Source organism: Sycon ciliatum, chromosome 1, assembly GCF_964019385.1.
Source record: "Sycon ciliatum chromosome 1, ocSycCili1.1, whole genome shotgun sequence".
Lineage (NCBI taxonomy): Eukaryota > Metazoa > Porifera > Calcarea > Leucosolenida > Sycettidae > Sycon > Sycon ciliatum.
In genome coordinates, this window is record NC_088643.1 from 1,784,179 (window position 1) to 1,928,357 (window position 144,179).

Below are 144,179 nucleotides of genomic sequence, written 5' to 3' on the forward strand. Positions count from 1 at the left end.
TTGAAAATACGTTACGAATTTGAGCAATTGTTACCTTGTACAGCAGGTACGAACAATAATATATTTACATACTCACCGGTTTTCGTTTCGGAGTCCCGCGCTATGACTCAGCTAATTTCTATTTCGTTTGACTTGTATTGTCTGACTAGGGGCGCTGTCACCCCGTCGGGTGCAAGCACCCTTGGACAGGAGCCATTCACTTCACGACAAGTGTTCATTTTCGTTTTCCTCTTCTGCTTCTGTTGCACAGTTTGAACTAACTTTGAATGTGTGCTTTTTTCGTACTCTGCTCTCGATCGAACCATGCGCGGATCGATCTCCATGCATAATTATTTATCTCCCGTTGCCATGACTGGCATAAGTACAGCGTTGCGTACTCACTCGCTGCTTGGCACGCTTGCAGCGCGTCTTTCTTCTGTTGCAACCCAGTGCCTGCGTGCACGGTACGGGATTTGCGATGCCACATCAGCGTTGGTGTGTCGTTGTGCTTCGCTGTTGTTTTGTTCTTTGCTGAGTGTGGTCGTTAAAACTGAGCAAGAACGGGTCGTTGACAAGGCGTGGTTTCGATGTGCATGCCCTCCTGTCAACTCCAAACTACCTCCCTCTCACTCTCACTCTCTCTCTCTCTCTCTCTCTCTCTCACCTTCTCTTGTCTTTATCGCACTAAATCACCCCCTTCTTTTAGGCTATGGTGCGCAAGCTCACGTTAACGCCGAGACCATAGGTCGGTGTTGTGGGCTTGCCTCACCAGCACAGGCTTGCTTTGCAGCCCCTACTCTCCCTGCTGTTTTGTCATTGTATTCTCTGTTGTCTTCTCCCCTTCTGACGAGTAGGTTGTGTACTTAGTAAAAAAATTAAAAAATTAAATATATACAGTCAGAAAGTGCAACAACTAGGCACAAAACTGACAGAGTACTGAGACATTCGACGTCCTGACACTTAGCTTCAACACATCTCGGTAGCGCTAACCGACAGCCTTCCAACTTGGAAGGTTCAAGGTTATGGAAAGACCAAAGAGGGGAAGGCAAGCGCAACGAAAACGAGCACAAGCTACAGTCCCAACGGAACAAAGAATGTCGATTGTCACTGGACGATGACGAGACCAGTAGGCGATTTGACAAAGCGGTCTAACTACAATTCGAAGCAGCAAAGCAGCACACCACCCAACTTGGGTGGGTCAAAAATAACAAAGATAAGTTAAGAAGGGGGAAGCTTTGCGAGAACGTCATCGTCCAGTGACAATCGACATTCTTTGTTCCGTTGGGACTGTAGCTTGTGCTAGTTTTCGTTGCGCTTGCCTTCCCCTCTTTGGTCTTTCCATAACCTTGAACCTTCCAAGTTGGAAGGCTGTCGGTTAGCGCTTCGGAGATGTGTTGAAGCTAGGTGTCAGGACGTCGAATGTCTCAGTACTCTGTCAGTTTTGTGCCTAGTTGCTGCACCTTCTGACTGTATATAGTATCTAGTTACAGTGGTGGAGAGTTACTCTTAACTCGTTTCCATATGTCCTTTTCCTTTCTACATTTATTATTGGCTCAATACCCGAGTTTCGTATTGGTTTCGTAAGTCGTCAACTGTGGTTCAAAACGGTAGGATATCTTTGACCGCCTGCCGCCATTGTAGATCATGAGCACGCAGACCTTATCTTGCTGCTCCATTTCTTTCAACTTTCAGTGCATCCTCATGCTTGAAATAACCACATTAAGCGAAGATACCATCCATGATGCGCGCCAGCCACGACAGGGTGCCTTCGTGCATCTGGGCCACAGTGCATTTAACCGGCACATACTGACGATGTCGGGGCTTCCATACTCTACAGTGACTCCTTCACCTGATTCATATACTTCTGTGTTGGTAGAAGACTGCAGACCACCCTCAATGGGTGCTCCGCCGTCAACACCCAACATACTTTCATGCCGCATTTCCTGCATTTGCACTTTGCCATAGTGAATCTCTACCAGCACTTCTGAGGTAGCAAGCTGAGTTTCATACATAGATCTACTGAATAGGTAATTATTTACCTGTATGCCATAAGCATCAGCAGCTTCGGACTTGGACTTGAATCATCTTTCATGATAGTTGAGTGAGAGACACCTTTTGTCAAAATTGCAGTTTCTGACCTTCACCTTTTTGGCTAATCTCTTCTTCAGCCCTGCTACTTTGACGGTGTGACAGACTCATTGCTGGCATCGGTGACCAGCCTAGGGTTTCCACCTGCCGTAGAATATGCTCGCTGGCTCTTGGACGTCCTTCAAGCATCCATTGAGGGATATTTTACCTCATTGACCACAAATTCACGAATTTCGATCCATGATTGATATCTCACAAGGCCGTGGAAGAAGACAATTCCGCTAAACGCTGCTGATGCTTACAAACGACAATAATAATGGCAACTCACTTGTCTGTCGAACTAACAAAAACACTTCATGGGAAGAATTCAATCGCCCTCAACAATGATATTTTACTCGATTTCTAAAATAATACAAGTATGCCATGTAAATTTTTTACAAATCACCTCGTACTGTCATAAATTCAATACGTAGATCACTGACCCTACACTGGGATAATCTGTATGTACTCCCATGTTGTTTGATACCCTTTGGATGAGGTATCGGTGGCACATAGCTAATCTTGCTACTCTGGAAATCAACAAATTTTGGCCGGTGAGAAACTTTGGCTGATTTAGAAAAGATCGTTTAATAGTTGTTGTCCTCACATGCAGCCATGGCTGAATTATGCATCATTTGCCTCGATGACAAAATTTGGCCTGCGGTTAACATTGGCCAATCGGCACCAAGCGGCGAAATCAGCGAAAATGAGTTGATTTAGAGCACTTACCCGAAACTCGATAACAACTTTTCGAGCAACTGCACTGTCCAGCATTGTCTTGTACCACTGTATTAGAAGCTCTTGTCTGACATCCTTTGCCCAGGTGGACGACAGTTGAATATAGTCTTGGTTTTCCCAGTAGGGCATGCCCAAAGGTTAACAGCGACAAAGCCTCGCTTTGCTATATAGTCCGTATACACCCAACATACATTCATGCCGCATTTCCTGCATTTGCACTTTGCCATCGTGAATCTCTACCAGTACTTCTGAGTACTTCTTTCTTGTTTTGAATTGTACGTTGAACTCATTGGATTTCTTTGTATTCTGTATCTCGTTATCGTTATATTTCCCTCTAGCCCTCTCGCTTAGGATGAGCTTTCTTTTTTATGGCAGCTTAAGCGAAGGCTATATACCTGCTTTATGCGGGTTGATGCCAACGCGAACAAGCAAAATAATAATAATAATAACTTCTGAGGTAGCAAGCTGAGTTTCATACATAACGTTAGATCTACTGAATAGGTAATTATTTACCTGTATGCCATAAGCATCAGCAGCTTCGGACTTGGATTTGAATCATCTTTCATGATAGTTGAGTGAGAGACACCTTTTGTCAAAAATTGCAGTTTCTGACCTTCACCTTTTTGGCTAATCTCTTCTTCAGCCCTGCTACTTTGACGGTGTGACAGACTCATTGCTGGCATCGGTGACCAGCCTAGGGTTTCGACCTGCCGTAGAATATGCTCGCTGGCTCTTGGACGTCCTTCAAGCATCCATTGAGGGATATTTTACCTCATATGAATTTACAAATTCGATTTTTCAGCGAATTTTTGGGTAGTCTGCCACCTTAAGGGGGTTCGCGACGGTTAGCGCCATGTTGGATTGTGTTTTGGATTGTGTTTTGTTGCCCGTAAAAGAGGCTTTTGGATCATCAAAATCATCATCATCATCATCATCAGGTTGTGCATACGTGGGGCTCGGTCACGGTACCACCATCCGGCGAGATGTTTTCATGATGTCTCGATTGCCGTGGCCGAGTCAGGTCTAGTTTGTTAAGTATCGTGCTGTGTCCTGACTGTGCATGCGTGATTGGTATGGCGCTTACCCTTTTGTTGCTGTTTTGTTGCTTTCATGCCTTTAAGCATGTAATTGTGTTCAATTGTTGTATTTCATGGAAAAACGATCTTTGCGTTGGATTCATTTAAACTATTATTTGTGTAGGGTTCCACTCCTTCATCTTGGGAAATTGTGTTTTGTTTGCCCAAAGAAGTGGCTTCATCATCATCAAAAAAAAAAAAAAAAAAAAAAAATCATCATCATCATCATAATCATCATGCTGTGTCCTGACTGTGCATGCGGGATTGGTATGGCGCTTACCCTTTTGTTGCTGTTTTGTTGCTTTCATGCCTTTAAGCATGTAATTGTGTTCAATTGTTGTATTTCATGGAAAAACGATCTTTGCGTTGGATTCATTTAAACTATTATTTGTGTAGGGTTCCACTCCTTCATCTTGGGAAATTGTGTTTTGTTTGCCCAAAGAAGTGGCTTCATGATCATCATAATCATCATACATCTCAATCTTCGGGAGGTAGCTATTCGTCGTTGATGGGTTATTATCGTTGTGGGGTGTCTTTCGCGCTGCTACGTTCCGCTGTGTTGTGTGTCAGGGGTGCTCGATCGGCCCGTCACCGTCCAGTTCACATGCTTCGTGAGTTGGCGATGGTGGAGGGTCGGGTTCCCCTGCAGTGATTGGTGCTGCACCGAGCTAGTTTGGTGTGAAAGTGTAACTATTGTTATTATTCTTATATTTACATCAAGTATTACTAAATAATTGAGAGGCTTTGAATCGTTTTTATCAAAATCAAAATATTTTCCGGGTTGGAAGGTGGGATCAAAAAATCATCATCATCATCATCATTTTTTGATGTAAGGGTGTTTAATCCTGACGCTTCTTCCTACGCGTCCCGAAGCCTGGACGCGCTCTTCCGGCAACATGAGGGCGCTACGAGACTGCAATATCAGGAGAGAGTAGTCAATGTTGAGCGTGGTGCCTTTGCACCTCTTGTGTTTTCCGTGAATGGGGCTGCTGCGCCGGCATCCACGGCCTTCCTCAGGCGCCTTTGCCTCCTTACATCTCAATATTCGGGAGGTAGCTATTCGTCGTTGATGGGTTATTATCGTTGTCGGGTGTCTTTCGCGCTGCTACGTTCCGCTGTGTTGTGTGTCAGGGGTGCTCGATCGGCCCGTCACCGTCCAGTTCACATGCTTCGTGAGTTGGCGATGGTGGAGGGTCGGGTTCCCCTGCAGTGATTGGTGCTGCACCGAGCTAGTTTGGTGTGAAAGTGTAACTATTGTTATTATTCTTATATATACATCAAGTATTACTAAATAATTGAGAGGCTTTGAATCGTTTTTATCAAAATCAAAATATTTGCCGGGTTGGAAGGTGGGATCAAAAAAAAAAAATCATCATCATCATCATTGCTGAGCATGGTTTTTAATTATCCAAGGGAGACTTTCGCGATACCATTGCGTTACGCTATGACTGGCCGCTGCGTGACACCCCTGCTGTATGTGCTTGCGGGGCGGGTTTTTCCACGAGCCATGCTTTGAATTGTGTTTTTGGTGGATTCTCAACTCTTCGACACAATGAACTACGAGATCTGTTCGCTGTTGCCTTGACCGAGGTTTGCTCCAGTGTGTCTGTGGAGCCACCTCTCGCCCCTGTCGAGGGTGAGGTTTTTCAGGCCAGGTCGGCGAACACCTCTGTCGAGGCTCGCCTTGATGTGAGCGCTCGAGGCTTCTGGACGCGTGGGCAAGATGCATTTTTTGATGTAATGGTGATTAATCCTGACGCTTCTTCCTATGCGTCCAGAAGCCTGGACGCGCTCTTCCGGCAACATGAGGGCGCTAAGAGACGTCAATATCAGGAGAGAGTAGTCAATGTTGAGCGTGGTGCCTTTGCACCTCTGGTGTTTTCCGTGAATGGGGCTGCTGCGCCGGCATCCACGACCTTCCTCAGGCGCCTTTGCCACCTTACATCTCAATCTTCGGGAGGTAGCTATTCGTCGTTGATGGGTTATTATCGTTGTTGGGTGTCTTTCGCGCTGCTACGTTCCGCTGTGTTGTGTTTCAGGGGTGCTCGATTGGCCCGTCACCGTCCAGTTCACATGCTTCGTAAGTTGGCGATGGTGGAGGGTCAGGTTCCCCTGCAGTGATTGGTGCTGCACCGAGCTAGTTTGGTGTGAAAGTGTAACTATTGTTATTATTCTTATATTTACATCAAGTATTACTAAATAATTGAGAGGCTTTGAATCGTTTTTTATCAAAATCAGAATATTTGCTGGGTTGGAAGGTGGGAATCATCATAACATTCATCATAGAACAGCCTCTTGTACGGGCAAGCAAAAACGCAATACCGGTACATCAAAATTCAATTAGAATGAAAGGAGAGGAAAATGAACACAAAGTGCATCATCATCATCATCATCATCGAGCTTATTTTGTGTGAAAGTATATATTAATTTTTACAAAGAGAAAGACCAAGGAACTAAAAGTTACGCTATACTGTCCACTAACACCACCAGTTACTAAACAATCAGCTCATGCGATAACATTGCACGACACTGACCGACGGTACTGACGTTCTACAACTAACTGGCTAACAGCTCTTGCACATCTTGGAAGGGCACTCCAAAAGCCTTCCAACTTGGAAGGTTCTAAGTTATAGAAATAACATAAGGAGGGGAAGGTGAGCGCAACCAAGATAAGTAAGAGCTGAAAGGCTCAGCTGTGAAGGACGTTGGCGGATGTTCATGCATGTCGATGACGACACTGGCAAGACCATTTGACAATACGGTCAAACCACGATTCAGGAACGCAAAGCCACATTCCACACAAATTGTGTGGCTCAAAAGATGCGAAGATCAATAAAAGGGGAAGCTATGCGAACAAGAATCATCAAAAACCGAACGCCTCTGTAAAACAGCACTGTACTTCGACTACGACAATTTAGATGGACAATAAGCAGCGGTAACAAGCAGCGGTAACAAGCAGCAGTTTCACACGAAGATCGTTTCGCCGTATAGATAAAGACGGCTCATCAGGTGTGCAGGAATGGACTCAGATGGAGAGCCAAGGTTTAATTTATACAAAGAGAAAGACCAAGGAACTACAAGTTACGCTATACTGTCCACTAACACCACCAGTTACTAAACAATCAGCTCATGCGATAACATTGCACGCCACTGACCGACGGTACTCACGTTCTACAACTAACTGGCTAACAGCTCTAGCACATCTGGGATGCGCACTCCAACAGCCTTCCAACTGGGAAGGTTCTAAGTTATAGAAATAACATAAGGAGGGGAAGGTGAGCGCAACCAAGATAAGCACGAGCTGAAAGTCTCAGCTGTGAAGGACGTTGGCGGATTTTCTAGGTTCTAGGTGTAATGTACTGCTGTTATTTGTTATCACTTTGTCCTTCCTTCCTTCTTTCTCTTCTTTGTTCATTTTTCAGTTCCAAATTTAGTGTTAGTACACGCATTCGTTATTGCTCTCGCTTTCATTGTTAAAAGTCACACTTGTAAATTTCACTGCTGTTGTTCTTAGTGTTATTTCTCTAACTTAGGTTTTCTATAATAGTTCAATTTTTGTTTCAGTGTCCTTTAGTACAACGAATATTCCTGATGAGTGTTGTACGGAAACTTGTTCGAATCCTTATTTTCTCTGCACCATTTCTTCACATTTTCATCGTTTTATTGCACATTGTCTCCACAGTTTTCCATTACATGAATAAAGTGTACACAAATGTCGATCCAGCTTGTATTACTGATTGCGCTTATATGTATACTTCAAGTATTACAAAATCACTGAGTGGCTTTGAATGGTTTTTATCAAAATCATCATCATCATAAAAAATCATCGTGTATAATTATCATGTATAAAAAGACTCTTGTACGGGCAAGTCAACATGCATATCATCAAACTTAAGTGATTGCGGAAATCAACTCAAAATAAATAATTGGACACAAAGCAATAATTATAACATTGATATTATTGTTTCACTGGCTTCAAAGCTATAATCACCGCCGACCATGTTGCTCCATCAGGTGATCATGGCCGCGTTCCTGATGGCACTTAGCACAAGGTAAAAATCCTAGCATAAGGAGGCACAAACACGTACAAGACAAGAAACACGTACAAAACAGCAATCAGATACAGAATAGAGGCAGATCTGAACGCTACTGGCGAGTAAAGAACCTGCATTCTGCAAGTGTTGCATGTTGAACAGACGAAGCTACAGTCATGTGAATTAAAAATTCTATCGTTTGCCTCCATTTATAGTCTACTCTAAAAGAACTAAGAGAACTTGAGACAAGAAATACGAACAAAAATCTGGAAACACGCAGTGGCCAATAGGAATATGCAAACTCACCTTACACTCTGGGCAATGGAAACGACTTCCAATAATTTCAGCCATGCATGTATTGCAGCGGTAGCCGATTACATTTTCATTGCACTGGCTTTGCAGCTCGATGAGCATGCACAGTGTAGCGTACTGCGCGTGCCGCAAAGTTGAAAACTCAAGATGGTTCGTACGACAGTAGGCAAGAAATGAATCCCGACACTCCATCATATTGCCGCTTTGCAGCTCGTCCACATCCTCCTCCATGAGCTCAAAGTCTGCAACCTTTTCTGAAGAAATCAGCGTGATGGTGAAGAATGCCTGCCCAAAAGGAACAAGAATAAAGGTAATGTAAGGAAATTTTGCCAGCAACGAATACAAGAAATCAGCGTAGGCGATAATACCAGCAACACTCAAGGAGCTATTAATCTAGAAGAACTAAGAGAACTTGAGACAAAAAATACAAACAAAATCTGGAAACACACAGTGGCCAATATGAATATGCAAACTTACGTCACACACTGGGCAATGGAAACGACTTCCAATAATTTCCGCTATGCAGGTATTGCAGCGGTAGACGATTACATTGCACTGGCTTTGCAGCTCGATGAGCATGCACAGTGTAGCGTACTGCGCGTGCCGCAAAGTTGTAAACTCGAGATGATTCTTACGAAAGTACGCAAGAATTGAATCCCGACTCTCCATCACATTGCTGCTTTGCTGCTCGGCCACATCCTCCTGCATGGGTTTAAGGTTGGCAACCTTTTCTGAAGAAATCAGCGTGATGGTGAAGAATGCCTGGCCAAAAGGAACAAGAATAAAGCTAATGTAAGGAAATTTTGGCAGCAACGAATACAAGGAATCAGCGTAGGCGATAATACCAGCAACACCCAAGGAGCTAGTAAGGCCGTCATCACACTTCGTTCTCTGGCTTCCCCTTACGTCTGCGTCCACAGTGAAAAATCCAAAACGGGTAGTCGTGTCATCAAACAGGCACAGTTCTTGACCAGTACACGCGGTCACGTTTTGGAGAAATTTGAAGATTCGCACGTACAAGGTGGCCTGGAAACAGACTGTGGGAGATACACCCTTTATTACAAAAAAAGTGGCCCACTCCCTACCACGTCTACTTTTCCCGTTTCTTCTGCTCCCGCTTTCACTTCATACATGGATCATCATGACAACCGACCAAAACCTTATGTGGATGTAGACACAGCGCTTTGTACCGTAGTGTGATGACAGCGTAACAGCTGGGGCATAAACTAAGATACTAGTAGAAGGTTCAACAAGAAATGGTTTCAATAAAAGAGTAACACCCGAAGGCAATAATTTTACAAACTAATACCATTATGAACTTAGAAGTTGCGACTTTGGCGGTACTAGTCATGAAGTTGGTTGCTCCAACGAGGAGCACAAACTTCTTGTCGAACTTTACACACTGTGTATTGAGCAGGCAGTGGTGCTTTCTTTCAGGTTTGCCGAGCAGAAGGTGCTACGTGCTCCTCGTGTGCTCCGGATGGCAATTGTGAGTCAGTCAAGTGTCAAGTTCGGCAAGAAGCGTGTGCTCCTCGTTGGAGCAGCCAACTTTAGTACCATTATGACACACCAATATACTCTACAAAATAAGTCACTTTTAAACATCGAATGTTACGTGCAGAAATTCATTTTAATATTCAGATACAAGGGCATACGTTTTCGATAGCCACCTCGCATAATCAAAGGACGACAGAGAGAGTGTCATAATTTGCAATCACCTGTGTCCCACAGATGAAGCTGTATATTCTGATATGCTTACAGTGTGTACGTCGCAAACTTGCCTCACCCAATGCCAGGCTTGCACTGTAAATAGAGAGAGTATTGCGACAACCTAAACTGTAGGACTGAAACGAACACAATTTCTCAGCAATCGAACGTTCTTGACTCTAACGAAAGAACCAACGAACAAATGTTCTTGATTGATAATATTCATGCAAATCGTCAGTTTTCTGACAAGGGCATGAATACCCCGCCACATGATACAGGCAAAAAAGTATGCTTCAGGGAGGAAACAATCGCCATTGACATAAAAACCTTCAGCGACCTTGCTTCGCTCTCCGTTGAGAGCAACATCGCCCCAGAAACGCTGTCAGATGGCTCCGTAAGGTTGCACGCTGATTGTAATAAAACATTTGTGTCGAGAATATTGGGAAAAAAATTTCAGTTCTAACATTCGTTACCTCACAAATGTTCATTCTGCAAAGCTAAATTAACGAATATTTGAATAGTCGAGATTTCAGCCCTATACTAAAGCATGTCTCATGCACGGCTTTCCCTTCCCAACGGTGCATGATTCTCCCACAATTGCGAATTTCGACCAAATTATTGATTACGAAATTTCCCATGTGGGCCATTTTGTGGGTAAAATGGCTAAATAAGGCTTTTGAGAAGAATATCATAACTTGTCATCTTGATTTTGATTGTGAAGGGCTGCACTAAAACTGATTTCTTGCTCATGATATTCAACTCCGAAGAAACAATCAAGTTAGAAACAAATCTAAAACATGCATTTGCAATCAAACCAGTCGTCGCACTCCACGAGACACAGGTATACGCAATGCAAAGAAAGAATGAAACCATGGACCTACACTTTTATCCTTCTCTAGCCGGGCCAGGACAAGCGCAGCGAAATCTTTTCTCTTCCGTGCCGTTGCCGGCTTGCTCTTCTTCTTTCGGCCGTACTGCGGCTGGGAGCATCCCTTCTTGCCATTCTTCTGCTTGACATCATAGCAATACAGGCAGACAACAACAGACCACGGTCATCATAGCAATACAGGCACACAACAACATACCACGGTCATCATACCCCTCACACACCTAGCCAATAAAAAAAATCATCCACATGGATCACTGCATTCTCAATCAAATATTGTCTAGTTTTCTTTTCTTTTCCTTTTCACTTATCCCGTTATCAGCCCTCTTAAGAGTTGTGTATATCCCTGTTGAGGCATCCGATGGTAAGAAAAATAAATACTACTACTAGTCGTTGACAAGTGACGGGTCTACGGCTTCAGGAAGGCATTGGCTAATGAAATAAAGCTCTCACTACTTGGCGGGGGATTGGCAGACGCCAAGCCTTAAGCTAGCGTATGGTTTGTCTTATTCCCACACCGAGGACACCTAAGGTATCTTCCCAGTTCAAGAGCAGCGTAGAGCCCCTTGCTATGTTATTGATGAGGTAATATTTCAATGGCAAGTATTTCAGAATCACTACAGTATCCTTAATGTAAGTTTTGACCCTCAGGCAGCCTCCTTCTTATCTAGTCCGAACCTTTAAGATTTGATCAAGATGAAAGAACGTTGAGTAATAATACAAAGAAGTTGGAGTGCAGAGCAGTGCAAGTTGAGGAATGGCTGTCATCACATTGTTGTTTTGCATAACTTAAGAAACGGTTTTTTTAGTAATAAATTCGGCGATAATTATATGAAAGTTCGTTGCTCTCAATGTTCGAGCTTTCATCTTTCCCACTTTTCTGTAAAAACATAATGAGTCCGCTGAATGGAAAAGTGGGAAAGGTGCAAGTTCGAACATTGAGAGCAACGAACTTTCTTATAACTATTGCCGAATTTGTCACCTTCATCCCATGCACTCCATCATCTCAGCGGCATTGAAAAAAGACAAATTGCCAACAACCATAAGACGAACAGCGGCTGGTACCCAAATGCCATCCAACCAGTGGTAAAATGTTTGAGATGGAGTTGAATTCGAGAGAGAGATGTAAACCATCAGTCCTGCTCTACACAGAAGATAATGCATACCTCGGCCTCAGCTGCGATCTTCTCCGCTTTTTCCTCCTGGGCGATCTTCTCACACACTTTAGGCCAGGAATCACCCTCAAAGTATGGGATACCGGTCGGTACGCTGACTTGATCTTGAAGTGTAGACTGGTGAATATCCTGAAAGATCAAAAAAGTGAGAAAGGATAAACAACATTAGATTGCCAGTATAACAATAGGGATCAAACGGCTACGGTTTTCACCTTAACGGTTAACTGCTACGCTAACAGTCGATTTATCGGAGTACAACCTATAAGCTAGAGCAGTACGGCGTGTAGCTAGTTTGAACAGTATAGTACAATATCCTTGTTTGAAATGTACCGTGCAGAATTACTACTAATACATACAAATGTCTGCATGCTCATTCACATAGATTCACAGATCAGAAGCATTAGAAAGATGTCATGAAGTTGATTCAAATTGTCATGAAGTTTCAAATTGTAACGGAAGGTACTATGTAGTGTACATTTATACATGTGTGCGTTGGATACCCTTTCGTTACACTTGGATAATCTGTATGTACTCCCATGTTGTTTGATACCCTTTGGATGAGGTATCGGTGGCAGGTAACTACTCTTGCTACTCTGGAAATCAACAAATTTTGGCCGGTGAGAAACTTTGGCCGATTTAGAAAAGATCGTTTAATAGTGGTTGCCCTCACGTGCAGCCATGGCTGAATTATGCATCATTTGCCTCGATGACAAATTTTGGCCTGCGGTTAACTTTGGCCAATTGGCACCAAGCGGCGGAATCAGCGAAATAAAATTGCCAGCGAAAATGAGTTGATTTAGAGCACTTACGCGAAACTTGATAACAACTTTTCGAGCAACTGCACTGTCCAGCTTTGTCTTGTACCACGGTATTAGAAGCTGGTGTGTGAGTATCCTTTGCCCAGGTGGATGACAGTTGAAAATATAGTCTTGGTTTTTCCCAGGAGGGCATGCCCAAAGGTTAACAGCGACAAAGCCTCGCTTTGCTACATAGTCCTTATAGGCGATAAGCAGCTAATAATACACTTGAGTACGCAACTGCTTTGGCCGGAAGAAATGGACACTGTCCAGATACGAAAGGTATAAACGCCTACAATGAAAATACGCAAAGAACAGAGAGCAAGAAAACACCCAGTACACAATTTACCGCCATGGGCATGTGCCTACTCAGTCTGGCGACACTGGGCAACAAACGAGTTCAACCGCCGCCTGTCACTGTATGATGCACGGCATCCTCTGAAACACGCGACGGCCCATCTAAGCAAACAAAATGATAACCTTGTCCTCAACAAGCCCATCTCCACTGAATAGTACAGACTGCTGTTCCGCTCCACGAACAGCGAGGCTAAGGATTTTAGTAAAACCGTTACCTTCATTGGCTTCAAAGCTTTAATCACCGCCGACCATGTTGCTCCATCGGGTGATAATGGCCGCGTTCCTGATGGCACTTAGCACACAGGTCATAATCCTAGCATATGGAGGGACAAACACGTACAAAACACAAACACGTACAAAACAGCAATCAGATGCAGAATGGAGGCAGATCTGGACACTACTGGTGAGTAAAGAACCTGCAATCTGCAGGTGTTGCATGTTGTACAGAAGAAACTACAGTCATGTGGATTAAAAATTCTATCGTGTACGTCCAGTCTTCTCTAGAAGAACTAAAAGAATTGAGACAAGAAATTATTATTATTATTATTACTTGCATGTACGCGTTGGAGTCAACCATGCAAGCATGATCCACAACTTCGCTTATGCTGAACATGATAAACAGGACTATGACAGGGGAAAGAAATTGAGCTAGAACGATGATACAATGATATAATTATCATATACAATGTAGCTCATGGGTATTGAAGATATGTCATTTATGAATATGTCTTTAATTATGTCATTGAATATTGCAGCCTGAGTGATAATAATAGTGCTATTTCCTGAGTTTGACTGTTTCAGGACCTGTCGGAATATCACGATGCACAGATCTTCATGCATAGATCTCGCCATGCGGGTCGGTCATGGGCAATGGCTCGCAGGCTCTGCAGAGCGTCTAAGTTCCCGAGCAATCCGGCATTGGCTTGGCGCAGATCTCCCACCAATGCCTGCGGCAGGGTCGTCCGCGGTCTACCCCTCCAGCATTTCTGTTGCTGATTGGCGAAGTACGCGAACATAGCCATAACAGCTGGAGATTCATCTGCCATCCGCAGGATGTGGCCAAACAGCCTCCAGCGTGATCTCTTGACCATGACACTCAAGGGTTCAGCTTCGCATCTGGCATAGAGAGCATCATTCGGTATTATTTGTGGCCATTTCACACCGATGAGTGACCTTAGCTGACGGCGGTGGAAGGAATCCAGGCGGGACAGAACGGTCACACTGACCCCCCACGTACCCGAGTTGTACGTCAGTACTGGAACAATAAAAGTGCTGTACAGCCGCAGACGCAACTTCTCGCTGATGTGCTGATGCCTCTTCCAGAGGCTCCATAGGGACTGAAATGCTGCAGTCGCCAGCTGTTTTCGTCGCATAATATCCTCTTCGTCGCCCAGCAGCGAACCCAGCTTGCGCGTTGTCCTCCACTCTTCATCGATCCTGTCCGCACTTCTGAAGATGTCCGTATACTCAGTTTTGTCCCGGTTCATGATCAGGGACCACTGTGGTAGCACCGTGCTGGCAGTCGCCTCCACGTCCGCCAGCCAGGACTTTGAGGTGCTGACAAAGTCTGCATCATCCGCATATACAAGTTCGAGCGGCAGACCGTTGTCGCTGAGAGGTCTTGCTGGCACCTCTTGCCTTAGTTGTCGGAGCGCAGCCTCCAGGTAAACCGTGAAGAGAACGGGGGAAAGGCAATCCCCCTGTGGCGTCCCCTTCGTTGTAGCAAATGATTCCGACTGGCACCTCCCAAGCTGAACACGAAGTCTGGTGTTAGAGATCAAGACCCTGATCAAGCGAACGTCATCGTCACTCAGAAACGCCTCCAGAACAGTCAGCAAGGTGTCTCGCTTGATCGTGTCAAAAGCCTTCGACAGATCAATGCCCAACAGGTGAACGGTGCTGTGGTAGCGCTGGGTCTTTGCCACAAGCCATCGATGCGCCCATACCACATCCGCGGTGGATCGGCCAGGGCGGAAGCCGCTGTGCGTCTGGGCTAGGTACTGGTCAACCTTGGGTCTGACTCGAGCTAAAGTGAGGAGTGACAGGGTCTTCCGCAGCGTGTTGAGAAGAACTATCGGACGTAAATTTGATGGTGGTCCCAGCGGCTTGTTGGGTTTCTGAAGTGGGATCAGACTGCCACTGCCTATATCAACCACCTCGTGTTGCTCAAACATGCCGTTGAAAATGCTGGTCAACACAGGAGCCAAAGCATCACTTGCATACTTCATCAGTTCTGTGGGGATACTGTCGTCTCCTGCGGCACGGCCATTGTTCAGTTTCCCGAGACAGCCTGCAATCTCTGAAGATGTAATGGGAGTTTGCAGAGGACGTGGCTGTCCCTGGAACGGTGAGATGTCTGTGGCGCTTGGTGAGCTGAACTGACTTGAGAAATGGCTTCCAATTGCCTCAGCTGCTTCCTCCTCGTTTACTATGATTTTTCCGGTGTTGTCAGCAACTGTAGGCTTCACAGCTCCACGTCTCCGCATTAACTGAACAGCTTTGAACATTCGAGCACCGTCCCGCAACTTCTCCACCTCCTTTGCCTTTTCGTCCAGCCGTAATTCTGCTTCCTTCAGCGCTGTTCTTCTGATGCTGTGAAGAATGCGGTTGCGTTCCTTCTTCAGGCCTGCCCGAGTACCGGTGTTGGTGATATTTTCGATACGTAATTTTAGTTCTTTTTGAGCCTGAGACAGTCGGCGCAGTTCAGACAAGAAATACGAACAAAAATCTGGAAAACATACAGTGGCCAATAGGAATATGCAAACTTACGTCACACACTGAGCAATGGAAACGACTTCCAATAATTTCAGCCATGCAGGTATTGCAGCGGTAGCCGATTACATTGCACTGGCTTTGCGGCTCGATGAGCGTGCACAGTGTAGCGTACTGCGCGTGCAGCAAAGTTGTAAACTCGAGATGATTCTTACGAAAGTACGCAAGAATTGAATCCCGACTCTCCATCACATTGCTGCTTTGCTGCTCGGCCACATCCTCCTGCATGGGTTTAAGGTTGGCAATCTTTTCTGAAGAAATCAGCGTGATGGTGAAGAATGCCTGGCCAAAAGGAACAAGAATAAAGCTAATGTAAGGAAATTTTGGCAGCAACGAATACAAGAAATCAGCGTAGGCGATAATACCAGCAACACCCAAGGAGCTAGTAAGGCCGTCATCACACTTCGTTCTCTGGCTTCCCCTTACGTCTGCGTCCACAGTGAAAAATCCAAAACGGGTAGTCGTGTCATCAAACAGGCACAGTTCTTGACCAGTACACGCGGTCATGTTTTGGAGAAATTTGAAGATTCGCACGTACAAGGTCGCTTGGAAACAGACTGTGGGAGATACACCCTTTTATACAAAAAGTGGCCCACTCCCTACCACGTCTACGTTTCCCGTTTCTTCTGCTCCCGCTTTCACTTCATACATGGATCATCATGACAACCGACCAAAACCTTATGTGGATGTAGACACAGCGCTTTGTACGGTAGTGTGATGACAGCGTAACAGCTGGGGCATAAACTAAGACACTAGTAGAAGGTTCAACAAGAAATGGTTTCAATAAAAGAGTAACACCCAAAGGCAATAATTTTACAAACTAATCCCATTATGAACTTAGAAGTTGCGACTTTGGCGGTACTAGTCATGAAGTTGGTTGCTCCAACGAGGAGCACAAACTTCTTGTCGAACTTGACACACTGTGTATTGAGCAGGCAGTGGTGCTTTCTTTCAGGTTTGCCGAGCGGAAGGTGCAACGTGCTCCACGTGTGCTCCGGATGGCAATCGTGAGTCAGTCAAGTGTCAAGTTCGGCAAGAAGCGTGTGCTCCTCGTTGGAGCAGCCAACTTTAGTACCATGATGACACACCAATATACTCTACAAAAAATAAGCCATTTTCAAACATCGAATGTTACGTGCGGAAATTCATTTTAATATTCAGATACAAGGGCATACGTTTTCGATAGCCACCTTTCATAATCATAAGGCCGACAGAGAGCGTGTCGTAATTTGCAATCACCTGTGGTCCACAGATGAAGCTGTATGTTCTGATAGCCTTATAGTGTGTACGTCGCAAACTTGCCTCACCCAATGCCAGGCTTGCACTGTAAATAGAGAGAGTATTGCGATAACCTCAACTGTAGGACTGAAACGAACACAATTTCTCAGCAATCGAACGTTCTTGACTCTAACGAACGAACCAAAGAACAAATGTTCTTGATTGATAATTCACGCAAATCGTCAGAGTTCTGACAAGGGCATGAATACCCGCCACATGATACAGGCAAAAAGTATACTTCAAGGAGGAAACCAACGCCATTGACATGACAACCTTCAGCGACCTTGCTTCGCTCTCCGTTGAGAGCAACATCGCCCCAGAAACGCTGTCAGATGGCTCAGTACGGTTGTACGCTGATTGTAATAAAACATTTGTGTCGAGCATATTGGGAAAAAAATTTCAGTTCTAACATTCGTTACCACACAAATGTTCATTCTGCAAAGCTAAATTAACGAATATTTGAATAGTCGAGATTTCAGCCCTATACTAAAGCATGTCTTATGCACGGCTTTCCCTTCCCAACGGTGCATGATTCTCCCACAATTGCGAATTTCGACCAAATTATTGATTACGAAATTTCCCATGTGGGCCATTTTGTGGGTAAAATGGCTAAATATGGCTTTTGAGAAGAATATCATAACTGTTCATCTAGATTTTGATTGTGAAGGGCTGCACTAAAGCTGATTTCTTGCTCATGATATTCAACTCCGAAGAAACAATCAAGTTAGAAACAAATCTAAAACATGCATTTGCAATCAAACCAGTCGTCGCACTCCACGAGACACAGGTTAACGCAATGCAAAGATAGAATGAAACCATGGACCTACACTTTTATCCTTCTCCAGCCGGGTCAGGACACGCGCAGCGAAATCTTTTCTCTTCCGTGCCGGTGCCGGCTTGCTCTTCTTCTTTCGGCCGTACTGCGGATGGGAGCATCTCTTCTTTCCATTCTTCTGCTTGACATCATAGCAATACAGGCACACAACAACAGACCACGGTCATCATACCCCTCACACACCTGGCAAATAACAAAAACCATCCACATGGATCACTGCATTCTCAATCAAATATTGTCTAGTTTTCTTTTCTTTTCCTTTTCACTTATCCCGTTATCAGCCCTCTTAAGAGTTGTGTATATCACTGTTGAGGCATCCGATGGTAAGAAAATTAATACCACTACTGGTCATTGACAAGTGACGGCTCTACGGCTTCAGGAAGGCATTGGCTAATGAAATAAAGCTCTCACTACTTGGCGGTGGTCAATCATGTTGTGGACAGTTTCTTGCCTGTGTTGGTCGTGCCTTGCCATGTCGCCGTCCAATTGATCTGCCAGCGCGCGGAACAGACAATTCCTGAAGGTACCAGTGACAACAATGTGAATCGACAACAAGGATTACACATCAACACCAGGGTATACTGATGCAGGTAGCGGTATTGACAACAAGGATGACACTTCAACACCAGGGTATACTGATGCAGGTAGCAGTATTGATACCAAGGATGACACATCAACACCAGCGTATACTGATGCAGGTAGCGGTATTGACAACAAGGATGACACATCCACACCAGGGTATACTGATGCAGGTAGCGGTATTGACAACAAGGATGACACATCAACACCAGAGTATACTGATGCAGGTAGCGGTATTGACAACAAGGATGACACATCAACACCAGCGTATACTGATGCAGGTAGCGGTATTGACAACAAGGATGACACATCAACACCAGGGTATACTGATGCAGGTAGCGGTATTGATAACAAGGATGACACATCAACAACAGGGTATACTGATGCAGGTAGCGGTATTGACAACAAGGATGACACATCAACACCAGGGTATACTGATGCAGGTAGCGGTATTGACAACAAGGATGACACATCAACACCAGGGTATACTGATGCGGGTAGCGGTATTGACAACAAGGATGACACATCAACACCAGGGTATACATGAAGACACTATTCAATACTACAATAGAGGGCCCTATTTTTTTCCAATGCTGGCACATTTATGTCATCCAGCATTAGGCCTGGGCGGATAATGCTAGCATTATAGGTAGCATTATAGTGTGCGATTTGCAACGGGCACTATGCTAGCATTATAACACTATTTTGTATTGTATTTATTTAAAAGGATTCTCCAAAAGCAAATGGATGCTTATCACGGAAGTCTCCCACATAAATATCGCAAGAAAAATGGGGAAATGGGGGAGAGGAGAGTGGAAGATGAAGCATGGGAAGAAGGGAAACAAGTACCTAAATATCGAGGTATAAAAGCAGGAAAGAAATCGACGAGGGAAGAAATCACCTCTGCAGATAATAGCGGGACATTTAGATGAAAAAAACCCAGCAAGGATTAATTTCAAGGAAAAAAATTTCTCAAACGGAAAAGTTCGGAATTCCAGTCAGAGAATATCTATGCTGAGAGTAATGAGCCTTTAGAGCAATGCGAAAATTGACAGAGGACTGAACGCAGCGGATGCGTTCTGGAAGTTTGTTCCATTGCACAGATAAACTGAAGAGAGGGGATTTAAGGAAATGGGCGCCAGAACGAGGTAAAACTATAGAGGACGGGTGACGACAACTAAAAGATACATTGAATTTGAAACGAATTAGCAAAGACGGACTACATTTCCACAAAAGTGGCATTATACTCAAATGGCCCTTACTTCTGCGAAAACCAGGCTTAGTTACTTATAGTTAGGGTGAAAATCATTTTTTTGAGAAAAATGATGTTTTGTAAAAAGGTTGTGTCGCGTGGACGGTCGAGTGCAGTGAAGTGGAACCAAAGAGAACCTAGCTTGTTTGAACAAGTAGCAGTCATGGCAGGAAGGGTTTCAGCAGTCAAGGAAATCAAAGGGCTTCCGGTAGAATATTCCCTGCTACTCCTCTAGTCACAACGAAGAGTTTTTGAGCTGATCAAACGGATTCCATCTGCTACACTCAGGGATGGCGAAATTTCTGCCCTAGCTGCTGCTTGCGGAAAATGGTGAAGAAATCGTGTCCAGTTAGAGTCGTGATGGCGATAGTGAGGAGAACCTGGACGACATCGATCCAGCCAATCGAAGTACGGAGATACTAGCTGTTTCTGGGCCTCACACAAAGGGAACACGCGCAGCAGAGCTCATACGTTTGCAGCAAGTTCACGAGGAAAAAGCCTTAAAGCGCAGTGTGAAAACTGTTTTGCATTGAAGTCCTTGGCGATGAAGTGCTACTGAATGCCAGGCGAATGAGCGAGCAGATCGAGAGACCTCCACTCGAGACTTTCCTCGCTGGACAGCTAGGTGCAAGGGATTGTATGAAGCAATAGCAGCATACAATAAGCATTATGATCATGATTATCTAGTATTTTCCATGCTGTCTACGTAGAACTACGAAACGTGCACAATACTGCCCAAACCAAGCCATTTTTCATACTTACTGCTGGTGAATTGCTGGCATTACAGAGGAACAGCAGCATTATAAGTAGCATTATGATACAGTTTTTCTGGCATTGCCATTGGCATTATCACGCAAAATAACTAGCATTGTCCGCCCGGGCCTATCCAGCATGGTAGATGTCCTTAAGCCAGGGTCCATGGTTCGAGTCCTGGTGGTGACAGTCAACTTTTTTCTTCAGACCTTTCCCGTTTGCAACTTTCCCTCGAACTGATGGATATTCGGTAGATGTGTTGGGTTTTTTTCTACACCAAATGGTAGATTCTGCTTTCCTCTACCGGCTCTACCAGGTTTGAGGCTGGTAGAAGTCGGTAGAGGTACGGCATTTCTGTCCTTGTGGGACCATGAGAGCTGTTTCCCACAAAATATCATAATATTATCGTACAGTAAAATCGACGTTCTACCGAAACTGGTAGATCTGCGTTCGGAAACTATCATCTACTCTCCTTTCTTTTTCCAACAACCACTCTACTCAATTTCAAATGGTGAACGGTACTATTCGGCCAATAAAATGTAAAGAACTCTTTCTCCCCTCTCCTCCATGCGCTCTCACAGCTGACTCACTGCTACCTCGGTAGCCAATACACACACCAACAGCAATACAAGGAAGGTAGATACTGTCATTCTTCCTCACAGCTGCTTCGCCTTCATAAGGCTCATCAGACAAGGTGATATTGAATAGGATGATATTATAACAGAGACCAGCGCTATTTCCAGGGATTATTTGCGCCATGACAAAAATCTACTCTTGGTTTTGCTTCAGCGTACCGGATACCATGCACACTGTACACTGTAGTACATGATTGTGCACAATTTGCACTGCGTACTTACCCATCTCCCGGGACATCCTTGATTTTCAAGCCTTTTGCCTGCAGCTGGTTAGCAAAGCTGATGAATTCAACATCGTCCTCTTCCAGGTAGTTTTCTCTCTTGCTTTGTCTCTTATGTTTCAAAGCTGGCTTTGCCGACCGCTCCTCTCGCTTACGTCCTTCCTCCTTGTGACGCTTACTTTTGGATTGTTTTTTCTTTGCCATTCTGATCAAAATGTGTCGGACAGCAGCTACTGCGGTATGCACGACGACAAGGCAATCCTGCTCTTCGGATGACACAGACTGAGACTACAGTACTACTCGAAACAGACAGTGGATGTTGCTATTACTAGCACTGCCTAATCAGTATGCCAGTTATCACGATAGAGTGGAAGACGAATGCTCAACTTGAAAAGAATACAATAAAATAGAACTGTTCCTCTAGCTCTTACAGCATGAACAACAATAACAAGCAGATAGCTGTACGTGTGTGTTTTGCAGATCAGCGAGAATCAGTAAAAACAGGAGACTGCAACTGTGATCGCGCGAAAGTAGGTCTACGCGGCATGGCGCCTACGTAACTCGTTAATAGACCCTTTGCACAATAAGCGAGAGCGGTCGAGACGTGGCATGCTGTGCGCGCGCTGCACACTTGGCATGCAATCAGCATGCATGGTTTGCTAAATTGCTTGTGTCAGCCGCATGAATGATGTGACCGTAATTAACGTAGGCGCCATGCCGCGTAGACCTAGCTACGCGCGATCACAGTTGCAGTCTCCTGTTTTTACTGATTCTCGCTGATCTTCTAAACACACACGGACAGCTATCTGCTTGTTATTGTTGTTCATGTTGTGAGAGCTAGAAGAACAGTTCTATTTTTATTGTAAATTATTTAAATTTTAATTATCTTAAAGTAGTCTTCACTCACTCAAGTGACTACATAGTAGAGAGTAGATGTACGTAACCTCGTTCCCACGTCAACGGTCAAGCTGCCTGAAAACTCGTAATAACCGCCGCAGTGAAAGGGTTTCAAATGTCCAATAATCTGTACAAGTACATTAAGAGCACCAATGCATCAAGTAACGGTTAGTTATGAATAGGATGAAGGCCACAGACATCACGCAACTACCTTACTTGTTTGACATGTATTACTGTAGCATTATAGTAATAATGCAGATTAATAGGTGCACGCGGCTGCTTCGTGCTACCACTCAAACTATGCTGCTATGATTGCTGGCGCTTTACTGCACATGCATGCTCATGCTTTGCTGCTGGCAACAGTCACGTGCGCTGGACACCACGGTATCGGTCACGGTATCGGTCACACGCCTTGGTGCATGCTCACATGGTACTCCATGCGTCGTGGCATTATATGTGTCATTCAACGTGGCACTCAACAGTACATTCATTCATGCGCGACGCTCAACGTAGGCGGCATGGGTCGTGGGCACTCAACGTGTCATACTATTGTAACCGGCGTTCATGTGTGTCGCTCGCCTCCGATGTGGAAAGCGTGCGGCGGCGCGCGGCGTGTGGAGTTCATGCGTGTCGCTCGCCTCCGATGTGGAAAGCGTGTGGCCGCGTTATGATGACGTTTGCTTGTAGCTCAACGTGGGTGGGATGCATCGTTGCATGTCTTGCTAGAGTTTGCTCTGCTATTATTAATTTTCGATCCGTTCTGTGCGACGATCATTCTTGCTTGCTCGTAGTGTTTTAGTCATTATAATTATTTCGATCCGTTCTGTGTGTGGATCACTCTTGTCAGATCATTGCGTTTCACAGTTCTCTTGGGTTTGAATAATTCGGGCAGGAAAGCAGCCCTCGCCGATCGCCTGTTTCAGTGTTTCACAGTTTGTATTTTGCTCGTTCTCATCCTTGTGCTTTGCCTCGTTCTCATCCTTGTTGTCGCGAGCCATGGCTGCCTTCACTGTCATTGAAATTCGCGCCATGACGGTTCTGCGTCTCCGCAGCGAACTCTCGCTCTTCAGTTTGAAAAATTCGGGCAGGAAAGCTGCCCTCGCCGATCGCCTGTTTCAGTGTACTTCACCACGCTGAATCCTGCCATTCTACCCCGAGCGCGGCGAGCGGAGCAGGAAGCTTCTAGGCTAAGCCTTCGCCGTCATTTTATCCCGTTTGAATGTGCGAAATGAAATAAAAACCAACCAACCAACCAAGCAGAGAACGCGAGTCATTGGCGACGTCTGCGTCACCAACGTCAGCTATAACTCTGGAGACCTTGCGCTCCACGATTGCTTCGATGGTTTCAGAGACGTTACCAGTGTCTGCTCTAGGATTGTAGGACAGCCGGGTACACGTGTACCTGGCGCAACCATTTCAACCGGGTCGTAACCGGGTACACATGTACCTGGCGCTGTCTCACCAGCCGAGGCACATGCTTTAAAGGGGAAGTATACCCTAAAATCAAATTTTCACCAGTTGTAGTCTTCGGGGTGCTGAGTCGAATGGCCTTGGTCCGAGGAAGCTGAGACGCTCCCTTCCTACTTGAATCCCAATCGAACTCGCGCACTTCCACCGAAACTGGGTGACTGCGCCCTACTAGATGGGGATTTGTATGCAAAATGTCACTAAAAGCGCCATTTCGTTCTTATAAAAGCACGGATGACCGCGATTGGCCCATATGTTGTAGTCTTTTGGACGCTGAGTCGACTGGTTTTGGTCCGAAAAGGCTGCGATGCAGCGTTCCACCTTTATTCCCAATCGAACATGGTTGAACAAGCGGTCACGTGCTCCTGCGTACACCAGCCACCTGGTCACCGTGCCGGCAGGGTACACCTTACTAGCCTGTTTGACCTTTTTTGGGTGCAGTCCTGTCACTCGAGTTGAACTCGAGTTGAACCTTGGTGTGAAAGTTGTCGCCTGCTGGCGCGGTGACCAGGTGATTTGGGCACCCAGGAGCACGTGACCGCTTGTTCAACCATGTTCGATTGGGAATAAAGGAGGAACGCTGCATCGCAGCCTTTTCGGACCAAAACCAGTCGACTCAGCGCCCAAAAGACTACAACATATGGGCCAATCGCGGTCATCCGGGCTTTTATAAGAACGAAATGGCGCTTTTAGTGACATTTTGCATACAAATCCCCATCTAGTAGGGCGCAGTCACCCAGTTTCGGTGGAAGTGCGCGAGTTCGATTGGGATTCAAGTAGGAAGGGAGCGTCTCAGCTTCCTCGGACCAAGACCATTCGACTCAGCACCCCGAAGACTACAACTGGTGGAAATTTGATTTTAGGGTATAAAGTAAATAAAGTAAATTATCGTATCCGTTCCCGAAGGGAACTCACGACGGCCGCTAACACCCGATAAACCCTGGTATACTTCCCCTTTAACTGGTTGGTTGGTTTATTTTAATTCGGACAATAAACGGGAACTAGGTCCAAGGACATAAAGGCGAATGGATAAGCCGCATTTAGAAAAGAGAGGGCAGGAATTAGAAAATTACGAAAGAAGAAGAAGTATCTGACACATACAAGCCATGTGGTCAGTCCTTTCAAAGTTCGAAAGTGTAAAGTACCAACCGGGTCACAGGTGACCCGGTACTATATTTTCAACCGGGTCCAAGCGCCGCCCAACCGGGTGGATTACCCGGCTCACCCGGCGATGGAGCAGGCACTGGTTACCTACAAGTCTGGCGGCCGTGGATTCACAACCTCATCCGCACCAGGGCCCTCACCCAGCCAGCTTAGGGAGCAGCAAGTCTTTCGCTGTACACCTGGGCACTGACTAAGGGCCGGGTTCCACTGCGGCTCGCGTCCGCGTTGCGTGAGTCAGAAACGCATGCTGACGCGAAGCCCCTCTGTTCCACACTACAATCGTCACGCGAGGTTCCGCGGGCAGAATCGGCTGCAAATTTGTGTAAAAGGTGGAAATTCAGCTCTAAAGTCGCAGCCACCTTTCGCAGATAATAGGGCTTGAAAGTGATGACGTCAAAACGGCCAGGGAGTACTAAGTTGACATCAGATTTCTATTTTGGATCCACTAAGGTGTGACAGATAATGCCAACAACAATCCCATTCTGAGGACCGAAGTCGAATACGCTATCAACTCCCTCAAGAACAACAAATCAGCGGGGTTCGATAACATTCCTGGCGAGCTTTTGCGACATGGTGGAGATACGTTGGTGGCTGTTATGCACAGGATTTGTGACCTCGCATGGACGAATGGTAGATGGCCAACATCATGGACAAGGTCCATTCTTGTTCCCATCACTAAGTCTGGAGACCTTCGGCAGTGCCAAAACTACAGGACAGTGAGCCTCATCAGTCATCCGAGCAAAGTGCTACTGAGGATCTTGCTGAAGCAAGTGGAGGGTTTGCTGGCAGACGAGCAAGCAGGGTTCCGGAAGGGAAGAAGCACAGTGGAGCAAATCTTCAACCTCAGAATGTTAATTGAAAAGTACCGTGACCATCAGCAGGCTGTGTATCATTGCTTCATCGATTTCCGTAAGGCCTTTGATAGGGTTTGGCACAAAGCGCTATTCAAGATTATGAGAGCGCATGGCATCGAAGCAAGAATTGTGGACCTGATTGAAGCGCTTTACGCTACTACTGAAGCTGCCATCGTTGTTGGATCCACTATCACCGTCTGGTTCACCACGTCAGTGGGTGTCAGGCAGGGCTGTTTACTCTCGCCTTGTCTGTTCAACGTATTCCTGGAGTACATCATGTCTGACGCTTTGGAGGAGTTTGATGGGTCAGTATGTATCGGCGGCATGTGCGTGACCAACCTACGTTTTGCGGATGATATAGATCTAATCGCATCGTCTGTGGAAGAGCTGATGGACCTGACCGAGCGCGTGGATACGAGTGCAACAAGACTAGGCATGCAGATCAATGCTTCCAAGACCAAGTCAATGGCAGCGCCGGAGGGCGGTGGTGATCTGGGGTGCATTCAAGTAGGCAATGAGCGAATAGAAGAGGTATCCCAGTTTAAATACTTAGGTGCCGGAATCACGTCGGATGGCAAGTCCGATGTGGAGATAAGAAGACGCTTAGCACTAGGGAAGCAAAAGATCATTGAGCTTCAATTCATTTGGAAATCGCCATCACTTTCTTTGCCTACTAAATTTCGTTTTGTTAGGTCTATTGTGCTAGCGACTGTTTTATACGGATGCCAATCTTGGACATTATCTGCCTCATCAATGAGAAGAATTTCATCCTTCGAGATGAAATGCTTCCGCCGACTCTTAGGAGTTACATACCACGACCGGCGTACCAACCAATCTATCCTGGAAGAAATTAATGACATCATCGGAGCAAGAATGCGGCTAGCGAACGAAGTCAAGAAATTTAAGTTGATGTGGTTTGGCCATGTTACGAGACATGACGTTTTCTCCAAGCCCTTCCTGCAAGGATCAACTCCTGGATCTCGACCGAGAGGAACGCCCGCAACATCATGGATTTCTAACATTAAAAGTTGGACGGGTCTTCCCTTGCATGCTCTCTCTCATGCAGCACACGATAGAGTTGGATTCAGAGACATCATTCACAATTCTCTCGCTGATTAATGCCTCTACGATCACCAGTCTCTTCGCTCTGGCATCTTTCCAGCTGCCTACAAACATGCCCATGTCTGCCCTGTTTACAAATCTGGTGATAAGACCTCAGCCACCAACTACAGGCCAATCTCACTGTTGCCTATCGCGGCCAAGATCCTAGAGAAGGTTGTCCACAAGCAAGTCACTTCGTATTTCACCCAGAATCCAGACCTGTCAGCCATACCAGCTGAACAATTTGCGTACCGCTCACACCATAGCTGTGAGGATGCCCTGACACTTTGCATAGACAGATGGAACAGAGCACTTGACAACGGTGACCAATGCGGAGTAGTCTTTGCGGATATGAGCAAGGCGTTTGACCGTGTGCAGCACACAGGTCTGCTGGGAGAGCTAGCCACCACTGGCTTAGGCGGCACTGTCCTCAAGTGGTTCTCAGACTATCTCACGAACCGCAGCCAGCAGGTTACTGTCAATGGTGAGAAGGGTGACACCAAACCCTGTACAAGAGGGGTCCCCCAGGGGTCTGTTCTTGGGCCTTTGCTTTTCTGCGTCTACATTCGCCGGGTACCCGATATATTTCACCAGAGTGTCGTGCAGCTGTACGCTGATGATATTGCGTTCTACGTATTCGGCTCTGATGTGGCTACAATTATGCTACGCTTGCAGGATAGTATGCGGTTGCTAGAGCAATACCTTGATGAGAAAGGCCTTCTGCTCAACCCCACTAAAACACAGTTCATGTTGATACGGCGTCCTGCCCTGCCTGCACTGAGCCCAGCCCTGTACCTGACCTGTAAAGGTATTGTCATTTCCCCTGTCTCTACTGTGAAATACCTCGGTATACTAATCGATGAGCATCTAACGTTCCGCCCACAAGTAGAAAAGGTGTGTTCAGTGGTCTTCGCTAAACTAGCCTGTTTTGCTCATGGCCGTCGCAATTTATCAGCTACAGCTCGGAGAACTTTCTTCTTGTCAATTATACAGTCTACTCTAGAATATGCAAGTAATGCGTATGTGCACTGTTTGAAAACTACCCTATATAACAGGCTTGTGACGGTCAGCCATATTGCGATGAAGAAGGCATTTGGTTTAGATAGAATGACCCCAACTGCATTAGTTTTACAACGGTGTCATCTGTATTCGTTTGAGCAACGAGTTAATTTGAAACTATACGTTTTGGTCTATCGCTGCTTGTCATCAATTACTAGCCCCCTCCTTCAGTCACTGTTTCTCCTGCGTTCAGTTGGCCCGCACACAAATGCTCGTACTCGTGGCCAGGATACAGCTGCCTTAGTATTACCCACTGTACATATTGGGTATGGACTGCGCTCAGTTTCTTTTCTGGCGGCAGGTCGGTGGAACACTCTTCCTCCAAACTGTCGTCAGGCACAATCTGCTGGTACTTTTGCTCACCTCACAAAGATTCACCTAGGGTTCCCTGTAACAAGGCCATGCCTGTTGGGACTCCCCTAGTCAAATAATAAATACTACTACTACTACTACCTTGTGATTATGAGTTATACATTCATACATACATACAAGGTGTGACTTTGCTATTGCCTCAGTATGTGGGTGCATAGCAACCCACTCATGTCGTATGTAGGGGTGACTTTTACTTCGCCACCAGTTGCAACCCCGCCCCCAGTAGCCAAATCAGTCAGTTTCACTGGTTACATCACCTTGCTGTGAGTAAGACGGCTTGAAATGTGCTTGGATCGCTCTATTGACACTGCAAAATCGCTCTGTTGACGCTGCAAAATTGCTTATCATCTCCCTCCCTCCCTCCCCCTCTCTCTCTCTCTCTCTCTCTCTCTCTCTCTCCCCCCGTTGCTCACTCCCATTTGAAATTCGCTTCCATAGAATTGGGCACCATTGCCCGTTTGGCCTTGCGAAGTAAAATAAAAATCAACAACATCCATACAAAAACTGGATCCAAGTGGATTCAATTTTTGAATTTTTTAAATTGTTGCTATGCTGGGACGTAGCACTTTCAAGCCCTATGGCTACAGAAATTGTATTTGCATGCTATTGAAGCACTAAAACATCAATTTTCGGCCAATTCAGTGCGAAAATTACGTATTCGGCTAAAAGATCGGTGATTTCTTCAAACAAACGGCGAGGAGACAACAATTTGATAACCGCAATCAGTAATACAAGCTGGATCGACATTTGTGTACACTGTATTCATGTACTGTAAAACTGTGGAGACAATGTGCAATAAAACGATGAAAAATGTGAAGAAATTGTGTAGAGAAAGAAAGGGATTCAAACAAGTTTTCGTACAACACTCATCAGGAATCGTCGTTGTACTAAAGGACACTGAAACAAAAATTGAACTATTATAGAAAATCTAAGTTAGAGAAATAACACTAAGAGCAACAACAGTGAAATTTACAAGTGTGAATTTTAACAATCAAAGCGAGAAATGAACAAAGGAGAAAGGAAGGAAAGACAACGTGATAACACATAACAGCAGTACATTACACCTAGAACATTAACGGCCAAGCTTGGCCGCACTAAACACGACACGTTACTTGAACAATTTCAACCCAATTATACTATCTTTCTGTACACACAAATTAGGCTTGTACAGACGCTGATAGATAGCTTCCAACACTTTTAATTGTAGTCCATAACCATGACGACCACGGCACAATACAGTGAACGAAGAGTCGGAACACGCACCGGAACAATCAGGACTAGCCAGCAGATGATTGTACACTGAAGACTTGCTACCACGAAACCTACGCACAACACAAACACTCTCACCGGCACTCTCACCATCACTCCCATCACCGCTCTCCGACTCACTGCTCCCTCCGCCGTCCGTTCCATCCTCCGCTTCCTCTGTACTCTCTCTGTCTCGTCCATCCCGCCTGACCGGGTCCATTGAACTCAACTCGGCAGTCCCCCTGCTATCACGTCCCTCCTTTCGCCCTCGTCCGCTGAGTGCGTAGCTTCTGTTGTAGTTGGCTGTTGATCGTCTTGGTCTTTCAATTATTGGCTTGGATGGTGGATTAGTTGTAGTTGCTGTAGATTGCGTTGTTGGTTGTTGGCGAGCAACACTGACAGCTGCATTAACACTACAAATGCCGAATCAAAAAAACCCACCTTGCATATCAGTAACTCCCACACCAACACCAACAACGCAATCTACAGCAACTACAACTAATCCACCATCCAAGCCAATAATTGAAAGACCAATACGATAATTCCGCATATTTTGTGAGACAGTTCATTATGGCATATTGAGCGACAAAGGGAATAGTGGAATGAAGCCAGCATATACATGTAATTCAAATATTCTGAAGAAAACGAGGACAAAACATTCATAATTATGGGCAAAATGCGTTCAGAAATGCCTTTTATGGATGAATTTGGAATGGTTGAGGCGTTTGCTAGTAAATTGCTACATTTCCCCATGGATGAACACGATCGCTACGGTTGCTGGGGACACACCCCAGCCATACTATTCCGCATGTGTTTTGATTTGCACCATAAGCATGATAGCCGTGAATCCAGTGAATATTCCAAGGTTGTAATTTTACTGAAATGATCTACACTTTCTGCTTATGTCGAGCATATTTTGGCATATCTTTTTGCATATCTTGCTAAGCCTTTGGCATATTATGGACGTTTTCTCTGATATGCGACGAGCATAATATGCTCTTTTATTTAGCATATTTGGTCGAGTCCTAGAGGCATTGCACAAAATCAAAACGTCTCAGGTAGAATAAGGACTAGGCTCCGGCGGATTATGCTCGCGAAAACATGGAATTATGCTTTCATGGATTCTCGTATTATGCTCGCAAAATCCTCATTATGCTTTACCCCCTTCGGCATGCGGGGATACATATCCACTTTGTTGTACTTATGGAGCCTCAAAGTTCGGAAAATTGTGCCTTTTTCGTACTTCCAGGTGGCCATACGTACAACAAAACACATGAGTGTCCCCATACCAAGGTACTAGGTGTCCATGCATGCTAGAGATTAACAAGGAAAGGAGAAAACATTACTTCTTCAAATCATTAGTTGACTCTTTTTTTTGTATGGCATTAGGGGGCACATCACCCAAAAATTCGCTGAAAAATCGAATTTGTAAATTCATATTGAGTGCTACGTCAGTTGAAAGAGCATGAATAGCTGCAAATTATTTGAAAACTGTGTCCCTATCTGACCAGCCGTTCAAGAGTTATGGCCGAAAATGTGCCCTTGCAAGGAAAGATTTTGTTGTTGCATGCTGTCAGTTGTTGGCAGCACTGTATTTGAATGTGAGCAGACCGTGCGCAACTTGTCGTATTATGGAAACACACGAAAGTGTGCAGATTTTTGCCCCAAGTCCAAAAAAGTCCAAAAAATCACGTTAAAAAATCACGTATTGGGCTGCACGGCGGCGGGCGAAGCCCGCCGCCGTGCAGCAGGACTTTTGCCAGCACCCTCGTGACGTTGCAGATATGTGGCTTGATTATTGTAGTTGACGTTGATTTAGTGACTTTGGCAAGTTTGAGTCGTGTCAAGAAGTCAGGTAGGATTCAGTACTAGGCAGTAGTGAAACGTGAGTGGCAGTCTTTGCCGGTTTCTGAGGGCATCCTGGATTTGGTGTGCAGCGCTGTGGAAATGGCTTGCTGTGGAGGTCTCTGCACTGGATGTTGTATCAAAGGTACGACCTCGTAGCACGTGCTAAACCTAAAAAATTCAAAAATTGACTTGGGTCTGTGGGAGTCCGTGAAAGAACGCCCACTCGTTCCGTTGTGACAGATTCCAGGGCCACGTTGAGGGGCCCTACCCCACCACCCATGGCTGCTTCTGGACTTGTTTTAGGTTTGGGTCCCGCGCACGGACAGAATGGGCACGAAAATGTGAAAAAAATGTAAATGCATTTGTTTGGCTCCTGGGTGGCTCGCACACCGTAGCACTATGCCGGAAATTTGAGTTTTTCCGGCCTGGAAAGCCTGTCAGTAAGGCGCAAGAACTTGTAAATCATGTCCTGAGGGCCAGCATAGTGGAAGGAGGGTGTGGTCAAAATTTCACTCAAATCCACTGAGAAACACCAAAGTTACGGTCAATTGAATGCCATATGAAATTTTTGGGTGATGTGCCCCCTTAAGTAGGACGTGCTGAAGCGACATGTGGACTACTTTATTAACAATGTAAGCGATGGAGACGATGCAAGAAACAATCTAAAGGGTAAATAAAATACATGTAAGAAGAAAAAGGGCAATGGAAAAAAAGATGATTCGAACAAGTTTTCGTACAACGCTCTTCAGGAATCACCGTTGTAGTAGTAGTAGTAGTATTCTTTTATTTTCCATCGGAAGCCTCAACAGTGATGAACACAACTCTTAAGAGGGCCGATAACAGGGTAGAGGGGTGTGGGGTGAGGAAAAAAAATAAAATAATAATAATAGGAGATATTTAAACTAAACTAAACTGATACTTGGAACAATAAAGCAGCAGTAAGCAGTAAGCAGTAAACACAGGTATACAATACAAGCGATGCAGATGAATGAGGCCGTTTGCTGAAAAGAAGATCTAAATACTTCTGAAAAGACGCTGCGTCTTTAAGCATGGTCATAATGGGATAGTGCAAGAATTAAAGAGATGTTTTTAAAAACGAATTTAAACTAGGAACGCAGTAAACACAGTTATACAATACAGGCGGTGCAGATCAATGAGGGAGTTTGCTGAAAAGAAGATCAAAATACTTCTGAAAAGACGCTGCGTCTTTTAGCATGGTCTGAAGGTGCTTAGCAAATGTAGTGCGGTGCTGGGTGCGCCACTCCACAGGCAAAGAATTAAAGAACAGGGCAGCACGATTTGAAAAGGAATTGACACCGTCAGTCGTCCGGAATTTAGATATTGCAATAGCAGCATTAAAAGAGCTTCTTGTTGTCCTAGGGCCGGTTGAAACTTGAGGGAAAAGGTCCGTCAGATTTGGGAGAGGGAAAACGACATGATTAACATGGATAAATTTAGCAATGCTACGAATAAGGTAATGTTCAAACGGATCAATCGACAATCTAGCTAACAGCGGCATGACGTCCTCTTGTAGTTTCGAGCCACAAGCAGCGCGTACAGAACGACGATAAACGGACGAGAGTCGCTGTCGGTCCTTGGCGGATAGCTTCATTGCAAAGCAAGAGCAGCAGTATAATAAGTCAGGCAGGATAACCGAGAGGATAAACTGCCGTGTTGCCTTCAAACTTAGTTGCCGAAAACACCGTCGAAGAGCGCCAATTTTCGTGCAAGTCTTCCTAACGATAAAGTCTATGTGACCAGACCAAGAAACATCACTGTCTACAATGACTCCCAGGATTCTCGTGCTAGACACTTGAGTCAGAGGCTGTTGGTTAAAAACGATTGGAGTTGAGAGGGGTTGAGAAGACTTAGAAATCATCAAAGTTACAGTCTTTGTTGTATTAATGCGCAGCCCAAGCTCGTCTAGATCCACAGAAATTGCAGATAACGAATCAGTAACGGTAGCGACGGCCTCAGCTTGTGTACGTCTGCTGGCATACAACGTCATGTCGTCAGCGAACATCGGGAGCTTGCAAGAAAAGGCCTCTGCTGTCAATGGGAGCTTCCGTACATATATGTTAAATAGCACCGGACCCAGAATGGTGCCCTGTGGCACGCCACTAGTGATTGCCACCAACGGAGATGTTCCAGTGTGGGTAACCACCCGCTGTTGTCTGGCACAAAGGTATGATCGGAACCAGGCCAGGGCCACTCCCGAAATACCGACAGCTGCGAGAGCAAGAAGAAGCTGTTGATGCTTCACCATATCGAACGCTTTTTTCAAATCAATACAGACAACCGCCGTATGCAGTCCAGCGTCGCGCGAGACAAGCCAGTCGTTCGTAACCTTGGTGAGAAGCTGTCCGGTAGAACGGTGCTTCCGAAAGCCAAACTGGTCCACATGGAATGGGCAACGATCATTAAAAAAAAGATGTATACGAGAAAACACAAGCCCCTCCAGGAGCTTGGCTAGGATAGATGTTAAAGACACTGGGCGGTAGTTAGAAGGGCAGTCGCGGGGGCCTTGAGTTGACTTCAGAATTGGTGTAATGTTTGCAATTTTGAACAAGGATGGGAATTGACTAGACGAGAGGGAAGTGTTGAATAAGATAGCAAGTGATAGAGCAATTACGTCTTTTGATATTTTAAGTAGACACGGAAGAATGCCGTCCGGTCCAGGGGCTTTATTACTTTGGAGGTCACCGATCCGAAGCTTCACCTCTGCTACTGTAACGGCTGAAAACGTAGTAAGGTCGTCGGATTTAGCAGGTCCCATTGGGAGCTTGTAATTCGCTTCCTTATCTGTGACAATCGAGTGAAAATAGTCGTTCAATCGCTCAGGTGGGATGGTAACTGTTTGCTTCGGAGAGGAACGCTTTGTGATCATATTCAAGGCTTTCCAGAACTGCCGAGGCTCCCGTTCATACCGCTGGCACTGGTCTGAAAAGTAAAGATTCTGTAGGTGTCGATACAAGTTATTGCACTGGTTGCGCAGCCGCTTGAATTGTACAGATAGGCTCTCGTCTCGAAAGTTAGTAGCTTTTAGTTTCTTGAAGACCGATTTGCGCTTTCTAATCAAGGCAAGGAGTGGCGAGGTCATGAACGGGCAATTTTTCCGACGGGACTTCCTGTGTTTCCTGGTTACGTACGGTGCGATGATATCAAGCACAGCATTGACTTTCCCTGTCCACTCGTCCAACATCAGGTCTGGGGTACGGGATGTAAAGATATGAAGATCGGAGGACAGCAGCATATCGCAGAAACGCTGAGCGTTGAAGTTCCGGTAGTCTCTGCGTGTTTGATGGGTAGTAGTATTGCTCCGCGCATCCATGATGGGCACTGGGACGGAAGTAATGACGAGGCGATGGTCTGAAAACTCACAGTCCACGACAGAGGCTGACGGAACTCGATCAATGTTTGTGAGAATACAGTCAATGGATGTACGGGTAGAGCCTGTTATTCTTGTTGCTTCAGTTACTTTATTGGCCAGTCTGCACGGAAGTAGCAACGTGTCTTTGAGATGGTGGAACGCACTGGACGTCTGACGCAGAAAGTCCACATTTATGTCACCTAGCAACACAATATTCTCGCCGTCCAGCTGCTCCGTGGATGTAGCGAGCCGATTCCAAAACTCTACCGGCTCGGATGGGGGACGGTATATGCAACCAAACAAGGTACTATCTTTGCCTGTGCCAGCTCTAAGCCACATCAACTCTAGACTGGAGTGTGAGTGGTCCAAGATGTGCTTAGCCTTAACATGTTCCTTTACGAAGATGCAGATCCCGCCTCCTTTACGACATGGAGTGCAGGAGGATAGGCAAGTGCATCCATCAGCGCACGGCCTGTCTCGACGTAAGAGAATTGTGCCTGGTACAGAAACCTCAGTGTCCGAGATGCTTGAGTCGAGCCACGTTTCCGTAACCGCCAGCAGATCTAGGCAGTGCTCATCTATTAGCTTAGTTATAACATGGGTTTTATGTCGTAGGCTGCAAATGTTTATGTGGCCAACATTTAGTCGGTTGGATGGATGAATTGTAGAGTAGAATGCTGGGGTTGAGGGATTTGGAGACGAAGGGGTGAACACAGGAGCATGCGGGTTCAGGGGCTGTGAATACCGGTAGGTGGTGTGTGGCATTATGTGAGTGCTGGAGCTGTGCCGTCAGCACCAAAGCGCCATTCACGAACTGCAAAACCGAGCGAGTCCGGCCAAAATGCTTTGTCCTGTACGGTGGTGGCGTCCGACGCCAGCACTGTGACCCTGGCAAACCCTGTTCGGAAGCGCTCCGAGGTGTACACAACACTCTGCACGATGTGTACATCCTGTGCCTGACAATGCTCTGCAATTGATTTGGCATCACATTCGGGGTCCACGTTGCCAACGTAGAACACTTTGACTCTTGGCTTACCCGTTAGTGCACATCGGGTGGTGCTCTTTGGAAGCTTGGGTGCCAGCCAGCGAGACGATTCCTGTCGCCTGTACGGCTTGGGAGGCTGGCGTTGTGGCCTTTGGGCAGCTGGGGCAGCTGCAGGGGCAGTATTTTTGGGCTGTTGTACTAAAGAACAAAATGAGAACAAAGGAAATAATATAGCAATCAAGGTAGGGTGACACGATACAATGACAGCACTGGAATATCGAGGTGCGATTTCTCACTAAAGTGTGTAGAACACAAGGGTATACAAGTAAGAACTAAGCGTGACAAGTGTGTATCAGCAACAAAAACAAAAAAGTGAGAACGAATGATAATAATAACAATAATAAACAAGAAGGTGACAAAACACATTTAGGCACAAGTGGCAACAACGTTGCCACACTACACAAAAGAACATTATTTGAACAATTTTAGGGTAATAACACTATCTTTCTGGACACACAAATTCGGCTTATGCATGCGCTGACAAACAGCTTCCAAAATTGTAACTGCAAAAGATAACCATGACGAGCACGGCACAAAACAGAAAAACAGGAATCAGAATAAGTACGACAACAGTCAGTACTAGAAACCAAATGATTGTATACTGAAGACTTGTTATTACGAGCCGGATGCACACAATCTCGACTCACGCGCACACCCTCAAATTCACTATCACCTCCACTCAGCTCACCTTCACCCCTACTGTCTGAATCAGAACCTGCTCCGTCATCCACAGCGGTTTGACTCTCCTCCTCACTTGCATCGTCCTGCGTCTCACCTTCACCACCCACGCCAACCGTGAATGCCGTTGCCTTCATGTCAGTCGTCGTCCTTTCCGATTGTTTCCTTTGTATTTTTACCGTGAATTCATAGGTCCGGTTGTAATCTGCTGTAGATCTCCGTGGTCTGTCATTTGCTGATTTGGTTTGTGGATTAGTTGTTGTTGTTGTTGGATGTGAACCTGGTGTTGTTGTTGGATGTGAAGCTGGTGTTGTTGTTGCAGCCATGGTTGTTGGTCTTTCTGTTGAATCCAGCTCTGGTTCCGGTGGGACAAATCGACCGCCACGGGTGCTCCCCACCAACACAGACCTCGAAGGAGGAGGGTCAGGGGGAGGCAGAGGTACTGTCACCGCTCGAGGCACAGCCCCATGCAAAGCACCCAGAGGCACAGACTTAGGCACACCCGAGGGCTGCACCAATGGCGGTTCCGCACGCACCTCCAAAGAGCTGCCAAGCTCAAGCCCGTCCAACACAGATGTCAGAGGGGGACGGCAGACAGCGGCAGGGAACTATCCTGCCGTGTAGGTGATGGTTTTATTTATATTTTTTACTAGAGCCACGTAAACCCGTCATGTGTGAGCCATGAATAAGGGGAGTGGTGGCGTGGTCTGGGATGCTCTGCCGACCTTGGGTCTTGGCTTCATCACAACCAGGCGCGCCAATAGCAGAGAGAGAAAGAGAGAGAGACTTAGACAGAGAGACAGAGAGACAGAGAGACAGAGGGAGAGAGAGAGAGAGAGAGAGAGAGAGCGTTTGAGCGTATTTCATGAACACGACCGTCCATGTCTCACCAGATGGATCTATATCCTATGAACTATACCGCAAGCCATGTCACAGCGGACTGGTATCAGACTACAACTCGTCAGTTCCCAACCAGCAAAAGAAAGCAATTGCTTCCTCTGAGCTACTGCGTGCCGTCCGTCTATCCTCCGATGCTGACACCCTCAAAAGAAGTGAAGAAAAAGTAACCAACATCCTAAAATTCAACAACTTCCGAGAGTCAGTTATAGTTTCGGCACGTGAACGAGCTATGCGCCCCCGACGTTGCAGAGTGCAGAATGAATACCGTGTCACCCTCAACCTACCGTTTCACACCGAGTATATCCACAACAAAATTCATCAATTACTCCGGAAGTACAAGATAAATGCCCAGCTGATTTTCAGGAACCGCCGTCTAAGTTCTATGATTTGCACGTCTGCCCTCCGCAAACCACCATGCCGAAGGTTTGTAGACCCGTCCTAGCCCCGTAAACGGGGGCGGCCCAAAGCTGCTTGTGTCGTCTGCATGTACGGTTCAGAAGCATGCACAGAGATAAATATGTCAGAGAGACGTACCGCAGCCTCGCCACCAGGACAAAAGAACACAACGACGACGGACGCAACACAGTGAGCGGCACCGCGCTGGGTGAGCATTTCGCAGCCAAGCATGCATCTGACCCATTGCCATTGGGAGCAACGGCTTTCTCGGGCATCCGGGTTCTCCGTTCTGAGCGTGACCGCCCCAGGAAGAGGATCCGGGAGGCCATCAACATCAGGGAGCGATCCCCGGAAATCAACAACAACAGTGGCTGGGATCTGCTATAACACCACCTGTGCGGCCTTATTGGCTTCTAGCATGCGTTCTGGGTGATGCACTCGGCACATGTGTGTGGGCAATGCATGCATTCACGTGCCTTGGCTACCACCTTTTATGGAGTATGCTCTTCCACATTCTACCATGGTCTGCAATCATCTTTCTTGCTCAGCTACCTTTAGCATCATGCATGGGATGTTGTTGTACTGACCTGTGTGCTTTGCCGGCGTTGAATATAGCTGTTATTTACTGCGAGTGGCGCGGGGCTCTACACACCTCACTGGTGAAACTGAAACTGCGCAGTATCTACTTTCCTCGCCGTTTGTGCTTGTGTTGTCATGTATAATAATAATGCACACCCGCCATGACGTGCGTTGCACTTCTGTACGCGCGCTAGTAGTTAGTGCGGGGCGGGTTCTGGCACACTTTTTGACCTTTGACCTTTGGGCCAAATAAGGCACACTGTGTCGGTCGTGCTTGGTCTGGCCCCGGGACTTCCCCCAGGGTTTGACCTTTGACCCCTGGCATGCCATAAATGTCATCCGTAAGGTTCTTTTCGCCATAGATGGCGAACGTGCACTTGTGCACGTTCGGTGCATTCGCACCGGGGAGTAGTAAAATACGTACTATCCCCTGATTTGCACATCGTAGATGTGCATTGCATGCAGTGACATATTGCGCATGCGTGCATACGCACGCGGAGCGTTTGACCTTCAGTGGTCCTATGCGTGTGGAAAAGACGCAGTGCAACACAAGGTGTACTAGTACACGTGTCATTATACTACTCCCTGATTCGCACTTCGTCGATTTGCAGCAAACAAAGTTCACGTTCCGTGCATTCGTTTTATTTGCACATCGTAGATGTGCACTGACAAGTTGCCCATGCAGAGCATGCCTAATCGGCTTTTCGATCGGTTAAGAGAATGATCAAATTCGGCCATATTATGAGCCCCAAGATCAGAATTCGGCTCAACATAGTATTTGAAGTCACCGTTCCCATACGTCATGTACATTTACATACACTCTGTTGAAGCACTGAAACATCGATTTTCGACGAATTCAACATGCGAATTTTTGAACATTCGGCGAAAAGATGGGTAATTTCTTCAAAACCACTTTTTTCGGCGAATTTTTCGCCCGGCCGATTAGGGAAATGCCTACTATCCATGCAGGTACATGTACATTAGATGCATATTTCTATTTTGATCGGAATTCAGTTAGAATCAACCGGCTACGCCCGGAGTATCATGCATCAAAACAATTATTGAAGGGGTGTCACAGTGAAGCAGTGTTGCTACGCACCACAAATCCCCTCGGCCCTGCACCGAATTTATACTGGAGAATCCAGAGTGACCAGCAAAGAGTCACAACCCGCGGGTATCCAGTCACACTAAGGCATGTCCACCATTCCCCACATATTCACTGTAACAAAACACAATACTGTTTACTATAATACACTTTTATTTAAGTTGACTTGGATGAGTCTGTAGAAGAGAACACAATGCACGCACACGCACGCATTCGCCGACACACACACGCACACACACACATCTCTAGGTTATAGTGCTATACACGTATCTAGGGTTTAGGAAGCACGAGAATATGTCGAAGCACCCACACATACCCTTCATGCAGTGTACTTCAGTAGCCCAACACATTACGACTGCTCAGGACAATCACAAAATACATTACGACTGCTATAGCACAGGACCATCACAAAACACTACACACTGTTACTACACTGCACACACAGTTACTACACTACGCCTGTTAAAAGTACTTACAAATAATTTTGAAAAAAACGGCGCATCCTGCCGACGGCAGCCCCAGACCTTCATACATCATCATCTGTAAAACCAAGCATGAGTGCACACAAACACTATTAGTGTCACGAATACGAAAGCAGGGTAAGACAAGAGGATACGAAACAAGTAAGTATCGGACTGCAACAGCAGTCCGACTTGCCGACCCTCCCAGTAACGGGCTAGATGGGCCGTACCCGTGAGGTGGGCGGCCACGGCTGTGGCTCCCACCAGCCTTTCTCCACTGTAAAAACGAAAGAAACCGCAGAAAGCACAGTGTCATAGAGCTCTTTTGTTGGGGGAGAGAGCTAGGAGCACTGCACACTTACCATTTATCGCAATATATGATTAGAAAGAGGCGGCGCTTGACGCACCGCCTCAGATGCCGGAACAGGGGTATTACCCCTGTCAGTCGGACACCGCAGTGGCACGTGAACGTCATTTGGACTGTTTTCAGGATAATGATACTGAAGTGAAGGTGTGAACCTCAAAGCAAGACCTTTACCTTCTTCCTGTCGAATTCGCTCCCCAGCTGCATACCGACATCATCCGCTAAAATCCAATCATACGAAGTAACGCAAAGGTCATCAGTTGACCTTTTGGACTTTTCAACTCTTATCCAAAACCACCAAGAGGAAAAAAAACCAGGATAATAATAATAATCTTTATTTCAGGATTACCCAAAGGCTAACGCCTATCTGGGGATGAAGAAGACGTCAGGTGTAGAAGCGTTTGTGGAGGAGTTGTTACATTATTCTCAGTAAATAGATATGGCTGATACATTCGGTGTAGACGTGGACGACCGGTCGTGGTCTCTCACCACGGGTCCTTTACTAATAGAAAGGCGGACGCCAATAAGAACTGTTGTGGAGTTGGCAAATCAAAACGCGCAGCAAGAAATTTGGCACGTCGATGGTAGACTCCATCGGGAGGACGGACCAGCTCTTGTTGATAGTAGGGGAGTGTCCGCCTGGTGCTATGGAGGTCGCCTTCATCGCGTTAATGAACCTGCTTGGATAGGACGGGGTAGCATCGAGTACTACCTCAACGGTGTCCGTCATAGAGCCGGCGGTCCTGCAGTCAGTTATTGTGACGCCACATGCTGTATTCTACGGTGGTATCACCACGGAAGGCTCCACAGGGAGAATGCGCCAGCGGTGATACGCAGGGAAGGTAACAATCGTGTACGGGAGTGGTACCGATACAACCTTCGGCATAGGGAAGATGGACCTGCTTTCATCTCCCAGGTGGAGGAGGGTATCTATCAGTGGTACCTCAACGGGGTGTATTACGGTAGCCACCATCAAGACCAGGCAATACACCCCATGGAGCTGCAGTACATCAATGTAGTGCCAACTAAGGTAGACTCGTCAGCAATAAGTCATGAGCCCATTTGTGTGATTTGTCAGGATACCCTGGACCGTCCTCTATCCAAGTTGGAGTGCGGTCATGAATTTCACTTCCACTGTATGAAGGAGTGGATCAGTTCTGCCCCCAGCCCAACTTGCCCAACCTGCCGCTACTGCATGACTGCTGAGGACTTGGTTGAGTTCTTGTAGTAATACATGACACAGTTGCATGTAGGCGACTACGAATGACCAGTCATGTGTTACAGATGGACACGGACACGCCACCCTAAGTAGCCATGAGCGGCTATTTGGACAAGGACAACAAAGCACCTTGTGGGCGGCAAAGGTTGACACTAGCCACAAGTCTGGTCGCTCAGTTGAATAAGCTGGGTGTACCCATGAAGACCATGGAAGACCTTTCCAGGTGCCGGCAACATGCAGAGGACAAGACAGACTGGAAGAAACTGTGCAGCTGGACACTCGAGGACAAATCAGTATCAGCAGCTACTACACCTTGCTGATGATGCTCACAAGACAGAAGTGGGAAAAACACTGAATTTCTTTATTTAGTGCTCAACTACGCGAAATGTGTTTATTATTATTATACATGTTCAACTGTACACAGACTGGCTAACTGCCATTCTCTACCACACATTACCGGACACTGTTGTGGTTGTCGTCGTTATCGTTGTCGTCATTGTTGATGTTGTTGTCGGTTGTTGTCGTCGTTATCGTCGTCGTTGTTGATGTTGTTATTGGTTGCTGCTGTCGGTTGTTGCCGGTTGTTGTTGGTTGTTGTTGGTTGTTGTTGGTTGTTGTTGGTTGTTGTTGATGTTGTTGTCGGTTGTTGTCGTCGTTATCGTCGTCGTTGTTGATGTTGTTATTAGTTGTTGCTGTCGGTTGTTGGTTGCTATTGGTTGTTGCTGTCGGTTGTTGGTTGTTATTGTTGATTGTTGTCGGTTGTTGTTGGCTGTTGGATGTTGTTGTCGGTTGTTGTCGGTTGTTGTTGGTTATTGTTGGTTGTTGTTGGTTGTTGTTGGGCGTTGTTGGTTGTTGTCGGTTGTTGTCAGGTGTTGTTGGTTGTTGTTGGTTGTTGTTGTCGGCTGTTGTCGGTTGTTGTCGGTTGTTGTCGGTTGTTGGGTGTTGTTGTCGGCTGTTGGGTGTTGTTGTTGGCTGTACAGTCGTCCCTCTCTAATCCAGCACTTTATAATCCAGCACCCTCGATAAACCAGCACAATTTTTTTAATAGCCGAAATGTCCTTTTCATGCACATTCTAGCAGAAAATCCGATTTGTTAATCCAGCACCCTCCCTAATCCAGCAGATTTCCGTGGCACAAATGGTGCCGGATTATAGAGGGACCACTGTATAATGAAGCTGCGTGAAGCGTCTTTCAAAAGTTTGAATAATAACTACCGTTTGAATAATAATAATAATAATAATAATAATTTAAAAATTCGACGAGGAGACAATAATTTTCAGTTTGCAGTTACAAAACTTGTAACTGCAAAAGATAACCATGACGAGCACGGCACAAAACAGAAAAACAGGAATCAGAATAAGTACGACAACAGTCAGTACTAGAAACCAAATGATTGTATACTGAAGACTTATTACGAGACGGACGCACACAATCTCGACTCACGCGCACACCCTCACACTCACTCTCACCCTCACTCAGCTCACCTTCTCCCTCACTGTCCGAATCAGAACCTGCTCCGTCATCCACAGCGGTTCGACTCTCCTCCTCACTTGCATCGTCCTGCGTCTCACCTTCACCACCCACGCCAACCGTGAATGCCGTTGCCTTCATGTCAGTCGTCGTCCTTTCCGATTGGTTCCTTTGTATTTTTACCGTGAATTCATAGGTCCGGTTGTAATCTGCTGTAGATCTCCGTGGTCTGTCATTTGCTGCTTTGTTTTGTGGATTAGTTGTTGTTGTTGTTGTTGAATGTGAACCTGGTGTTGTTGTTGGATGTGAAGCTGGTGTTGTTGTTGCAGCCATGGTTGTTGGTCTTTTTGTTGAATCCGGCTCTAGTTCCGGTGGGACAAATCGACCGCCGCGGGTGCTCTCCACCAACACATACCTCGAAGGAGGAGGGTCAGGGGGAGGCAGAGGTGCTCGATATTCCAGTGCTGTCATTGTATCGTGTCACCCTACCTTGATTGCTATATTATTTCCTTTGTTCTCATTTTGTTCTTTAGTACAACGGTGATTCCTGAAGAGTGTTGTACGAAAACTTGTTCGAATCATCTTTTTTTCCATTGCCCTCTTTCTTCTTACATGTATTTTATTTACCCTTTAGATTGTTTCTTGCATCGTCTCCATCGCTTACATTGTTAATAAAGTAGTCCACATGTCGCTTCAGCTCGTCCTACTTATTGCCAAATAATAATTTTAGAATTGCGATCAACAGAACGAGCTGAACCGACATTTCACAAAGGCTTTTATTGTTTTCAACTTGTTCCAACTCACTCACGTAATGTGTTCGTTCGATGTAGTGAGTTTGTTCACAAACGTACCGCTGGAGGAGACAATTGATATTTGCGCGGATGTGTTGTACCGTGTTGACGAAGTTGACACTCCGTGGCTACCTGAATGTGCTTTTCGACGTTTGATGTTGTTAGTCACAACTGGCGTCGAGTTTTCGTTCAATGACGTGATGTATAAGCAGATAGATGGAGTAGCCATGGGCTCTCCGTTGGGTCCCGTGTTAGCTAATGTCTTTGTCGGTTACTGTGAGTGCAAGATTGATGCGTCTCTATGGCCGAGTCTGTATTTCCGTTTCGTTGATGACTCTTTCACATACTTTGATTCCATAGAAGACAGCGAGGTCTTTCTTGGTGCTCTCAACAGCCTTCACCCTTCCCTCCGCCTCACATGTGAGCACGAGCAGTCAAGCAAGTTATCCTTCCTCGACGTACTTGTTGAGAAAACCGAATTTGGTAGCGTAACATCGGTGTATCGTAAACCGACATTCACCGGAAAATACATTTCCTATGACTCGTACTGTTCATCTAATTATAAAGTCAACTTAGTAAAGAATCTCGTGGATCGCGCCAAACGGATCTGTTCACCTTGTAAACTCAGTGGTGAGCTCGAATTTCTCCGTTCAGTTTTCACCAAAAACGGATACCCAGGCGACATGTTGGCAAAACTGTTGTCTACAGCCCCCACGCCGAAACATGAATTGATAGGGCCTGCTCGTTGTCCTGTCTTTTTGTGCTTACCATGGAAGGGCAAGAAGTCTGACAATGTGAGTCGTGAAGTTCGTGCGATCATCAAACAAACCTACTATGCGGTACACTTCATACCCGTCTACACAACGATGCGTTCGTTAACGGTGTTGAAGGACGTCCTACCAACCCATCATTTAAGTCATGTAATCTACAACTTTGAATGCCGGAATTGTGCTAGCCGGTATGTTGGTAGGACTGTTCAGCACCTGAGCGAACGCATCAAGCAACACACTCCTTTACACATTATCCCACGTAGCGCACAACTGGAGCGTCCCACGCGGGGAAGACCCCGTAAACAACCACTACCTCCGCCAACACAGGACCTAACGTCCCACTCGGCAAGTCCACCATTGGCTCCCGTGGCCATGACCAAGTCACTCCCTCCACTAGCGGAGGTGGATGTGGCTTCGGCGACGCCACGTGTGTTGCATGCAGACACGTTTGCATCAGCATTGCTTGCTGCATCACCGGCAGAGACGGCAAAAATACCTACCTCAATATCAACGAGACCCAGAAAAACAACTGCTAATTACACCATGACCTATTTCAGTACGGAAGTACCGAGCCAACGTAATACACAACAGGAACGTGAGACGAGGGATGGGAGGAGACGGGACCTGATTGCTCCGAGGCAGGACGTCGTTGAGGAGGATTCGGCCAGTGAGTCCAGTGATTCCGGTGAGTGTGAGAGCGAGAATGATCGTGTGAGTAAGAGTGGGTGCGAGCGTGTGTTTTCTAGTAGGAAGTCATCAGTGTATAAGCATCTTGCATCTCGTCCTGATTGTTGCAAGGTGTATTCTGATTCTTCTTTTTCTGTTTTGTGCCGTGCTCGTCATGGTTATAAGTTGCAGTTGAGTGTGTTAGAAGCTGTTTGTCAACGTATTCATAAGCCTTATCTGTGTGTCCAGAAGGACAGCATTATTCGTTTGAAATTGTTTCAGTGGCAGCTTGTTCTGTCTGTTTGGCTCTGGTTGGCCATGGTGTCATATCTTGTGTCACAGTATACTAGTAGTCCTTACAAGTTCGTTAAGTGCTTTCGCAGTTTTTCCTGTTATTACCTTAGTGCTAGGATTATCATTTTCATAGGTGTTGTTTCTTCTCACTCCATTTCTCTTTATTAGTATCTTTCTGGATTGTTTTTCATTAGTACAACGCAGCTTCCTGAGGAGTGTTGTTCGAAAACTAGTTCGAAGTACAAATTTTTTGTTCATCATTTTTTTCCATATCACATTTTTTTTTCTTCCATGTTCTTCACTGCCTTCGTATCCACTCGTTTTTTGAAAACAATAAAAGCCTTTGTGAAATGTCGGTTCAGCTCGTTCTGTTGATCGCAATTCTAAAACTATTGTCGCCTCGACGCCTATTTAAAATAATAATTATTATTTGATTCCATCGCGAGTTTGATTCCATCGTGAGTTTTGATTCTATTTGCTATTTTTCGTTCCATTCTTGAGCTCATATTTTATTTTCCTGATTTCTTCTCCAGTGTATGTTGTATTGCATTTTAATACATTGTGTTAATTTTTGCCCGTAAAAGAGGCTTGCACTTCAAAAAAAAAAAATAATAATAATAATAATAATAAGTGTGTGGGTTACAGTGAGGGCTGCGTCCCACCCGCCTGTGTGGATTCACAGGAAGTGTGAGTTACGAAGTCTGAAGAAAACGTTGAACGGTCTCTGCTTGGATGACGACTACACCATAGCTCAGCGATTAGAGCATCGCTGGCTACAAGGGAGGGTCCCTGGTTCGAGTCCTGGTGGTGACAGTCAATTTTTTCTTCAGACTTTTCCCGTTTGTCTCTTTCCCCCAAAACCAGTCAATAATAATAATAATAATAATAATAATAATATGAAACTCGGATATTGAGCCATAAATAAATGTAGAAGAGAAAAGGACAGATGGATACGAGTTAAGAGTAACTCTCCATCACTGTAACATGATACTTTATACAGTCAGAAAGTGCAATAAGGTGTCAGGACGTCGAATGTTTCAGTACTCTGTCAGTTTTGTGCCTGGTTATTGCACTTTCTGACTGTATAAAGTATCATGTTACAGTGATGGAGAGTTACTCTTAACTCGTATCCATATGTCCTTTTCTCTTCTACAATAATAATAATAATAATAATAATAATAATAATAATAATAATAATAATAATAATAATAATAATAATAATACGAAGTAGTGGTTGCGACCTCGGCGATGATTTGTAAGAAAAGGGTTTGCTCCCCACACCGGAGCTCGCGCTATTCCGCCGACTTTACTTGACACTTGACTGACTCACGACTGCCATCCAGAGCACACGAGAAGTCCATCGAACCTTCGACTCGGCAAACCTGCAAGAAAGCACCACTCCCTGCTCAATACACAGTGTTTCGGGGAATTCACCCCTCATCAGTTGAGCTTGAGTAGGCTGAGGAAGATTGTGCCTGAAGAGCACCACTTATATAGTGCTCTCCAGGCACAACCATCACCAGGGATACAAACTTACAGAGACGCTCCGTTTTCAGCGCGACAAACACCTCGTGAGCACCAGATAGCAGCGTGAGTCAGTGTCGCTCCTGGACGGTGAGACAGACGTCGAGGACCCTCGGTCATTCGCAACGCTGTCACCTCCAAACCAACTAGTCGCAAGCCCGCGCTGGGCACAACAGTACGAAGTAGTGGTTGCGACCTCGGCGATGATTTGTAAGAAAAGGGTTTGCTCCCCACACCGGAGCTCGCGCTATTCCGCCGACTTTACTTGACACTTGACTGACTCACGACTGCCATCCAGAGCACACGAGAAGTCCATCGAACCTTCGACTCGGCAAACCTGCAAGAAAGCACCACTCCCTGCTCAATACACAGTGTTTCGGGGAATTCACCCCTCATCAGTTGAGCTTGAGTAGGCTGAGGAAGATTGTGCCTGAAGAGCACCACTTATATAGTGCTCTCCAGGCACAACCATCACCAGGGATACAAACTTACAGAGACGCTCCGTTTTCAGCGCGACAAACACCTCGTGAGCACCAGATAGCAGCGTGAGTCAGTGTCGCTCCTGGACGGTGAGACAGACGTCGAGGACCCTCGGTCATTCGCAACGCTGTCACCTCCAAACCAACTAGTCGCAAGCCCGCGCTGGGCACAACAGTACGAAGTAGTGGTTGCGACCTCGGCGATGATTTGTAAGAAAAGGGTTTGCTCCCCACACCGGAGCTCGCGCTATTCCGCCGACTTTACTTGACACTTGACTGACTCACGACTCACCGTCCAGGAGCGACACTGACTCACGCTGCTATCTGGTGCTCACGAGGTGTTTGTCGCGCTGAAAACGGAGCGTCTCTGTAAGTTTGTATCCCTGGTGATGGTTGTGCCTGGAGAGCACTATATAAGTGGTGCTCTTCAGGCACAATATTCCTCAGCCTACTCAAGCTCAACTGATGAGGGGTGAATTCCCCGAAACACTGTGTATTGAGCAGGGAGTGGTGCTTTCTTGCAGGTTTGCCGAGTCGAAGGTTCGATGGACTTCTCGTGTGCTCTGGATGGCAGTCGTGAGTCAGTCAAGTGTCAAGTAAAGTCGGCGGAATAGCGCGAGCTCCGGTGTGGGGAGCAAACCCTTTTCTTAATAATAATAATAATAATAATAATAATATCTTTCCCTCAAACCAGTTAATAATAATAATAAGGACATTGTGCAGGAAGTATGGTGCATCGGACATTTCGAATAAGTAACCAAGTCACCAACTCACCAACGTCATGTACAGTGCTGAAGCGGATGTGTCAATCTACTGGGAAGTGCCAATTCCAACAGCAGCGCCCGTTGGAGCAAACAGACCCGACATTATTATCAAGGGCAAAGATGAAGCGTTCCTTGTGGACGTAAGTGTCCCTCTGGATAGGAACATCCGCCGAAAATCTGTGGAAAAGATACAGAAATATCAAGGCCTGAAGCGTGAGGTGGAGCAGATGTGGCAGGTGCGGGCCAAGATCGTGCCAGTAATTGTGGGGGCATTAGGTGGATTAACCCCCTCGACTGCTGACTTTGTGAGGGAACTGGATGCCGGAGCCAGTGTATCGATCTTGCAAAAGGAGGCGCTCCTTGGCACAGTTGACATCATCAGGTCAATAACTCAGATGAAATAATAATTACACTCTAATAAGTTACATTGGTTTGCGAATGCCCATGGTTATGGTTGCTGCTATTAGTTGAAGCACCTATTTGCAGAAAATAATAATATTATGATCGTATTGCTGCCTTCAGCGCTATTGTGTCGCTGAAGGGCTCGATTTCAGATTTGATGACGGTTACTTTTCAACGGATTTTGTTTTCTGATTTAGCTCTCTTGCTATTACTGTACCTGCTTGTGTTAAGTCTCATTCTCGCAGATTAGTTGTATAATAGATTGTACATGCATCATTGTAGATTTGCTGTTCACAGTATTTCTCTCTTTTTTCTTTCTTTTTTCTCAGTCTTCCTTATTACATTTTCTTTACATACAACAGCAGTACTCCCCATGGTCTTAAATGACCCGGGATGCTGCATAATACAAACACAAAACCAATAAAGCCACCCCCATAATAATAATAATAATAATAATATTCATGCCTTCATGCCTCCTTTCAAGCTTTCTTTTTCTGCTTTGGGAGTGAATAAAGTCGTCATAATAATAATAATAAGGGCAGCTTAGAAACAATTGACCACATTGTCAGTGCCTGCCCAGTTCTTGCTCGGACCAGTTACATCGAACGTCATAACCGGATAGTAAAATATGTGCACTTCGAAATGTGTAGAGCACGAGATCTACCTACTGGTGCTTCACGATTTGACCACCAGCTCAAGGCATTGGTCAAAAGTGATCGGTATCGGCTCTATTGGGAGTATTCGGTCCCAACTGACCTGAAACTATCAGCAAACGGGCCCGATCTGCTCCTTGTTGATGACAAGGAGCGCATTGCCTACATTATAGACATCAGCGTTCCTGGTGAGAACAACATCAATAAGAAAATGGCTGAAAAGCGCTCGAAATATTATGATTTGAAGCGGGAGATTTCGAGGATTTGGTCCCTCACCCAGGTTGACGTGGTCCCTGTGTGGTTGTCAGTGCCCTGGGAGGCTTGGTGAGGGAGACTCCTCAATGCCTCCGGACTGTGCAGGGAGGAGACCTGGCCATTGTACAACAGGAGGCTATACAAGGTTCGATTAAAATACTAAGAACTATCCTTAACATGTAGATGCACCTCTGCTGGGTTTGCATGTTCAATAGCTAAGAGCCTTGAATACTGACTGATAAAGACTGATATTTCCTTTGCTACTCCCTTCATTGGTTGATGTATTTTGCCTGTCGCTGCAAATTCTTTATTATTGTTTTGATGTTGGAGTTCGGATTGAGTTTCTTTCCTTTCTTCCTCTTCCTTCAACTATTTCTTGTTCCTTTGGTTTTTAAGTTTTATTATTTATTTATTTTTGTTTGTTTTTTCACTTTCTTTTTGCTGTCCCACCCATGGAAATATTTCCCGGTGGGTCTGGCTTATCGCCTTCGAAAGAAGTGAATAAAGGAGAGATAATAAAGGGTTGCTCTCCACACCGGAGCTCGCGCTATTCCGCCGACTTTACTGGGCACTTGACTGACTCACGACTGCCATCCAGAGCACACGAGAAGTCCATCGAACCTTCGACTCGGCAAACCTGCAAGAAAGCACCACTCCCTGCTCAATACACAGTGTTTCGGGGAATTCACCCCTCACCAGTTGAGCTTGAGTAGGCTGAGGAAGATTGTGCCTGAAGAGCACCACTTATATAGTGCTCTCCAGGCACAAACATCACCAGGGATACAAACTTACAGAGACGCTCCGTTTCCAGCGCGACAAACACCTCGTGAACACCAGATAGCAGCGTGAGTCAGCGTCGCTCCTGGACGGTGAGACAGACGTCGAGGACCCTCGGTCATTCGCAACGCTGTCCCCTCCAAACCAACTAGTCGCAAGCCCGCGCTGGCCCCAACAGTACAAAGTAGTGGTTGCGACTTCGGCGATGATTAGTAAGAAAGGGTTGCGCTCCACACGGGAGCTCGCGCTATTCCGCCGACTTTACTTGACACTTGACTGACTCACGACTGCCATCCAGAGCACACGAGAAGTCCATCGAACCTTCGACTCGGCAAACCTGCAAGAAAGCATCACTCCCTGCTCAATACGCTGCTGGCAACCGCATACAGCCCGAAATTCCCCTAGTTGTCGACTCTGACGGCTGCGAGTGGGCCACGAGCTCAGAGAAAGCAGAGGCATTCGCTCGCTTCTTCTCGAAGAAATGTAGCGTTGCCGGTCCGCACCTTGTGGAGGCTGACCTACCGGACCCTGCTCCCTCAGAGGCTCCACCTCTTCGCACCATCCGCTTCCGCCCACAGGCTGTCCGCCGCCTCCTGGCAAGGCTCGACGTCTCCAAGGCTACCGGGCCTGACGGTATTTCTGCTCGCGTCCTTAAGGAATGTGCTCATGAGCTCGCAGAGCCATTGTCCAAGTTATTTGCTTTATGCTTCCGGTCTGGAGTGCAACCTAGGATGTGGAAGACGGCCAACGTGGTTCCGATCCACAAGCGATCTTCCCGCTCAACCCTTAAGAACTACAGGCCCGTATCCTTACTGTGCATAAATCTCGAAAGTAATGGAAACTCTTGTAAACAGACACATCGTAAACTATTTTGAAGACCATCATCTGCTCACGTCGCACCAGTTTGAATTTCGCAGAGGCCTCGGAACATCGGACGCTTTGCAAGCTCTCCAAACTGCCTGGGCAAGCGCTGTGGGCTGTGGAGGGGCGGCTCGTATCCTTGCTGTGGACATCGCAGGAGCGTTTGATCGTGTCTCGCATGTCGGCCTCCTCCACAAGGTACGTAGCCTAGGCATAGATGGTCCGCTTCAGAGATGGCTGGCGTCATACCTGGACACCCGTTCCCTACAGTGCCTCGTTGGAGGGCGGACGTCATCTAGGTATACGACCTCCGCTGGAGTCCCCCAGGGAAGCATCCTTGGACCAACGCTTTTCCTGGCCTACGTCAACGACGCGCCAGATGTTCTCGCTGACGGCGCCAGCTTGGAAGCCTATGCTGATGATACAACTTTGTACAGCTTAGTCACCTCCCAGCAGACCCCAACAGTGGCCGCGCAGTCACTGCAGGTGTCCGTTGACCGACTGCACGAGTGGGGTCGTACATGGAAAGTGATGTTTGAACCGACCAAATCCCAGGCCATGACAGCCACCCTCAGACGTACCGGCTTAGATCTCACCCCAATCCTGTTTGGTGGCACACTGGTGCCCGAGACAACCACCATCACCCTCCTTGGTGTGAAGGTGGACGCCAAGTTGACCTTCAGCGATCACCTACGCTCCGTAGCCACCCGTGCACGCCAACGGCTTGGGGTCCTAAACAGAGCCGCCCACATACTCACCCCCGCCGGCCGGACGACCGTATACAAGGCGTTCGTACGACCAGTCATGGAGTATGCGCCTCTTGTATGGATGGGAGCTGCGCAGAGTCACCTCCAGCGTCTGATCAATGTTCAGCGCCGCGCGCTTCATGCTATCGGCCCTGGGGCACACCTACCCAGCCTGGCCATCCGCCGCACTGTTGCCTCGCTTGCCTGCCTGTACAAGCTGCACTACTTGCCTGGTCCTCCGCAGCTGCTCTCTGTGTTGCCACCGCGCCACATCATCTCTACCAACCCCAGAACTCGCAGCGAGCACGGTGCTGTCAGTGGCCATGTGGCCCATGACCACCAGCTCCAACACCAGCTGCCTGCATCTGCCCCGCTGGCACTGAAGCGCTCGTTCCCACACTGCAGCATCAGCGATTGGAACTCCCTCACTGCCGCTCTCCTATCCAAGCCTCCCCACAGCAAGAGAATGCAATCATTCAAAACGAATTTTTACCGCCATCTTCGCAGCACAAACTGGCTCTGGGCAGTCGATTCCCTATGAATAGTATGACGCTAAGACAGTTTCTCCCCCACAATCGCTCGTGTTAAGCCTTGGGTTTTTGCATCTTTCTCACCTGTACAGCTCTATCTTCTTCTTTTTTCATTGTTTTTGGTGCGTGTTTTTGGCCGTGACGCCAAGACCTCAGGTCGGCAGAGTCATCAATGCCCCACCATCACTGCTGCATCTCGGTGCAGCGCCTGCTCATTAGCTGTCACGTTTGTCCTAGTCTCCGTAACATTGTCTTTCCTTATTCTTTTCGAGCTGGTTATGTGAACGTAGTAAAAAAACAAAAAAAAACAAAAAAAACAAAAACACAGTGTTTCGGGGAATTCACCCCTCATCAGTTGAGCTTGAGTAGGCTGAGGAAGATTGTGCCTGAAGAGCACCACTTATATAGTGCTCTCCAGGCACAAACATCACCAGGGATACAAACTTACAGAGACGCTCCGTTTCCAGCGCGACAAACACCTCGTGAACACCAGATAGCAGCGTGAGTCAGTGTCGCTCCTGGACGGTGAGACAGACGTCGAGGACCCTGGGTAATTCGCAACGCTGTCACCTCCAAACCAACTAGTCGCAAGCCCGCGCTGGGCACAAGAGTACAAAGTAGTGGTTGCGAATTCGGCGATGATTAGTAAGAAAGGGTTGCTCTCCACACGGGAGCTCGCGCTATTCCACCGACTTTACTTGACACTTGACTGACTCACGACTGCCATCCAGAGCACATGAGAAGCCCATCAAACCTTCGACTCGGCAAACCTGCAAGAAAGCACCACTCCCTGCTCGATACACAGTGTTTCGGGGAATTCACCCCTCATCAGTTGAGCTTGAGTAGGCTGAGGAAGATTGTGCCTGAAGAGCACCACTTATATAGTGCTCTCCAGGCACAAACATCACCAGGGATACAAACTTACAGAGACGCTCCGTTTCCAGCGCGACAAACACCTCGTGAACACCAGATAGCAGCGTGAGTCAGTGTCGCTCCTGGACGGTGTGGAGAGCAACCCTTTCTTACTAATCATCGCCGAAGTCGCAACCACTACTCTGTACTGTTGTGCCCAGCGCGGGCTTGCGACTACTGTAAATATACAAAATTTCGGCGCTGCAAAATTTCGGCATTTCACGATTTTTGACATTTCGGCGGCGATTTATTTTCGGCGTGGGGTAGAGGGCATGGTATAGTGCGACAGATGTTGTGAAAATTTCATCGGCGTTTTAATTTAGGCGTTTTGGGTCGGTGCCGAATATAGCCGAAATTAAATAGCTGCCGAAAATTTGTATATTTACAGTAGTTGGTTTGGAGGTGACAGCGTTGCGAATGACCGAGGGTCCTCGACGTCTGTCTCACCTTAGCGGTGCATCAGTCATTAACGACTGATATTGTGTACGTACCGTAAAACTGTCGTAACTCCATCGATTTTTGTCCTGTTGCAAATATCGAAATCTGTAGATCAAAGAGGAAGCTCCAAGCTTTCCAATGGTGTAATCGCTTTTGCGATAGGAGAAAAGATGATAAAGATATGGCGCTCGAAAGTTTGATCGCGGCACTAAATAATTGTTCAAACGTCTCAAAATCATTTTTTTGCCTCGTGCTTCGGGGATTTCCCGTGGATCACGTGGTGTGCAGCCAGCTGATGACGTGTGGGTGTAATGACGTCGAAACTACTGATTGAGATGCAAAAAAATCCAGAGCTGTGCAAGAAACGATAGCGAAATGGCATTGGGATGAAATTTAGAAGTATTTCTTTCAACACGAGGCCCGACCTATGGCGATTCCCTGCGCTCTGGAGCAGGCTTTGTGGCACCCACGGAGTTGAGCGTGGCCTCATTCTCTTGGCAGCGGAAAGAGCGTTTCAAAGAGCCCCAGACTGTCAAAATCAAGCAAACAGAACGTAAGTTATGATGGAAATGGTGGAGTGAACTGCAATTGCGCATTTTCACGCGTTCAGTGGCTTAGCATGTAGATTATTCTTTATTTCCACGATGGCCCATGGCCAATAAGGAAGATAATATGATTCAAATCAGTCCAGAATCATATAAAATCAGTCTAGCAAGTAAGGAAACTGACACATGGCAGGGGATGGGGTCACGATGGGGTACAGTGTGAGCTACTACAGGAGCATATGGATGATAGAATGAGGCTAGACGCCATTGATTTTTAAAAACGCATGCTTGCTATTTGTTTCACGCAGGTCGGGGGGTAGTTGGTTGAAATTGTGAAGGGACAGGTTGATGGGTGAGTTGGTGTGTTGGTATGTGTGTGATGTTCTCAATGTGTATGTTCTCATGTGTCGTAGTGCATATGGCTGCTCTGTGATTGGTCGTGCAAGGTGAGGCTGTTGCAGGTGAAGGGGAGCGCGGATGTACTTGATGTTGTGGGCAAGAGTAACCTGTCGTAAGAGTTGCCGGGAGACTAATGTGAGGAGTTGGAGATGATGAAGAAGTGAGCTGTGATGGACTGGTGCAAAAAGGGGGATCCGCAGGCAGATACGGGCTGCTCGTCGCTGAACGCGTTCTAATTGGTCCTTCTGTGTGCGGGTGGTGTTGGATAACACGAGACTGCCGTACTCTATAACCGGGCGAATGTAGGCGGTGTAGATTACGAGCAGACTGGGGGTGTTAAGTTGGCCTCGTGTTTTACGAAGTTGGTGAAGGAGTTTTTTGGATTTGTTTATTATGTGCGTGACATGTGAGTTCCATTGGAGGTTGTTTTGTAGTATGATTCCAAGGTGACGGTGTTCTTTGACTTGCTTTAGGGGCGTGCCGTTAAGAGTGATGTTGAGTTGGTGGTTTGGTGTGAACGACAAGGTAACGGTCTTTGAGGCATTGACGAGGAGGTGCCATCTGCGCAGCCAGGTTGCGGCAGCTGAAACGGCTGACTGCAGGGAAAACTCCGATGTCAAACGGCTCTGGTGTGTTGCGATGAGCGCCGTGTCATCTGCAAATTGGCTGCACTTTGTGTTCGAGTTGGTGCAGGCAGAGGGCAGGTCAATGGTGTAGATCAAGAACAGCAGGGGGCCTAGAACGGATCCTTGGGGCACCCCTGCTGGTATGGCTTGCCACTCACTGAAGGCGTCGCCGACACGAACACGTTGACGGTGATGGGTGAGGTAGCTGACCATCCATTGCAGGGCGGTATCTTTCAGGCCGAGGTGTTGCAGTTTCTTGAGGAGACCGGCGTGCCAGACTCTGTCGAAAGCCTTCGAGAGATCAAAAAAGCAAGCTGTGACGGAAAGACCTTTATCTCGGCACAGGAAACCTCGTGCACGAGTCTGGCGAGCTGGAGTTCGGTGCTATCATTGGCACGAAAACCGGATTGATCCACTGGGAGGAAGGGTGTGACGTGCGTGTAGAGTCGCTTGTGGACGATCCTCTACTGCACTTTACTGATAACGCTGAGAAGTGATATAGGCCTGTAGTTTGTTACCAATGATCGTTCGGCTTTCTTGTATAGTGGGCTCACAGTGGCATCACGCCAGTCCTGTGGTTGTTCACCTCTCCGAAATGACTCATTGAAAAGTCGGGAGAGTGACGGCGACAGCTCACGCGCCGTGGTCTTGAGGAGTCTTGTTGGGATGTCGTCAAACCCAGGGGCTTTGCAAGGATTAAGGGCTCTTAGGAGTTGTTCTACCTCGGCGGGTGTGGTGGTGATTTGGGCAAGCTCTCTCTCGCCGGATGTTGGTAGAAGGATGCCGCCGACTGGCTCGTTGTCAACTGAGACGGACTTCTTGCTTTCTGAAATGAAGAAGCTGTTGAATGCTTCTGCCTGCTCTAAGTTCGATGTGTGCTTCCTGCCATCATGGTTCAAAGCTGGCATTTCCTTTCTTGGTGAAATTCGAAGGGTCTTCATAAGTTTGTAGAGGTTTGGGTGATTTGTATGGGTTTGGTCACAGTGGTTGTCGGCATTGGCTGATTTATGAACGAATTTGGACTTGGCACTGCGGAGAAGAGTTGTTGTCTTGTTTCGCTGAGTTGTGAACTGGTCCCAGTCTTCAGCCGTCCGTGTCCGGAGGTATTTCCTGTATAACCTGTGCTTTGTACGGATATTATTTAGCAGATCAGGCGTCATCCATGGGCGTTTTTGAGACACTGCAGATGATCTAGTCAACCGGAGTTGAGTGCAGAACTGATGTGCGGTGCGAAGCAGAGTGTCACGCCAGAGCGACCACAGTTCGGTCAGCGAATATGACGGCAAGTCAATGTCGGGTGGCAGGAGTTGAGTATAAGCTAGCGCTTCTCTCAGGGCGCCAACGTTCTCTGAATTCCAGTTCCAGGTCCAAGGTGGCAGGTTACGTCTGCCACGCTCATCTGCTGGTGGCTGCATGGAGATAGTTCCCTGGATTGCTACGTGATCTGAACACCCAAACGGTGCTCTGGAAGAAAGTGTGACATCCTCCGGAGGGAGATTGGAGATGACTAGATCGAGGCACGAATTTAGATAGCCTCGGCAGATGTGGGTGGCAAAGTTTACATGCTGATGGAAACCATATGCATCGATAAGATAGCTAAGTGCGTCACCAGCTCTGTCTGTGACATCAGAATCCAACCAAGAGCTGTTCTTGGAATTTAGGTCGCCGAGGAGGATGAATGGCGCTGTGGTGTTACATTTCCTGAGACACAATTCAAGTTCGCGGCAGAATAAATTCGGATCAGAGTTTGGTGGTCGATACGTGCATCCCACGGTGACTGTACGATCTGAGAGTGCAAGCTCTACCCACACTGACTGGAAGCTTGGCATGACGACTGTTGTTAGGCAGTAGATGCACCTCTGCTGCGTTTGCATGTTCAATAGCTAAGAGACTTGAATAACGACTGATAAAGACTGATATTAATTTTCCTTTGTTACTCCTTCATTGGTTGATGTATTTTGACTGTCGCTGCAAATTCTCTATTATTGTTTTGATGTTGGAGTTCGGATTGAGTTTCTTTCCTTTCTTCCTCTTCCTTCAACTATTTCTTGTCCCTTTGGTAGGTATTCTTTTTTATTTTTTCACTTTCTTTTTGCTGTCCCACCCATGGAAATATTTCCCGGTGGGTCTGGCTTATCGCCTTCGAAGGAAGTGAATAAAGGAGACATTATAATAATTCAAACAGTACTTTGGAGGCGGTGGGAAAACAGTTTCGTAATAAGTATTCGCATACAACGACGCAAATCAACACAATTCAGTAGACACTTCTTTTCTATCAAACGTTTTCTTTCCCTTCTCTTCAGGATAGTACAGGGAATGTTGTAAATTTGAAAAAAACACATAACTTATAGAGAATGAAAGAAAGAAAAAAGTCAACACTTCAACATAGGTGTTAAGATGACTAAAGTGTTAGAAACTCAAAAACAAACAGCTGCAAGTTGTAGACAAACACGTTTAACACATCAGGGTACACTTGTCACACTTTTGCGAGGTGTGACACCAAACAACTGCAACGATAACACATTCTCCTTTTGTACACATAGTTCTGGATCTAGTTTACGAATATACAGAGCTTCTAACACAGCAAGATGTAACTTAGACCTTCCCCGAGTCAAAATGGAAAAGATATCATCACTATACAACTTACGACAACTAGCATAGCCCGACAAATGACGCTTGATGGACGATAATAATAATAATAATACAATGCGTCCTGAAACGGAAACGTCCTGAAACGGAAGGCTTTCTCATTGCTTGCCAGGATCAGGTGATTGCCACGAGAAACAATATGCGCCATATCCACAAGAGGCATGATGTCGTGGACCTCTGTCGTGTATGTGGTGCACCCGGAGAAAATATGGACCACATCATCGCCTGCTGTCCAGCCCTGGCACGGACTGCATACATTGCCCGGCATAACTTTGTGGTCCAGGCCCTGCATCGTGCGCTGTGTAAGCAGCATGGATTACCCAGCAGTAAGCAGCTGGTACAGGTCACAAGTTCTGCCAGTTGCAAGCTTATGTGGGAGATTTCCATTCCCACAGATCGAGTAATAAAAGCGAACAGACCAGACCTGGTGCTGGTTCTGGATGATCGGGCACTGCTCTTGGACGTCAGTGTCCCATTGGACCACAGGGTCAATGAGAAGGTGCAGGAGAAGATCAGCAAATACCTGCCCTTGGCCGCAGAGCTGAGGAGGATCTGGAACAAAAAGATAACTATTGTTCCAGTTATCATTGGTGCTCTGGGTGGTGTGTCAGGAACGAGCCGCAGCAACATCTTAAGCCTTGGGCTCCACGCGTCCGTGATCCAGCGGCTGCAGCAATGTGCTATTCTGGGCACCCTGAGAATAGTGCGGTCGGTGACCATGCCACTCTCCCATCCATGGATGGGAGAATGGCATGGTCGGAACGGTCGGTTGACCTTATGTTAGCCTGCCTGTAATGTCTCGATGTGTCTCAGTCTGTGTGTTTTATGATTGTGGTGCATCATGTGCTGTGTGACGAGCCGAGAGGCGTGAATTTCTGCCATATGCCCCCAGTCATGTATTGACTTTCTCTGCATATGCCGTTTTATCTCGTCTGAGTTTGTCTTGCTTGGAGTGTCCCATGTGCAGCATGCTTGGTGTTTACTACTTCAGTAGATCTGTTATACATGACTGTGATGTTATGTGAGTATCGAAGTTGGTATAGTTGAATTTTTCTCTCATGAAGTTTATCAAAATTTTGTTCAGGATTTTCTTTTATCTTCATTGATTGGTGCTTCACCCTTGGGTCATATGGATCCCGGTGCTGTGCTTCATGCCTCCTTTCAAGCTTTCTTTTTCTGCTTTGGGAGTGAATAAAGTCGTCGTCATAATAATTGTTGTAAACCACCAGTTCTCAATTGGGAAAGGCCTTCGCGCTTATGGCATTGGTATTCGTTGAAATGTTGTATTTCGACTCCGCCGTACCGCTGATGTTGCTGCATGGCACACGCTATATGCGTTGTGTGCGTTTTGCTGTATACGCTGTTATGTCCAGTTTTATATGTTTATGTTTTGCATGTACGCTGTTTTTGCATGCTATAAATAGCTGGTGTTCTTAGTGTTCATTGTTAATTATTCGATGAAGTGAAATATACTGTCTAAAGGAAAAGAGTTGTCCTCGTGCCGTGTGGTCGTACGATCCTGACAATTTAGAGAATCTTAGAGGGTTCACAACATTTGGCGACCACGCCAGGATAGGAGCGAGCATGGCAGAGGAACTATGGAACAATTTGGAAGCCAGCTTTATCGACAATGGAGAGCGGTTAGGATTAGAAGGCGAGTTGTTGAAGGTACATGTGGAGCAGAGGCTCCAACAGTACGCGGAGCGTGAGGAGCGCAGTGCCAGACGGCGAGAGGAGGCGCTCCGCACCGAGTTTGCCAAAACACTAAAGGAGATTAACGAGCGCATCGCCAATGCGCAAGAGGGTGAGGGTAAAGCCACGATGGGAGGTACAGAGGAATCTCCCAGTCACAGCGGTGGGCGTCAACCGGTGATGAAAATCCCCTCATATGATGGAACGCAGCCATTGGAGCGTTATCTTGACCTGTTCGAGGACATCTGTTCCAAGAACGAGTTCGAAGAAAGCGAATGGCTGCTGCGACTGCGCATCGCGCTAGCGGGTAGCAAAGCGGAGAGGATATGTATTGGATGCAATAATTACGAGGAAGCAAAACGAGAGTTGCTTGCCTCGCTCGGAAAGACTCCGGATAAAGCGTGGAAGACATTGCTGACAGGCAAGCAGCGGTCAGATGAGTCGTTTCATCAATACGTTGTCCGTGTTTGCCGAGAGGTAGAGGTGTGGGCCACACTCGCTATGACAGAAGATGGCGAGGTGGACACCAAGTATAGCGCCGATATAGGAAAAAGGTCCCCGGTGCTGCAAGCAATGGCAAAGCAGGTAATCTTGGAGCAATGCGGACCTGAGATGAAGACGTACCTTGTCGAACGGCAGTGCTACGGGATGTCACTGCGCCAGGTACAGGAGCACGGCGCGTCTTACCAGGTCGCGCACGGACGACAGGGTGATACTGCCAGGAAGCCAGTAGAACGATCCGTGCCAAGGACCACGGCGTCGGCACAGTGCATGGCGATATCGGTCGCAGATGCAGAGAAGCAGCTAAAGTCGCTGCCACAGGAAGGGAGAAAGGGTTTTCTGCAGCGAGAGAGACTCTGCTGGAACTGCCTTAAGTATGGCCATATGGCCAGAGAATGTCGGTCAGGCTCGAGATGCACGAAATGCCAGAGGAAACACCGCCTGCTAATACATGATGTGTTGGATAGAGCAGGTTACAGCCGGGAGAAACCGACTGAGATAGTTACGGAGAAGAAGGTTGGGTCGTGCTGTCTACACTCGCCAAGTGTGCGGCTGATGACCGGAGTGGCACGAGTTGAGGGAAGAACTCGAAACGCGAAGGTTCGAGTGTTCCTGGACTCGGGTGCTGAGGCGTCATTCGTGACTGCAGCGTTGGTGTCAGCAATCGATGCAGAACACGTTGGGGTTGAAAATGTAGAGGTGAAGCCGTTCGGCGCGGAACCAACCCAACAGCGCATGGATAAGTACGCCATCACGATCCAGGGTAGCTCCGCTAGCATTCGGGTACGCGCGTTCGTGAAACCAACGCTTGAGCTGGACCTGAAGTGCGCAAGTCCGCAGACCATTGCGCAGTGGCACAGTTGGGGAGTAGAGCTGAGTGACAAGCCTCAACAAGGGACATCAGACGAAATACATATGCTGATTGGTGCAGACTATATCAACGCGGTACTGCACAGCAAGAAGGAAGTTAATGGTGAGACGGTGTGGAACACAGAGATAGGTAATGTATTATCTGGTCCAGCGTCTGCACCAAGTCGTAACAGTCAGCCGGTGACCGTGTCATGTATCACAGCCCACATCGACAAACTATGGCAGTTGGATGAACCTCCAGAACAACATCAGCACCTGCCATCTTTCCCGCTATGTCGCCAGGGCAGCGGGTACCAAGTGGGTCTCTTGTGGCGAAATGAGCGTCGCCCAAAGGATAACTATGCTCAAACTAGAGTCATCGCAACGCGGCTTCTTGAAAAGCTGAAGAGGAATGGGAAGCGTGCGCTCTATGATGATGTGCTGATCAGGGAGTACCGCGAGCTTGGAGCAATTGAGCTGGAGCCATGTGAGAGCGATGCCGGGTACTATGTACCGCATCATGGTGTATTCCGCGAGCACGCTGCAACCACGAAGTTAAGAGTGGTGTTCAATGCCTCGGCGACGGCGCCAGATGGCAAGTCGTTGAACGACATGGTTGACCCTGGACCGTCGCTATTGCCGAGTCTCGCAGGTATGCTATTATGGTTCCGTGAATATAAGAGCGCGCTGCAAGCGGACATCCGCAAGGCTTTCTTCATGGTCGCGGTTAATCCCGAAGACCGTCCGTACCTGCGTTTCTTGTGGCCTGGTCGAAGCGACAGCGATGAACTGTTAACCTGGAGGCTAACGAAACTGCCATTTGGCGTAAACTGCTCGCCATACATGCTTACTGCGGTGATTCAGCATCAATTGAAGGAGCTACGGGCGTTGTCTGCACCCAAAGAGCGAGAGCGTATTGATCTCTTGCTCACGAGTTTCTACGTTGACGATTTGGTCTCTAGTGTCTCAAATGCCTCGGAAGCTAAGGAGATGCAAGAGTTCAGCGTGCGTGTGCTTACGGATGCTGGCATGGAGTTACGCAAGTGGCGAGGCAACGAAATCCCGTGCGATCCAGAGGCCGGAGATAAAGTTCTCGGTCTGAAATGGAAAACCAGTGATGACTTGCTCAGCATAGCAGCGCTAGGCGAGTCCGATAGGCCGTCTGTTTGGACCCGGCGATCCCTCCTCAAGTGTGTTGCGTCAGTGTTTGATCCGCTAGGTCTAGCAGCACCGGCAGTTGTGCCCGGAAAGATACTGCTACAGCAAGCCTGAAAAGTCGGAGGCGACTGGGATGATAAGTTGCCTGATGGCATCGCAGCCGCATGCGCGCAATGGTGGGGAGAGTTGGCCGAAGTGGTGAGCATTGACATACCACGTTGGATTTGCTGCAATCTTGACACGCCGATTGCGCTTCATGCCTTCGCCGATGCCAGTGAGAAAGCGTTTGGATGTTGTTTGTATGCAGTCGTCAATGGACAGTCGCACTTGGTATTTGCCAAGGCCAAATTTGTACCCGTGTCTTCACCCACGTTAGCCTTGAGTTACAAGCAGTATGTCTAGCGGCTCGCTACGCTGAGTTTGTGGTGAAGGAGCTGCGTGTGACCGTCACGCAAGTCTATGGCTGGACTGACAGTCTCACTACCGTTCATTGGATCAGTAATCCATCGTACAAATGGAAAACATTTGTGGCTAACCGCGTCAGTCAAATCCAAGAGATATCGAAAAAGGTCGGCATTGTGTGGAACCATTGCCCGGGCCTTCACAACCCAGCAGATTTACCGTCGCGTGGGAGTAGTGCACAGCAGATCCGTAGTCCGTTCTGGAGGGGCGGACCAACCTGGATCACGGAGCCCAATGACTGGCCCACCGCATCCTCAACCGCAGCTACAGATGAGTCCAGTGTAGAAGTACGAGTGTCAGCCACCACCTGTAGTCGAGAATCTGATAAGGAATGAATCTGATAAGGAATGGTGGCTCCGATTCAGTAAATGGTCGAGGGCACAGGGCATGGTGACTCGGATGTTGCAGTGGAAGCACACTGAGCCTCGTGCTGAACTCTATTTTGCAGCAGACAACGTATTGTACCGCATCGTTCAAGCCGCATGTTTCGCTGAGGATCTTGAGCTGATCAAGCAAGGTCAACCAGTGAAGCCCGGGTCGAAGGTGTATCAGCTTGCACCGTTTCTGGATGAGCATGGAGTGCTCAGAGCCGGGGGACGACTTCAGCACAGCGAGTTGGCGTATGGAGCCAAGCACCCAGTCCTGTTAGGCAAACATCATCTGACCGAGTTGCTGTTGGAGAAAATGCATGTTGAAAGGATGCACCAAGGTGTAGAAGGAGTCTTGTCGTTCATCCGTCAGAAATTCTGGATTATCGGTGGTCGACGGGCGCTACGCAACATTACTCAGCGATGTGTTACATGCCGCCGCTACAAGGCTAAGGCTGCCTCAGAAGTCTGCCCGCCGCTGCCGGAAGACCGAGTTGTTCACGAGAGGCCGTTCGCAACTACCGGCATCGACTATGCTGGTCCGTTGTACGTGCGCCGTGGTGAGTCATCTCCGAAGGTATGGATAGCATTGTTTGTGTGTGCCACCACCAGAGCAGTTCACTTGGAGGTGGTCGATAGTTTAAGTACTGAGTCATTCTTGATAGCATTTCGGAAGTTTGTCGCGAGACGTAGTTTGCCGTCTCGGATCAGGTCTGACAACGCTACAACGTTCAAGGCGGCATCTGACAAACTGAGTGTGCCATGGATGTTCAATCCTCCAGCTGCACCATGGCATGGAGGCTTCTATGAGAGAATGGTTGGTACAGTGAAGAGTGCCTTGAAAAAGGTAATGGGAACAGCGTTTCTGAAGGTCCAGAAGCTTGAGACCCTCTTGTATGAGGTTGAAGCAGTGGTGAATAGTCGTCCGCTAACTTATGTGTCTGATAGCCTGGATGAGCCACCAGTAACCCCTGCAATGATGATGGGTAACATCTGGATGTCGTCAGAGAAGCCAGCAGGTACCCTGGACGCTGCGCAGATGTCATCGAGATTGCGTTACCTCAGTCGGACACTGGAGCATGTCAAGAATCGTTGGGAGGTGGAGTACCTAAGTCAGCTGAACAAGCACCAACAGACCATGTCGCGCCCTTTAACTATGGGTGATGTTGTCTTTGTTCTCGATGATACCAAGCGCAAACAGTTCTGGCGTTTGGGACGGATCATCGAGTTATTCCCTGGTCGAGATGGTAAGCGTCGTGTTGCCAAGGTTAAGTTGAGTACCAGTACCCTGTTGAGGCCAATCCAAAGGTTAGTGCCATTAGAAGTATCGTCACAGGACGTGGCCCCTGGGCTTGCCGATACCGCTCAACCTGCTATCGTCCCTCAGCAGCCAGCGTATGAACCGTCAGCACCGTTACCACCACCACGGCAGCAGGAGATGACGCGTTCTGGGCGCGTAGTCAGAGCCCCGGATCGTTTTTGACTTGTGTGCATTGTTGTACGGCGGTGAGAAGCCCTTTGGTGGGGAGAATGTTGTAAACCACCAGTTCTCAATTGGGAAAGGCCTTCGCGCTTATGGCATTGGTATTCGTTGAAATGTTGTATTTCGACTCCGCCGTACCGCTGATGTTGCTGCATGGCACACGCTATATGCGTTGTGTGCGTTTTGCTGTATACGCTGTTATGTCCAGTTTTATATGTTTACGTTTTGCATGTACGCTGTTTTTGCATGCTATAAATAGCGGGTGTTCTTAGTGTTCATTGTTAATTATTCGATGAAGTGAAATATACTGTCTAAAGGAAAAGAGTTGTCCTCGTGCCGTGTGGTCGTACGATCCTGACAATTTAGAGAATCTTAGAGGGTTCACAACAATAATAATAATAATAATAATAATAACACGGCCTGGCTGTGTTCAGGAATGCATCAGGACATGAAGCTGACCAAATAAGAAAGGAGATTATTATTATTATTTTGCTTGTTCACGTTGGCATCAACCTGCATAAAGCAGGTATATAGCCTTCGCTTAAGCTGCCATAAAAAAAGAAAGCTCATCCTAAGCGAGAGGGCTAGAGGAAAAGATAACGGTAGCGAGATACAGAATACAAAAAAATACAATGAGTTAAACATACGTATACAGTTCAAAACAAAACAGAGCAGAGCCGAAGTTACTAATCGGAGTGACGAATGCGTTGGTTCCGATTGATCCATCAATCGACAAAGGGGTCTAATCCGTTAATATTGCAAAGAAGAAACCGACTGCAGTTGCAGATCTCCAGGCTAGGGCCAGCATATTGCCGATTCTGGATAGGTCTCTGCAGCATTTGATGTGGTAATTATTATCATAATTAGTGATAAAATTGAAAGAGTATCTAGAGTATCTAGTATCTAGAGTATCTAGTGTAATTGTATCCGATATTATTGTTAGAGTATCTAGTGTAATTGTATAACTTCAGCCACTACACACAGCACACATTAGTTCCTTCCACTTTCGACGATCCTGGGCGAGCTGCCTCAGTGCAACTAGATCCTCGTGTGATGTGAGGGAGTTTGTGGATCTGGAATTTTTCAGGTCGTTGTTGATAGATCGCGGGAGGGTTGTTCTCGGGCGGCCTCGGAACCCTGAGCTTCCTGGTTGAAAGTATGCTGACATAGCCTGCTGGACCGGGGATGAGGTGTCTAGTCGAAGCATGTGGCCAAGCATTCTCCACCTAGCAGACTGAATGATTCTGCTGAGTGGCTTGGAGCCAGTGCGCTTGTACAGTGCTTCATTGCGTATTATACGGGGATATTTGACCCCTATGACTGCTCGTAACTGCTGGCGGTGGAACGAGTCAAGTTTCTTTTCTTGAGTCTCGGTCAGGCTCCATGTTCTGCACTTATAAAGAAGTATTGGGAGAATAAAGCTGCTGTATAACCTAATCCGAAGGGGTTCACGGGCATGGTTACCTCTTAGCCATATCACCCACAGCTGATGTAAGGCACATGTTGCTAGACGTTTTCTCCGACTGATATCTTCCTCCACTCCAAGCATCGATCCTAGTTTGACCGTGTTCCGCCATCGCTCGTCTACTCTGTCCTTTTCTCTTTTAATTGTAGTATATTCGGTTTTGGCTTCATTCATTTTTAAATTGTATTCCGCGAGGATGATAGTATGGGTTGATTGTCGTGCAAATATTGTAGGCTGGTGCTGATGAAGTCTACGTCATCCGCATACGCTGTTTCATTGGGCAATTGAAGCTGATTATCCAATGCTGGTCGCGGTGAGAGTCGCTCTCGAATCAACCTCAATGCAGCCTCGAGGTAGACAGTAAACAGGACTGGCGATAGAGAATCACCTTGTTGGGTTCCATTATGTGTGACTAATGGTTGGCTGAGAATGTTATTCAGCTTTACTTTTATTGTGGTGTCTGTCAGAAGGCACCGGATGATGTGCAGCTCATCATGATCAATGACTGATAACAGGATATCGACCAGCCTGACCCTCGATATAGTGTCAAATGCCTTTGACATATCAATGCCTAAGATTGAGATCTACGACGCAACCCGTTGGCATCTTGCTGATAACCACCGATAGCTATATACCACGTCTCCAGTACTTCTCCCTGACCGGAACCCGCTCTGGTTCAGTGACAAGTACCCGTTGATAGCTGGCTTGATCCGCGTCAGGATGACCAATGAAAGAAGTTTCCGTAGGGTGTTCAACAGGGTAACTGGCCTTACATTTCCAGGAGGACCTCTTTTCTTTCCCGGCTTTGGTATCGGGATCAGTAGCCCATCGCCTAGCTTGAGTGATTTGTCTTTGGCATCATTGTTGAATGTAGTGGCAATGTTCGAGAACAGTGCTGGTGTTCCATATTAGATAAGTTCAGCAGGTATCCCATCTGGTCCCGAAGCTCGACCATTATTCAAGCGCTTAGCTGCGGCATGTACCTCTGTCTGCTTTATAGGGTTTTTAAGGTCTTCCTCCGTCCGTAAGAGCCGATATGACTCCAGAGCAGGATCACAGAATATAGCACGGAAGTGTTGCCTTGATGCTTCGACTGATTCACTAGGTTGTGCAATGAGTTTGCCATCAGAGTCTTCAACCACAACTGGTGACTGCTGCTGTCGGCGCAGTAGTCGTGTTGCTTTGAACATTTTTGCGTCGTCTTTCATTTGGTCTATTTCAGCTACACGTTCGTCCAGTCGAGTCGATGCTAACTTGAGGCATTCCTGGCGAATTTGGTGTGCCAGCCTGTTGCGTCGTGTTGTCATTTCTTTTACCTTCGTTCCATCTCTGCACGCCGTAATGTCGAGACGCAGTTTGCGTTTCTCTGCTGCTAGCTTTTCAATTTCCCCGCTGAAGCCATTTCTATGCGTCTTGTTTGTTTTAGGGACGCGGCCCACCGATGTGTTTGCTGCCTCACTCATAGCGTTCACAATATACTGCAGATGTTGCCCCGCACTGACACCTTCCTGCTCTCTGCCGAGGTCCTGTAGATGTTCGTTGATAGCCTCTCTGTACTTTGCTTTCTTGGTCGGGTCACTAAATTCTGATATATTGAATTTTGCATTGCTGGATATGGCTACTGGGGGCCTCTTGAGCTTCTTGTACAACTTTGTCAGGTTGAGGTTTGCCAGCACAAGACGGTGATCGCTTTCTAAGCTTGTCCCGGCGTATGATCTGGCATCCGTCACCACAAACCTTTCACTGTGACGGCAAAGGATATAATCTATTTGGTTGTAAATGGGTAAAGGTGGACCTCCACTAGGCGCCAGCCTGTCCATGTGGTGATATGTTCTGCACGGTGCTGAAACGCCGTGTTACAGGCAAATAGGTAATTGCTGGACGCGAAATCAGCCAAAGTCTGGCCGCTGTAGTTGCGATGGCCCCTTGAGTGTGAACCAGCATAAGATATGGAGTGGCAGTCACTGGGTGGTCGTTTCCCAAGTTTTGCGTTGAAGTCTCCCATCAGGAACAGCAGCGATGAAGACCTTAGTTTTTGAATTGTTTCCAGCAAGCTGTTGTAGAACTCGTCTAGGCATGAATGGTCTGCTGCAACGCGTGTTGACGTCGGGGCGTAGACATTTACAAATGAGCACAGCGTTCTCCCGGAGAGCCATAACTGTAGCACGGCGATACGGTCCGACACCTGCCAATATCTATATATTCGGTGCAGTAACTGCTTTTCCACCACGAATCCGAGTCCATAATGTCGACACGACGACGAGAGACACAGTAGACGGTAGTTGTCAATATTTCCATCGTAGCCTTCGGAGATTTTAGTCTCCTGAAGACAGCAGAGTCCAACTCTGTATTTATTGAGGTCTGAAATAATTTGATTTGTTTTTTGAAATTTGAAGTAAGTCCACGGACGTTGAACGTACCAATGCGAAACAAGCCCTCGCCTTTCGCTCCACTACTCAAAATACTTCCACAAGCTTGCCTGTTTCCTGGCGAAGAAGACATTACCCATGGACCAGCCGAAGCTGACGGCCATGACCGAGCGGCGTCATTCGCTCTCCAAAAAGAAAGGAGATGACCAAAATATTCCAGAACCTCGGACTGAAGATAACGATACAGACAAACCTGAAGAGAGTCGACTTTCTGGACGTGACATTGGACCTGACCACCGGAAAGTACTGTCCTTACCGGAAACCGAACGACAAGCCGATGTACATCAACTGCCAGTCAAATCATCCACCTACAATCATACAGAACCTACCTGCATCGATCAACAGAAGACTAACAGATATTTCCAATGATGAAGACGTCTTCAGAGATGCGACTCCGATCTACAGTGACGCGCTGAGGAAGAGTGGATACCGGGAGAACGTACGGTATTTTGACGAGCGTAAAACGGACGAGACAAAAAAAGAAGAAGAAAAGGAATTGCCCCCGGAACAACCCACCATTTAGCAAGAACGTCGCCAACGACGTCGGACATCGCTTCCTCCAGCTAGTGGCCAAACACTTCCCCAAAGGCTCAAGCCTCAACAAAATCTTCAACCGGAACTCTGTAAACGTTAGCTACAGTCGCATGCAGAATATGGCCACTATCATCAAACAACACAATAACACGATTCTACCACCCAAGAAACAAGCTAACGGAGGTGACAACGACACCAGGACTTGTAACTGTCGGGCGAAAGACTCATGTCCACTGAACGGAGCGTCTCTAACGGAGAGCATCGTGTATAAGGCAAGAGTCATCGCAGGTATAGAGAAGAAGAAGTATACTGGATTAACAGCAACAACATTCAAACAACGCCACTATAACCACCAATCCTCATTCCGCCACAGACAACACGAGAAGGACACGTGCCTATCCCAGTACGTCTGGACCAAAAAGGATGAAGGGAAGGCATGCAGCATTCAATGGGCGGTACACCGCAGAGCAGCGGCCTACAGCAACAAAAGCAAAAGGTGCAACCTGTGCCTGGCAGAAAAATTGGCAATCGCGCAAGCACCCAAGCACCTCTCTCTCAACAAAAGGAGTGAGCTTGTGTCGAAATGTCGCCATGAGAATAGGTACTACCTTCGGAACTTTAAACCATCTACAGCCATCACCTAATTAAGTAAGAGACAACCGGCTCCAGTGGAAGTCACCTTTCACCACTGCTGTCATTCACACTTTTACTTTTGGATTTGCCTCATGATGCAGTCATTCACGCTTTGCACTGCCGCCATTCACAACTTTTAGATTTGCGCCATGCTGCAGCTATTTACACTTTGCTTTGTGAGTATATAAACCAACACTGATCCAGATTTCTCATTACTGTTTTCTGATGATCGCTTAGTGCGTGAAACTCGGAGTAAAAACACTTTCTCTGTCCTCCTATTGTTTGTTTTAATAATAATAATAACTTTATCAGGATGACCCAAAGGCTGACCGCCTATCGTGGGGTCGATTGATCAGCTCATTTCTCCCGCAGCTCCATCTGTACTTCCATCATGACCGAACATCAACTATACCTCCATTTGTTTAATTATTAGAGCTACATTGTACATGTATATCCGTAGCCTGTGCAGTCATGGCTGCTAAAATTCACAGGTCATTAGCCTTTGGCGGATTATGCCGGCATAATATTTGGCATAATCTTGGGATTTCGTCAAAAAATTATGCTCCGGCATAATATACGGATTCCGACGTGTAAGGTCGGCATAATCTTTCGGTTTAGACAAAACATTATGCTTTGGGCATGGCCGTGTGTGTATGCGTGGTTTCTCAATCCTCTATGTGTATGCGTGGTTTCTCAATCCTCTATGTAGAGCGTGAATACATAGTGGAACCGAGCATAATTCAGCATAGTTCAGCATATTTGTTGGCATAATTGTGGAATAATCAAAAGCATAATTTGACGATTGGCCGAGCATAGTCCGCCAATGGCTAGAGGTCATGACTTCGTAACATGCAGAAGGTAGACACGACTGTAGACACGACTGTACGCACGACTCTACGCACGACTGTACGCAGCGTTTTGTGGACTACCCGGCAGGCCGTCACTATCTCGTTCGCGCCGGGCCGCGGGGTACCTGATAAAGGCGGATTCACCGGCATCTTCTGCTATATGTACTGTATCAATGTGAGAAAGAACTTTGAAGGAGACGAGTTCGAGCATACAATAATGTATTTCCATGATTTCTAACCTGTTTTCATTGAAAACACTATGTGCATGACCTCCGAACCCTTTACTGAGTAGCATGCATACCACGGCACCAGCACTACTCATGTGCATTGAACACAATAGTGTAGCCTACATACTACAACTACTGTAGAACTGTAGTACAATCCGAAGTAGTTATGCTCCTACCTCCGAAACTTGGATGCCAAATAATGCTCCAAATTCTCAACCCGGTTGAAAATTCTCGCAGATGGGGGAGGCCAAGACATCGAGCCGCAACAGCCTGAGTACGACAATGCTGAGCAACCTCATGACCATCCAGTGCAACCGAGGTTCAGAGACAGGCCTCAGATTCAAGGCAACACCAGCCATGAGGAAAAGCCTGCCCGCAAGCGGTTGCGCGATTTGCTGGAAGAAGTTCTTGAGTAGTTAACTGACATTAACATTAGTAGCAGCGACGGACTGATTGTGTACTTCTCTTGCACGCATATAATTTTTTCTATTGCGTTTACAGGACGTATTCCGAGAATATCCTCTGTAATAAGACATCGTCTTACCACTGTTTGTCATACTGTGCAGTTCATATGCAATGTTCTTAAAAGTGGCAACTGTTATGCGTGTTCTGAACAGTAAAAAATGTGTTCTGGGGCCCCAACAGCAACCCATTTTCCTAAACAAATTCACCGCGGGGCCCCTGCCCGCTGCACCCCCGCCGGGGATACCCCCGGACCCCCGTCAGATTTTTCTCTCTCCAAGCGTGGCAGCCCTGCAACCGCCAAATAGACCAATCCCCTTCTTATTGTATTGTATTGTATTTATTTAAAAGGATTCTCCAAAAGCAAATGGATGCTTATCACGGAAGTCTCCCACATAAATATCGCAAGAAAAATGGGAAAATGGGGGAGAGGAGAGTGGAAGATGAAGCATGGGAAGAAGGGAAACAAGTACCTAAATATCGAGGTATAAAAGCAGGAGAGAAATCGACGAGGGAAGAAATCACCTCTGCAGATAATAGCGGGACATTTAGATGAAAAAAACCCAGCAAGGATTAATTTCAAGGAAAAAAATTTCTCAAACGGAAAAGTTCGGAATTCCAGTCAGAGAATATCTATACTGTGAGTAATGAGCCTTTAGAGCAATGCGAAAATTGACAGAGGACTGAACGCAGCGGATGTGTTCTGAAAGTTTGTTCCATTCCACAGATAAACTGAAGACAGGGGATTTAAGGAAATGGGCGCCAGAACGAGGTAAAACTATAGAGGACGGGTGACGACAACTAAGGGATACATTGAATTTGAAACGAATTAGCAAAGACGGAAACTGGTAAAAGACATGATGAAAATACAGCAATTTCTGGGTTCGAGCAAGGGGGCAACTCCGCAGTCGCGTGGGAGTCTGTGACAGAACGCTCACTCCTGCCGTTGTGACAGATTCCAGGGCCACGTTGAAGGGCCCTATCCCACCACCCATGGCTGCATGCTTCTGGACGTTTTTTTAGGTTTGGATCCTGCGCACGGACAGAATTGGCTAGAAAATGTGAAAAAATTGTAAATGTATTTGTTTGGCTCCTGGGTGGCTCGCCAACCGTGGCACTATGCCGGAATTTTGAGTTTTTCCGGCCTGTGAAGCCTGTCAGTGAGGCGCAAGAACTTTAAGGTGGCAGACTACCCAAAAATTCGCTGAAAAATCGAATTTGTAAATTCATATTGAGTGCTACGTCAGTTGAAAGAGCATGAATAGCTGCAAATTCTCTGAAAATTGTGTCCCTATCGGCGAAGCCCGCCGCCGTGCAGTAGGACTTTTGCCAGCACCCTCGTGACGTTGCAGATATGTGGCTTGATTATTGTAGTTGACGTTGATTTAGTGAATTTGGCAAGTTTGAGTCGTGTCAAGAAGTCAGGTAGGATTCAGTCCTAGGCAGTTTAAGGCTAAACCTAAAAAATTCAAAAATTGACTTGGGTCTGTGGGAGTCCGCGAGAGAACGCCCACTCGTTCCGTTGTGACAGATTCCAGGGCCACGTTGAGGGGCCCTACCCCACCACCCATGGCTGCTTCTGGACTTGTTTTAGGTTTGGGTCGCGCGCACGGACAGAATGGGCACGAAAATGTGAAAAAAATGTAAATGCATTTGTTTGGCTCCTGGGTGGCTCGCACACCGTGGCACTATGCCGGAAATTTGAGTTTTTCCGGCCTGGAAAGCCTGTCAGTGAGGCGCAAGAACTTGTAAATCATGTCCTGAGGGCCAGCATAGTGGCAGGAGTGTGTGGTCAAAATTTCACTCAAATCCACTGAGAAACACCAAAGTAAGTTACGGCCAATTGAATGCCATATGAAATTTATGGGTAGGCTGCCCCCTTAAAATCATGTCCAGAGGGCCAGCATAGTGGCAGGAGTGTGTGGTGCAAATGTCACTCAAATCCATTGAGAGACACCAAAATGTCGTTTCACAGTCACTCATTTTGTGTCTAGGAGACAATGTGGGCTATTTTGAAACAGCAATGACAGCTTCCTCCATAAACGCGGAGCGTGGGGAATGTCTTTGGCGAATGAGAGCTGTTGCATTGGCTAGCTGTACATCCCAGCAAGCGGAAATGTGCTAGATATCGATGCTAAACATCCGTTCTTGGCGGTGGTGAGTCTGAGCAGACCCCAAGGGGCGACAGCTTTGTATACTAAATGTGTACAGTGCGTATGGTGAAACAAGTCGAAACTGGTTTCCAGCGAAATGTTGTTATCTATGTACAATATCCACCAACATCCTTTATCTAGGGCCCAAAGGCTATCCAATAGACCGATCCCCTTATTATTGTCTGGGTTCGAGCAAGGGGGCAACTCCGCAGTCGCGTGGGATCCTGCTGCACACACGCGACCAACCTCACCTCGGCTGTGTGCGACTTCTCGCATGCGAAGTGCAGAGCACGCGAAATCTACATGCAGTGCAAGCCTGTCTACAAAAATGTCACAAGGACTTTTGATTTGAGCTGTTTTGTTTTTGTTTAGACGTCTTCCTTTTTACGACTTCAGGATGCCTTCTCAGGATCATTGCTGCGTTCCTCACTGTCAAAACAGGAGGACGAAGCAAACAAGTCTTTTCACTCCTTTCCTCGTGTGGAGCCACGGCGGCCTGGAGCGAGCGGATCCAGGCTATGCCCCGTGAGGAAGGACGTAGTTTTAGGGTCACTCTGAATATTTGAGTTGCAGCGATCATTTCGATCCCGAAATCGAAATCGTTTTGCCCAGCTCTACAAGGGCAGGATGAGTCCAGGAACCCAAACAGCTGTCCTACGGTACCAGGTTTGCTTTTCGTAAGAGAGTGGAGTCTGGACGCCCTGCTCCCCATGCTCGCAAAACAGTATTTGCTGAGCCTAGTGCAGTTCGGTCATGGAAGTGCAGCGTCTGCATCACGAGCTCCCCATGCTCCCAAACCAGTATTTTGCTGAGAGGCAACGGTACTTTGTGTTGGAAAGGAACCTGGCTTAGTGCAGTTTGGTCCTGTAATGGAAGTGCAGCATCTGCATCAGGAGCTGGCAGCAAGTAGAGCTCGTGTACAGAGTCTCGTGGAGCAGTTGGACGATGTGAGGACTGGGGTGAAGAAAGCCGAAAAACAGCTTACGTACAATAACATCAAGAAAGACTCTGAGCCGCTCCAGTTTCTGACTGGTTTGCCTTCAGGTGTTTGGACCGCTCTGTGGGACTTCTTTGAGCCTAGCCGAGAAAATGTACTGCGCCGCGCCAGATCTGCGAAGACGGAAGCTGAGGGACGGCGGATACAGTTGGAGGTGGCCGTAAATCGCCATTGAGCATGTTATGGAGGATCAGCTGCTATTGGCATTGATGTGTCTAAGCCTGGGCCGAATGGAACAGAAGCTGGCATGCGTGGCACAAGTTTATCATCCGTTTCACGGTATATAACTAGATGAGCTGGAAAGATGTCTTGTTCCTCCGTTTGGGCATGATCCCCATTTGGGCGAGCTGGCGAGATGTTCAGTCATCAATGCCATGTACCGCAAGACATTCTGCATTGTGGATGAAACAGTTCTATTTTGCCATGCACTTAGGGTTCTCGCACCGGCACGGCACAACAAGACCCAACAGATCCTTGCGCTCTTATTTTCTCCCATGGTAACATTGCTGATCACAACACCCGGTAGCCAGTCGCAGATGCAACCAAATCAACCAGGTTCTCTTACTCTTTTTTTCCAATACTGAAACCAAGGTATACCAATATTTGCATCGAATGCAGTGATGATTTCAATACTGTCCACCAGTACAACGCATTACCAGACTGGCATATAATCATGATAATATTATCCATTTCGCTATCACTGTCATTGCTTTCTTAGATCTCCAATCCTCAATATCGGACCATAAACCGTCTATCATCTTATTATATCATCATTAATATCCTGCTACTATCCTCCTCTAACGATGAGCTCGAAGAAACGAAACAGCTGTCTAGAGGCGTAAACAATATCTGTCAACGGAAGTGTCCTTGCTGTGCTGGTGTGTTTATGCTTCGTGCATTAGTTCGACCAAGAGCGCATGGTGGTGGCGGGTTGAGGATGTAGTACAGCGGAGTATGACCGAAAGCTCTGTCACAATGTATTTTATTAGGAAGGTATAGAAACAGAAAAAAACTGTATCTTGATCTTGGGCGTAAACAGCCCGTCTCACATTAAATATACTAGAAAATAGTTCACTCTGAACATGCAGTCTTCCTAAGAGAGAGAGAGACACCATTCGTTCGAAAGAACCGCACACACACTTTGCTGCAGACAGCGGCAAGCTTTGGCCCTCGTACTTCGAAGAGGGAGCAATCCACTGCGCTACGCTTGCGATTAACAGCAAGCTTCGACCCTTCAAAGGTACGACTCATCACTGGCTCTGGGGTAATGTTCCTGGAACAAATGCCCCATTGCCGACTGAGGGCCAGGGAGCACAATCTGCCTTCCTGGGCGAGAAGTGTTCCAGCACAAGAAGCAGCACGAATACATGCTGACAAAGACCACCAGCCGGCTGACAGCACACTGTTCTTCAAACACCATCCACTCCTTCCATGTGTTTACACTGTCCTCCTCTAGCTCTTCACGCTCAACAAATACCACGCACTGCTCATCGTTTTTTTTAATGCTTCCTCTGGGTTGGCTAGCCCTTCGACTTGACAAAACAGCGATCACCACTGCTATCGTCACCTCATAGCAGTCGCTTCCACCAGTGCCTTTTCCTGTCTTTGCAAGGTGTCCAAGGATGGCTGCTGTTGTCACTACAGGCAAATCAGAAGTACTTTAGTGGCTGATGTCCAACCAGATCGTTGGAAAATCGATTTTTCCACTTCAGGGCTGCTGATCGCGATCGCGACTTGGTGACTTGGCAGCACCACGGTTACCTTCATAAAAGATGGCTCTGGAGAGGAAAAGGCAGACCAGAAAAAGGTTACTATTATCTTCAGCACCGATCTCAAGGAGAAAGAAATACGGTCTGCTGTAGCCTAGGCACAAAATAAGTCTCACAACACGATTCGCGATTCGAATATTTCAACAACAACAAAACTCACCTCTGGAGTAACTCCTGTTTGTGGCCCGAGATCGTTCCCTCCCGCGCCTTGAAAAAATCCTGCAGCTGCATCTCAGTCCATGTCTCTCTCGGAGACTCTGCTCCTACCAGCAGGAGGTTCAGCACCGCCCGAAGCCATCGCAAACCACTTGAACTAAGCAGAAGACATTCCAAAACAAACCTGAAACACACTGTCAAAGATGCTGTCACGTTCAAAAACTAGCTCGATCGCGAGTGAGGTTGCCCCCGTGCTCGAACCCAGTATAATAAGGGGATCGGTCTATTGACCAGGATTTGTGGCCTTACTATTTTTCATTTTCTCCGTGTTTTTGGTTGAAATGTGAACATAAAAAGTTGCACTGATGACGTCATTCGGCTCATATTTGAAATTTGATCTCGGAAATCGATGACAACTACAGTCCATTCACAAAAAGATGGGCCCTGGCTCTGGCGAGCTCCCGTATTAGGCGATTTTTCAAGATTTTATCGTACACAGTGCAGTGCTGCGAAATTTGAAATTTGAAAAGGGTCCAAAAAGGATACCTTAACTGGGGTTCGAACCGTACAATACTACAACGCACAGTTGCAGGCAGGGTCAAACGACCTGGATTTTGATGGGTTTTCCCAATTCAGTGCTCTTGGGGCAAAACCTGGCCGAAATGCTATTCTTGCTATGCCTTGCTTTTTGGATAAATAGACTTCAGAAACACAATTGGAAGAGGAATCCATATGGGATTGCAGAAAAAATTCTAAAAAACTCAACGTTTGACCCATTATTTTATGGCCAAAAGCTAGAAATCCATCTTTTTCTGAATGGACTGTAGGGTATAATTATGTGCAGCTCAAATCCGGGCTGGTCGACAGGCGGGCCAGCCCGCCTGTAACGGGATCTCGGGGTTGCACACAAATCCACACAAAACCTGTGGTGCGTTAACATGGCAAGCGGGCTGGCCCGACGAGGCGGGATCCCGCCTCGAGGCACTCGGAAACCGGGATCCCGGCTAAGCGGCCAGAAGAAGCACATATAAACAGACCAGCCCGGGCCAGAGTTGTATCATTATGGTGTCGACACTGCGTTCATACTACAAAATAGGTACTTTTACCTTTCGAGGGAACATAAAGAGGATTCCCGATATTGTCTTGAATATCTATGAAGCTTTCTGTACAGCAACAAGAAGGACGTGCAGTGGACACTTGTTTATTTGTCGACATGCATGATTTACATTAAAATGGAAGGGGAACTACTTGCAAAATACTTTGATATGGACAGCTAAAAATGTGAAAAACAGGAAAAAGAAACGAGGTGATACAACACACCAAGCATGTGCCACAGCGCGAAAAGAAATCAGCAGAAGAATACATTGTGTGAGAAAAAAGTGTTTAGGTTTATAACCTGAGTATGGCTTGCAGCCCTGCGTTTCAGCCCGGGGCAGCACACTGGCTACAGTCGTAGTGTGTTCGCTGCATACTCACAATGGGCTGGCGTGTGCTCAGCGCAAATAAACTCACTGCGGGCTGGCGACCAGCCCAGCCTGGAACATGTAAACACCCTTGGCAGACTGGCAAGCTCGCTCCAGGCCGAGCTGGCCCACTCGCTCCAGGCCGGGCTGGAGTTGCACATATAATAGGCCCCTAACCCAATGTATCGACACAGAAAATTTGGTTGAAAAATATTGATGGATGCCAAAGTTATTACCAATAAAAGTTTTGTACACACATGATCACCTTATTATACCCGACGTGTTGTGTCCACCTTCACAGGACGGGCAGGGTCAGTGAAGAGTACACCTTTCTGCTGACGCTTTGGAAATGACGTGAATCTACAATTTCCAATGCAAGATAATAGATGGTCTCGCATCTTCTTCTGATCAAAGCACGCCACTGATGGATCCTTTCCAAGCGCCAGCTCAACGGCAAAGGCTATTGCAAATAGACCGCAGTCGGCTGTGCCAATTTGCCGCTGCACTGATGGCAGGGCCACGCTAAAGCTCTCGTCACGTGGGTCACCATAGATGAAGGCAAGCTGCTTTTCCAGATGACGAGGAACAGCCCTCGGACCCGTACTGTCGTACAGCGTTACCTGCTTGTCGGGAAGCATTCGCGATGAAGTGACCCAGTGAGAGAGGCCGGTGTGATGGATCTGGATGTGCGGAGCATCACCATGGCAGCCACGGTATGCCTGCCTGAAATTCATCAATAGTCCACACATCACATCCTCCAGACCTGGCCCATGCCAACTCAGCTGACCTCTGATGATATGTTGAGCCTGGTCGATGACGGCATCAGACAAAGGTCTGCCTGATTTAACGTCATCATAGTCAGACTGGTACATCACATCTTTCCACTGCTGCTCCGGTCGCCTCTTTGCAGAAGGTTCAAGAACCACCAGTTCTTCCGTTGCCTGGAGAACAGTGAAAGACCAGGGCAATAGAATAGCACAATGTGGCTTAACTGTCAATGCTAGCACACCTTCAGCACTTCCCTATATCATTATATTTTCAGGTATCTTGAACGGAAAGCAACGAAACATATTATAATGAAGAGTCACTTTTCTTGGTTTTACAAGTACCTTACAATTGCTTTATTATAGCAGTCAGCAGAATCAGCTTGTTGATTACTACGTCCATATCCGCTTCGCTGATTCTCCAGATTGTAATAATAAAGTTGCTGTCTCCGCGCTGCCTAACCTTACAAGTGCAAGAGTTGATTTAAAACCTAAAAATCTGATTTACAGTGTACTGATTTTTAGCTACCTTGCTCATCGCAAAAGCATAACAACATGATATTATCACATCTTCAAGTATTACGTACCCCTGCTGCTTCGGGTTCTTTGTTCACAGGGACTGGAGCAAGTGGAACCTCTGCACTAGACGCTGGACAGGAGCGTGGAGTCTACAAAAGAGAAGCACAATGCCATTGTCACAATAAACACAAACAACAAACTACTGAGTTGATTTAAAATCTGATTTACAGTGTAGCGTAATCTCACGTATATAAAAACCAAACTGTTTACATATAAAACCATGTTTGAAGAAGGGCTGAGGCTTCCTGCAGCTTCATCTGTGAAAAGAATTCGGGTGGACACACCCATTCCCATAGCGCTGCATATCACATCCGAACCAGTTCCGTTATTTTTACAACGTTTCGGCACTTGGCCATCGTCAGGTAATAACAATGAATACCGTGGAAGCCACACAAGAGCAGTATATACGCAGAGTGTAGCGCCAAAAAAGATGCGAATTATGTCACCTAGTATGACAGAGAGAGAGAAAAGGCGCAACTAGCACATCACGGAGGAGAAGCAGCAGAAGGTAGCGCGCATTGTGCTCTGTGAATGGCGTTACGCAGAGTGTAGCGCCAAAAAATAAAATGATGCGAGTTATGTCACCTCTATACAGAGGGGGGGGGGGGGAGAGAAGGTGCAACTGTGCACATCACGGAGAAGAAGAGCGCGCCGTTGTGCTCTACGAAGTGAGGTTACATGCCAAATAATTATGGTGTTAATTCTAGCACAGGAGGGGAGCACGGAGCCCCATGAGTTAATGCACTATGAGGTTAAACTTCCATGCCAAACTGTTACCACCAGGGACGCGACGAGGCATCAGGAATAGAATGGATTTGAGTGACCCGCCTCATATTATAATTATTCAGTGATATTGAAGTAGCAGCAGGGGAAGCTGAGAAAATTCACAACAAATCCCATCCGGTGCTTATGTTCACATGGGGCTTGGCATCAGGAATCTCAATTGCCTCGCGCAGTTTGCGACGGGCTCGATCAGGCTCTCTTCCTATAACTTCAACTGCAGAGAATGCACTTTGCCCATAGTTAAGCTAACATCCAGGGTGAGTGGTGCGAAAATGTTGGCCCCATGGCTTGTCGAGGTCCTGGTGTCTTGCCTCACCATTATGTTCTTCCAGGCGAGTTTCCAGAAAGCGGCCAGTCTCACCAACATATTGTTCCGGACATTCTTTGCACTTCAGCTGATATACAACATTCTTCTGCATACATACATCCTGTCCCCCGGATATACACGAGATACACGGCCCCTTTGGGCGACCTCTCTTTTTCGGTTGTAGCGGATTTGCAGCCTTGACACATAGAGGAGGAACGAGGGCGGAGCGACACAATGTGCGCCTCAGGCTACCAGTGTGCTCATATACGACTCTTACCGGAATTTTATACTTTCTGATTGCTTTATTCACTGCCCCCCCCCCCCCCCCCCCCTCTGTATAGAGGTGACATAACTCGCATCATTTTATTTTTTGGCGCTACACTCTGCGTAACGCCATTCACAGAGCACAATGCGCGCTACCTTCTGCTGGTTCTCCTCCGTGATGTGCTAGTTGCGCCTTTTCTCTCTCTCTGTCATACTAGGTGACATAATTCGCATCTTTTTTGGCGCTACACTCTGCGTATAATCTGCTCTTGTGTGGCTTCCACGGTATTCATTGTTATTACCTGACGATGGCCAAGTGCCGAAACGTTGTAAAAATAACGGAACTGGTTCGGATGTGATATGCAGCGCTATGGGAATGGGTGTGTCCACCCGAATTCTTTTCACATATAAAACCATGGTCTTATAATCGAAAAGTCGTTGTTTTAGTTCCTTTCACAAGTGCATTTTCGTTTGATTATAAAACCATGGTCTTATATGCGAGAGACAAACATTGCATGGACATGTACATGTGCAAGTACAGTCAGTATCGCCTATAGCGTTGGTGTTTGATTTTGAGCATTTTATCACATAAGCGAATATTACTAGATTATGGAACTAATTTTTAGCTACTTTAACCATCACAAAAGCTTAACAACATGATATTATCACATCTTCAAGTATTACGTACCCCTGCTACTTCGGATTCTTTGTTCACAGGGACTGCAGCAAGTGGAACCTCTGCGAAGTGCGGAGTCTACAAAAGAGAAGCACAATGCCATTGTCACAATAAACACAAACCTGAATACTACTTTTGGGCATGCTCCACATATCAGGTTGAAAGCTCACGACGTGCAAGTCATCCACAAATGAGTACCCCCTATTACTTAAACACACATGAAAGGTGCATGAAATGCGCACTGGGCAAGGTCAACTTACACCAGCTTCTTGCACTACTAGAGATCTCAACTTCGATTCTGTACGGAGTCTAGCCTTCAAACTTTGGCCCCATGCCTCGGAGGCATAGGATGACAAGTAGGGAAAGTCCCAGGCATGGCTCACATACAAAAAAAAAGAGAACCAAGCGCGCGAAGTACATGCAGCTACATGGGTTCACTCATTGACGATGCAGAAGATGCGGCGAGGAGACGTCAGCTGGCAACAGCATCTTTCCGATCAGTGGGCAACGTGTGGTCCAACAAGATAAATGAGCAACGGCGACTTCATTTCTACAATGCATTCGCAGTCCCGTTTCTTATGTACAATATAAGTACCTGAGGACAAACGCAAGCCGAACTCTCCAAGATAGACACGTTCAATCGTTCAATCGTTCACAAATCAGTAAAATCATCAACATGAGATATGGCAAGATCATACCAAACACCAGGCTGTACAAGAGATGTAACCCCAAACCAGTGAGAAGCATGATCCAGTGCCAGCTTCGGAGATTCTTTGGTCATATACTCCACATCCCGAGCGACACTCCCAAACAGCAAGCCATTGCAGCGTATTTCGGAACCGCCTGTCGACGTGATTTGATTGTATTTCGACGACGCCCCGCACAACCATTGTGGGCACGGTCAAGGAAAATCTCTCTCTCTCTCTCTCTCTCTCTCTCTCTCTCTCTCTCTCTCTATCTCTCTCTCTCTCTCTCTCTCTCTCTCTCTCTCCTCTCTCTCTCTCTCTCTCTCTCTCTCTCTCTCTCTCTCTCTGCACTGCAAACTTCCCCCCCCCCCAACTCCCTCCAAAACAGAAAAGGTCCGCCACATGCCACCAAACCAATGGCACAATCATACACCCGTCAAAACCTCGCACCACAATCTACAGTTCATGCATACCTCGCCTTCGGTTTTGACTTTTTTGTTCAGCACGGGTGTGCTAGAAGCTGAACGGTTAGGCGCATTGGTCGGACATTGAAACTGCTGTGCTGTGGACTGGCTTTGGTTCAGCTGAGCTTCCATCTGCTGCTGCTGCTGTGGTTGTTGCTGCTGCTGGTGCTGTTGCTGCTGGTGTTGGAATAACTGCTGAGGGCACTGCTGATGTTGCTGATGGAGAAGCTGGCGCTGATGCTGTTGTCGCTGCTGCTGCTGCTTTGCAGCGATATCCTGTGCAAGCATTGCTTTTTGTGTTGCAATGTCCATATTCATGGAGTTAGCTGCATGGAGGCAGACAAAAGGATAGGATCAGCATTGCATAACATACATCTCTGCACAGGATCCACCAAAGCACTTAGCTAACATCGCACCAATGACGTGCAGCATGACATTGTATTGCACGACACACAATAGATTCATACTGCCTGTGGGAAAACCACCCCTGACAAACAAACTGAACTACCATGAGTTGAGACCAGTTCCAGAAAAAGCAAAAAGGGTAGTCAGAAAATGAGCCACTGGCTCGCTGTATGTGCTCTGGCCTGAGAGCTGCAAAACTGCGCACACCATGCGTGCAGCAAGACGTCAGCATGACGTACACATGATACAAATAACCACATACATGTAATAACGAGTGTAACGCGGAGTCGTGATGTCATAGTCACCACAGAATCAGTCAGAACAACTGCATACACTAACATGCCATCTACACTGTACCTCGACCTCTGCTTTGATGCTGCTGCTGTTGTTGTTGTAGCTGCTGCTGTTGTTGAAGGTGCTGCTGTTGTTGTAGCGGCTGCTGTTGTTGTGGTAGCTGCTGTTGTTGTTGTAGCTGCTGCTGTTGTTGTACCTGCTGCTGTTGTTGTAGCGGCTGCTGTTTTTGTAGCTGCTGCCGCTGCTGGTAGTTTGGTTGGGATAAGAGCTGGCGAAGCTGCGGTTGTTGCGGTTGCACTGCAACGGTATGCTTGCCAATCTGTGGCTGCTGCACATATGCTGCCCTGCCTGCGGCATTGTCCATATCCATGGGGTTATCTGCTGGAAGTCAGAGAAAAGAATAGGATCAGCATTGTATAACATACATCTCTGCACAGGATCCACCAAAGCACTTAGCTAACATCACACCAATGACCTGCAGCATGTATTGCACGACACACAATAGATTCATACTGCGATCTTCACTGTACCTTGACTTCTGCTTTGCTGCTGCTGTTGTAGTCCTGGCTGCTGGGGTTTCCCACGCTGTGCAGTTATGGTGTCCTTCACATAGTCTAAAATCATCGTATTATATTCCTCCTGAAAATGGATAAATCACAATCCACAAAATTGCCATTGCAAGAAGACTCACAAAAGGAATGTTGACTACAACAGCGTGCATGCTCATATCACACATGCACGTGACTAGACGAAGACCGTCTGGGGAATGTCATCACACAGGAAAACAACACTTTATTTTACAATCATTTTGTGCCTTTTTGTTGCACTTGCTGACTGTATATATTGTGATCAATTTGCTGGACAGTTAGTCATAACTCGTACCACTTTGTCCTTCTCCATTTTACCCAGGATCACAATGGCTCACCATCCGAGTTTAAAATAATCCACAATTTTTAAATTGTGGATTTTTTTAATTCGGATGGTGAGCCAATATAATCATGTTAGAAGAATGAAAGTGTACGGCACTCACCGTAGTTTTAGCATGGTAGAAGAAACTGAGTTCCATCTCCAAAGCACCTTGGAGAATGATCCACAAACTCCCACGCTGTAGAGGAGGAATATGGTTGACGATCGTTTGAAATCTGAAACAATAATATTCCAGAAAAGTCAAGATGTAAATCAGATCCTGAGCTTTGTGTTCAGAAGGAAAATGTGTTGTCTTTGCAGTTGTTTTGGCATTGTTCGTCATGGAGGTGAGATATAGATGCCTTTATCTCTTGATGTTTTTCTGTTGTTCTTTTTGTTCACAACGTTTGTGTCACCTAGTGGTATGCATGCTGTTTTTGACTCTTCACATTAATTTCTTTCTTCAGGTCATTTCTACACATAATTGGAGTGCTGCGTCTTTGAACTTCTTAATTTTATAGCTGTAATCCCTTAGTTTACTTCCATTATTCGTTGTAGTTTTGTGATAACAAGAGAAGGAAAATGTTCATTACTTATAAGAATGGTCCTAATTGGCTGGTGGTGTGTTCTTGCGTAGATGAATGCGTGTACATGTACAAGACACTTTTACTAATATTTTGTGTCTCCGTCCTAGTTACAAAAGACACGAGCTTGTGATTCCTTGCCCAGAAAATGTCATTTGGCAGAGATGAAAAGAGATGTGCACTTAAACCCATTTAGCTTAGGACAACCATTACCCCTTCGAACCCCTGCTGCAGGTGACAAGTGCCCCTGGTATTCAGTGTTGACGCTTCTTCAGCCTGATATCAGACCAGTATAACAAGGCAATGCAACTGGTAACTAGTATTAAAATATATGTGGACGCTTCGTCAAACCGGACTATGGAAACAGAACTCACATTTCGTAGATGCAATACCGACGCTGTGCGTGGGGATCACTCTCATTCCAACGTTGATCTGCCACATTTGGATCAGCTTGCCACGAACTGGCCCTATAAATATAGAAAGCATACAAACCATCATAGCCAGAGAAAACAGTATAGGAGCAGTAACGTGAGTACACTATCATTGAACAACACTGTTGACAGTGAGTCAGATATCGGAGAGGAAACGGTGCTGGGTGAACGTCACTACAAAATCAAACACGGAAGGTGCTCAGGATAGAAGTGTGAGGTTAGAAAACAACCCAGAGTACCATGACTCTTGTACAAAATAGGTGAGTCACGCTAGCCAGCAGTGCTCAAACCAAGAGGCTGTGTTTTGCACTCCACAGAACAGGTCTGGTGTTAGATGCCCTTCGTTTGCATACTAAAAAGGCAGGCAAAATTTAGTTAACTTCAGAAGTAGAGAGAGATGCTCACAAGCAGTCGCATACCTAAGAATGGAAAACTTACCCATTGATCATGAAGGCAGCAGCTGTTGCTGGGTTTAGTCCATTCACCATGCTTGGTGTTGAATTCACGCCATTCCGAACATCTGTACAAAAACAGTACACGGATTCTGTAGCTCAGTCACAGGAGTCGCCTGGTGGTTAAAGCGTGAACAGGTAACATTACATTGAGGGATACAGACCCTAACAAGTGGCAATGAGAGCGCAATGGGATTTGTTCCAAAGTCATGCGAAAGGTGTGTGCCATCAAACATCACAAAGTGACCTAGTATGTCAGGCATAGCCAGGATCCAACACTCTTTATTGTGTTTGTGTGTGTCAGCTATTGTAGTATATACATAATAATAATTGAGCCCGAGCGCGCTAAAACATGACCACAGCTTTTTTTGAAAAAGTCGAGATAATCGCGATTTGAATTCCGCGGCAAAAAATACGAAGTGCAGTGCAACGCGAGTTGCTGTTGTTGTTCTCCTCGGTCGACTGGACTGTTCCGGATGCAATTTTCTGTTGCAAGTAAGTTTATTTGTTAGAGTTTGTATTCCACTTTGCTCTGAGTCGCCTAAAACTGATCGTCCTCAATGTATCGACAGAAGAGCGTAGTAGTAGTAATGTACTGCGGAGCGGAAGAAGACGACATCATCGCACTCCATGCGCAGGATAAAATATTTTTGGGGATTCGAGTCGGAAACAGAAGGAAGACGATGATGGATACAGCGACGAGTCATTTGAGGGCGACACTTTCATCGAGCGTAAAAAGAATTGATGCTGGTAGTCCCACGATCTGCTGTGACGAGGAATTCTACTCTGATGACAACCTGGCAAGCGATTGGCATCGACACTGACTTGGGAGGTGAGTCGGCCGATGATTTGGCCAGAATGGACATCGCTGCACATATCCGGGACAATGCCAGTATTGGTTGCAAGTGCAAAAACAATCACTGGACTCTGCTGCTCCCTCAACTTGCTCAAGTCGATAATTTAAGTACCCTTATGCGGAACATCGCTAGCATGAGCAGTATGCAGCGAAAGCAGTACTCTCTGGCGAGCGGAGAAAACCGTGTGCAGATGGGCTTTGGTGGGGGGAATATGAGTGCGACGTCTAGTATGTTGACGAACAATGTGTGCAGCAGTGTATACTGTATATCTGAAAGTACAGGTGGAGTGTGATGGAGAGGACATGGAGTGCCAACTTCTTCGGCCATCTCACAGATGTTGACCGTGTTTTCGCTGGCGGTTCTCCAGTGGTGCTCCAAACAGGAGGTATTTCGGACACCCAGCTCAGCTGCCTATAGACAATTTGGATGTGGCTGAGTATCTGTCAGCTCATGCTATAAGACCCTGGACAGAGGAACTGACCGGAAAGGATGAACCAAGGGGCATATCAATTGTGTGCAAAAATGACAATCCCATTGCTGTACATAGAATTTCACCATTTCAACAGTGCTGCATATAATACCATTGTAGCAACACTTAGACATTTCGGATCAATCCAAAACTTTCAGACAGTGAACATTAGGTGTGTTAGATCATTTTTGAACAAAAAACTGAAAATCGAATTTTTGGTCTGTGGTCATATTTTGGCGTGCTCTGGCTAATATACTGCATGGCAAGAGATTCCGCTATGTTTTTAACTTATACAACTCCTGCACCTTCTAGGTCGTGAATTAGCAAACATAAATGCGTCGCAAACATTAGGCTCGGGAGAATGAAGTTGATGACACCACTGAAGCTGTGCTTATGGTTGATAATCATGGTGGTACAGACATACCTGGCCAAACTCTCTCTATAGGCTGCAAAGTTCTGGCACAAAGCTCTCCTTCTCACCACCACCACCATCAGTTCGCGCCTGGCGCTTCGTTGATGCATGATTGGTGGTATCCGACATAGCAAGCTGGTACATCAGGTAGCACATAGCACATTTTTCTCTTGTATCTACTTTTTTCTTTTTTCTTTTTTTTTCTCCACAATATCCTTTAACATGTTATTCACAGTGGGTCCAATGTTATTAGGCATTTTGCCTGTTTTGATTTCCACTATAAATAAAGTATACAACAACAAGATGACACAGCAATGGCATAGCTCGATTGCAACGTACGCTTCGTCCCCGCTGGACTCATTAGGCAATCTTTTTCTTGGATATCTTCTTATGGACCTTGACCCGGGAGAATGAAGTTGAAAACACCACTGCAGCTGTACGTATGATTGATTAATATGGTGGTACAACAACACCTGGCAATATGACCGGCACGAAGCGTGCTCACAATCAAGCTATGTCGTTGCTATGTCATCTTCCATGTGCATGCGCTGTACCTGATGTACCAGCCTGCTATGTTGGATACCGCCACCATGCATCGACTAGGCGCCAGGTGAGAACTGATGGTGGTGGTGGGAAGAAGAAGAGCGCTGTGCCAGAATATTAGGCTGTTCACAATATTAGATTAAACATTACCTTGACCTCCGCTTTGCTGCTGCTGCTGCTGCTGCTGCTGCTCTCTCAAATCTATACTCCGTTGTTGTTGCTGCTGTTGTTCTTTCCATGCATGCTGCATGGCAGGCTCCCCGAGTTCTGACAACTGAATATATGCAGCATACAAATAATTACACAAGCCACAAAAATCTCATTGCTAGTGTTCTCTATGAGATTCGTAGAGCCTATGCATTTTAGTATCATTGCAGTTTGATCAGGAAAACGGGTCAGAGTTGCGGCACTGCAAAACACGTTTATGAAGGCATTGCCGCCCTGCTTCTATCAAGAGCCACATTGAAGGCTCTCGCATTTCTGCCACCACGGTGGCCTGTACAGTGCGCGGCGGAATGGTAAAAGCAGCGCCAAGCGATAGCAGTATTTCTGATAAGGACACGATCGAGGCAGATGTGGTAAGCGAATTTTCAGATATATTTAATCCCTCGAGCCTCCCACCCATGCACAGCGAACAAATAAAGATTTACCTGAAGTCCGACGCTAATCACGCCCCGCGCACCATACCACATGCATATCGGGAGCAAGTTAAGACCCAAATCGAAGAATTGGTACAGAAGGGAATCATTGAGGCAGTTACAGAGCCCTCGGAATTGTGCAACCCTATGGTCATCATACCAAAGAAAGGGAGCAGTGAGAAGCGTTTAGCAGTAGACCTCATGAAATGGAACAAGCAGGTGAAACGCCCCGTTCACCCGGCGTGCACCATTCGCGACCCGCAATCAGATATTGACACCACACAATATTTCACGACTCTGGATGCTAGACACGGCTACTGGCAAGCGCCGCTGGCAGAAGAGTGATGCCTTTTGACCACATTCATAACTCTCTGGGGACGATATCGATACTTGCGCAATCCCTAAGGTATTATGGTGGCGGGCGACGAGTTCAATCAGCGAATAGATACCATGTCGCATTTCAAAATATAGGGAATATGGGCAAAGTGGTAGACGATTGGTTGCTCCACGGCCAGCAGTTGGATACACATGTCGACTCGGAGGACGCGTAGAGTTTTGAACCAGGCGCGAGAACACGGTATCACATTTTCTGAAAAGAAGTTCAAGTTTGCAGAAATTGAAGTACACTTTTGCGGGTACATGGTAGGCCAAACGGGTTGGCGTATGGATGATGAGAAAATGAAAGCAATCAGGGAGTTCCACACACCGAAGAATCGCAACGATCTGAGGTCTTTCTTGGGACTTGCCAAGAAATTCACTGAATTCACACCTTCATTAGCCACACATTTACAGCCGTTGAGAGATTTGCTGAAGAATTCCACAGAGTTCATGGTTGTCTGGGCAAGAGCAAGCAATGCTTACTATGAAAAACACCCTCCTCGATTCCCCCACGTTGGCGTACTTTCGGTTCGACTGTCCATTGTGCCTTGAGACAGACGCGTCGAAGACAAACGGCTTGGGATTTGCACTGTTGCAGTTCCAAGACGGCGCATGGCGATTGATTCAATGCGGAAGTAGATATATTTCGGAAACGGAAGCACGTTACGCAATGAAAGAACTTCAGTGCTTAGCAATAGTATGGGCAGCACGAAATTGTAGCGGATTTCTGGCTGGCATCGAATTAACGATCATCATAGAAAATAGGCAATTAGACCAATGCTGAATCGATACACAATGGATAAAATCGAAAAAAACCGATTGCTACGTTTGATTATGAAAATACAGGCATTTCAATTCAATGCAGAATGGAGAAAAGGCAAGGATCACTTTCCCGCTGATGCCTTGTCCCGAGCCCCTGTGGATCAACCAACAAGGGGGGGGGGGGGACCATCTGCCCAATGGTGGACTAAACAGAGCTCACGGAGGATGACGCCGACCATGAAGACAGCGCTTTAAGCATTGGCAGAGTGTGCGCAGTTGAGGGACAGCAAGAGCTGGACATGCAGACGGCAACGCTCAGGGAGGCAGCGGACAGCGACCTGGAATACCAGGTGTTGCTGGCAACGATCTAGAATGGATTTCGACAGCAGACAGCCTACAGCTGCAAAGCCATATCGGAATGTACGGGAACATTTAACAGTCGAACACAACACTCAGTACATGACCCAGGAACTCCCAATGTCCTTGGTCAATCTCAAGCAAAATCGGTGCCGAGTTCCAGATGTCGTACAAGTGCTTGTTGCTGAATGTGTTTGAGAACTTTTGAAAAGGGGAAGTATACCCTAACATCAATTGTTCACCACTTGTAGTCTTTGGGGTGCTGAGTCGAATGGTCTTCCAGGCTACAGCTTTTACAGCGTTCCTGTCACACGAGTTGAACCGCTGAACCTTTGAGTTAAATCTTGGTTTGAAAGCTGTAGCCTGTAGGCACGGTGACCAGGTGGCTGGTGTACGCACGAGCACGTGGCCGCTTACTCAACCGGGGTGCAAAAAACTACAACATACGGGCCAATCTTGATCATCCGTGCTTTTATAAGAACAAAATGCCGCTTTTAGTGACATTTTGCATACAAATCCCAATCTTGTAGGGGGGGGGGGGGGCACAGTCACCCTGTTTTGGTGGAAGTGGTGAATTCGATTTGGAATAAAGGAGGAAGGGAGCTTCTCCGCTTTCTCGGACCAAGAACATCCGACTCAGCACCCCGAAGACTACAACTGGTGAAACTTTGATTTTAGGGTATACTCCCCCTTTAACGCTAGCCATTGCTCTCAGATGCCTTCAATGAAAGGTGTCGATCCCTCTGATGATAGCATCTGTGAGGCCCCATGTCACACAATGGTAGAGCAGCACTGGCTTCACATACAAACTGTACAGCACAACTCTAAGCAGGAATGAGGTAGATTGATGCTGGGAGAGTGCGTACAACGAACAGAATGCCTGGGTTGCTAGGGCCTTTCTGTCTTGGACATCTTGCGCTGGGCCTAGCCGTGATCCAAGTGACTTCGCATTTTTCCATGCTAGGAAATACGCTCCTCCGGATCATCAGCCAGGTAGGTATAGTGGTAGGATATCATTTATGTTCGAAGTAAGTGAAATGTATTGACCACACAAACTGAGTAAAGGAGAAATCTATGTGATACTGGATGCAATTGAAATGATGAGCTTTTTTTGTTTTACAAATGACGAGGGTTGAGTTGGGTGTTGCCTCATTTTGCCCACAATCTCACCTATTTGCTCTTCTCCAGAAAACTTGACCAGGGATACTAAGGCATAACCGGCCAGGTCTCTTTCTCACTTCTTTTTGGTTCGTCCTTGTCATTGGATGCTTCTATATTTAAGATTCTTTATCCTCTCTTAAAAATAAAAGGGGGTTTGTCAACTGACAACTGCTCTATCTAGTTGCTATTCACTCTTTAGATGAAAATCCATACCCAGTCTTTGCATACCCACTCTTTCAGCGCATTTCTCCTTGTCGGTTGTACATGCAAATTCCGACACTCCATTGCATATGACTATTGTGTGGTTTTTACATACGATCTCGCTTGCTTTCGTTATAAAAGGCCAGGTCTGCTCCTTGTACATTGTCCTGACGATGGGTGACTGGCCCGAAACGTCAATAGTTTTTCAACATCATTAATAAAAGAATTTTCATCTAAAGAGTGAATAGCAACTGAATAGAGCGGTTGTCAGTTGACAAACCCCCTTTTATTTACAATGCAGTTGCATGATATCCACCACTTTTTTCTCCTCTCTTAATGATCATGAGGTATTCATCGCTGCATATCAACAGCTAACGGGGGTTGTTTCTTTCTGATACCTGCACATTCTGAGATCCTGGAGACTTCTACCCAGGGCTTCCCTAAGAGTCCCGAGGTGCACATTGCTTTTACTTGCGCATGCGGCATTCTCTCCAAGGTCTATACAATTTCCTGGTGTGGTGTGAAATGTGCACGATCAGACTAAATCACATAACAGCAGTGGATAGATGTGAACAAGCATGAAGTATAAACAAACAGATCCACGTTTTGACAAAGAAACTGTACATAACTCACCTTAAAGTAATAGTATTCCGTTTGCATGCAAAACCGGGCAATCTTCTGGCAAAGCCAATCAGGTAGACCAGGATTAGACATGGCGGACTTTTGAACTCTGAAGAGAAAACATTTCAGAAAAGACAAGAGTCGGTAGTTACTTGCGCAGTAAATGTCATTGGCACAGATGAAAACAGATGTCCACACAAACCTCTTCAGCTAAGGACAACCGTTCACCTTTAGAGCCTATGTTGCAATTGACACATGCCCCTGGGATACAGTGTTGACGCACCCCACCACGGCTTGTGCTGCCTGACATCAGACCAGTTATTATTATTATTATTATTCTCGTATCCATCCCGGATGGGACTCACGATGGCAGAATTAACCGTGAGCATGTGTGGGTGAGAGTGGGAGAAAGAAATGAGAAAGAAAAGAAGAGCCTTGTAATAAAGGTCAAATTTAAGAAGAGCAGTACTAGACTAAATGGCTGAGCAGATGTTACTCCATTGTTTTCTGTCGCGGGCATAGGTGCCGAGATCACGAAGGCAGCTGGGCTTAAAAATGCAGATAGGTGTGAGGCGGACGTCTCGCTGGAGACTTGTGGTGAGGCAAGAGCGGGGTGCACCTATTCGAAAGGGCTGACTGGTAGCATATGTACAGAAAGCAGTGAGAGCAACATTTGCAGGGATGTCACTTGGCTGGCGTAATATATGTCCTAATAGCTTCCACCTGTCCCGCTTGGCCATTTCAGATACAGAGCACTGGCCAGTAACAGCATATAAATCTGCATTCGAGATGACATCTGGGTAGGTAATTCCAAGGGTACACCGCAGCTGTTTCCTATGAAACACATCTAGGCGCTTTTCTTGTGCACGGGACAGGCCATGGCAAGCAAGGTTGTAGGTCAAGATTGGTAGAACGAAAGTGTTGTATAAACGAATTTTGATGGGTGTAGAAAGCAGGTTGTGTTTGAACCATAACTGCAGAGTGTCTCCAAATGCTCTTGCGGCCAAGCCAATACGGCGCGTTACGTCCTCCCCGGAGCCGTATAGCGAGCCAAGTGTCTTCACCTGTCGCCAAGCTTCTTTACCACGAGTTGTGCCGACCTTTCTAGATGTTGTAGAGGTGGCATCTCCCAAAGTGGGTTCCAGGTAAATACGGATCCACTCAGTCTTACTGGTATTGACGGTAAGACCCCATTCGGAGAAGACGCCTGCGATGACGGGTAGGGCGCTGGTAAGGAATGATTTTGATGTGGAGATGAAGTCTACGTCATCGGCGTAAGCTGTTTCATCAGGTCTGCTGATGGTTGGGCTGGCAGTCGGTCATGTACCATTCGTAGGGCTGCTTCCAAATAAACCGTGAACAGTACCGGTGACAAACCATCGCCCTGGGGGACCCCCGAGCTGTCTCAAAAGGTGCGGACTGTGCTTCGTTCACGCGAACTGTCAGCGCCGTGCCAGATAGCAGGTACCTAACCAGTCGTAAACCGTCCGCGTCTCCAATTTTCTCTTGCTCCATGACATCAAGCAGCTTTGTGCGGTTTATTGTGTCAAAAGCCTTGCTCAGGTCCAGCCCTAGTGCGTAGATAGTAGTGTTGAAGCGTTCAACAATTGATGCCAGGATCCGTTTGCAAAACACAATGTCTGCAGTTGATCTGTTTTGACGGAACCCGGCTTGCGATGGAGATATATATCGCTCTACGTCAGCTCTGATCTGGCTAAGTGTGATGAGGGACAAGATTTTTCTGGCAGTAGTCAGCAATGTTATCGGACGCAAATTGTTCATGGGGCCTTTCGGTTTACCTGGCTTATGCAGAGCGATTAGTACACCATCTCCAAGGGACGCTTGGCTGTGCTGAGTGAATACATCGTTGAAAATGCTGCTTAGGCATTCTGCAAGTGCAGGGCCTCCGTATTTGACCAGCTCGGCCGGTATGTCATCAGGCCCGCAGGAGCGTTGGTTCTTTAGACGACTCATTGCGCTCGCTACCTCTGCTGTGGAAATCGGTTTATCGAGGGGTTTCGGTGTTCCTGTGAATGGCGTAACCGCTGGCTCTGCAGCAGTAGGAGAGAATTTCCCAGTGTAAGGCTCAGCTATTCTATCCGCTTGCTCTCCTGGCCCAAGGACAGCCTTGCCGTTGTTGTCTACAATGGTTAAATCTCGTGGGCACTTTGGTTTCAGCAGTTTTATCGCTGCAAACATCATTGGCCCGTTCTTGAGCGACTCCACTTCTCTGATGCGGCTCTCAAGATGCTGTAACGCCAGCTGTCGAGACAGGATTCGGATTTCCTTCTGCACTCTGTTACGCTGCACTCGCAGCTCATTTCTTCTATTCATGTTCGGTGTGCTATTAAGATCCATACGCAGCTTCCTCTGCAATTCTGAGAGTTTGTCTACCTCATCCATAGCGTAGGGTAGCTTGCTTCTGCTCGGTGTGTATCCGACTACTCCAGTTGCCACCTTGCGAATGGATCAGACCAGTACAACAAGGCAATGCAACTAGTATTACACTACATACCATCAGGCGAAATAGCACGTCATAGTACATTTGAGATCAGCGGGAAGAAGATGACGACGTCCACTAATTTAGTATCTGTGCACACGAATCTGCTGTGTGTGTGTGTGACTCTGTGTGTCAGCTATGATATCATCTTCTGTGGTTCCATGCCTAGCAATGAGATAACTCTCATGCCAAGGCTGATTCGCCACAGGTGGACACACTTGCAACAATGACTAGATCGATAAACTACAGTACCCAAAGCATCACACCCAGAGAAAACATTACAGGAGCAGCAGTAGCGTCAACACTCGTATAACCATTGTACAAAGCTGTTAGCGAGTGAGATTTCTCAGAGAAAACGATACAGGGTGCTTGCCTCTCCAAACTCAAACACAAAAGGTGTTCAGGATAGAAGTGTGAGGTTAGAAAACAAGGATAAGCCCGGTGTTAAATGTGCTTTGTTTGCAAAATAAACAGAGAAGCATCTGCATATGCTCATTACTCAAAAAGAAGGCAAAGTTTAGTTCACAGGAGAAGTAGAAAGAGATGCACAGACAAGCAAAAACATAGTTAACAATGGAAAACTTACATTTGATTGATATACTCATTGTTGGCCGTGGGGTGAGCACCTGGCTGTTGCATATTGCCAGCATATACATGACTTCCAGGCAACGCAGCAGTGGGAGCCAGGCCAGGACTACCACCACGTGTATCACAACCTGGAGGAGCCAAACCAATAAAACCGAGATTAGAAGCACCAGGCAGCGGCGTTGCACCAGCAAATCCGGCACCAACACCAACACCATTCCCAGGCGGAGGCAACATTCCCGTGCCTTGGTTTACTTGGATCATGGGGGCAGCAGCTGTTGCTGAGTTTAGTCCATTCACCATGCCCGGTGTTGGGTTCACGCCATTCAGAACATTTGTACAAAACAATATAGCTCTGTAGCTCAGTCACAAGAGTCATTTGGTGTTTAAACCAGAGAACAGGTACAGTGAGGGATACAGTACCCGCCAGTGGCAATGAGAGCGCAATGGAATTTGTTCCAAAGTCAAGCAGAAGGTGTGTGTCATCAAACAACGCAAAGTGACGTAGTGCGTCAGGCATAGCCAGGATTCAGCATATGTGTTCCTGTGCACGTGTGTGCCAGCTATGGTAGCATATACATGCACATAGTACAGTGTATGGCAAAAGATTCCGGTATATTGTTTTCTTGTACAATTCCTACAACGTCTAGCTCCTCAATGCACACCAAAATGCCAGTTGAAGTGTGGAAACCCCACAACATCACTATTTGAATGGTCATCCAAGAATGGACAGAATGCAGTTTAGTCATCCACAATCAGACGAGATCCATCTACCCTTTTAAAAGTATCATTAACACAAGAGCAACTAACCAGGTTGATCGGGTGCCCGTCCTGAACTATACATAGCACCTCCCAGCTCCGTAGAGTAAATCTGGGTATTTATGATCTGACGCGATGATGAGCAGTGTGCAACTGAAAGGAGCAAAGAAGAGGACAGGATACACCATTCTTACATAAACCACAGTGAAAATTGATAATGTATCACCATGGGTCGGAAAATCAGTATATTATTTATATATAAACAGTTTCCTCTGAGACAAAATGCGATAATACTCATAAAAAGGACACACTTCAGGCTAATTACAAACATTTTGAAAGTTTTTGTCTTCACAAGTATCCTTTCAAGCCTGTATTTCACCTGACGAGAAGGCTTGAAAGTATACTTGTGAAGACAAAAACTTTCAAGATGTTTGTAATGAGCCTTAAGTGTGTCCTTTTTATGAGTATATATTCATTATTTTCACAGGTTTCAGGGAAAGACCCAAACGGGAAAAGTCTGAAGAAGAAATCGATTGTCACCACCAGGACTCAAACCAGGGACCCTCGCTTGTAGCCAGCGGTGCTCTAACCTAACCACTTAGCTATGGTGTAGTCGTCATCCCAGCAGAGACTGTTCAACATTTTCTTCAGACTTTGTAACTCACACTTCCTGAGAATCCACACAGGCGGGTGGGACTCCGCCTTCACTGTACCCACACGCTTCACGTACAAACTAGCACACGGGAAGCCCCAAGTCATATACATTTTATCATTATTTTTCTTCAGAATTTTCCCGTTTGTGTCTTTCCCTCAAACCAGTGAATATTTGTTATTTTATTATTATTAAATTTTATTATACAAAAAAAAAAAGACCAAGGAACTGCAAGTTACGCTTTACTGTCCCCTAACACCACCAGTTACTAAACAATCAGCTCATGCGATAACATTGCATGTTATTTATGTTATTTCTTTTACTTAGAACCTTCCAAGTTGGAAGGCTGTTGGAGTGCGCATCCAAGATGTGCTAGAGCTGTTAGCCAGTTAGTTGTAGAACGTCAGTACCGTCGGTCAGTGTGGTGCAATGTTATCGCATGAGCTGATTGTTTAGTAACTGGTGGTGTTAGTGGACAGTATAGATTAACTTGTAGTTCCTTGGTCTTTCTCTTTTGTATAAATTAAACCTTGGCTCTCCATCTGAGTCCACATTTTTATTATGTATTTGTATGTTCCTGTTAGAGTCGATCAATGATCCACACTTTCGCTTATGTTGAAAAGAGGAAGGGACACAGCATCAAATGGTGTCAAACAGAGGTGTCGAACAAAATAAAAACAAAGAGAAGCGTTTGTGCTTAGGTGGTGAAGGTATAATGTACTCTGCCTACTATGTTACCTAAAACACTTGAACAGGAATTCGCATTCCGGTGGCTGAGATGAGAAAATTAATGTTTCATTCATTAGTGATAAATGATATTGCAGTAATATTAAAGATGATATTGTTTCAGTCATAGGTCATCAACTGAATGTTTCAGTCATTGCCAAAAAAAATGATGGTATTGGAGTGTTAAGATGATATTGGAGGGATACGACGATATTAAAATTGACGTTGAATCTTTTCATTGACAAATGGTATTTCTATCTTAGTGTTACCTGTAGATATTACACTTGGCAAATCCTCTTGCAAATCTGTTGCCATTGAGGGCGATCCTTGGCAATTTCACGTAGATGATCCAAGTCTGACGCATTCGAGAGGCTACCTTGTCCAGCCTGAGTGATGTTGGCATGCAGAACAGTTGGCAGTGTAGTGCGAGGACGACCACGCCATCCACCATTGGCTGCAGCCGTGAAATAGAGGTTCATGGTCATTGCTGCTGGAATGGTAGCGGCTTGTCGCAAAATGTGACCAAACAGGCGCCATCTTGACTCTTTGACCAAAGCATTGAATTTTTGTGTCCTGCATCTCTCATACAGGGCATTGTTGGAGATTCTCTGTGCCCATTGGATGCCAAGCAGAGATCTCAACTGCTCAAGATGGAAGGCATCAAGGCGGGCAGATACTGTTGATGCCAGGCCCCATGTTCCCGAGTTATACACGAGAACTGGAAGGACAAATGCTGAGTACAGCCGGAGTCGTAGACGCTCACTGACATGGGTGCAACGCTTGAATCAACTCAACATAGAGCGAAACGCTGCAGTTGCTAACTGCTTGCATCGCACGATATAAAATTTTATCAATTATCAATTATCAACTGTCATCAACTGTCAAGTGAGGGTGTGCAGAGTTTGTAAAAATACATGATACAAGTCTGACGTATTCGAGAGGCTAGCTTGTCCAGCCCGAGTGATGTCGGCATGAAGAACAGTTGGCAGTGTATTGCGAGGACGACCACGCCATCCACCATTGGCTGCAGCCGTGAAAGAGAGGTTCTTAGTCATTGCTGCTGGAATGGTGGCGGCTTGTCGCAAAATGTGACCAAACAGGCGCCATCTTGACTCTTTGACCAAAGCATGTTCCCGAGTTATACACGAGAACTGGCAGGACAAATGCTGAGTACAGCCGGAGTCGTAGACGCTCACTGACATGGGTGCGACGCTTGAATCAACTCGACATAGAGCGAAACGCTGCAGTTGCTAACTGCTTGCGTCGCACGATATAGAATTTTTTATCAATTATCAATTATCAACTGTCATCAACTGTCAAGTGAGGGTGTGCAGAGTTTGTAAAAATACTAGACTGTACTATCCAGTCAGGGGTGTCACAAGGCATTGGGGAGTGGTACGTCCGGGGGGGGGGGGGGGGGGAGGGGGGACCGGGGTGTCCCACGTGGATGTTTTGGCCAACAGGGCACGTTTTAGCACCCATCGGGCGCTCTGGGTGGACCATCCTCTGGACGAAAAGTGGTACGCCCATGGTCATACTGGTTGTACCGTGTGTGACGCCCCTGCCAATATATAGAGAAAAAAATGGTCCACCCAGGGAGCCAGGAACAGCTATTATGTGCAAGGGCAGCCAGTGGTTCATAATGGCAAGATGGTGTCGGAGTGGGCGTCGCCCCTATTTTTTGCATGTTGCACTTTTTTCTAGGGAACAAACGATTACTGTAACTAACGAACAAGCTATCGAATACTCTTTAACTGTATCTATTTCCTTATGTACGCCGTTTGTCAATGGATGGTATGGAAAATTCAAAATGACCAATTTTTGCAAATCGACCTTTTTCTGGGTTAAGAAACAATTACTCTAACCAACCAACGAGTATTTGTACTAACCAACAAGCTATCAGTCATACCACCACGACTCGAACCAGGGACCTTGCTATTCGCTCGAGCCAACTGAGCTACAGTATTACTCTTATCCACAATAATGGCAAATCTCTCCGTTTTTGATCAACTTGATAAATATCTGGCTTGCATCTTACTGACAACTCACATCATTTTTTTGCATTTATTGCTCGTAAATAGCAAGGTCCCTGGTTCGAGTCGCGATGGTGTGACTGATGATTTTTCTTTCTTTCGTATCTGGCTTGCAAGTGTTGACTTTCGGAGAAAAAAGAGCAGTACGAGGCATGTGACCTCTAATTTCCTAATACTGTAAAAATCTCCGTGAAGTCCAACTTAAAATTTTGAGATTGCAATTTGTGTTTGCTCACAGTGGACATAGTTTGATGTGCTCCCCATGATATCAAGCGAATGGCCGAGGGCCTTCAAGAGTGGTGTGAGTTACCAGTATGATGCAAGCCAGATATTGATTGATCGCAGAAGGATAGAGAATTTGCCATTACTGCGGATAAGAGTCATACTGTAGCTCAGTTGGTTAGAGCATTGCTCGCGAATAGCAAGGTCCCTGGTTCGAATCGAGGTGGTGTGACTGATGATTTTTCTTTGTTTCGTATCTGGCTTGCAAGTGTTGAGTTTGGGAGAGAAAAGAACAGTACGAGGCATGTGGCCTCTAATTTCCTAATACTTCACCGAATGGAATACTAAACGTCCGTGTCACGTACCTGCTCTTTTAACATTTGCGGCCTCATCGTGCACAACATTGTCGATTTTCGACTATGGAATGTCAAATCGGCCCACCGCACCTCGGATCTGGCTACTGATTAGTCCTGTGTCAGGAAAGTGGGAGGTTTCAATCACACAAGCCACCAAGGACCAATCCTCGTGGATGAAGTCGGCTGTCGTTGTCGCATAAGCTTGAGTGGCTTTGGACGACCAAATATTTGTCGTGAGCGCCACAAACTCCGCTCGATTGAGCATCGCTTTCACGGCCGCCTCACCGTCCGCATGCTGCTTCTTGATTAGAGCAGAGACGTGGGTCGGAGAAGGAATAGAATACCCTGGTTACAGCAACTCCAGAATATCCTTCAGCCACTTGTCCTTGACAAGGGCAATGGGACGTCCGTCCGTCCACGGCCAGCGGGACAGAATCTCGGTGGTCGCCGCTGCTCGTGGAGCGGAACAACTCCTGGTCATTGACGGCTTGGATTTCGAAAGGAACGTCCAGCGAGGACTGGTCACACTCTTACGCTCTGTTTTAGGAGCTGCTTGGCTGGCCTGGAACGGATGCTTCGTCTTCAGGTGACGGTGGGGGCGCATCGTTGATGGCCCATTGTTGGAGCTTGCAAAGGCTGCAACACGCCGCATGGTTTCCGAAGTCCCGTGTGAAAAACGTCCACACAGAGGAGCGGGACTGGCGAGAAAAGTGCAAGTCGACAACAGCGTCAGCGCTGGACAACTCCGGGACACTCTTGGCTAAAGCCAGCAGCTTTGAAAACAAGACAAGTAGTTGAAGTATGAACGGAGACTGCTGTTGGTTACTTCAACAAACAGTTGAATGATGATGAGCAAAAATCTGCAACTAATTAGAAGTGCAAGTAGACCGGTATTGGCAGTATCGCCTCGGTCACACATGCGTCGCCAAAGCGTATTGTTACTTACGCTTCCGGCAACTCCGCCCGTGCCGAGGCAAAGGCGGAGGCGTAAGTAACTACTAGTACTACTAGAACTTAGATTAGAAGTACTACAGTGCTGGCAACTGAAATCCGACACCCCGGGCGGCGTGCCGCGCCGCCCGAGGTGTCGGATTTCAGTTGCCAGCACTGTACTACTACTAGTAGTACAGTGCTGTTACTCTTTGGCGGAAAGTTTGGATTTCGCTACGCCAAAAAAATGCGAGCGGAACCTTCGCTTCCGCTTCCGTGGACGCGCTTTGGCGGAACCTGCATGATGATGAGTTTGGTGTGCTAGTTGTGGGACTGGTGTTGTTTGGTTGCCGTTTGCTATTCAGTTTTCACATCGTTCTTCTTTGCCAATGTACTGTACGTTCTGGAGATCTTGCAAACGATTCTGCATCGTTATGACTATGTGAGTGGATAGTTGGTGAGAGAATCTGTCTCCCAACTCCTTGGCCTTGATCGCGGACGATCTCCAACTCTCTCCTTCTCTCTCCAAGCAATGCGTCTACCAGAGTACGCAACACTAGGACTGCAACCAGGGAGTAGTAGAGTACTCTACCACACCCTCATACTAAATATTTGCGTTGGAAGGTGGGATGCTATAACTGTGTTCACGGCTGCATGCTGCCACTGGAAATAATTATAAGTGCAGGTGACGCGAATTGATTTTGTTTGTCACCACTTGGCCACGTGACTTTAGGCCTTGACGGATTATGCTTGCATAATTTTTCGCATAATTCCTACCAAAATCGAAGAATCGCATAATTCGAGGCAAATTGCATACGAATCGCATAAAATTGGAATAATCCGCCTGTTCGCATCAAATTCCATACAGTTGTACATGTTCTACAAGTACAAGTACAAGTAGATGCACTAGTTAGTTATAGGTTTACGACTCCCTTGATAACATGTCCAGTCCACTACAATCAGTGATGGTCGTAGCTAGGTCGGATGGTGCGTTGACCCCGTTGAACTTTTGCTACTACAGTACAACGCCTTCTACAAAAATTCCCGTGTTTAATATTTTGCACTGAACCATTATGCATTAGCAGCATATGGGAGCAAAATGCGACATAATATGATAACTTTTAGCATAAAAATAGCATAATTCTGCAATTTTTTCAGCAATGCGAAAAGCATAATTTCACGAAAATATTAGCATAATCCGTCAAGGCCTACGTGACTTGGCCACGTGACTGCATAATACATGTACAGTCAAGTTCGCTAATAACGACTGCGGATATAACGACAATTCGCTAATAACGACTGCGGATATAACGACAATTCGCGAATAACGACAGAGTTTCCATGCCCAGAGCACAGTCCATTCTACCTGAATACATAATTATAATGAGACTTCGGGTATAACGACACTTCGCGAATAACGACACTTTTCCCGCCCCGCCGAGTGTCTTTCTACTCAAAGTTGACTGTACTTTCAAGCTTTACCGTCAGGTGAAATACAGGCAAAGTGAAAGGAACAAGGACAGTGAAGTAAGTAGACTAGCCCAAGACGAATTCAATACTTTAGTATTCATACTGGCCGGCGTTAAACAAAAAGTACAGTGGAGAATTGGAAACAGTGGAAGGAAGAAGAGCTAAAACTAACAACGAAGAATGAGTGTCACATACACTTTGTTTTACAGGCAACTCAGTCATGCGCTAATGTAAGTTGTGAGAGCTGGACCGTGACGATCACACCTTCCATTTGGTGCTACCTTCACACGGCCTTGTTAGGTGTTGACACTTCCTTAGGTAGCACTTGCGCTGCCGCCACACTTACCATACTACACACTCACCATACCATACCACACGTCATATCTGCGCTTGTGCTGCCTGCAACGCTTGGCGCCTATTTTATTTTTTATTTTTTTACTATGTTCACATTCCCAGCTCGAAAATAATAAAGAAAGACAATGATACCGAGACAAGGACGAACGTGACAACTATTGAGCAGGGGCTGCAGCGAGACGCAGCAGTGATGGCGGGGCATTGATGGCTCTGCCGACCTGAGGTCTCGGCATCACGGTCAAAAACACGCACACAAAAACAAAAGATAGAGCTGTACGAGTCAGCAAAATGAAAAGAAAGGAAGAGTTAACACCAGCGAGTGTGCGGGAGAAACGGTGAGACTATTAACAAACATATTGCTAGCTACTCTCACACCTTGGCCATAATATATAGTTAGGCCTCAGTAGTAATTTGTAGTCAGTTGGATTCTGGACAATAAACCCGTCTCAAAGTCAACGCGCAATACTGATAATTCTAAGAAACGTACCTGACAGACCTGGAAAGCGCTGTACTCGGCAGATGCAGACGCGTTGCCAGCAAGAATATGCTAACGTTCCCCGGAAAATGGGTCCTCCGCAGACACGATTCCGCAACAATCTTTTGCTCACTGCCCACCTGAGTTCGAAACCCCCTTGCTCAATTCTAGAAAGTCAAAATGTTGTTAGAAGGGCAGTTTCACAAGGATCTTCGGCGAAAGAAATGATCACACCCAACGATAAGCTGCCAGTACTGCAAAAACAGACTACTGACTGAACTGAACAGACTTAGTGGACTACTAATACTATGTATAGCACTTGTACTACTGTAGACGTGGCAATCCGGTCACCGCCGCTCCCTGGTCGCATCGGATCAACGTGGAGTTGTGCACAGCCTGCCTAGTAACGTCTGACGTTGTTCTGTATGCGCTGAGTGAGGGCGCGGGCCCCTGGGCAAACGAGTGGATTACTGGTAAGCAGCCAATCATTAGATTGCGGTTTAAACACCCATATGATTGTATGGTTCAGATGGTCCCAACGCACGGGGACTCGGCCAACCGTGGATGGTTGTAGTAAGGTCCGTGTGTGTACTCTTGCTAATACTGTGTAAGTATCGCTAGAGGTATACGTCGTGTACGTATAGAATCAAGCATGGAAGGAAGGGCTTGGTGGAAAATTCATGCCCGCGTGTGTACGCTCGAGGGCTTGCCCGAGAGCGTACACACAAGGGCATGGAGTGCCCGAGTGCGTATGCCCGAGGGCTTGCCCGAGGGCTACGCACGAGGGTACGCATTTTCCATCAAGACCTTCCTACCATGCTTGATTGTGTTTCAAACATACCGCATACATCAACAAGCAAACACCAATCACCGATCAGCACGTCCTGATAGCGTCCGGAGCTGAAAATGAGCACGGGGGCATGAAGGTATAAAAGCGAGACTCCTCTAGGGGTGGTGGTCGGGGACGTGGAGGACTCAGCTTGTTAGTTTCAGCTCCGTACGCTCGAGGGCTTGCCCGAGAGCGTACGGAGCTGAAACTTCACCTTGCTCGAGATGAAACGGAGCTGGAACTTCAGCTTGTGAGTTGGAGCTCCCAAGCCCTTGAGCGTACGGAGCTCAGAACGAAACTTCAGCTTGTGACTGTGAGTTTGCCCGAGAGCATACGGAGCTGATACTTCGTGAGCTGAAACTTCAGAACGAAACTTCAGCCGTGCGCTCGAGGGCTTGCCCGAGAGCGCACGGAGCTGGAACAGCTGGAATCCGAACATGGAAAACTGACCCCGGTGATTGCCACTTTACTTATTTTGGCTTGCTAGGTTCAGAGCAGATAGATAGGTGCATGCTCTTTTATTTCGCTTACCAGAGCAAGTAACGTCAGTTCACAGTCGAATGTACATGCGAACTGAGCTGACAACGAAAAACTGCCAGTGCCACAGACCCTTGCCAAGCTACGCTGATAGATGGCACCATAGCCTGGCATTTGCATAGCAATTAGCATGCATGCAGGGCATTGGATGTCACCGTACTCCGTAGCATGCTAGCAGGGCATTGCCATGCCGTAGTCCAGGCAATACACACAATTTCTGCCCTGGTACAAGTCGATGCTGATTGGCCGTCGGATGGCAACAAGCACGTGATATGTTTGAATATGACATCATAAAACGTGTAGTATGGCATCATAATGGAAACTGGGAGACAATCGTAGATTCCGCTAGCCAGGACCCACAACCATCTTGGCAGGCAGGGCTAACCAACTACTCTCACATCATTGAACTCCAACTGAGAGCGTGCAAGAATCAGTACAAGTATTGTGGCGAGTGCAGTACACTACTATGGTATAATATAACCCAATACTAGTTCAAGTTCTAAACTAGTATTATTATTATTAAAACAGAGAGGTTCCAGGCACGGTGATCGCTTGATCGCTAGATCGCTTAGTGCGTGAAACTCTGAGTAAAAACACTTCCTCTGTCCTCCTATTGTTTGTTAGTCTTATTATTATTATTATATTTTTTTTGGGGGTGCAAGCCTCTTTTACGGGCAAAAATTAACACAATGTATTAAAATGCAATACAACATACACTGGAGAAGAAATCAGGAAAATAAAATATGAGCTCAAAAATGGAACGAAAAATAGCAAATAGAATCAAAACTCACGATGGAATCAAACTCACGATGGAATCAAACTCACGATGGAATCAAACTCACGATGGAATCAAACTCACGATGGAAACTACAACCCAATGAGTTGGAAACACAACCACAGAATTAGATATTGGGAATAGAGTCAGACACAACAACAACCGAAATCAGTACACCAAAAATCTGTCCTACAAAAAACAAAGGAACAAGAAAAACAAGAAAGACGAAGTACAAAGAATCCCCAAAAAAGAGGGGAGAACGGGATGAAAGAGGACCGGAGAGCGGCAAACCCCAGGAGGACTTAGCGTCACGTAGTGGCGGGAATGCGGGCCTCCACAGAAACAGCATCCACATCCGCCGCCAGACCAGGTGCACGGAATGCACGGCGACTCCCACGAACCATCAGGACGGAGTCGCGGACAAGGCTGAAAGCCAGGTCCGTCCGCAGCTTTCCCATCACGAGGGGATAAGGCTGCGAGAGCGTGGTGGAGAGCTTCGTTCCGAGCAGCTTCAGGAACCGGGTGGCCTCCTTCGCCAGGGCACCAGCAGAAGACAGGACGATCGGGGTGAACGACGCGTGCTCAACTTATTATTATTATTTTTAAACAATAGGAGGACAGAGGAAGTGTTTTATTATTATTTTTATTAATATTTTAACTGGTTTGAGGGAAAGAGACAAATTATTATTATTATTGTTTATTTATTTATTTATTTTTTAAAGGAGGTCGGAGGCGGATAATACTTTAAAACGAAGGTAAGTTATGGGTCGCAAATATCCACGCAAACACACATCCAGTCATAATAAGGCACTTGTCATAAGTATCCGAACGTTTTCGGTCCCTTCTCATCAAGGATTATACAGGGAATGGCTCAAGCTGGAAAGACTAAAACTTATATAGCGTAAAGATAATTAGATAACAACACTCGTGACAAGGTGGAAAATTATCAAGTTTAGCACGACACAAAACTCGAAGGAAAATAATAATAGTGACAACAACATAGTGAGCAAATTAAGTTACATTGTTACCACCTCGACGAGGAGTAACACCAAACAATTGTAGCGACAACACATTTTCTTTCAGTACGCAAAGTTCAGGATCTAACTTACGGATATACAAAGCTTCTAACACAGCCAAATGTAACGCACATCTACCACGTGACAATATTGAGAAAACATTATCACTGTACAACTCACGACAATTGGTACGGGCTGACAGATGTTGCTTGATTGACGAAGTGCGATTCTTAGCTCCATTGGGTGTTGTCTCCTCCAATGTCCCGTCATCTCGCCTCTTCGTGGCATCACCACTATCTGTCTCTTCGCGTTTCCGCGGCCTTCCACGTTTCTTGACACTAACCGTTGGGTGCGCGATACCCGGTGTCCTTTCCGTTACGTCTCCTCCATTGCGGATTTCTATTGAGCTTCTTACTCCAACTTGTCCGGTGTCCGATATTGAGGTTAGTTTTCGCGGTCTACCACGTTTTCGAATATTGACTGTTGTTGTCACTTCCGTTGTCGTTGTACGTTCGTCCTCATCAGTCCGTATTTTCACTTGGCTTCTCGTCACCCTTTCCGACGCCGACAGATCCTTTGTCAGTTTCGGTGGTTTACGTGTGGGTCTTTCACCATCTTTTATGCTGTTCTCAGCTGGCCCGTGTCCTACACACGCAGAGGAGGACGGGCATGCAGTCACATCTTCACGGGAAGAGGAAGATCCTCCGATGGACTGGATAGCACATTTTGGAGGACGACCACGGCGAGGACGACAATCGCGCGCATCAAGCGGAACACAACTTAACGGCACATGTTGACGAATGCGTGCGCCCAGATGCTGAAGGGTTCTACCTACATACCGATCTTCACATTGTCGGCATTGAAAGAAATAGATAAGGTTACTTTTACTAAGGGTAGGTAGAACATCCTTCTTCACACTGAACGCACGCACTGTCCCAAATATGACGTACAGCTTGACGCACGAATATGATGGACATACGATACCACGAACATCCTTCTCCACGCGCGCAGAACCGGTGCCAACCCAGGGTAAACGGAGCACCACTGGGCAACGGTCAGGTCCAAATTGGATAGGCTTGTCTGTCACCGGTTTTTCGTTGATAAGCTTGGCCAGAAATTCCTTTGGATAGCCGTTGTTCGTAAATATTGATGTCAGTCTGTCTAATTCGTCCTGCAATAGATGAGGGGAACATACTCTATGTGCACGATAAACTAGCGCCTTCACAAGATGTCTCTTCGATTTCGTTGGAGTATAGCTCCCCCACGGAATGTAGGGGCCGGTGAACGTTGGCTTCCTATAGATAGTGGTGTCCAAACTCTTAGTGTTAATATTCCGTGATATTTGTACGTCCAAGAAGGATAAGCTGCCGTTTTGTTCCGCTTCCAACGTGAATCTCAACGCCGGGTGGAGACTATTCAGAGTTAGTAGAAAAGTCCCACAGACATCCTCATCCTCATCGTGACAGTACACATCGTCTACAAAACGACAGTACATAGAGGGCCACAATGATGGACTAATGGACGCTTCACAGAACCCTACAAAGATATTAGCCAATACAGGACCAAGCGGCGAGCCCATGGCAACGCCATCTATTTGTTTATACCGAAGGATGTACCCAGAGTGCTTGACAGTGCTCAACACCACAAAGGCAGAGCGTAATACACAACAGAACAACAAGGACAATCAAGCCGATCTTCATGTTGCCTGATGATTGCGTAAGCAAGAAACTTAAAGTAGCAGCAAACAAGCCTTGATTGTCCTTGTTGTTCTGTTGTCTATTTGTTTATACATAACGTTGCCAAATGAAAACTCAACGCCCGACGTAACCATTAACATGAGTTTCACAAACTCCGTTTCGTTCAAAGACGGCGGAGTAATGGACTTATTGTGGTACAGTGTTGTTGCGCAGATGTCAATGGTCTCCCGTAGTGGCACGTTAGTAAATAAGCTCACCACGTCATACGAGCACATGAATCCGCTCGATTCAAAGCTTGCGTCCTTTAGCTTTTCTACAAACTCGAAAGTATCTTTGACGCAGTGGCTATTGTAGAGGTTGAGTACCGGTTGTAGCATGGCACATAGCCACTTGGATGTTTTAAATTGCGGTGACCCAGACATGCTGAGTATTGGTCGTAAGGGAATGTTCTTCTTGTGAATTTTTGGGAGCCCGTACATTCGTGGTCGTGTTGATCCCGTCGGCGCCAGATGGTCGTACTCATAATCAGAAATTTGATGTGTTTTTGAAAGAGACAATAGGTATTTGCTAAGTTTAGTGTCGATGTTTTCTGTATGGTCATATACATCGCACGGTCCGAGTCTGCAGAATTTTGTCTTATCCTCTAGTATGACCATCATCTTGGTTTGGTAGTCCTCCCTTGACATAATAACCGTTGCCCGACCCTTGTCCGGGCGGGAGATAATGATATCCGGATTTGTTCGGAGCTCCCTCATGACTTTGAGGTGCTCTCGTGTGAGTGAAAAAGACAGTAACCTTATCTATTTCTTTCAATGCCGACAATGTGAAGATCGGTATGTAGGTAGAACCCTTCAGCACCTGGGCGCACGCATTCGTCAACATGTGCCGTTAAGTGGTGTTCCGCTTGATGCGCGCGATTGTCGTCCTCGCCGTGGTCGTCCTCCAAAATGTGCTGTCCAGTCCATCGGAGGACCTTCCTCTTCCCGTGAAGATGTGACTGCATGCCCGTCCTCCTCTGCGTGTGTAGGACACGGGCCAGCTGAGAACAGCATAAAAGATGGTGAAAGACTCACACGTAAACCACCGAAACTGACAAAGGATCTGTCGGCGTCGGAAAGGGTGACGAGAAGCCAAGTGAAAATACGGACTGATGAGGACGAACGTACAACGACAACGGAAGTGACAACAACAGTCAATATTCGAAAACGTGGTAGACCGCGAAAACTAACCTCAATATCGGACACCGGACAAGTTGGAGTAAGAAGCTCAATAGAAATCCGCAATGGAGGAGACGTAACGGAAAGGACACCGGGTATCGCGCACCCAACGGTTAGTGTCAAGAAACGTGGAAGGCCGCGGAAACGCGAAGAGACAGATAGTGGTGATGCCACGAAGAGGCGAGATGACGGGACATTGGAGGAGACAACACCCAATGGAGCTAAGAATCGCACTTCGTCAATCAAGCAACATCTGTCAGCCCGTACCAATTGTCGTGAGTTGTACAGTGATAATGTTTTCTCAATATTGTCACGTGGTAGATGTGCGTTACATTTGGCTGTGTTAGAAGCTTTGTATATCCGTAAGTTAGATCCTGAACTTTGCGTACTGAAAGAAAATGTGTTGTCGCTACAATTGTTTGGTGTTACTCCTCGTCGAGGTGGTAACAATGTAACTTAATTTGCTCACTATGTTGTTGTCACTATTATTATTTTCCTTCGAGTTTTGTGTCGTGCTAAACTTGATAATTTTCCACCTTGTCACGAGTGTTGTTATCTAATTATCTTTACGCTATATAAGTTTTAGTCTTTCCAGCTTGAGCCATTCCCTGTATAATCCTTGATGAGAAGGGACCGAAAACGTTCGGATACTTATGACAAGTGCCTTATTATGACTGGATGTGTGTTTGCGTGGATATTTGCGACCCATAACTTACCTTCGTTTTAAAGTATTATCCGCCTCCGACCTCCTTTAAAAAATAAATAAATAAATAAACAATAATAATAATAATTTGTCTCTTTCCCTCAAACCAGTTAAAATATTAATAAAAATAATAATAATAAGTTGAGCACGCGTCGTTCACCCCGATCGTCCTGTCTTCTGCTGGTGCCCTGGCGAAGGAGGCCACCCGGTTCCTGAAGCTGCTCGGAACGAAGCTCTCCACCACGCTCTCGCAGCCTTATCCCCTCGTGATGGGAAAGCTGCGGACGGACCTGGCTTTCAGCCTTGTCCGCGACTCCGTCCTGATGGTTCGTGGGAGTCGCCGTGCATTCCGTGCACCTGGTCTGGCGGCGGATGTGGATGCTGTTTCTGTGGAGGCCCGCATTCCCGCCACTACGTGACGCTAAGTCCTCCTGGGGTTTGCCGCTCTCCGGTCCTCTTTCATCCCGTTCTCCCCTCTTTTTTGGGGATTCTTTGTACTTCGTCTTTCTTGTTTTTCTTGTTCCTTTGTTTTTTGTAGGACAGATTTTTGGTGTACTGATTTCGGTTGTTGTTGTGTCTGACTCTATTCCCAATATCTAATTCTGTGGTTGGTTTTCCAGCTCATTGGGTTGTAGTTTCCATCGTGAGTTTGATTCCATCGTGAGTTTGATTCCATCGTGAGTTTGATTCCATCGTGAGTTTGATTCCATCGTGAGTTTTGATTCTATTTGCTATTTTTCGTTCCATTTTTGAGCTCATATTTTATTTTCCTGATTTCTTCTCCAGTGTATGTTGTATTGCATTTTAATACATTGTGTTAATTTTTGCCCGTAAAAGAGGCTTGCACACCCAAAAAAAATATAATAATAATAATAAGACTAACAAACAATAGGAGGACAGAGGAAGTGTTTTTACTCTGAGTTTCACGCACTAAGCGATCTAGCGATCAAGCGATCACCGTGCCTGGAACCTCTCTGTTTTAATAATAATAATACTAGTTTAGAACTTGAACTAGTATTGGGTTATATTATACCATAGTAGTGTACTGCACTCGCCACAATACTTGTACTGATTCTTGCACGCTCTCAGTTGGAGTTCAATGATGTGAGAGTAGTTGGTTAGCCCTGCCTGCCAAGATGGTTGTGGGTCCTGGCTAGCGGAATCTACGATTGTCTCCCAGTTTCCATTATGATGCCATACTACACGTTTTATGATGTCATAGTACACGACGTATACCTCTAGCGATACTTACACAGTATTAGCAAGAGTACACACACGGACCTTACTACAACCATCCACGGTTGGCCGAGTCCCCGTGCGTTGGGACCATCTGAACCATACAATCATATGGGTGTTTAAACCGCAATCTAATGATTGGCTGCTTACCAGTAATCCACTCGTTTGCCCAGGGGCCCGCGCCCTCGCTCAGCGCATACAGAACAACGTCAGACGTTACTAGGCAGGCTGTGCACAACTCCACGTTGATCCGATGCGACCAGGGAGCGGCGGTGACCGGATTGCCACGTCTACAGTAGTACAAGTGCTATACATAGTATTAGTAGTCCACTAAGTCTGTTCAGTTCAGTCAGTAGTCTGTTTTTGCAGTACTGGCAGCTTATCGTTGGGTGTGATCATTTCTTTCGCCGAAGATCCTTGTGAAACTGCCCTTCTAACAACATTTTGACTTTCTAGAATTGAGCAAGGGGGTTTCGAACTCAGGTGGGCAGTGAGCAAAAGATTGTTGCGGAATCGTGTCTGCGGAGGACCCATTTTCCGGGGAACGTTAGCATATTCTTGCTGGCAACGCGTCTGCATCTGCCGAGTACAGCGCTTTCCAGGTCTGTCAGGTACGTTTCTTAGAATTATCAGTATTGCGCGTTGACTTTGAGACGGGTTTATTGTCCAGAATCCAACTGACTACAAATTACTACTGAGGCCTAACTATATATTATGGCCAAGGTGTGAGAGTAGCTAGCAATATGTTTGTTAATAGTCTCACCGTTTCTCCCGCACACTCGCTGGTGTTAACTCTTCCTTTCTTTTCATTTTGCTGACTCGTACAGCTCTATCTTTTGTTTTTGTGTGCGTGTTTTTGACCGTGATGCCGAGACCTCAGGTCGGCAGAGCCATCAATGCCCCACCATCACTGCTGCGTCTCGCTGCAGCCCCTGCTCAATAGTTGTCACGTTCGTCCTTGTCTCGGTATCATTGTCTTTCTTTATTATTTTCGAGCTGGGAATGTGAACATAGTAAAAAAATAAAAAATAAAATAGGCGCCAAGCGTTGCAGGCAGCACAAGCGCAGATATGACGTGTGGTATGGTATGGTGAGTGTGTAGTATGGTAAGTGTGGCGGCAGCGCAAGTGCTACCTAAGGAAGTGTCAACACCTAACAAGGCCGTGTGAAGGTAGCACCAAATGGAAGGTGTGATCGTCACGGTCCAGCTCTCACAACTTACATTAGCCCATGACAGAGTTGCCTGTAAAACAAAGTGTATGTGACACTCATTCTTCGTTGTTAGTTTTAGCTCTTCTTCCTTCCACTGTTTCCAATTCTCCACTGTACTTTTTGTTTAACGCCGGCCAGTATGAATACTAAAGTATTGAATTCGTCTTGGGCTAGTCTACTTACTTCACTGTCCTTGTTCCTTTCACTTTGCCTGTATTTCACCTGACGGTAAAGCTTGAAAGTACAGTCAACTTTGAGTAGAAAGACACTCGGCGGGGCGGGAAAAGTGTCGGTATTCGCGAAGTGTCGTTATACCCGAAGTCTCATTATAATTATGTATTCAGGTAGAATGGACTGTGCTCTGGGCATGGAAACTCTGTCGTTATTCGCGAATTGTCGTTATATCCGCAGTCGTTATTAGCGAATTGTCGTTATATCCGCAGTCGTTATTAGCGAACTTGACTGTACATGTATTATGTAGTCACGTGGCCAAGTCACGTGGCCAAGTGGTGACAAACAAAATCAATTCGCGTCACCTGCACTTATAATAATTATTATTTCCAGTGGCAGCATGCAGCCGTGAACACAGTGGACCGTATGCGTGTTAAAACAAAATGGCGTCACGATTTATTGAAAGTGGTATAGTTGGTGGTACGAGTGTTCAAACCCATTTGAACTTCATACTGTTCGTCGTCTTTTTGACATGCTCTCTTTCCATCGTCCTTAGCTTTTGTTTGTTGAGAGCTGTTTTGGCTTTCTCCTATACCTCTGGGGGATGCCAAGTGATGGTTTTGAGAGGCTGGTGATGGCTGTGAGCGAGAGTTTGCCGATCGGCGTCGTCCTCGCTATAGCGATGAAAATACTAGTTACTGCGCACCTGGCAGATATCACAACACGTCGGAGCGTCCAGGAGCAAAGGAATCTTGGGTTTTCACTGGAATCTAGTTCCTCCAGCATCGTGTAGCCCACCGTCGGTGAATGGCCGTCCAGAAAGGTCGAACCTGGTCTTCTGCAGCATCTCGCAGTCCTTCGAGGCACACTGAATACGCCTGTCATGTATTCTACAAATAAAAATCACGAAGTAGTGGACTTTATAGTGATGAGATTATCCTGTATGCTGCAAAAGACGCAGGAAATGTGACTGGTGTCCGTACACTGGACGCCAATATCATCCCAGTCTTCTCCTGCAGGATCTGTTTGACATTGACATACCGGTATGCAGTGGGTCGACATTGGCCTGGTTTGGCAGCTATCTGCCTGGGTGGATGTAGCAGGTTTGCTGTAACAGTATAGACTTGATTGATTGGAGAATTCGTCGAATGATGTTCAAACCAGAGGTTATAAAGCAAAAGAAAGGTGAGAAACGCAGGAGTGAGAATAGTAGGAACACAAGGTGTTACCATAAGACAAGCAAGAAGTGTCAAGGTAAAACTATTACACTCTCCCGGCCCCATAGGAAGCCCAAGGTTCTATTAGATAACACAATCCAGTTAGGAGATGCAATTGTGGAAAGGGGAATATTAAATAATCACTCATGCACATGCATAACCACATTGAAGTGTAATCCAACTCAACTTCATCACTCTCACAAGGAGATGACGCAAAACTATATCAGTCTATAACATAATTATTAACTATCTCAGTAAGAGATGCATATGGCTCAGCCCAGTTAGATCAAGGCTGCTGTCGTTGTGAGGCTAGATAGTTCTGCAGCGGTTTAATATTCCGACCAGACTAATCACATAGGTTGCCAGCGGGCTCCCACGTAGCTTCGCTGCTGGGGTAACCCTTCCAATGCACCAGGAAGTGTTGCTCACCACTGCGGTGACGGTGATTCAAAACGGCTTCGACAACATAGCGTGTGTGTCCATCTAGATCTGTGAAGGGCGGAGGCGGGGGTTGGTGTCTTCCAGGAATCGTGTTCTCTTCGTAGCGTTTAAGAGCAGTGACATTCAACACGGGATGGCAGCGAAGTTCACGGGGTAGTTCCAAGTGAAAAGCATTCGCTCCAATCTTAGCCTGGATACGATACGGACCAAACCACTTGGGTTGCAACTTCCGAGAGGGCTGGCCACGAGCTTCCGGGGTCAGTAGAAAGTCTCTGTAGACAAGAACGCTATCACCAACCTTCAAATCACTGGGCGTTCTCGTCTGGTCTGCGTATAGAGCTTGCCTTGCCTGGGCGTCGAGCATAGCATCTCGAGCTATCCTTAGTGCGGCTTCCTGCTCATGAAGCCAATCGACCGAATCACTCCTTTCCCCTCCCGTAAGAATGAATTCGGGCGGGGACTTGGGGTCAAACCCATAGTTCAGATAGAACGGTGTATTAGCTACAGATGACTGTTGTGAACTATTTATTGCAAACTCGCAGAGTGGTAGAAGCGAATCCCAATTGTCCTGTCTCAAGTTCACAAATGCTCTTAGAACATCTCCCACTTGCCGGTTAACTCTCTCTGTCAAACCATCCGTTTGAGGGTGGCTAGCAGTGCTGAATGCCAATTTAGTTCCTAGCTGAGAGAATACTTCTTTGAAAAAAGCTGCAGTGAATCGTGGATCGCGATCGGAAACAATGGTTGAGCTCAGCCCGTGCAGACGAAACACGTTTTGAATGTACAGTTGAGCGCTGCCCTTAGCATCAATCTTCGAGTTTGTTGGAACAAGATGTACGCATTTCGTAAGTCGGTCCACAAAGGTGTAAATTGCGTCGAAGCCACGAGAAGTAAGGGGCAATCCAACAATAAAATCCATTGAGATATCCTGCCAAGGACTATTAGGTATTGGAAGTGACTGGAGAAGCCCTGTTCGTGGCTGACCTCCCTTCGTTCGCTGGCAGAGATCACAGGTTTTGACAAATCTCTTGATATCGAGACCCATTCGGGGCCAGTATAAAAAACGTGCTAGGCGGAAGTACGTTCGATCACGACCCGGGTGGCCAGCCGTTGCACACTCATGGTGTTCTTGAATGAGCTTTAACCGGACACCGCACTGTGGTATGCACAACCGGTTATTGGGGGATGCCTTGAGGTACAAGCGATCAGTGGATTCGTCCCAATAATAGCGATCATGCAAATTATCTCGGAGAGAATGCTTCAATCTTTCTATGGTGGGAGTTAGCTCTTTGTCTCTCTGGTAGGCATCTGATATTGTATTGGACACGTCATCATTCATTGCTAAAGCATACTCAATAGCATTCAAACGTGGTACTGCATTCTCCACGAGGTTACTCTCATGGAGATCTGGGCGACGCGAAAGGGGATCTGCAGGGTTCTCTCTGCCGGGTCTGTGACGGACTGTGTAGTTATAGTCAGCTAGGAATTCAACCCATCGCGCCTCTCTCTTTGTAATGCTTGGTTTTGTTTTCAGATAAACTACCGCCATGTTGTCTGTAATGACCTCAAAGTGTTGAAAGAGGTAGATGCGCCAGGTCTTTAGCGCAAACACTACGGCCAATGTTTCTCTTTCTGTAGCTGTATAATTCTGTTCCGCAGCAGACAATTTTCGGCTAGCATAAGCCACTGGATGCCAGGCATCTTCCTCTAGTTCTTGGAGAAGAACACATCCCAAGGCGAAATCGCTTGCATCTGTTACCACTCTGAATGGTCGGTTCACATCAGCCAGCCGCAATAGGGGCGCATTCAACAAGGCATGCTTTAGCGATTCAAAGGCATGTTGCCGAGAGCTGTTCCACTCGAATCGTGCATGTTTTCCCGTTATCTCCTCTAAGTTCTTAGAGAGCGATGAGTATTGATCTATGAATCGCCTAAAATAATTCGTAAATCCAAGAAATTGCCTCACCTCTGTGACGGAAGTCGGAGCGGGCCAGACCTTTACTGCGGCAATCTTGTCTGGGTCAGGGGCGATGTGCAGTCCATCCATGCAATGTCCCAGGAACCGCACACTCTCCACGCCAAATTCACATTTTGACCGTTTGCAAAATAACTGGTTGTCCCGGAGCACGCTCAATACCGACCGGACATGCTGCATATGCTCCGACCACGTTTTGCTGAAGATGAGTATGTCATCTAGGAACACGACTACGAACTCCCTCAGATATGGTTGAAGAATCGTATTCATCATGGATTGAAATGTTGCCGGTGCATTGGTGAGACCAAATCCCATGACCCTAAATTGGTAATGCCCAAAGGGAGTGTTAATCGCGGTTTTGGGCACGTCCTCAGCTTGAATGCGAATCTGATTATACCCTGATCGGAGGTCTAGTTTCGTGAAGTACCTAGCGCCCTGTACGGTATCGAATAAATCATCCACATTGGGCAAGCACGCCTTGTTCTTAACAGTTATCTTGTTTAGCTCCCTCCAATCGCAGACCATGCGTAACGAACCATCAGCTTTCTTGACAAAAAAACACCAGTGCACCAAAGGGGGACTTACTTGGTTCTACGAAACCCTTTTTCAAGAGTTCTGTGAGCTGTTTCTTCAATTCCTCCATTTCTGGCCTGGGCAGGCGATAGGCAGGTCGCGATGGGGGTGATGAGCCTTCCTCCAGGCGGATTTCGTGGTCTACAGACCTCTCTGGTGGGAGTCTAGCTGGCAGATCATCCGGGAAAAGATCGTCATTATTTATTATTATTATTTATTATTTATTCAACATCTCCTGGCCCGTCCGAAGACTGCCAATAAACATGAGAGGTCAGGTGATAGCCAACCACGGCAAGCTAAAAGTCAGAGAGGGAAAGGAGATAGGGAGAGAAAAAGAAAGGGAGGCACATTAGTAATACATGGGATCACTTCGGATGAGACAGTGTGGAAAGCTGGACTTTGAATTTCCTGATATCCTGGCATGTCTTAATGCTAGTAGGCAGGTTAGACCAAAGGGAGTATGCTGAGAAGAAAGGGGATTTCAAAAACAGAGAGGAACTAGCTCGGGGCAGTGATAAGGCATTGCGTGTTGGTCTAGTGGTAACAAACCAGTTGTACTTGGCAATATGTTTCGGGACTTGGGCTAGGAAGATTTTGTGCACAAGGATACAAAGATGCTGCTGATGTCGGGCAAGAAGAGGGTGCGTGGAAGCAAGTTTATAAAGACAAAGGGAGGCAAATGTTTGGTCTTTTCGAAACAGAATTTTCAGAAGCAAGCGTTGATGTACTTCCAGTCTGTGGAGTAAAGTCTGAGACAACCCGCACCAAGCTATATCGCAATAGTCAAATATAGGCAAAATGTACGACTTAAAGAACAATTTTCTGCAGTTATCATTCAAGTGTTGGCAGTGGGGTTGTAGCATACCTAAGGACGCACTCGCACGCTTGCACACAGACTGGACTTGTGGAGACCAGGAGAGTTGGCGGTCGAGAATAACGCCCAGGTGCTTGTGCTCGTTAACAACTTTAATAGGTGTACTATTTAGACCAGGAAAATACAGAAGCTGAGTGGGGGGCGAGGGAGAGAAGAACATGGCCTCGGTTTTGGCGAGGTTAGGCTTCAGTTTCCAGGTTTCCATCCATGTTACTGTAGCGTTGACCCCGGACTGCATGGAGGCCGTGAGGTTGTCTGCCGAGCTGTCGGAGCACATCAGAGCAGTGTCGTCAGCAAAAAGACTTACATTTGGTACAAGGGCTGGCAAGTCATTAACGTACAGTAGAAATAGGAGCGGCCCAAGTATGGACCCCTGGGGTACCCCAGACACGACTAGTAATGGGTCTGATAGGGAGGTAGATACTCTGACAGTCCGTCATAGTCACGGAACATGGCCTTGAGATCTGGGTGCTCGTTCTGAGTGGATTTGTCGGGAGGTTCCTTGCCAATGCCGTCTTCTACGCTGACCCACGCCAGAACACCTTCGTCTCCACTCCTAAGGGCATGCCTAGCCTGACGACCAGATATGAACATCGCCTCCACAGGAGCGGTCGGTTCGCTTTGACTGGGCGACGCACAAGGCAAACCATTCGAGTTCAACCTGACTTCATTCGTCCGGAAGTTTATGTCTGGATTGTTACGCGTTAACCAAGGTTTCCCCAATATAGCGTCATAGCGATGAAGGGGGAACACCGTGAAGGTTTGGTTATCGCTGAAGTCGCCTACGATAACCTTCAATTCATGGGTCGTCTCCATGGGAAACGAGCTTGATGCTCCATCAGCCAGCGTGACATTCAGGTTTTCCGAGCCAATTTCGGTTGGCAGGTTAACTCTCCTGGCAAACTGTTCGGCAATGAAATCATGGGTCGAGCCCGAATCTATTAACATAAGCGCGCGACGACCGTTGATTTTGCCTTCTACACGCAGGAGCTCATGTTCCGTTTCCACATTGACGCTGGTAACCTGGGCCTCAATAGTTGGTGTAACATCTCGCTTGAAATTGGCTTCGGAGCATTCAGCATCATCGTCAACATCCTCCACAGCGAGGCTACTGAATCGGTTACGGGTAGAAACGGAGCACACACTACACGCAGGTGATGCCTTTTCTTGCTGCGTCAGTAATCGCATCGGCCTTACTGACGTCCACCGTTTGGGTGATCTCGATGCTGCGGGCAATTCTGGGCCATATGGCCTGGTCGACGACATGCGAAGCAGCCCCCCGGGGCTCGTAATGTCTCACGTTCCTCGGGGCTTAGTTTTGTTAGCTTTTTGCTACCTGATGGTGGTGCGAATCCCGGCGCGGTCGCCAGTGGTGGTCTGCGCTGAAATCGGCTGTCTGAGGCGACTGCTAGCGCTGACTGAACGGCGGCTGACAGTGTAGTGGGGTGTTCCTTCACTACCAAGGTCCGCATGTTACCGTGCAGGCCGTTGACAAATAGCAAGGCTCTGGAGAGTTCGTCAAGTTCCGGCACCTGTAAACTTAGCCGAGAAAACTCCGTTACGTACGATTCAATTGACCCACGCTGTTGGATAGAGAACATATCCAACCGCACTCTTTCCCCATCATAGTGCGGGCCATACACTCGCGCTAGGGCGCTTTTCAAAGAATGCCAATCCGAAAATTGCTCACCTGCTTCCAGGGAAGAAATTAGCCAAAGACGCGCATTCCCAGCGAGGTAGCTAGCCGCAAAGTTAACTTGGCTCTCCGGGTCACCTTGAGGTGAGCACTTCAAGGCTAACTCGACCGTAAATACCCATTCTTTGAACTCGGAAGGGTTGCCATGGAAAACATTCGGTTCTCTGGTAACGCGTTTGACGCTCGGGCTTGTCTGGGAGAGAGAACGCGATCGACACGGGGCTAGATCCGGAGGACTTGAGCTTGATGTAGCAGGTAATTGATGTCGTCCAACTGTAGCAGCCACGTTGTCCCGAGCGCGGCGGATCTCACGGAAAGCGGCGTATAGCAGAGCAGTAGCGGCCAGGAGCACAAGGCACGTCAAAGGGCAAACGATGATCTCAACCATCCTCAAGCTACCAGTGTAACAGTATAGACTTGATTGATTGGAGAATTCGTCGAATGATGTTCAAACCAGAGGTTATAAAGCAAAAGAAAGGTGAGAAACGCAGGAGTGAGAATAGTAGGAACACAAGGTGTTACCATAAGACAAGCAAGAAGTGTCAAGGTAAAACTATTACATTTGCATTGGCGCGTCGTCCAGTCCGACATTTTCTTGTAACTGTGGAGTACCGGCAGGGTTTGAGAGGTTGCTCGTGCTGTGAACACATCTCTACTGCCTGTCTCCGACGGTCCTGGAAGTGCCGTCTCGCCGCTTCCTTGCTCTACAGTCACGCCGTTATTTCGCTTTGTTTCGTGGTGCAGCTCAAAACCTGCCCAAACAACTGTGAGCTCGCAACATGGTATGGACAAATTGCACCACTCATGCTGGTTAACTAAAACCGGGATAGTAGAGTAAGCGAGTTCACTCCCTGGGCCATGGCAAGATCTGTTCAGCGCGGGCTATTCCAACCTCCAAGTGCATAGTCACCGATCGATCCATGCGATGGTGGTTGACCTACAAAGAGCGAAGGTCTACGAGTACTACTATTGGATGTTGTCTACATGCAGCAACAAAATCAAAGTACCTCAGTATGCCCCAGAATAGGGCATGTGCATCTATAGCATGACACAACAGGGGTTCTGGCGGCACCTATCAAACAAGCAGTAGCGACTAGTGCCAGCTACCTATTGGAGGCTAGCCGCTACAGTCTGTCACTGGAGATAATTATAATGTTCACTGTTTAGACTGAGCACAATCAATGATGCCCAATCAATCTGCCCAATGTGTGTTCTGTTCCACCTAATTATAACGTCCCATCGCATCAACCCTACTACACGCACATGTCGTCACTCTAGCATGACTTGTGTTATTATTGTTTATTTTGATTCGCACGATAAATAGAGCACAATAAACGTTAACTTGACCGAAGGATAAAGGCGACTGCAGATAGAGGAACACATCGAGGTACAGGTACCGGCATCAATACAGTATCAGAGAGAAACAAACAAAAATGAGAGGTACGCAGAAAAACTCTCGTAAGCCCAAGGGGAAGTAGTTGATGAGGGATGAATGCACTCTCCACGCTCATCTACACTGTTCGTGGAAATGCACACATACATACAATAATATACAACATAGCAATAGCATGCACAGAACCGAACAATTTCATGTTCACACATGCAAGCACAGACCTGAACATTAGTACCAAAAGCCGATACAGACAATATCCCCATACACACAGACGCACACACACACCCACACAATGTCTCATGTATGCACCCGTGGCAAGAAAAGCACGCAAATCTACAAATGCACTGGATGTGAACCCACAGATTTTCTCTTATAGCAACGATAGCAGATCTGATTCTGAATGAAACACACACACACAATACAATCATTGAATGCCCATCCGCAGATGATGGCAGGTCCTGAAAGAACAGGCAGTGTTCCAGTGATGGGGAACAGAACTTCGAGTGGCGAGTGAGGTATACCCACACACACGTGCGTGCGCGGGCACACACTTAAGTATTCAGAAATAGAATCGACATTGTAGTATTCATTGGTTGGGGAATGGAAAGGAAAATAAAACATTGCTGTAGGTTATTGTTGTAAGGACACTGGGAGCACAACAGAAAATGTAAGCAACTTGCTTTGAAGCAAAGAAAGTTATTATTCCACGGATCTCAGAAGGAAGGAACGTTCCAGAATGCTGCACTGGCAACAGGCGGCCTGCATGTGCGCGGCCCCTGCAGTCGGTCCGGCTGCCGGCCTTGCAGTGCTGAAAAGAATGTGCAGTACAGCATGTCACATAGTATCGCAGCCTGGACAAATAGGCACTGGGAAGTCCTAGTTATGTGCTCACCTACACCACGATGCACCAATCTTCTGAGCTACTTTGGCAACAACTTTGTCCACTTGAGACTCCCATGGGCTGAGCCAGTTGTTGAGGGCTGCACCAAGGTGGACGGTAATGACCGCTGATGGCAAGACAATCCATGACACACAGTCACTAGGGCATCGTCAACATGGCGCTGAGGCTGGATCGATAAAATCAACATTTAGGCTGGTACGGGGTTGACAACGAGGCCGCTGTCTCGAAGCTAGTCAGTCAGCCTGGTCACCGCCATTGAAGAACCAGTCGCCACCGCCAGCAGTGGCGGTAGGTTGTGAAAAGTGTGGTGCAATATTGTCAGCAAATTCAGTACTTAGGATAAGATGAGTGACAAAGGGAACGTTGTGTTTGATAATATTGAAGTGAACAGGGATGATCACAAACTCTGCGCGTACTCCACCGTGAGTTACAAGAAAATTCCGGACTGGACGACGAGCAAACGCCAACCTGCTACTTCCAACCAGGCAGATACTATTACGATAGCTGCCAAACCAGCTCAATGCCGACCTACTGCATAATGTCAATGTCAAACAGATCCTGCAGGAGAAGACTGGGGTGTTGTTTGTTTGTTTGTTTCTTTTATTTGAATTCGTTTAGAGCACAGGCAATTCTGCCTTCTCACCAGAGGAAAAACCTCCGGTTCCTGCTAAGAACGAATATAATATTATGAGAGAAGGAAATATTTAAAAGAATCATAACATGATAATTCCAAAGCACAAAGTTTGTATATAATTCAAATGGGTGTGTGTATGTGTAAGCATGCAGTGAAGAAAACACCGAGAAAACATGCAGTAATGTTTAGGGATGCCGAGCAAGGTGGTTACAAATTACTTTATTAATTCTGTTCAGAGCCAGTTTAAAGGCAACCGCCGCACTGTGGAGGCGAATATCGCTGGGAAGGGCGTTCCAAAGAGTGCTTCCCACAAAATTGTCAATGACTGACGACCGGAAGGTCCAGGAAGGAAAGGCACTTGCAGTAGCCGCTGCTCCTGTCCTCGAGTAATTCGGCGATCATCCCGGGATGCTTGACCTGTGTTAGCCATCAACTGAAAGTAGGTGCAGAAAAGAGGACTTGCAAGATCATGTAGGCAACGGAAAACAAAAAACAAAACCTTGTAGTTAAAAATGTGAGTTAGGGATCGAATAGATAAGCGCACGAGGAGGGGGGCTGTGGATGCACGGCTGGAGAGTCGGAAAATTGCACGAATTCCGGATTTGCTGGATTTGATTAAACGACTCTGCAGCTGCTGTGTCAGCGACGGGAAGAATGCATTGGATGCGTACGTTAGTCGTGCTTGCACAATGCCAATGTACCAAAGTCTGCGGGCTCTTATGGGCAGAGATCGCCCATGGCGCCATAGCTGGCTGATGGCGACTGACGCCTTCTGCACAACACTGGAGACATGTGGCTGCCAGGATAGCCGGTCATCAATGGTTACGCCAAGGTATTTGGCAGTGGAGGTAACAGTTAAGGCTTGATCCTTACATTTCACGACTGGTATGTCGCCAGTGAGTCCCCGAGGTTGAATTACCATGACTTGGGTTTTGCGGGTGTTCAGCAGAAGCCCAATTTCGGAGAGCCAGTCAGACAGACGTGTCACAGCTGTAGTCAACGTCTTACAAACAGTGTCCAGATCTGAATCAGAATAATCTAGGATGATGTCGTCCGCGAACTCCTGATGAACAACAATGCAAGGTATGACGTCGGAAATGTCACTCGTGTAAAGGACAAAGAGAAGCGGCCCAAGAACACTGCCTTGGGGCACACCTCTTGAGCATGGGACTGCATCAGAGAGAGCCTCACACACCTTGACACGCTGAGTACGACCAGACAGATAGCTAGCCAACCATAACAATACTCTGCCATTGACTCCCAGGGTGAATAGTTTATCAATCAGACGTTGATGCTGGACACGGTCAAACGCTTTTGACATGTCAACCATCACAATACCTGTGTATTTTCGCTCTTGTTTGGCCAACAGCCAACGGTTGGCGGCTAGAACTAATGCATCTTCGGTAGAGTGCATTTTCCTGTAGGCAAACTGACTGCTAGGTAATATGCTATGTTGCATGAGGTATGCTGTGAGTTGCTTCTTTACAAAGAACTCCAAAATCCGGGACAGAATAGGGAGCAGTTGGCGTCCAGTCACTGAGTGTTCAGACACCAGTCACATTTCCTGTGTCTTTTGCAGCATACAGGTTGAGACTCATCACTGTAGAGTCCACTGCTGCATGAGTTTTATTTGTACAATACATGGCAGGCGTACACGGTGTGCCTCGCAGGACTGCGAGGTGCTGCAGAAGACCAGGTTCGACTTTTCTGGACGGCCATTCACCGACGGTGGGCTACACGATGCTGGAGGAACTAGATTCCAGTGAAAACCCAAGATTCCTTTGCTCCTGGACGCTCCGACGTGTTGTGATATCTGCCAGGTGCGCAGTAACTAGTATTTTCATCGCTATAGCGAGGACGACGCCGATCGGCAAACTCTCGCTCACAGCCATCACCAGCCTCTCAAAACCATCACTTGGCATCCCCCAGAGGTACAGAAAAAAGCCAAAACAGCTCACAACAAACAAAAGCTAAGGACGATGGAAAGAGAGCATGTCAAAAAGAAGACGAACAGTATGAAGTTCAAATGGTTTTGAACACTCGTACCACCAACTATACCACTTTTAATAAATCGTGACGCCATTTTGTTTTAACATGAATATCGCGGGTTATAGCATCCCACCTTCCAACCCGGCAAATATTTAGTATGAGGGTTGTGGTAGAGTACTCTACTACTCCCTGGTTGCAGTCCTAGTGTTGCGTACTCTGGTGGACGCATTGCTTGGAGAGAGAAGGAGAGAGTTGGAGATCGTCCGCGATCAAGGCCAAGGAGTTGGGAGACAGATTCTCTCACCAACTATCCACTCACATAGTCATAACGATGCAGAATCGTTTGCAAGATCTCCAGAATGTACAGTACATTGGCAAAGAAGAACGATGTGAAAACTGAATAGCAAACGGCAACCAAACAACACCAGAACTCAGTTCCACAACTAGCACACCAAACTCATCATCATGCAGGTTCCGCCAAAGCGCGTCCACGGAAGCGGAAGCGAAGGTTCCGCTCGCATTTTTTTGGCGTAGCGAAATCCAAACTTTCCGCCAAAGAGTAACAGCACTGTACTACTAGTAGTACTAGAAGTACTACAGTGCTGGCAACTGAAATCCAACACCTCGGGCGGCGTGCGGCGCCGCCCGGGGTGTCGGATTTCAGTTGCCAGCACTGTAGTACTTCAACTCAAGTACTAGTTACTTACGCCTTCGCCTTTGCTTCGGCACGGGCGGAGTTGCCGGAAGCGTAAGTAACAATACGCTTTGGCGACGCATGTGTGACCGAGGCGATACTGCCAATACCGGTCTACTTGCACTTCTAAAGTTGCAGATTTTTTCTCATCATCATTCAACTGTTTGCTGAAGTAACCAACAGCAGTCTCCGTTCATACTTCAACTACTTGTCTTGTTTTCAAAGCTGCTGGCTTTAGCCAAGAGTGTCCCGGAGTTGTCCAGCGCTGACGCTGTTGTCGACTTGCCCTTTTCTCGCCAGACCCGCTCCTCTGTGTGGACGTTTTTCACACGGGACTTCGGAACCCATGCGGCGTGTTGCAGCCTTTGCAAGCTCCAACAATGGGCCATCAACGATGCGCCCCCACCGTCACCTGAAGACGAAGCATCCGTTCCAGGCCAGCCAAGCAGCTCCTAAAACAGAGCGTAAGAGTGTGACCAGTCCTCGCTGGACGTTTCTTTCGAAATCCAAGCCGTCAATGACCAGGAGTTGTTCCGCTCCCCGAGCAGCGGCGACCACCGAGATTCTGTCCCGCTGGCCGTGGACGGATGGACGTCCCATTGCCCTTGTCAAGTACAAGTGGCTGAAGGATATTCTGGAGTTGCTGTAACCAGGTTATTCTATTCATTCTCGGACCCACGTCTCTGCTCTAATCAAGAAGCAGCACGCGGACGGTGAGGCGGCCGTGAAAGCGATGCTCAATCGAGCGGAGTTTGTGGCGCTCACGACAAATATTTGGTCGTCCAAAGCCACTCAAGCTTATGCGACAACGACAGCCGACTTCATCCACGAGGATTGGTCCTTGGTGGCTTGTGTGCTTGAAACCTCCCACTTTCCTGACACAGGACTAAACATCAGTAGCCAGATCCGAGGTGCGGTGGGCCGATTTGACATTCCATCGTCGAAAATCGACAATGTTGTGCACGATGAGGCCGCAAATGTTAAAAGAGCAGGTACGTGACACGGAAGTTTAGTATTCCACTAGGTGAAGTATTAGGAAATTAGAGGCCACATGCCTCGTGCTGCTCTTTTCTCTCCGAAACTCAACATTTGCAAGCCAGATACGAAACAAAGAAAAATCATCAGTCACACCACCTCGATTCGAACCAGGGACCTTGCTATTCGCGAGCAATGCTCTAACCAACTGAGCTACAGTATGACTCTTATCCGCAGTAATGGCAAATTCTCTATCCTTCTGCGATCAATCAATATCTGGCTTGCATCATACTGGTAACTCACACCACTCTTGAAGGCCCTCGGCCATTCGCTTGATATCATGGGGAGCACATCAAACTATGTCCACTGTGAGCAAACACAAATTGCAATCTCAAAATTTTAAGTTTGACTTCACGGAGATTTTTACAGTATTAGGAAATTAGAGGTAGTCACATGCCTTGTACTGCTCTTTTCTCTTTGAAACTCAACACTTGCAAGCCAGATACGAAAAAAAATCATCAGTCACACCATCGCGACTCGAACCAAGGACCTTGCTATTTGCGAGCAATAAATGCAAAAAAATGGTGTGAGTTGTCAGTAAGATGCAAGCCAGATATTGATCAAGTTGATCAAAAAAGGAGAGATTTGCCATTATTGTTGATAAGAGTAATACTGTAGCTCAGTTGGCTCGAGCGAATAGCAAGGTCCCTGGTTCGAGTGGTGGTGGTATGACTGATAGCTTGTTGGTTAGTACAAATACTCGTTGGTTGGTTAGAGTAATTGTTTCTTAACCCAGAAAAAGGTCGATTTACAAAAATGGGTTATTTTGAATTTTCCATACCATCCATTGACAAACGGTGTACATAGGGACATAGATACAGTTAAAGAGTATTCGATAGCTTGTTCGTTAGTTAGAGTAATCGTTTGTTCCCTAGAAAAAAGTGCAATATGCAAAAAATAGGGGCGACGCCCACTCCGACACCATCTTGCCATTATGAACCACTGGCTGCCCTTGCACATAATAGCTGTTCCTGGCTCCCTGGGTGGACCATTTTTTTCTCTATATATTGGCAGGGGAGTCACACACGGTACAACCAGTATGACCATGGTCGTACCACTTTTCGTCCAGAGGATGGTCCACCCAGAGCGCCCGATGGGTGCTAAAACGTGCCCTGTTGGCCAAAACATCCACGTGGGACACCCCGGTCCCCCTCCCCCAGACGTACCACTCCCCAATGCCTTGTGACACCCATGATTGTATAGTACAGTCTAGTATTTTTACAAACTCTGCAAACCCTCACTTGAAAGTTGATGACAGTTGATAATTGATAAAAAAAATTATATTGTGCGACGCAAGCAGTTAGCAACTGCAGCATTTCGCTCTATGTGGAGTTGATTCAAGCGTCGCACCCATGTCAGTGAGCGTCTACGACTCCGGCTGTACTCAGCACTTGTCCTGCCAGTTCTCGTGTATAACTCGGGAACATGCTTTGGTCAAAGAGTCAAGATGGCGCCTGTTTGGTCACATTTTGCGACAAGCCGCCACCATTCCAGCAGTAATGACTAAGAACCTCTATTTCACGGCTGCAGCCAATGGTGGATGGCGTGGTCGTCCTCGCAATACACTGCCAACTGTTCTTCATGCCGACATCACTCGGGCTGGACAAGCTAGCCTCTCGAATGCGTCAGACTTGGATCATGTATTTTTACAAACTCTGGACACCCTCACTTGACAGTTGATGACAGTTGATAATTGATAAAAAAAATTATATTGTGCGACGCAAGCAGTTAGCAACTGCAGCATTTCGCTCTATGTGGAGTTGATTCAAGCGTCGCACCCATGTCAGTGAGCGTCTACGACTCCGGCTGTACTCAGCACTTGTCCTGCCAGTTCTCGTGTATAACTCGGGAACATGCTTTGGTCAAAGAGTCAAGATGGCGCCTGTTTGGTCACATTTTGCGACAAGCCGCCACCATTCCAGCAGTAATGACTAAGAACCTCTATTTAACGGCTGCAGCCAATGGTGGATGGCGTGGTCGTCCTCGCAATACACTGCCAACTGTTCTTCATGCCGACATCACTCGGGCTGGACAAGCTAGCCTCTCGAATGCGTCAGACTTGGATCATATATTTTTACAAACTCTGCACACCCTCACTTGACAGTTGATGACAGTTGATAATTGATAATTGATAATATTTTATATCGTGCGACGCAAGCAGTTAGCAACTGCAGCGTTTCGCTCTATGTTGAGTTGATTCAAGCGTCGCACCCATGTCAGTGAGCGTCTACGACTCCGGCTGTACTCAGCATTTGTCCTGCCAGTTCTCGTGTATAACTCGGGAACATGGGGCCTGGCATCAACAGTATCTGCCCGCCTTGATGCCTTCCATCGTGAGCAGTTGAGTTCTCTGCTTGGCATCCAATGGGCACAGAGAATCTCCAACAATGCCCTGTATGAGAGATGCAGGACACCAAAATTCAATGCTTTGGTCAAAGAGTCAAGATGGCGCCTGTTTGGTCACATTTTGCGACAAGCTGCCACCATTCCAGCAGCAATGACCAAGAACCTCTATTTCACGGCTGCAGCCAATGGTGGATGGCGTGGTCGTCAACGCAATACACTGCCAACTGTTCTTCATGCCGACATCACTCGGGCTGGACAAGGTAGCCTCTCGAATGCGTCAGACTTGGATCATCTACGTGAAATTGCCAAGGATCGCCCTCAATGGCAACAGATCTGCAAGAGGATTTGCCAAGTGTAATATCTACAGGTAACACTAAGAAAGAAATACCATTTGTCAACGAAAAGATTCAACGTCAATTTTAATATCGTCGTATCCCTCCAATATCATCTTAACACTCCAATACCATCATTTTATTGGCAATGACTGAAACATTCAGTTGATGACCTATGACTGAAACAATATCATCTTTAATATTACTACAATATCATTTTATCACTAATGAATGGAACATTAATTTTCTCATCTCAGCCACCGGAATGCGAATTCCGGTTCATGTGTTTTAGCTAACATAGTAGGCAGAGTACATTATACCTTCCTCACCTAAGCACATACGCTTCTCTTTGTTTTTATTTTGTTCGACACCTCTGTTTGACACCATTTGATGCTGTGTCCCTTCCTCTTTTCAGCATAAGCGAAAGTGTGGATCATTGATCGACTCTAACGGGAACATACAAATACATAATAAAATTTGGACTCAGATGGAGAGCCAAGGTTTAATTTATACGAAAGAGAAAGACCAAGGAACTACAAGTTACGCTATACTGTCCACTAACACCACCAGTTACTAGACAATCAGCTCATGCGATACCATTGCACGACACTGACCGACGGTACTGACGTTCTACAACTAACTGGCTAACAGCTCTAGCACATCTTGGATGCGCACTACAACAGCCTTCCAACTTGGAAGGTTCTAAGTTATAGAAATAACATAAAATAACATGCAATGTTATCGCATGAGCTGATTGTTTAGTAACTGGTGGTGTTAGGGGACAGTAAAGCGTAACTTGCAGTTCCTTGGTCTTTCTCTTTTGTATAATAAAATTTAATAATAATAATAACAAATATTCACTGGTTTGAGGGAAAGACACAAACGGGAAAATTCTGAAGAAAAATAATAAATGATAACATTTATATGACTTGGGTCTTCCCGTGTGCTAGTTTGTACGTGAAGTGTGTGGGTACAGTGAAGGCGGAGTCCCACCTGCCTGTGTGGATTCTCAGGAAGTGTGAGTTACAAAGTCTGAAGAAAATGTTAAACGGTTTCTGCTGGGATGACGACTACACCATAGCTAAGTGGTTAGAGCATCGCTGGCTACAAGCGAGGGTCCCTGGTTTGAGTCCTGGTGGTGACAATCGATTTCTTCTTCAGACTTTTCCCGTTTGGGTCTTTCCCTCAAACCTGTGAAAATAATGAATATATACTCATAAAAAGGACACACTTCAGGCTCATTACAAATATCTTGAAAGTTTTTGTCTTCACAAGTATACTTTCAAGCCTTCTCGTCAGGTGAAATACAGGCTTGAAAGGATACTTGTGAAGACAAAAACGTTCAAGATGTTTGTAATTAGCCTGAAGTGCGTCCTTTTTATGAGTATTATCGCATTTTGTCTCAGAGGAAACTGTTTATATATAAATAATATACTGATTTTCCGACCCGTGGTGATACATTATCAATTTTCACTGTAGTTTATGTAAGAATATATAAGGGTTTATCGGGTGTTAGCGGCCGTCGTGAGTTCCCTTCGGGAACGGATACGATAATTTACTTTTTTACTTTTTTATGTAAGAATGGTGTATCCTGTCCTCTTCTTTGCTCCTTTCAGTTGCACACTGCTCATCATCGCGTCAGATCATAAATACCCAGATTTACTCTACGGAGCTGGGAGGTGCTATGTATAGTTCAGGACGGGCACCCGATCAACCTGGTTAGTTGCTCTTGTGTTAATGATACTTTTAAAAGGGTAGATGGATCTCGTCTGATTGTGGATGACTAAACTGCATTCTGTCCATTCTTGGATGACCATTCAAATAGTGATGTTGTGGGGTTTCCACAACTCCACCGGCATTTAGGTGTGCATTGAGGAGCTAGACGTTGTAGGAATTGTACAAGAAAACAATATACTGGAATCTTTTGCCATACACTGTACTATGTGCATGTATATGCTACCATAGCTGGCACACACGTGCACAGGAACAAATATGCTGAATCCTGGCTATGCCTGACGCACTACGTCACTTTGCGTTGTTTGATGACACACACCTTCCGCTTGACTTTGGAACAAATCCCATTGCGCTCTCATTGCCACTGGCGGGTACTGTATCCCTCACTGTACCTGTTCTCTGGTCTAATCACCAAATGACTCTTGTGACTGAGCTACAGAGCTATATTGTTTTGTACAAATGTTCTGAATGGCGTGAACTCAACACCGGGCATGGTGAATGGACTAAACCGAGTAACAGCTGCTGCCCCCATGATCCAAGTAAACTAAGGCACGGGAATGTTGCCTCCGCCTGGGAATGGTGTTGGTGTTGGTGCCGGATTTGCTGGTGCAACGCCGCTGCCTGGTGCTTCTAATCTCGGTTTTATTGGTTTGGCTCCTCCAGGTTGTGATACACGTGGTGGTAGTCCTGGCCTGGCTCCCACCGCTGCGTTGCCTAGAAGTCATGTATGTGCTGGCAATATGCAACAGCCAGGTGCTCACCCCACGGCCAACAATGAGTATATCAGGCAAATGTAAGTTTTCCATTGTGAACTATGGGTCTGCTTGTCTGTGCATCTCTTTCTACTTCTCTTGTGAACTAAACTTTGCCTTCTTTGTCAGTAATGAGCATATGCAGATGTTTCTCTGTTTATTTTGCAAACGAAGCACATTTAACACCGGACTTATCCTGTGTAGTGCCAAACTCATCTTCTTACTTAGAGCACTGCTGGCTCGCCTATTTCGTGTGAGAGTCATAGTACTCTGGGTTGTTTTCTAACCTCGCACTTCTACCCTGAACACCTTTTGTGTTTGAGTTTGGAGAGGCATGCACCCAGTATCGTTTTCTCTGAGAAATCTCACTCGCTAACAGCTTTGTACAATGGTTATACGAGTGTTGACGCTGCTGCTGCTCCTGTAATGTTTTCTCTGGGTGTGATGCTTTGGGTCATGACTTTAATTTATCGGTCTAGTCATTGTTGCAAGTGTGTCCACCTGTGGCGAATCAGCCTTGGCATGAGAGTTATCCCATTGCTGGTCGCCAGAATACCATTCGTGTAGTATGAGTTCTGTTGTCATTGTCAGGTTTGAGTCTGCTTGGCAAAGCATTCACATGTAGTGTAATACTAGTTGCATTGCCTTGTTGTACTGGTCTGATGTCAGGCAGCACAAGCCTTGGTGGGGTGCGTCAACACTGTATGCCAGGGGCATGTGTCAATTGCAACTTAGGCTCTAAAGGCGAACAGTTGTCCTTAGCTGAAGAGGTTTGTGTGGACAACTGTTTTCATCTGTGCCCAATGACATTTGCCGCTCAAGTAACTACCGACTCTTGTCTTTTCTGAAATGTTTTCTCTTTAGATTACAGTCCGCCATGTCTGATCCTGGTCTAGCTGATTGGCTTTGCCAGGAGATTGCCCAGTTTTGCATGCAAACGGAAAACTATTTCTTTGAGGTGAGTTATGTACAGTTTTTTTGTCAAATCGTGGATCTATTTTTTATATTTCATGCTTGTTTTCATCTATCCATTGCTGGTATGTGATTTAGTCTGATCGTGCACATTTCACACCACACCAGGAAATTGTATAGACCTTGGAGAGAATGACGCATGCGCACGTAAAAGCAATGCGCACCTCGGGACTCTTAGGGAAGCCCTGGGTAGAAGTGTCCAGGATATCAGAATGTGCAGGTATGAGAAAGAAACAACCCCCGTTAGGGCGCGCTCACACTGCGACCATGAACATGCGTCCATGCATCAGCAAAACACATAAACGTGGCAGTCATGCTCACACTAGGCCTCATACTCGCGTAGATGTGAAGTTGTCACACAAACTTTAGGAATTGCAGTTCGTATCCAAAAGAGTTCGTGCGTTTCCTAATAAAGTTGTTGCTCGTTTTGGATGTAATTTTTCGCATGTTGCACGTTGGAGGAAGTGCCTCGTGACTCGTATTCTTGAAGTCGACGAAAATTCATACAATAGGTTTGGACTCTGGAGGGGCTGCCGCTGACATCCAAGCGCTTTCGCTTTCCTGACCTCGTGGTCAGAGCAAGTGCCAGTGCAGTGGAAATTCCGGTAGTGGTTTCTTTTGTCTGTTGCCGAGATGAGAACTGTATTTTCGGATGATATGTAACTGAAATGTCTTGAGGTATGGCATTCCATCATCGCAGAAATGTAGAGAAAGATGATTTCCCTAACCGAAAAACCAGACCAAGCTGCCATCGCATTCCATGAGTACACTGTATCAATTGGTCACTGACCCGATTAACTGACAACGAAGCAACTACGAAAACAAAATTGACATGGTCCAAAAAGGGCAAAGAATGCATATATGGCGGTGCGTGCGTGCAGGACCACAACTACAAAAAATTTTAAATGTGCAAATGTCGAGGATGACATCGACAACCGCTGAGTTTCATGAATCAACGCACCGGAATTTGAGAAATTGAACATACTTCAGGCCAGGTTGTACACAAATACGCTTCATGTCTACGATCATGTTGCCGCCAAGTCGTGGCACCCCCCTCCCGAGGTCCCGGTCACGGCTTGAAATGTAGCCGCGACGTTTTGGTCAAGTTCATGCCGTTGCCATGCAACTTGGCCGCATGGCCGCATGGACGCTGGTTTTGGTCGCAGTGTGAGCGCGCCCTTAGCTGACCATCAGACGAATCGACACCTTTCATTGAAGGTATCTGAGAGCAATGGCTGGCATTAAAGGGGAAGTATACCCTAAAATCAAAGTTTCACCAGCTGTAGTCTTCGGGGTGCTGAGTCGAATGTTCTTGGTCCGAGAAAGCGGAGACGTTCCCTTCGTCCTATATTCCCAATCGAATTCACCACTTCCACCAAAACAGGGTGACTGTCCCCCCCCCTACAAGATTGGGATTTGTATGCAAAATGTCACTAAAAGCGGAATTCTGTTCTTATAAAAGCACGGATGATCAAGATTGGCCCGTATGTTGTAGTGTTTTGGACGCTGAATCGACTGGTTTTGGTCCAAAAAGGCTGGAATGCATCCTTGCGCCCTTATTCCCAATCCAGCCCGGTTGATTAAGCGGCCACGTGCTCGTGCGTACACCAGTCACCTGGTCACCGTGCCTACAGGGTACAGCTTTCAAACCAAGATATAACTCAAAGGTTCAGCGGTTCAACTCGTGTGACAGGAACGCTGTAAAAGCTGTAGCCAGGAAGACCATTCGACTCAGCACTCCGAAGACTACAAGTCGTGATCAATTGATGTTAGGGTATACTTCCCCTTTTCAAAAGTTCCCAAACACATTCAGCAACAAGCACTTGTACGACATCTGGAACTCGGCACCAATTTTGCTTGAGATTGACCAAGGACGTTGGGAGTTCCTGGGTCATGTAATGAGTGTTGTGTTCGACTGTTAAATGTTCCCGTACATTCCGATATGGCTTTGCAGCTGTAGGCTCAGTGTCTGCTGTGAAAATCCATTCTGGATCGTTGCCAGCAGCACCTGGTATTCCAGGTCGCTGTCCGCTGCCTCCCTGAGTGTTGCCGTCTGCATATCCAGCTCTTGCTGTCCCTCAACTGCGCACACTCTGCCAATGATGGGAATAGCGCTGTCTCCATCGTCGTCGTCATCCTCCGTGAGCTCTGCTGAGTCCACCATTGGCCAGATGGTCCTCCCCCTGTTGGTTGATCCACAGGGGTTCGGGACAAGGCATCAGCGAGAAAGTGATCATTGCCTTTTCTCCATTCCGCATTGAATTGAAATGCCTGTATTTTCATAATCAAACGTAGCAATCGGTTTTTTTTCGATTTTATCCATTGTGGATCGATTCAGCATTGGTACTAATTGCCTAGTATCTATAATGATCGTGAACTCGATGCCAGCCAGAAATATGCTACGATTTCGTGCTGCCCATACTATTGCAAAGCACTGAATTTCTTTCATCGCGTAATGTGCTTCCGTTTCCGAAACGAGAGAGCTTGGAAGCTCAGGGCCCTACACTATGCTTTTTTTGCCTTGATGACCTAGACAAAAAAACATAGGCATGTTATAAATTTTTATAAATTTCTCCTATTTTTTTAAGACATAACCTGGGATTCGAACCCACACTATCGCCCTGAATGCATCCCCGATACACTTCGCATACATACCAATTCTTCCATTAACGTTATGATCTTGCATTTGAAAGCCCCATTTGAATATGCATTGTGGCCAGCCGTCTTTGATGGTACGGTACGGAACAGGTACGGGACATGTACAGGACAGGTACGGTCGAGGGTAATACGACACCGTCTACCGCCTTGATGACCTAGGCAAAAAAGCATAGGGATGTTATAAATTTTTCAATTCTCCAATTATTTTTCAGGCATAACCTGGGATTCGAACCCGCACTATCGCCCTACATGCATTCCCCAATACACTTCGCATTCATCCTCATTCTTCCAAGTTGCTTCACGTTATTGATCTTGCATTTGAAAGCCCTATTTGAATATTGCGGCCAGCTGTATGTGGCGAGCTGTGTTTGATGGTACGGTACGGTACGGGACAGATACGGCATAGCGCCAGGCGTGACACAAACACACAAACAAATACCAAATTAAAGCTGTGTTGGACCCTGGCTAGCGCCAGATGTTACTGAAGTAACGTCTTCTGCATAGCTACGGGAATAAATCTCCTTCCGCATTGAATCAATTGCCATGCGCTGTCTTGGAACTGTCACAGTGCAAATCCCAAGCCGTTTGTCTTTGACGCGTCTGTCTCAAGGCAGAATGTACAGTCGAACCGAAAGTACGCCAACGTAGGGAGTCGAGGAGGGTGTTTTTCATAGTAGACATTGCTTGCTCCTGCTTAGGCAACCACGAATTCTGTTGAATTCTTCAGCAAATCTCTCAACGGCTGTAAATGTGTGCCTAATGAAGGTGTGAATTCAGTGAATTGATTGGCAAGTTACAAGAAAGGCCTCAGATCGTTGCGATTCTTCGGTGTGTGGAACTCCCTGATTGCTTTCACTTTCTCATCATCCATACGCCAACCCGTTTGGCCTACCATGTACCCGCAAAAGTGTACTTCACTTTCTGCAAACTTGAACTTCATTTCAGAAAATGTGATACCATGTTCTCGCGCCTGGTTCAAAACTCTACGCGTCCTCCGAGTCGACATGTGTATCCAACTGCGGGCCGTGGAGCAACCAATCGTCTACCACTTTGCCCATATTCCCTATATTTTGAAATGGGACATGATATCCACTCGCTGATTGAAATCATCGCACGCCGCCATAAAACCTTAGGGATTGCGCAAGTACCGATATCGTTCCCAGGTAGTTATGAATGTGGTCAAATGGCGTCACTTTTCTGCCAACGGCGCTTGTCAGTAGCCGTGTCTAGCATCCAGAGTCGTGAAATATTGTGCGGTGTCAATATCGGATTGAGTGTCGCGAATGGTGCGCACCTGCTTGTTCCATTTCATGATGTCTACTGCTAAACGCTTCTCACTGCTCCCTTTCTATAGGGTGGCACCATTCCGAGTGCTCTGTAACTGCCTCAATGATTCCCTTCTGTACCAATTCTTCGATTTGGGTCTTAACTTGCTCGCGATATGCATGTGGTATGGCGTAATATATATAAGGCGGGCCTTCAAGCAAATCTTCATTTGTTTGCTGTGCATGGGTGAGAGGCTCGAGGGAAAAAAAACACATCTGAAAATTCGCTTACCAGATCTGCCTTGATCGTGTCCTTATCAGAAAGACTGCGATCGCTTGGCGCTGCTTTACCATTGCACACTGTTCGGGCCACAGTGGTGGCAGAAATGCGAGAGCCTTCAATGTGGCTCTTGAAAGAAGCAGGGCGGCAATACCTTCATAAACACGGATTGCAGTGCCGCAACTGACCCGTTTTCCTGATCAAACTCCAATGATACTAAAATAAATACGCTCTACGAATCTCATAGAGAACACTAGCAATGAGATTTTTGTGGCTTGTGATTTCATCATTTGTATGCTGCATATATTCAGTTGTTGTCACTACTCAGGTATCCCGCCTTGCTGCTTGCACGGCAACAACTACAGCGGCAGCAACAGCAACGGAGTATAGATTTGAAAGAGCAGCAGCAGCAGCAGCAAAGCGGATTTCAAGGTACGTATTGTGAACAGCCTAATATTCTGGCACAGTGCTCTCCTTCTTACCACCACGACCATCAGTTCTCACCTGGCGCCTAGTCGATGCATGGTGGCGGTATCCAACATAGCAGGCTGGTACATCAGGCATAGCGCATGGCACATGAAAGATGACACAGCAACGACATAGCTTGATTGTTAGCACGCTTCGTGCCCGTCATATTGCCAGGTGTGTGTTTTATAACCATAATTATTAATCAACCATAAGTACAGCTGCAGTGGTGTTTTCAACTTCATTCTCCCGGGTGAAGCGCCATATGAAGACATCCCAGAAAAAGATTGCCTAATGAGCCCAGCGGGGACGAAGCGTACGTCGCAATCGAGCTATGCCGTTGCTGTGCCATCTTCTATGTGCTACCTGATGTACCAGCTTGCTATGTCGGTTACCGCCAACCATGCACGGACTACATGCCAGGCACGAACTAATGGTAGTGGTGAGAAGGAGAGCTCTGTGCCAGAACTTTGCAGCCTAGAGAGCGCGTGTGTGGCCAGGTATGTCTTCACCACCATAATAATCAACCATAAGCACAGCTACAGCGGTGTCCTCAACTTCATCCTCCCGACCCTAATGTTTTCGACGCACTTATGTTTGCTAATTCACGACCTAGACGGTGCAGGAATTGTATAAGTTAAAAACATAGCGGGATCTCTTGCCATGCAGTATATGTATATACTACAATAGCTGACACACACAAACACAATAAAGAGTGTTGGATCCTGGCTATGCCTGACGTACTAGGTCACTTTGTGATGTTTGCTGGCACACACCTTCCGCAAGACTTTGGAACAAATCCCATTGCGCTCTCATTGCCACTTGTTAGGGTCTGTATCCCTCAATGTAATGTTACCTGTTCACGCTTTAACCACCAAGTGACTCCTGTGACTGAGCTACAGATTCCGTGTATTGTTTTTGTACAGATGTTCTGAATGTCGTGAATTCAACACCGAGCATGGTGAATGGACAAAACCCAGCAACAGCTGCTGCCAATATGATCAATGAGTAAGTTTTCCATTCTTAGGTATGGGACTGCTTGTGAGCATCTCTTTCTACTTCTGAAGTTAACTAGATTTTGCCTGCCTTTTTAGTTTTCAAACGAAGGGCATCTAACACCAGATCTGTTCTGTGGAGTGCAAAACACAGTCTCTTGGTTTGAGCACTGCTGGCTAGCGTGAATCACCTATTTTGTACTTCCTCCGCGTCATCGAAATTGACTTTTGATATAAAACAGGGTATTTACTCACCAGCTCTCGTACCAGAGGCAAGGAATCGGACATAGGCGATTGTTGTGTATCGGTAGAAAGACTTTTCATGGCTCATTTTTGTTGTGGTCCTTTCGTTTATTTTGGTTTGTTTTGCGTTCTGCTTTGACTCGTATTTGACTGGTTTTGGTTGCATGTATAGTTTGTACATATCCAAGTAACGGTTACGTCATTGTCATGCGTTATGTTTTGTTTGGGCGCATGCTCGTATGCTGCCATAAATGTTAGTCTTTTTCTTCAGTTTTCAATTTACCTCGTCGTGTCCGGTCTTCTTGTCTGTCCGTCTCCGTCTTGTCAAGAAATTATGTAGAACTCCCAGTTCAGTTTCGTTGTTGTGTGTGGCGGGTCGGATGGGCAGGGAGGCTGGGCCCCTGACGCCTGGACAACATGTGCGAGTGCACGAAAGCGATAGTCATCAGTATGGGGTGACGGCAAAGTTCTATTTTCTGTTATTGGAAGCTGGAATTTTTGAACTAGACGCAATTTCTTCGCTGATGTCGCTGCGATGGTAATTTCGACTCGCTGAGATCAGTCAGGCGTTGCAGCCTGCACATTTCTCGTGCTTATGGCCATTCACTCAAGCCTCATCACTGTTTTACCTTAGCTGGGGTGAGAATGACTTCGTTGAACAAGTGGCAGCGCTTGGAGAAACATCGAGGGGTCAGCAAACTAAATGCCTGCAGCAGCGATAAAATTTGTCGCTCTGGCTGAGACACTCAGTACATGATTGTACCTGCAAGAGCCGTGTAGACTCTACACGTAGTGCTAGCTAGTGATGCACGCGCAGGTGCCGTACCATGGTATACCAGTGATGCTGAAAAAGAGGGCGCGCTGGACGTGATAGTACACTTACCTGCATGAGCTGTGACCACACAGCTAAAATATATGGGCATGCCACGGCTAAAAAATGTTCATTTCAAGATCGAGGTGATTCCGCCGACGGTAATCAACTGACCTCGCAACGATCGTGTTTTCTTACTAGGCTTCATTGGTGGTGAAGTAGAAATCATCCAGAGCTAGCAGACGACAAGCATAGCAGCTCTTGTCCTGTGGAGAAAGTCAAAGCGTTTGAGATGAGGCGCGACGAACTTTCAACCTTCCTTGAAATATTTCGGAACGATATTTTTTGCGTCCAATGACATCAGCGACGACGAGGACTTCATCTCTGTATGAAAACTCTCAGTCTAACTGTCCTGGAACGTTACTCTAGTCTTCAGACTATCATACTGTGTAATAGGTTTTGATTGGCTTATGGAGTTGTCAGTAACAAGTGACAAGTCACTAGTCAAACTGCGACAATTTCGATGACGCGGAGGAAGTACAAGAGTCATAGTACTCTGGGTTGTTTTCTAACCTCACACTTCTATCCTGACCACCTTTTGTGTTTGAGTTTGTAGTGACGTTCACTCAGTATCGCTTCCTCTCCGATATCTGACTCACTGTCAACAGTGTTGTTCAATGATAGTGTACTCACGTTACTGCTCCTATACTGTTTTCTCCGGCTATGATGGTTTGTGTGCTTTCTATATTTATAGGGCCAGTTCGTGGCAAGCTGATCCAAATGTGGCAAATCAACCCCGGAATGAGAGTAGTCCAGACGATAAGCGTCGGAATTTCATCTTCGAAATGTGAGTTATGTTTCCATAGTCCGGTTTGAGTGTGCTTGACGAAGCGTCCACATATATTTTAATACTACTAGTTGCATTGCCTTGTTATACTGGTCTGATATCAGGCTGAAGAAGCGTCAGCACTGAATACCAGGGGCACTTGTCACCTGCAGCAGGGGTTCGAAGGGGGTAACGGTTGTCCTAAGCTAAATGGGTTTATGTGCACATCTCTGCCAAATGACATTTTCTGGGCAAGGAATCACCAGCTCGTGTCTTACTAGGACGGAGACACAACATATTAGTAAAAGTGTCTTGTACATGTACACGCATTCATCTACGCAAGAACACACCACCAGCCAATTAAGACCATTCTTATAAGTAATGTACATTTTACTTCTCTTGTTATCAAAAAACTACAACGAATAACGGAAGTAAATTAAGGGATTATTATTAGACACAATCTCATAGCATGTGACAAGCATAGCTAATGCAGGGACAGAATCCCCTGAGACAAGGGCGTTGAGCCAGCCATTACAGCTATAAAATTAAGAAGTTCAAAGACGCAGCACTCCAATTGTGTGTAGAAATGACCTGAAGAAAGAAATCAATGTGAAGAGTCAAAAACAGCATGCATACTACTAGGTGACACAAACGTTGTGAACAAAAAGAACAACAGAAAAGCATCAAGAGATAAAGGCATCTATATCTCACCTCCACGACGAACAATGCCAAGCAACTGCAAAGGTAAGCCATTTTCCTTCTGAACACAAAGCTCAGGATCTGAATTACATCTTGACTTTTCTGGAATATTTTCGCTTCAGATTTCGACAGATCGTCAACCACATTCCTCTTCTACAGCGTGGGAGGTTGTGGATCATTCTCCAAGGCGCTTTGGTGATGGAAATCAGATTATTCTCACTTGCTAAAGATACGGTGAGTGCCGTACACTTTCATTGTTTTAACATGATTACATTGGCTCGCCATCCGAGTTAAAAAAATCCACAATTTTCCGAGTTAATTTTTTAATTTTGGATCTTTTTTTAATTCGGAAGGTGAGCCAATGTAATTCTGGGTAAAATGGAGAAGGACAAAGTGGTACGAGTTATGACTAACTGTCCAGCAAATTGATCACAATATATACAGTCAGCAAGTGCAACAAAAAGGCACAAAATGATTGTAAAATGAAGTGTTGTTTTTCTGTGTGATGATATTCCCCAGACGGTCTTCGTCTAGTCACGTGCATGTGTTGTAATTCTGAGCATGCACGCTGTTGTAGTCAACAGTCCTTTTGTCAGTCTTCTTGCAATGACAATTTTGTGGATTGTGATTTATCCATTTTCAGGAGGAATATAACAGGAAGATCTTAACCTATGTGAAGGACACCATAACTGCACAGCGTGGGAACTCCCAGCAGCCAGGACTACAACAGCAGCAGCAAAGCAGAAGTCAAGGTACAGTGTAGATCGCAGTCTGAATCTATTGTGTGTCGTGCAATACATGCTGCAGGTCATTGGTGTGATGTTAGCTAAGTGCTTTGGTGGATCCTGTGCAGAGATGTACGTTATACAATGCTGATCCTATTCTTTTCTCTGACTTCCAGCAGCTAACCCCATGGATATTGCCAATGCCGCAGGCAGGGCAGCATATGTGCAGCAGCCACAGATTGGCAACCATAACTTTGCAGTGCAACAGCAACAACCGCAGCCGCGCCAGCTTCTCCAGCGGTTAATCCAACCAAACCAGCAGCAGCCGCTACAACAACAGCAGCAGCTACCCCATCAACAGCAGAAACAGCAGCAGCCGCAGCCGCAGCTACAACAACAACAACAACAGCAGCAGCAGCAGCCGCAGCTACAACAACAGCAGCAGCAGCAGCCGCAGCTGCAGCACCAACAGCAGCAGCAGCAGCAGCAGCAAAGCAGAGGTCGAGGTACAGTGTAGATGGCATGTTAGTGTATGCAGTTGTTCTGACTGATTCTGTGGTGACTATGACATCACGACTCCGCGTTACACTCGTTATTACATGTATGTGGTTATTTGTATCATGTGTACGTCATGCTGACGTCTTGCTGCACGCATGGTGTGCGCAGTTTTGCAGCTCTCAGGCCAGAGCACATACAGCGAGCCAGTGGCTCATTTTCTGACTACCCTTTTTGCTTTTTCTGGAACTGGTCTCAACTCATGGTAGTTCAGTTTGTTTGTCAGGGGTGGGTTTCCCACAGGCAGTATGAATCTATTGTGTGTCGTGCAATACAATGTCATGCTGCACGTCATTGGTGCGATGTTAGCTAAGTGCTTTGGTTGATGCTGTGCAGAGATGTATGTTATGCAATGCTGATCCTATCCTTTTGTCTGCCTCCATGCAGCTAACTCCATGAATATGGACATTGCAACACAAAAAGCAATGATTGCACAGGATATCGCTGCAAAGCAGCAGCAGCAGCGACAACAGCATCAGCGCCAGCTTCTCCATCAGCAACATCAGCAGTGCCCTCAGCAGTTATTCCAACATCAGCAGCAACAGCACCAGCAGCAGCAACAACCACAGCAGCAGCAGCAGATGGAAGCTCAGCTGAACCAAAGCCAGTCCACAGCACAGCAGTTTCAATGTCCGACCAATGCGCCTAACCGTTCAGCTTCTAGCACACCCGTGCTGAACAAAAAAGTCAAAACCGAAGGCGAGGTATGCATGAACTGTAGATTGTGGTGCGAGGTTTTGACGGGTGTATGATTGTGCCATTGGTTTGGTGGCATGTGGCGGACCTTTTCTGTTTTGGAGGGAGTTGGGGGGGGGGGGGAAGTTTGCAGTGCAGAGAGAGAGAGAGAGAGAGAGAGAGAGAGAGAGAGAGAGAGAGAGAGAGAGAGAGAGAGAGAGAGAGAGAGAGAGAGAGAGAGAGAGAGAGAGAGAGAGAGAGAGAGAGAGAGAGATTTTCCTTGACCGTGCCCACAATGGTTGTGCGGGGCGTCGTCGAAATACAATCAAATCACGTCGACAGGCGGTTCCGAAATACGCTGCAATGGCTTGCTGTTTGGGAGTGTCGCTCGGGATGTGGAGTATATGACCAAAGAATCTCCGAGGCTGGCACTGGATCATGCTTCTCACTGGTTTGGGGTTACATCTCTTGTACAGCCTGGTGTTTGGTATGATCTTGCCATATCTCATGTTGATGATTTTACTGATTTGTGAACGATTGAACGATTGAACGTGTCTATCTTGGAGAGTTCGGCTTGCGTTTGTCCTCAGGTACTTATATTGTACATAAGAAACGGGACTGCGAATGCATTGTACAAATGAAGTCGCCGTTGCTCATTTATCTTGTTGGACCACACGTTGCCCACTGATCGCAAAGATGCTGTTGCCAGCTGACGTCTCCTCGCTGCATCTTCTGCATCGTCAATGAGTGAACCCATGTAGCTGCATGTACTTCGCGCGCTTGGTTCTCTTTTTTTTTTGTATGTGAGCCATGCCTACTTGTCATCCTGTGCCTCCGAGGCATGGGGCCAAAGTTTGAAGGCTAGACTCGCTACAGAATCGAAGTTGAGATCTCTAGTAGTGCAAGAAGCTGGTGTAAGTTGACCTTGCCCAGTGCGTATTTCATGCACCTTTCATGTGTGTTTAAGTAATAGGGGGTACTCATTTGTGGATGACTTGCACGTCGTGAGCTTTCAACCCGATATGTGGAGCATGCCCAAAAGTAGTATGAGGTTTGTGTTTATTGTGACAATGGCATTGTGCTTCTCTTTTGTAGACTCCGCACTCCGCAGAGGTTCCACTTGCTGCAGTCCCTGTGAACAAAGAATCCGAAGTAGCAGGGGTACGTAATACTTGAAGATGTGATAATATCATGTTGTTAAGCTTTTGTGATGGTTAAAGTAGCTAAAAATTAGTTCCATAATCTAGTAATATTCGCTTATGTGATAAAATGCTCAAAATCAAACACCAACGCTATAGGCGATACTGACTGTACTTGCACATGTACATGTCAATGCAATGTTTGTCTCTCGCATATAAGACCATGGTTTTATAATCAAACGAAAATGCACTTGTGAAAGGACCTAAAACAGCGACTTTTCGATTATAAGACCATGGTTTTATATGTAAACAGTTTGGTTTTTATAACCGCGAGATTACGCTACACTGTAAATCAGATTTTAAATCAACTCAGTAGTTTGTTGTTTGTGTTTATTGTGACAATGGCATTGTGCTTCTCTTTTGTAGACTCCACGCTCCTGTCCAGCGTCTAGTGCAGAGGTTCCACTTGCTCCAGTCCCTGTGAACAAAGAATCCGAAGCAGCAGGGGTACGTAATACTTGAAGATGTGATAATATCATGTTGTTATGCTTTTGCGATGAGCAAGGTAGCTAAAAATCAGTACACTGTAAATCAGATTTTTAGGTTTTAAATCAACTCTTGCACTTGTTAGGTTAGGCAGCGCGGAGACAGCAACTTTATTATAACAATCAGGAGAATCAGTGAAGCGGATATGGACGTAGTAATCAACAAGCTGATTCTGCTGACTGCTATAATAAAGCAATTGTAAGGTACTTGTAAAACCAATAAAAGTGACTCTTCATTATAATATGTTTCGTTGCTTTCCGTTCAAGATACCTGAAAATATAATGATATAGGGAAGTGCTGAAGGTGTGCTAGCATTGACAGTTAAGCCACATTGTGCTATTCTATTGCCCTGGTCTTTCACTGTTCTCCAGGCAACGGAAGAAGTGGTGGTTCTTGAACCTTCTGCAAAGCGGCGACCGGAGCAGCAGTGGAAAGATGTGATGTACCAGT

General features: G+C 46.5%; 1 protein-coding gene and 1 long non-coding RNA gene across 2 annotated transcripts; one reads left to right on the forward strand and one right to left on the reverse strand.

The window, feature by feature from the left end:
• Window positions 1-7,904: 7,904 nt before the first annotated feature.
• Window positions 7,905-21,933, reverse strand: LOC135809854 (protein cbp-1-like). Its single transcript, XM_065323297.1, has 9 exons — window positions 21,515-21,933; window positions 18,066-18,191; window positions 15,958-16,242; window positions 13,404-13,501; window positions 12,026-12,163; window positions 10,855-10,980; window positions 8,744-9,028; window positions 8,261-8,551; window positions 7,905-7,981 (listed from the first exon to the last, which is right to left on the reverse strand). The coding sequence occupies exons 4-9, from the start codon at window positions 13,407-13,409 to the stop codon at window positions 7,931-7,933; spliced, it is 897 nt and encodes a 298-aa protein (XP_065179369.1). The 5' UTR covers window positions 13,410-13,501; window positions 15,958-16,242; window positions 18,066-18,191; window positions 21,515-21,933; the 3' UTR covers window positions 7,905-7,930.
• Window positions 21,934-54,348: 32,415 nt separating this feature from the next.
• Window positions 54,349-120,416, forward strand: LOC135806784 (uncharacterized). The gene is made up of 2 exons (XR_010551272.1): window positions 54,349-54,525; window positions 119,810-120,416. It is a non-coding gene; the product is annotated as an uncharacterized LOC135806784 (long non-coding RNA).
• Window positions 120,417-144,179: the final 23,763 nt, after the last annotated feature.

Coding starts and splice junctions, on each gene's coding strand:
- LOC135809854 (XM_065323297.1), bottom strand. Junction 10,981..12,025: donor AGATCGCAGCTGAGGCCGAG/GTATGCATTATC, acceptor GATGTCAAGCAG/AAGAATGGCAAGAAGGGATG. Junction 7,982..8,260: donor TCCATTGCCCAGAGTGTAAG/GTGAGTTTGCAT, acceptor TCCTTATGCTAG/GATTTTTACCTTGTGCTAAG.